The sequence below is a fragment of the Pteronotus mesoamericanus genome, unplaced genomic scaffold (assembly GCF_021234165.1).
Source record: "Pteronotus mesoamericanus isolate MK-2021 breed Mesoamerican mustached bat unplaced genomic scaffold, CSHL_Meso_final contig_25, whole genome shotgun sequence".
NCBI classification, from domain to species: domain Eukaryota; kingdom Metazoa; phylum Chordata; class Mammalia; order Chiroptera; family Mormoopidae; genus Pteronotus; species Pteronotus mesoamericanus.
In genome coordinates this window covers 7,116,455-7,258,018 of record NW_026555105.1, presented here as the reverse complement: position 1 = coordinate 7,258,018, position 141,564 = coordinate 7,116,455, and the positions used below count along the sequence as shown (strand labels likewise).

The following is a 141,564-nucleotide window of genomic DNA, read 5'->3' as shown; positions in this document are numbered from 1 at the left end:
AATGTATTGTCCGTCTTTCCCCACTATTACAATGTCAGCCAGGCAGGGAAGTTACCTACTGGCTGCCATGTGGCATGGAAAATGCGGCCACAAGGACCCAAACTTGGGTGCTTGCCCGAGATGGATGGCTGGGAAATAGGTCCCGTGTTTTGTGGATTGCAGTTTAGGCTCCATTTAAGCCTCAGGAGCCAACTCTGGGTCCTGAGCCCTGGGTACAGTGAATCGTCCCCAAACAATGATAATAATCGTGGCTGACTTTCACTGGAGCCTTGCCACGCACCAGACGCTAAGCCAAGCACTGCTTTCCTATTGTGCTGAAATACACGTCAAGGTTACCATTTTAACGATTTTAATTTTTTTTAGTTGTCCCTCAAGGAAGAGAGATAGAGAGAGTGAAACATCTGTTGCCTCCTGTACGCTCCCCAACCAAGGACAGAACCCGCAACCTTTTGGTGTATGGATGACACGCTAACCAACTTGAGCCACTTGGCCAGGGCCATTTTAACCATTTTAAAGGGTGCTATTCAGTGGCATTTAGTACATTCACAGTGTTGTGCAATCATCACCACTATCTAGCTCCAGAACATTCCATCACTCCAGAAGGAAAGTCTGTACTCATTAAACAGTCATTCCCCATCCCCCCTCCCCTCCAGCCTCTGGAAACCACTAACCTACTTCTGTGTCTGTGAATTTGCCTTCTCTGGGTATTTCACATTAATGAAATCACGCAATATGTGGGCTTTTGTGTCTGGCTTCTTTCACATGTTCCCCCATGGCTTAGCATGTGTCAGGACTTCATTGCTTTTTATTGCCGAATAATAGTCTATTGTGTGGATGTATCACATTTTGTTCACTCATTCATCAGCTGATGGACATTTGTTTTCACGTTTTGTCTTATGAATAGTGCTACTATGAACATTTGTGTACTAGTTTTTGTTCGAACATCTGTTTTTAATTCTTTTGAATGTACACCTCGGAGTGGAGTTGCCGGGTCATATGGTAATTCTACATTTAATTTATTGAGGAACTGCCAGCTAAGCACTTTAAACTGTGCGTGATCTTGGGGAATTCACACAACAAGCTAATGAGGGAGCCCCTGCATTGCTCCCATTCTACAGATAGAGAAACTGAGGCTCAGAAAGTAGAATTCCTCAGCCAAGGGCACACTGGTAAGAAGGGATGTTATTGGGTCCAAACCACCTTGAACCCAAGCCGGAACGGGAGAGGGGCAGAGCCAGAACTAGGCTGCCCACAGGCCGTCTTTCGCCTGGCGAGTTGCAGTCTGCAGAGGAAGCTGAAGAAAGAGATCCAAGTCAGTGTTTCTCCGTTAGACTTGCTTGGTTCTAGTCTCCCCTGCTCCTTCCTGACTGTGCAACTTCGGGAGAGCTGGTTCACCTCTCTGGGCCTCATTAAATGTTGCTAAGAGAATCCTATGCAACCCCATGCTCTTAGTTTGGGTGGAGCTGGGGGCAGAAGTGAGTCAAGGACTCCCAGAATCTCCTCTCCAGAGGGGACTGGGGGAGACGACAAGGCCCAGAGCTGGAAGGGGCGGGCAGCCCAAGCAGGAAGTGGCGCCCCCGCCCCGGCCCCCACCGCGGGCCGAAGCGCCACGTCCACGCTGACCCTGAAGGACTCGGTGGGAAAACAGTGCACAGTTCTCCAGAAATGCTTGGACACCACCTCATCAAAAGAGAAAGTAGCCTGGGCCCATTAATTTCCCAGAGCCACACAGCATTTTCAGCCAGAAATAACAACAACTATGGCTTGTTAAGTGAGCTCCAGAGAATAAAATCTAACCTGGACATGGAACTCTAACAGGAGGGATAGGGTGACTGGGGGGGGGGGGGGGGGGGGGGGTGTCACAGATGAGCTTTCAGTGCAGGCGTGAGGCGGGGGTCCCCAAGCTGCTTTGCTGAACTCAGCACAGACTCGGGCCTGCAAGGTCGGAGAACCGCAGCACTGAGTCAGTGCTTGCAACCTTACTGAGCCCTTGCCCTGTGCACGGACTCATTCCACACGCAGAGCAACCCTCGAAGCCGCTGCAGATGGGGTGACTGAGACCGCAGAGGAGAAGACCTTGCCCAGGGCTGAGCGGCTCTGAAGGGGCCGAGCTGGGGTTTGAACCCAGGTAGTCAGGATCCGGACGGAGCCCACACTCTGAACTACCGCAAGCCTTCCTCAGGGAAGGGCGGGGAAAAACGTCCTCTCGTGTTCTGCAAAATGAAGTGACGGGTGTCCGGCGGGTGGGCGGAAGGTTGCTGATGAAGGAAATGGGGAGGGGTCAAGGCACCCCAGGAAGCACCCTGTGTCCCGTTTGCTGGGCATTTTCCTTCCTGGGGGGTGTGGGGATCCAAAGCCAGGTCAGCGGCCCAGGGTCCCTCCTACCTAGGAGATGCCTGGGGAAGCGTGGGCTCTGTCTGCACTGGCAAAGGCTCGGCTTCACCCAGCCTGCTGCCCTGGAATTGCCAACTGAGCCCCGGCACTGGCCACACGGCATCGGTTCCGCTGTGTGACCTGGGCAAGTGTACCAGGCTCTCTGAGCCTCAGTTCCTCCCCCGGAAAGTGAGAATAACCACCACACACAGTTGGAAAGGTTATGTGGTTGGCGCTGCTGCACTTAGTCGCGCTGCTGCCGCACTTGGCCCCGCCGGCGGCGGCGGCGGCGGCGGCGGCAGGAATCCACATGGACCGTCTGCCCTGCTGAGGGGAGGACACCCCTGGCTCAAGCCCCTTGGACGTCAGGTGGGAGGGCCCTTGGTGTCGGCCAAGGCTGGCTCCTGCCTGGCCTCCCGGACGTGGGGGGAGGGAGGTCCCTAGCCAGCCAGACTCCTGAGTCAGAGTTTCCCGTTGCTGCCAGCACCAGGCTGGACGGGGATGTGGGTGGAGGTGGGGGAGGGGAGGGAGACTAGGGAGGGGTGTGGGTGGAGAGCTGAGATCCCAGTTGTGGCTGCTGCTGGGTGGGACAGGCAGAAAACCATTTGTCAGCCGCGGGGGGGTGGGGGGGTGGCGGGGGGCTGAGGTGGGGGTGGAAAAGCGCATCAGAGCAGGATCCTTGTATCTCCTGGGTTACAGGCAGTAAACTCAAACCCCACACTTCCTAATCTGTCCTCCCGCCTCCAACATTCACAAGCTCTACACTCAGCTTCCTGACCTTCTTTCTGCTTCTGGAGTTTGTGGATCAGGTTCCAGCCTCAGGGCCTTTGCACTTGCTATTTCTTCTGCCTCAGATATTTCAAGGGGCTGGCTCTTTCTCAGCCTCAGGCTGCAGCTTAAATGTCACCTCCTCAGAGCGGCTCTCCCTGGCTCCCTGAGCTTCGATGTGTGCTCTTCCTACTCCTCTTCCCAGTTCCTCTGGCTCATTCCTTCTCTCATCCTTCTGCCCCAAATACCCTACTGTGTTCCCGGCGCTGCTCTGGGCGTGGGGGGGATAACACGGTGAGCAGAGAAGACAACCTGGCTGCTCCCACAGAGCGTCACTCTGCCCGGGAGACGGACAGCGGCAACGAGGGTGCTGTACTAAAGACCGGGAGGGAAGGACCCAGCACAGCTCGGGAGTCAGGTGCCAGAGGGCGTGGCCTCCATGCAGGGTGGGGGCCCACGGAAGGCGTCCCTCGGGACGTAATGCCTGGCAAAGTCCTGGAGGGAGTAAGGGAGGGGGCCCCGTGAGGATCTGGGAAGAGCTTCCGGCGGGGGGAACGGCAAGGACAGAGGCTCTGAGGCCAGAGTGTGACTGGCCTAATGAAGGAACCGCAAGGGGGCCGGTGGAGCCTTCTCCCATGGAGCGCTCTTTGGAGGGGGGTACCCTAGCTTTTCGCTCCTTCTCCTTTACAACCAGCAGGCTGGCTAGGGCCTTGGTCAGGTCTCAAAGGTGACTGGTGGGAGGGGCTGGGCCCTTTCAGAGCCACGCTGGGGGCTGGGCGGGGATGAAGCAGGAACCACTAGTGAAGGGGAGAAGCAGCCTGTGGCCAGCCCAACACACTGCCTCCCCACGGAGACTTAGCATCTCATCCCTTTGGCCAAGGCCGACCCCTCCCCGTCCCCTCACCAATGTGATCAGGCTCATGGGATTCTGTCCAGAGCTGTGGCCAGTGACTAAGCAGGAATCACCACAGACAGCAGCCAGGACCCTGATGCTCAGACCAGAAACCACGCCTGACCTGTCCAGCCGGACAGGAACCGGGACTGAGTGGGCGGAAAAGCCCTCAGACCGGGAGCGCTGGGCGCGGAGGCAGCGTGGGAAGACCCCCAGTCCAAATACAGCTCTGGGTCACCTTCTCCAAGTGGTGCCTGCTGGGTTCTTGATCATAGTTTTAAGAGGGGGTTGTTGGCTCTTCCCTTCAGTTGGGTTGAGGCCTCGAGATGTCAGCCTCGCTTTGCTGGGTTGTGTTGGTTGTCACGGTGTTTCACATCCATTCCAATGCGCCATTTCTGCTCTGTTGTATATTTTGGCCTCTTCTAGTGCCTTCCATTCCTTTCTATTCTGTTTGTTTATTTTTTCATTCGGCAGATATTTACCGAGCACCTACTATGTGCCAGGCAGTGTTCTAGGTGCCGGAATTACAACTTTGAATAAAATAAGACCTCTGCCCCAGGAGCGTAGCAGGTGCCTAGCAACAAACGGACCCACAACACAAAGTAGTGGCGAGAGCTGCAAGAACAGCCTCCGCCAGAGGCAGATCACATCATAGACTGCGCGGAACGAGGAAGGGGTGGCCACCTTCAGCAAGGGGATGGGCTGGGGACAAGAATGGCCTCACTGGGAAGGTGACATTTGAGCAGAGGCCCAGAAGGTAAGGGAGGGAGCCGCACAGCTATTTGCAGAACAGGAAGAGCATTCCAGGTGGAGGGAACAGCAAGTGCAAAGGCCCTGAGGCTGGAATGTGCCTGGAGTTTTCAAGGAACAACCCAGAGGCCAGTGCGACAGCTAACAGGAGAGACAGGGTGGCAGGCAAGTCCTCTGTGCATTTTGAGCAATTTAAGACTTTCTCTTTTCTTTTTAAAGATGTTTTATTTATTTATTTTTAGAGAGAGGGGAAGGGAGGAAGAAAGAGAGGGAGAGAAACATCAGTGTGAGAGAGAAACATTGATCGGCTGCCTCTATGCCCCTAACCGGGGACCTGGACCACAACCCAGGTACATACTCTGACTGGGAATCAAACTGGTGACCTTTGGGTTCACAGGCTGGTGCTCAATCCACTGAGCCACACCAGCCAGGGCAGCATTTCTGAGACTATTTTTGCCTTCCCCACCAGATTTAGCCGCAAATCTCAGCACCTGAGATGCAGGTGTGCATCTTGGTCCAGGCCTTGGCTGTTTGGGGCCTGATCTTGCTGAACGGCCTTCCCGCTGCCGCCTTCCTGAGCAGGGCCCGCCGTAGCCCTGGGCAAGTGTCCCGGGGCTGTAGCGGGCCCTGGGACCAGTTTGTTCATTCCTTCATTCTTTCACTTGTACATTCATTCCTTCTTCCCACCAGCATTTACTGAGCTGGAACAGTTAGGAGAGAGACAGGCACAGTCCCTGCCCCTGCCCGTGGGGGGCGCAGAAGTCCAGCTGGGGAACCCTGCATGGGGGGCCCCAGAGAGCCTGGGCGAAGGAGCTGGGAACACTGTCCTCTCCAACGCAGTGGAAAGTACCGAGGGCCTGTCCCTTTACTGAGCCCTTCCAGGGATTAACTCATTGGTCCTCAAGCAGCTGTTACTGGATGGGGAAACAGAGGCCCAGGGAACTGACGGGCAGGATGGGTGGAGCCAGGCTCCATCGCTGGGTGACTGGTTCCGGCCCTGCCCTCTCCCACTGGGGCTGGCCGTGGGGTGTGGAGAGAGGAGCTACTGTTCAGTTCATGCTGTTGTTAGGTGTTAAGTTCTTTTAATTGATAGATTGTTGCCCTAGGCCAAGGGCTTTGCCTCTTGGCCTCCAGCTCCTCATCCCTGGGTGAGGCCTAAAGGTGTCAGCGGATGGATACCAAGCACTTGGCTTGACATTAAAGAGCGTAAGTTATTCCTCCTCCTGTCTGGAGTCAGCCCCTTTTACCAATGAGAAAACTGGGCCCAGAGAGGGTAAGGCCCTTGCCCAAGATCACACAGCCAGGAAATGACATATCCAAGATTCGGGCCCAGAAAAGTACTCTGTGTCCATGAACGCACACATACGTGTCTGCAAAATGTGGGTACCGGGCCCACAAACCGACCCGGGAGAAGCACGGGGCTCTCTGCGCGCCCACATGCAGGGCTCTGTTCAGAGGACAGCCCCGGGGTCAGCAGAGCCGGGAAAGGCCAGTTGCCAGGCAGGGACTGCAAATTCCAGTGCCTCCAGGGGATACTTTTGGGAGCCCAAACTCTCCCTCCCCTCGCCCCTGCCTAAAATTCCCCCATTTGTTTTTCTTTCCTTGTTTTAAGCAAATGTCAGCCAACTCCAGTGCCTACAGATGCTAGGCAGGTACTCACATAAGCCAAGTGTGGGGCAATAGGGCTCAGTGGGAACTGTGGTGGGCAGGATCAGGGGCCCATTGCCTTGAGAAATCTGGAAGTTTGGATTTTGTTGGAAATTGTTTCAAACACCAGGGAGGCCAAAGCGACCGCTTTGTCCCTCCGGGGACCTGGCTCAGTCTGAGGGCCTCCAGCGTGTGGTCTCTGCCTGTCGGCTGGAGCCAGAGGCGCGGAGCTTGCTGTATGCCCCAGAGAAGCCGTGGGCTTCTCTGGTCTCCGTGTCCCCGTGGCCAGGCCCACGGGGGACACACAGGACAGGGAGCTGGGACTGCCCAGGGCAGAGCCAGACCTGGGCTTCAGGGGAGGCACTTTCCTGTCTGCAGAAGTCATTTCTCCCACCTCCACCCCACCCGTCTCCTGGCGTCTGCTGGGACCTTAATGGATAAAACATCCTGCCAGTGCCTGAGCCCTCGCCTCTGTCCCGAGGTGGGAGCTGCTCCAGAGGCGTGGCTCTGGGCACCCGGGGGTGGGTGGGCCAGGGAGCCCCAGAGCCAGGCAGGTCTTAGCAGGCCAGGGTCAGGAGGGAAGCCTTCCTGGAGGAAGGGGTGGGGCTGGCAGCAGCTCGGTGGCAGCCGGCCTGGGAATCAGGACGCTTGGGCTGAAACTACACTCTCACAAGGGCAGTATTTCATTGTGTCCCCTCCGTGTTCCCAGCTCCTAGATCGGATCCCGGCACACAGGTGGCACCCAATAGCTGTTTGCGAGATGAGAGTGCCCACTGTGCCTCGCACACACCCAACGCGCCCACGCCTCGGGGCTTTGAGCTCGCAGGTCCAGCTCCCTCCGAGGCCCTGTCTCCTCGCATGCGAGCTCCTTCTCCTTCTCCAGGCCTTAGCTCAGATGTCCCCTTCTCAGAGCGCTGGCAGCCTGACCTCGTTCCCGAAAGTCCCTTCTACCTCATCGCCCTTATCACAGCTGAGTAATCCCGCTGGTTTCTTCCTTTGCTTGTTTACTCCCTGTCTCCCCACTGGAAGGTCAGCCCTCCCAGGGCGTCCGCCTCACTCTGCTCGACCCGCAGGCCCAGCCCCTGTGTGCTGGAGTCCCCGTGTGCTGCCCGACTGTTTGCAATGGATCAGGACCCAGTTGAAGGCCCGCTGCGGAGTCAGCTTTCAGCAAAGTTTATTGTGACTTCGGTGGCTCAAGGAGGGACAAGTCAGAGGAATAGGGAAAACATGCACCCTTGCGTTGTGACCTTGGGCAAGTGCCCTGCCCTTTCTGTCCCTGCGCCTCCATTGTCTCAGCTGGAGTAAGGAATGACCACGGACTGCCTCCGGGGTTGTTGGGAAGACTAGCAAATTCTGTGAGAAATGGGAACTGGCCCGCCCCCAGCAGGTGCCCACATGCCCCCTGCCCCTGGGCCCCGAGGTTCCCCGGCAGCTGGTGGGGGGGGAGAGGAGGCTGGCGCCACTGGTGTCTGCGCAGCGGGAGGGAAAACTCCCGCCTGCTGCTCCTTCCCGGGCCGAGCTGGGTGCACCTGCCCCAGGTCACAGAGCGCAGGCGGGGCCGAGGGCGCGGGGAGCGGGCGTCCTGGGGTCTCTGAGAACAAACCGTCCATTGTGGCCTTGTGGGTGCTGGGGGACTCCCAGGGCCTGAATGAGGGTGAGGAGGCAGGGGCAGGTGTGGGAGCAGGTGTCCACTGCCTTCCCTCGGCATTGCCCCGGGGTAGGGGAGTGCCCCCCGTGCATGCTCCAGAACTGGCCTGGCTGGTCGGACACCTGTCCCTGCCGCGTCTTGTCAGGAGCCATCACAGGCGGGCGCGAGCCCGGCCTGGGGAGAGGGGGTAGGGGCTGGAACGGTGGGAAGGTGGGAGGGGGCATGGGGGGTGTAGGGGGGAGATGAGAAAGGGAGAACAGAGACCATGAGGCCTGGTGCCTTGGGACCTGGGATTGAGTCCCAGCTCTGCTCCTTTAAGCCAAGGATGCTGAGCGGGCCACAGGGCTTCTCTGAGCCTCAGTTTCCTCATCCATAAAAGGGGCCGAAACTCCCCTCTGCCTGCAGCATCTGTGCCTGGGAAATTTCCGGGCACATTTGAGGGCGGGCGATGGGGGCTCTGGGAAGGTCTTTGGGACCTCAGGCTGCTCACAGCTCATCCCCCCCGCCCCCGCAACAAGATGTGATTACTCTTTCCCTCAAGAAACATTTATTGGGCGCCTGTTGTGTGCTAAAACCACGCTAGGCACTGGGGGCGCAGGACTGAGTAGGACAGATGAGGCCCCTGTCCTGGGAGGAAGTCAGGAAATTCACAGAAGAAAGACTGAGCAAGAACATTCCAGTGATCCGGGCAATGGAGGATTCGATGAAAGCAGTGCTAGAGGGTGACAGGGGGGTCAGAGGGCATCTCTGAGGAGGTGACGTGGAGGGGCAGCATGGCAGGAGCTGGGGGACTGGGCTCCGGGCAGACAGCACAGCCAGGGCAAAGGCCCTGGGCGGGGACCAGCCCCTCCGCATCTGCCAACAAGAGAGAGGAGGCCCCTTCAGGAGGGGATCTGGCCCGAGGGGCTCTCTCACCCTGTTCCCAGGGGTGGAGGCCAAGGGGCAGGGCATGGGCCAGGCTGGAGGAAATGGGGCCAAGACCCCGGCGGGCAGACTCCCCTGGGACTGCTAATATCCCGAGTGCCGGTGACGAGACGCAGTCCCGGTAGCAGGGGGTGGGGGCCGGTCTCCATAAACAGCCGGGCTCGTAAAGCTGATCAAAGCAGCAGGCCTATCCCAGCGCTGGCCACTTCCTGCAGGGCCCAGAGCCCCACAGCGTGTGGAGAGGGGCCTCTCAGTCTCTAGGACTCGCTTCAGGGTCTGTCTGCAGCCAGGGGCAGGTACGCCCCTGTGCCTGCTCAGGCCTGCTGCCCGATTTGTCTCGAAGCGGGCAGCTGACTGGACATCAGCCGGCCGATTCTGTGTCATTGACCAGAGCTCAGCCTCTGGAGCCGCTGCGCGGGGTGGGCTTTGAATCCCCGTGCTGCTGCTGGGTGGCCTCAGGCAGCGCCCTCCCCCAGACTCTGTCCTCAGCTCTCAGTTGGAGCTCATGGCGGTATCTCCTTCAACACCCTCAGACCGTGGGTTTTTATGGCTAGGCCTTATCATTGCAGCTTGCCGCTTATGGAATAATAACGGTATGACCCTCAGGCGTCCTGGCAAGAAGCTGTGTCCCAGGCGGGAACACTGGCAGCAGTTTGTAGGGCAGGAGGTGAGGGCTGTGGGGGGTCCGGGCCCTCACCTGCTCCTTCTGGGTGGGTCTGGCGAGGGTGCCCAGGCCGAGTGGAGGCTTGACTGGGCCCAGCCAGGGGCCCAGTGATGCCAGTAGCACTTTCCGGGCATCGGGGCCTCTTGGGGGTCCCACCAGCCCTCTTTGAGGCTCCGTGCCCTCCGCTGCCAAACGGAGATAAAAATCTACCTGAGGAAGATGTGAGGACAAAAACCGACTCAGGATCCTACGGTGGCCCCCCGCTGCCCCTGCCACCGTCCTGGGCCAGCCCCGTCCTCTCCCACGTCCCGGGCTGCCCTGCCTACCCCCTCGTCCCCCTGTATTCCGCTCTTGGCCAGAGGACCTAAGTCAAACCATGTCCCTCTTGCTCAGGACCCTCCAGGGCTCCCGCCTCACACAGAAAGGCCCCTGCACCCCACCCCTGCCCGCAGGCCCAGCACGGCCTTGCCCACCCCCACCCTCTGCATCTCTCTCAGATCCAGCCTTGCCACGTAAAGCTACCACAGCCCGCGCTCAGTGGCCTGTGCTGTCGCCGTCCAGCGCGCTGTAAGAAGCGGCCATTCGTCCTGTCTGCCCCGGCAGCTCCGCTCCCCAAGGGCAGGGCTGCTTCATGCTTTCCTGTTTGGTTCCCCGCTGGACCCCTGGTTCCTAAGGTGGTAGGCACTTCGGAAGTATTTGTGGAATGCAGGAATGGCTCCTCACCCAGCTCCGGAGGCAGGCACCATTGTCATTTCGATTTTATGAAGGAAGAAAGTGAGGTTGAGCAAGGTGGGAAGTTGGTGAGTTGCCCAAGACCTCAGACAGCCGGGCAGCGGAAGAGTCAGGGTAAGGATGATGCTGATAATGACAGTGATACAATAGCTTAGACGTTTTGAGCTCCTGCTTGGGGCGAGGCACTGTGCCGGGTGTTGGGATAGAAGGGGAAGAAAGAGCCAGGCATGTCGTAAGTGCTTTATGCAGGATAACTCTTAGAATCTTCCGTGTAGAGGGGGTCTGTCACTCCGGCTTTACAGATGAGGAAACTGAGGCTCAGGCGGAGGAAGGGGCAGGTCTCTAACCACAACAGCAACAGCCCCGGGGACTGAGCTATGCTTTGTGCACTGCTTCACACCTGGTATCTCTAGCCCTTACCGCACTTTATGTTATACTTTATAGCAAAGAACCCCAGCTCCTAAGAAGTGCAGTGACTGCGTGCCTGTTCTAAGGCGGAATGACGGCGTTTGAGCCCGTTTCCCAGGTTCTTCTGCCCTAGGACAGGCCTGGCCCCAGGGGGTGGATGGCCCATTGCACAGCTGGTGCTCCAAAGTCAGGGGACCCTCTCTGGTGCTTTGTTCCCCCAAGTCCCTTTAGGGTCTGGGGCACATGTTGCCCCCCAGCAGGGGACTGTGGGTGGCTTCCTTCCCATTGACACTTGGGACCCTGCTGTCTCTAGAAGGGACTGGAAGAAGCAGAGGTGACTGCTATGTGACCTAGGGCGAGTTGCTGTGCCTCTCTGAGCTGCCAGGCACAAACGACTCCATGGAGCCACAGCTGACTGAGAGGCTTCTGGGATCTGGAGGCGGGGTCTGCGGAAGGGTGAGGACGATGTGCAGAGGGCCTGGCACCTGGGAGCACCTGCTTCCTGCCTGGAAGGAACAGGAGGGGGTAACAAAGCCCCCTTCACCCTTCCCACACCACCCCCCATTAGAACTCTGCAAGCCCCCCCACCGGCTGGACATCATCCCGCAAAGCGAAAAGTCGTCGGTTCGATTCCCAGTCAGAACATGTGCCTGGGTTGTGGGTGCAGTCCCCAGCCAGGGTGCGTACCAGAGGCAACCGACTGATGTTCCCTTCCCTTTCCCATTCTCTAAAATTAAATAAGTAAACTCTTAAAAAAAAAAACAACAACAACAAGTCTGCACGCTCCCAAGGGATAGGTCCCCGTTCGGTCCACCGGACCCAGCCAGCCGTCTTCTGACCAGACCTTCTCATTAGGAAAGAGGAGTGAATAGCCAGGAGGCCACTTCTCCGGGCCCCACTTTATTCACAGAATCCACTTCAATTCCCCTCTGCCCGCTACCACCTGCCCCACGAGTTCTTCTCCTGTCGCTCAGCCCCTGCATTTCAGCCTGTGTCATGGCTCTGCCTCTTCTACAGGCCGGGAAACCGAGGTGCCCCGAGTGGTCCCGAGTCCAAGGAAGCCAGGACATCTGAGGGCCCAGGGGGCCGCAGGGATCTTTCCGAAGGCCAGCCTTCCCCATCGCGCCCTTGCTTGGGCTAAGAATGGCTCAGTGGGCAGAGCACGTGCCCTGTGCCCTGTCCTCCGTTTTACAGAAGGGGGACGTGGGCTTCAGAGAGGAATGGACACCTGCCTGAAGTCACACCACCAGGAGGTGGCAGAGCTCTGTCTGACCCAGAGCCTGTGACTATAGACGGGGAGTCTGAGGTCCCAAGAAAGGAAGGGTCTTGCCCAAGGTCACGTAGGCTTGTTAGGGCCCAGATCCCCACGGAGGCTGGGCTAGTGCTGGAATCACTGGAATCCAGGGGGAACCTTCCCACGCCCTGGGGTGGGGGGTGAGGGGACTGCCTGGCATTTCCTGTTTGTTTGGGCAGGACCCAGGACGTGACCTGAGTAGGGAGATACGGCGACACTTCTCATGGCCCTTTCCTGTACGAAGGGGCCAGGCGTCCACCTTTCCCCAGGAGGTGGTGAGTGAGGGGTAGAAGCCCAGGAGGAGTCTGTGTCCTGGTTCCAGGCCTGCTGTCCCTTACCGTCCGTGCTTCCTTGCCCCGGACCGCCATCCCACCCTCGAGTCTCTGCGTCCTTGGGTCTCTCCATTCTCATTGTCCAATGAGCAGACTCAGCAAAAGTCCCCGGTCCTCAGGAGAGCCCTAGGCCATGATGTTGCACAATCACTTCCCCCTCTGAGCCTCAGTTTCCTCCTCTGTCAAATGGAGTTATTGTGAAATGAGAAGTGCCAGCTCAGCACTTGGGGAACCTTGCTGCCCAGAGGGAAGGCGTGAGTCATCTAGGTTCTGCCCCTGACCTGTCCTGCCGTGTCTCAGATGTAGACAGAACTGAGGCCTAGGGGTCAGAATGCGGCCAGCCGTGCCTCTCCACTGCCACTTCCTAGGAGACAGCTTTGCAGGGCCAAGAGGGCCTAGTGCAGTGCTGGGGACCCGGAGGTCAAACCCCAGCTGGGGCACCCGCCTGCTGTTGGCCTCGGGCAGGTCATCTACCTGTCCAAGGCTCAGTTTTCTTTTCTGCAAAATGAGGAGAAAACTAAGCCGATGTCAGGACTTAATGAGACAATCAAACAGGTAAACCACCGCTGGTGGAGTCTGGCGCCCAGTAAACCTTCAGTTCACCGTAGGCCTTCTTCCCAGAGTTGGGGGAAGTGGTGCTCCCCACCTTGGCTCCATGGAGAGCAGGGGGCTGGGTTTGCTGGGAGAGTGAGGAGCAGTCACTGACCCATAGGCCCCAGGTCTCCTGCACCTTGACCCTCCTTGGGGCTGGCACGCTGGCCTCGGCCTCCGTCCTGCGCATGCCCTTGGGTACCTGGTATTTTCCACGTCACCCCTACCAGGCTCGCACGCTCACGCCGTGCTCTAGCCTGGCCAGCGCGCTTCCTGCTCCTCCATTCTCCAGGCTCACACCAGCCTCACACCAGCCTCACACCAGCCTCACTGTGTCTGCACCCATTGGCCTCTCTGCCCGCCTCCCCTTCCCCCACATTCTCTCTTCTTTAACAGAAATTTTTATTTTTAGGTTCTATCATTAGAATCTAAAACAGAGCTTAGAATACTTTAGGCATTTAATAAATATTTGTCCCATGATTAAATGAGTGAAGTTTGGTCTAATATGAGTCTTTGTCTCTTTTATTTTATTTTACTTTATTTATTTTTAGAGAGGAGTGGGTGAGGGGAGAAAGAGAGGGAGAGAAACATCAATGTGTGGTTGCATCGCATGCACCCCCTGCTGGGGACCTGGCCTGCAACCCAGGTGTGTGCCCTGACTGGGAAGTGAACCGGCAACCCTTTGGCTTGCAAGCTGGTGCTCAATCCACTGAGCCACACCAGCTAAAGCTAATACAAGTCTGTTTTTTAATAGACCCATTGAACCCACTTACATGTATTGTTTACAAGGAAATGTTTGATTTTTGTGCCATCCTGTATTCTGTTCCTTGTTGACTGACTGACTGACCGACTGATTGATTGAATGAACGAATGAAGCAGAGTAAATTCCAAGTTGCCAGGGTGGGGCTTCTCTGAGCTGTCCTGGGCCTTCCCAGACAGAAAGAACATGAGACTGACCTCCGGTCCCTCATTCTTGCAATGATTTATTCCACAGCACTTGGTCCCCCCGATGAGGACTCACCTCCAGTCTCTCCCAGGTGTCTTCAGCCCTCCCCCCACGGAGTGCCCGATTTCAGGTTCTGATTCTGGAGCCAGAACTGTGTCTCCACCCCAGCTCCTCTATTAGCTGCTGGGGAGGCCTTGACTTACCTCCCCGAGTCTTCGTTTCCTTGCTTCTAAAATGGGGGTCATAGTATTAGCTTCCCGCAACAATGGTTGTTGGAAGGATTAAATGAGATAACTTGGGTCAAAGGGCTTCGCACAGCGCCTGGCCTGGAGTAAGTGTACAGTGAGCACTCAATTTTTATTATTATTTTTGTTGTACCTCAGTTTCCTTCCATTGTCAATGAGGCTGCTTGTCATTTCCTTGTAGGCACCTCAGGATCCCGCCTCAAAGTCTGGGGCCAGAGAACTGCTCAGTCCACCCTTTCATCCCCCCTCCCCCCCCCCCCCCCCAGCTCAACGCTCCCCACAGCTCCCCGCCGCCGGCAAGGTCATTTGTGAGGACTCAGGAGTCCAGAGCAGCCTGAACCACTACCAGGAGGTGGGGAGAGGAGGCGGCACAAAAGTGTAAGGAGCGTTTCATTCCTTTTTCATGGCCGCACCAGTGTTCTCCCTTCACACAGATGAGGAAACTGAGGCTGGCTGGCTCATGCAGCCCCTGAACACCTGCTGTGTGCAGCTGTGCCAGGCTCCCTCCTGAGAGCGGGCGGGGAAAACAGGGAACATCCAGCCACCTGCAGGATTTAAATGAAGGGCCTTGGCCAGCCCCTAAAAGCTTCCCAGAGAAGCTTCCAGCATCCCTGCCTGGCTGGGGCACAGCCTCCTTCTCACAAAGGAGAAACCGAGGCCAGAGATGGGGCTCCGTGCAGAGCCTGCAGTTTCCGAGGGATGTGGCCACTTTCCTGCCTTTGCACCGGTGGGTGCCTCTGCCCGGAATATTCTTCCCCGGCCACTTGGGTTCAGCTCGGCGTTCCGGGCACTGCACGGGCGTCACTTCCTCAGGGATGCTTCCGGGCTGGAGGGCGAGGTCAGGCCCTGACACTCCTGCTTGGTGACCGACGGTTTCCTCTTTTCTAACGTGCCTTCTCACTCTCAAGGCTCTGCACGTTCCCGGGGAGGCACAGAGGAGGTGCCCAGTCGGTGTGTGAAGGAGCCTCTGCCGGGTCGCCTCCTGGGGGAGAGGCCCAGCCGCCCCGGGGGTCGGCCACTACTGCAGGTGCACCCGGCCCAAGAACCGCCCTCCCGGCCCTTTCTGCCGCAGGGTCTTTGCATTTGGTTGGTGGGGTGACTGCTTTGTTGACCAGTGTCCTCTCTGAACGTCAGGACAGAGATCCCGTTCCATTCACTGTGTGTCTCCAGCGCCTAGGGCAGTGGCTGGCACATAGTAGGTGCTTAGTAACTATGCCTGCAAAGAAGGAAGGAAAGAAGAAAGGGGCAGAGGGGTTGCAATTCTTGTATCCAATTTTTCATTCGTTCATTCTGCGAATGTTTATTGAGTGCCAACTGTATGCTAGTTCTGGGGAAGAGTGGTAATAAACTCAGGAAAGGTGTGCTGCAGGGGCCGGAGAGAAGACACCTGGGCACCGGGGCCCCTCGGCTGGGCTGCCGGAGGAGGGGTCAGCCAGCAGGCCAGGCCCGGCTTCCCCCTGCCCAACCCTGGCTGGTGGAGGCAGGTGCTGTCGTAACTGTGGGCGGGTGGGTTGCCAAACTCCGCCACAGCTACGTCACTGAGAATCAGGAGGTCTGAGCTGCCAAGGGAGGCCCTGGAGGGGCCCCAAGTCAGACGGAGCTGGGACAAAGGTCTGCCCATGTCGACGGTTAGTCACTCCACGTCATGTGCCTGCATGGCTTACGTGCCGTGATGAACTGCTTTTGACTTGCAAAAGGAGTTGAGAAACAGTGCCTGGGAGTCCATGTTCCCATCCAGAAATAAAACGTGGCAGGGATCCCTGTGCCTCCCTCGCTCCCCGCTCCCTGCCCCCCGCCCCCCGCGGAGGTGACTTCATCCTGTGTAATTTCAAGTTACTTTCCTGGGTCTCCTGCTGCGTGTTCCTGGGCAAGTCACTTACCCTCTCGGGGCCTTGGTTTCCTCATCTGTAAGATGGGGAAGATAAAAGCCCCCCCACCCCCCGACCCCTTGGACTGGTGAGAATTAAATCAGCTCATTTTTGTAAAGTGCTTAGATGAGTGCCCGGTGCAAAGTGAGCTCATTATTGCCACTGAACCCCCAGAATAGGGCGCAGACAGACAGCGCTTGTGTCAAGAATACAGCCTTTTAAAGGAGCGGTCAGGGTGGCGCAGGATTTGCCCCAGAGCTGGTTGCGGGTGTGGTGTCACGGAGGTGCTGAGGCACCAATTCTGGTTCATTCCACTCCACTTCCTGGTGGGTTCGCTTCCGCCATCATCTCTGAAGAACCGGGGTCCAGCCTGGCTCTTCCTCCGCTGTCGCCCCAGCTCCCGGCCCAGGCCGTGCAGATGCATAGGATGGGGGTATGGGGTAAATGAAGGGGGCCCAGTGTTCTCATCTGTATGCTGGGTCTCGCAGTCCGTAGGAATGAGAAAGGCCTGATACACACTAGGTGCTTTATAAACTCTTTGTTTCCTCCTCTCTCAGCTGTACCCCCCCCAACCCCCCACCCCACTGCCCTCAGGACTGCCATTATGCCGACACATCCGGGCTCCCCACCAATTCATTCATTCATTCATACATTCATGCATTCGTTCCTGCCTGCCTGCATTCAGCGAAGTTTCTTGTGCACCCACTATGCTCCAGACTCTGCTCTGTGCTCTAGGGATGCTGAAATAAATAAACCAGGCAGAGATCTCTCTCTTCCTGGAGCTGACGCGCTATCAGGGGAGACGGACACCCAACAAGAGCATGATCCAAGCTAAGACTCACTGGGGCCCTGGCAGGGGAACCAGGAGGCACCTGCCTAGCCCAGTTTGGGCTTTGGGGAAGGCTGTGAGGTTGGACGGGGCAGGAGAGGAGGAGGAGGAGGAGGAGAAGGAGTTAGATGAAGGCTGTAGAAGAGGCTCCAGATGGAGGGACTGGCCTGCGCAAAGGCCTGGGGGTGAGGTGGGCGTGGCAATTTGGGGACCTGCCTATGGCTTGGCCTAGACAGAGGGGGTGGGTAGGACCTGGTCCTGAGGGCCATGGGGCTCAGCTGGGAGAGGCCTGACTGGATTTAGATTTTATAAGGTTTGTTCTGGCTGCAACGTGAAGCCCTAGTTGAAAGGGCAGGGCTGGAGGTGGGAAGACCTATGGGGAGACTGGAGTCCTGTCCGCACAACGCAAGAGACTGGCGGACAGGCTGAGTACAGACGGGAAGCTCAGATGGGCTGGGCTGGGCCTGGGTTTCCCTGGCAACAGGCCCAGGATGTGGCTGCTGAGGAGTTTCCTCCCCTCTCCCGGGGGACTGGGTCAGGCGTCAGCAGCACTTCTGCCATGGGGGACAGTTAGACAGTGGCCCTGGGCCCTCAGGCGGCTCGTCCTGTGACTGGCCAGGCCCCCCAGGGAATGGACACCCCTTCATTACCCCCAAGGCCATGCGGCATGAGCCCCGTCAGGGTGTTCACAACAGTCAGCACCAGCACAGGACGGAAACAGCCCAGCGGTGCATCTCTGAGGTCTCGGCAAATCCACTGGGATCCATCCAGACAACAGAACATTCTGGAATATTCTGGGAGAGGCAGGAGGTGCAGAGGTTCGGAGCACAGACCTGGGAGCCCGACAGCTTAGGCCTGAATCCTGGCTGGGCCAGTCACTGCTGTGCGGCATTGGGCAGGTGCCTTGCCACACCATGCCTCAGTTTCCCCATCTATAAAATGGGGATGATGAGAATAATAGAACCCCTTAATAGAATCTCTTCACCCCATGAGTAATAAATTAATCCATGTTAAGCACTGGGAACTGTGCCCAGCACATGGCAAGACCTAGAGAAACCTTTGCTGCTCTGCCATTACTATTATTAACATTATGATTATTAGCAGTAGTAGTGGTAGAAACGTGGGTTAATCCAAGGGACAAGAAAGGAAGGGGAGGACAGGATGTAAAGTGGCCGCCACTTGTAGAAAACGGCAAGAGCAACAACTAGATGCTCTGTATTGATGCTCACACCATCTCAGAAGAGCCGAGTCACTGGTAACCTGGGTCATGCTCTGGGGCGGGGGGGCGGGGAGGGGAGCTGGGATGAGCGGAAAGGGGGATGGGACACTGACTTTTCACTCCGTGCCCTTTACACCTTGTGCCGTCTGAGTTGCGTGTTAGGGGCGTGTTTCCCTGATGCACTTGTACGTATGTTCAAAACCAAACCCTCCAGAAAGCAATTTTGCAAGCAGTTTCCGCAGGGAAGGCCCCAGATCTCCGCCCCGCCACCCCCGCATCCCCGGCCTGTGTGTGGCCCGGTCTCGCCGCTGCTGCTTTGCAGCGCTCTCGGCCTTGGAGCAGGTCCGAGCTGGAGTGCCCTGCAAGAGAGGGGGCTCCTCGGAGACCCCCAGAGCGGCCTCGGCTCCGGGTGGCGGGGGAGGGTGTGGGGGCTGAGGGGGGGGTCCCGACCAACTGATGAGAACTCCAAATGCTCCCCAGCCCAGGCCGCTAATCGCTTCCAGATTGGCCGGGTCAGGGCCAGGGCCGCCGCCGCCTGGCTCCATAAACAGCCCGTCGCTCCAGATGGCGGCTGGCTCCAGCCTGGCGAGCAGGTTCACGGGGGACTTGGGGGGGGGGTGGCAGCAGGTGGAGGACCCCCATCCTGCCTCGCAGGGGCAGGGAGGCCCCTGCTGCTGCTCTTCTGCGCTGCCCTGAGTCAGGGACACTGAGCCCGAAGGAGTTGTAGAAGTTGAACCCATTGCTCAGAGGAGAGAAACTGAGGCCCAGAAAGGGCCAGGGGTGGTTCAAGGTCGATGACAGGCAGAGGTGTGAGAAGGGGGCCGCTGAGGGTTAACACTGGGCTGGCTTCGTCTCCGTGAATCCCTCACCCAGTTAAGGCCCCAGGAAGGCAGGGAGGGAGGGTGGGAGGCATGGTTGCCTCCTGGGTTCAAACTCTGCCTCTTGCTTTTACTCCCTGAGGGAATAAATGCTTTTCACTCCCTGGGCCTCAGTTTTTCTTCATCTGTGAAGTGGAAATGGCAGAGTACAGGCTGTGTGAGCCTCTTGAAAGAGCCGGCGACGCGGCTCCCATGAACTGCTCGGCGGGCAGGCCGCGGAGATGCAGGGGCCCGGCTCTCCCCCTTCCTGCCACTCCTCCCTCCTTCGAGTGCCGTGGCCTCCCCCAGGAGCCGCCCTGACTTCCGCTCAGACCTCCCCCTTTGTGCCAGGCCCTGCGCCCCTCCCGTGGCCTCTCACAGAGTCCCCGCAACGCTGGTGGCACAGCCGGTACCCATGCTGTTGCCCTTCCTGCAGACGAGGGAATGGAGGGTCAGGAGGCACCTGTGCCGGGGTTCCCACCACTCGCCGCTGCAAGTAGAAATCAAGGGTTGGGGCGGGCAGCAGCACGCGCTGAGGGCCCCACCTCCAGGAAAAGGCAGAGCTGGTTGGACACTCTTGGTCACACGGCACCCAGTCCAAAGACGGGGAACCTACCTGCTCCTCTGGCCCCCACCTACTAACCTGAGAGCCCACGCGGTGTCACAGGACATGAGGACTCAGGTTTGCTGCGCCCAGCCTGGTGTTGGGTCCCGACTCCCAGGGAAAGGGGCGTGGAGCCCTGACCTGACGCCCTGCTCTCATCCAGTCTGGCCCTGGATGTCCCTGCGGGGCCGGGGAGTGGCCTTGTTCTAGAGGCGCAGGCTGCGGACAAGGTGGGGGCTGTCTGCTCTCAGGGGCCCCCCCGGCTGATCATCTCTCTGCACCCGGCTGAGCAAGGACGCACATCTTCAATGCCTGAGCCCTGGTTTTCACTGTCCTAACTCCCATGCGGGGCACAGGACCCCTTTGGGACTGCTTTGTTGAATGAGTGACTGAGTAGTCATAACATAGAGAACTTAAGGGCCAGGGACTCTTCTGAACAATGAACTTACGGTAACTCTTAATATTTACTTAACCTGCCGGGGGAGGGGCTATTACTATTTCCACTTGACAGATGCGGAAACTGAGGCTCAGAGAGGTTGAGTGCCTGGCTCAAAGTCACACAGCTGGAACTGCAGTTTGAACCCAGGTCTTCTAGCTCCAGACCACACATTCTTAACCCCATGTACCCGCTCCCAGGGCAGCAGTGAGCCCGAAATGGGTTCAGCGCCCTGCACGCAGTAGGTGCTTTCCCACTGCCCCCTCTACTACAACGCCCAGTGCCTGGATTCAGATTTAGGCCCAGCCTCGAGGTCAGCGCCCGTTCTGCCCCATGCCAGGAGGAATGTTCACGGTGGCCTCGGCTGGGGTCCGAGAAGAAAGGCAGCCTTGTGGGCGAAAGGTGAGCCGCTGGGTGGGCGCAGGCGTGTTTACCCAGGGCCGGGCGTGTGGCTCGGGGTGGCGCCGCTGTCAGCCGCGACGGCTGCCCCGGGCCTGTGCTGGCCTCCAGATGTGAGCTGGCTCCAGCCGGCCGGGCCCCCCCACCCTGTGCACAGAGGGGCTTTATCAAAAGCGGCTGTGAGGAGGCCCGGGAGGCCGCCTGGCTCCAGCTTGCTGGCTCCAAGCCCCGGGCTTGCAGAAGTCAGCGAGCTGCGCTCTGGCTTTTGTGCCCAGGCCTTCGTCTGCTGCACAGGCCTCCTCCTCCTCTTTCCCTCAGGTCCTCTGGGGGTCCAGGCAAGGGGAGCAGCCCCTTTCCCCGGGAAGCCGAGGCTCCAGGAGCAATCTGGAGGGGTGACAATGCAAGAAAATGTCTTTTTAATTTGCTTTTAACATCCCTGAGGAGGAAAGGTAATCCACACAGGAAAAAAAGTGCAAAACTCAATAAAATTCCAGGGATGCTACGTGAGTAGCTGCAGTGAAAACGCTCATGGGAAGGGTGAATTGCAGATTCCGAGCGGCAGGGGGGAAAGTTAACTCGGAGGGCTCACAGGGGCCGCTCTCCCCGCAGTGTTTTCTTTCTCCAGTTGGGTGGCGGGGATGTTATTCTTTGCATTTGCTTTGTTGGCCCCTGTGAAGATTGTGTTCTGAAACTTTCTAGTGACTGTCGGAGAAGCCACCAACAATTCTGCCCATTTTCTCTCCTATTTTGTTTTCGTTTTACAAATGGTACCAGAATACGAACTGTTCAGCACCCGGCTGTTGTCGACGCAGCCCCATTTTTTTCACAGCTGCATAGTATTCCACGGCGTGAAGCTCCCACGCCTCACCCTCCAGCTCGCTGTGGTGGCCCTTCGCGCTTCTGCCCACGTTCACTCCCGCAGACCACGATGAGATGAATCCCCTTCGTGCGTGTTGTTGGGAACTCAGGCAAGCAGTTTCTAGAAGGTCAACTCTTCGAAGCAGAACCACAAGCTGGGCACATATGCTCTTCCAAGAGCCGTTGCTGACTTGCTCTCTCTGTAGTGTGTGCCCTTGTGTTGTCCCACCAGCAACGCCCACGCACGGGGAAGCTGAGGCACAGAGGTAGCGCGCTGTTCTTACGGGTGAGTGGGAACAGCTTCACACAAGTCTCTCCTGAAAAAGAAGCCCCCCGCAAACCCCTTCTGCCTGGTTGCACAAGAGACACATGTTCAGAAACTTTAGAAAATACAGAAATTGCAGATTTAGAGAATGATGTCTCCCCGCCCCCCACTGCCCACCACCAGCTTCTCTGGTGGGACCATCATGGTCTCCTCCTCCCTGGTCACCCTGCTCCCAGGCTGCTCCCTGACAGTTTCTCCTTACTGGCTCACAGGGCGAAGCTGCCCCCACCCCCTGCCGCCCATGGGGGACTTGTGGCCCTGTCTGGGGACATTTTAGGTTGTCACAAGGGGTGGAGGCATGTGCTAATGGCGTCTGGTGGGCAGAGGCCAAGGGTGCTGCTAAGTATCCCACAGTGCACCGGACGACCTCCAGACAGAGAAGGACCTGACTCTACCGTCACTAGTGCTGGGGCTGAGAAACTCACTCCAGACCGAAGGCACGTCACAGCCATCCCATGCTCAGACCTTCCACGGCTCCCACGTCACCCAGAGAACAGTCAGAGTCCTCCCACAACCACAGGGCCCCAAGGGGGTGCTCACAGCCTCCCTGCCCCCACTCGGCTCCAGCCACATGAGTGCCCCCTCTTCCTTCTACCTCAGGACTTCCCTCTGCTTTTCCCAAGCTCTCTTTCCCAGACACCCAACACTCCCTCCCTCCCCTCCCCTGCTGACCCTGTCAAGTGCCACCTCCCCCAGGGAGGCCTCCCTGACCTCCCTATTTAATATGGGTCACTCCGTGAGCGCTTCTGCCTCCTTTGTCTCTGGCACTCAGGCCAGATGTCTTAAGCTCCTCGATGGAGGAACAGGCCTTGTCTCATTCACTGCTGGGCAGGTTACATGGCCTCTAGCATCCAGTAGGTGTTCAATAAATGCTAACAGATTGACTAGTGGACCGCCCCCCCCAAGACCCTGGAGTCCAGAACGCAGCTGGGCCCAGAAGACCCAGTGGCCACCTCACCAGCCTCCTGCACCCACTTTGCCTGGGTCCCACCCTGGTGACACGAGGGCTTCCCTCCCCTGGGACACTGGCAAAGATGGAGGGATGCCACGGGCACTCCCCAACCACATTTATGGAGCACGGACCGACTGCCCTGCTCTGGACTGGGCAGCACAGAGGCCGCGCCTCAGTGAATTCCTGGGGGTTGGGGGTGGTGACTTAAACATGTCCCTGCCCCAGGGCCTTTCAATAGCCACCATGTGCTCCAACATTTATGGGGCCCCGACTGTGTACCAGTGACCCTGCCGAGTGCATCTACATGCCAAGAGAGAGAATTCCCAGACGGGGGATTTAGGGAGAGGAAAAAGTCAGTGCACTTTTCTATCGATGCTTTTAATTAAGAATTTTTTTTTCCTACAGAAAGCATCCTTTGTGTAAATAAATAGACATGAAGAATTCCCAAGTATGAAAAAATACAGCCCTGCCACCTACTGATGCTGGGAGGACGCTCAGGGGACTGGGAACCCAGAGGGGGCTCCTTTGGTCTCAGGGGAGGCCTCCAGGGGCGGTGAGCTCTGAGCTGAGGCTCTGGGGCTCATGGGAGGGGCTCGTGGCGGGGAGGAAGTTCCGGGTGGGCCGCCGCACAGACCTGGACGGGGGCAGCAGGTCAATTGGGGCGCTGATGGTCTGGCCCTTCACCCAGCTGAAGGCCAGGCCTCTTGCTGCCTGGGCCCCCCAGTCCGATGTTTCTTGGTGGCACTTACTGCACTGCTGTTTCTGTAGTGACTTATTTTTCTGCCTTTCCCCAGTCCATCCCTGAACTTGAGCGCCATGAGGGCAGAGCCCGCCCCGTCTTGTTCACTGCTCTGTCCCTGGAGGCCTGGAGCATACAGTAGGTGCTTGTAGTGAGCTGCATAGTGCCCCCCGAATTGCATGTCTACCCGGAAGCTCAGAATGTGACCGTATTTGGAAATAGGGACTTTGCAGATGTCACTAGTTAAGGATCTTGAGATGAGATCATGCTGGATTGGGGGGACTGGTGTCCTTATAAGGAGAGGACACAGAGACACACATGTGAAGACAGGGGCAGAGACTGTGATGTGTCTGCAGGCCAAGGAGTGCCAAGGGTCATGGGTTCTTACCTGGAGCCCTCAGAGCGGACTGGCCCCACTGACACCTTGGTTCCAGAATTCTCCAGAACCGTGGGGGAGAACATTTATCTTGTTTTAAGCCACCAAGTTGGTGGCAGTTTGTTACAGCAGCCACAGGAGACTCATACAGATTTCACTCATATGGGTGAACGAGTGAGCTGGGGAACGGCCTGGCAGCAGCTCGGCTTCAGTGACCATCCAGGGTCGGTCATGGGTGGCAAGGTGACAGCTCCCATGTCTTATGACTGGGAGGCAGTCCAGTCAGGGATGCGGCATGTATGAGGAGCTGTTGGGCTCATCTGGTTGAGGTGACAAGGAAATCAGGTTCTGTAGTTGTCACCTCTGTCCCCAGACACCCATGTCCACACCCAGCTTGGACGCCCAGGGTCAGGGTTCTGGGGGTCTGACCCCCACTGACACTGATGCCTTTCAGATACTCGGTTGCCAGTGCTTGTCCCCAAGTCCTAGACACTCCTCAGTTGCCTGACTGTCCTTAGTCCCTCTCGCGGCAGCCTCTGGAGACCAGGAGGTGGCGGGGTGCAGGGGCAAGAGCCTGAAACTTGGGTCTGTGCTGAGTGGCGGGTGAGCGGCTGCTCTTCTCTGAGCCTCGGTTTCTCTGCCTGTAGTTGGAGGACAGTCGCCCCGCTTCGAGGAGCTGTGGTGACGTGGATGAAATGAAGCCAGCCCCGCTGGCGGAGCCCCTGGCCTATAGGTGTTCACTAAGACAAGCGGGCCCCGGGTCCCCATCTCCTGGGACACGGCCCCGGACCCTAGAGGGCAGATGAGGCTTCCCTGGCCTCAGATCCTTTCCAAGCCTTGACCCCTGTTCCCTGGCCTGTCCAGTGGTCCCACAAGGCCAGCCCACCCCAGAGAGCTCAGCATCTTCAGAGGGACTCACGCTTAGATTTATGCCCCCAAAATGCCAGAAATCAAAGCAGGGCTCCCGAGGGGTTGGAAGTTGCTCAGGGCAGGAGTGGGCGCAACATTCCCAGTGGCTCTGGACCCCCTATGGGACCCACCTTAAAGCAGGGTGTCTGTGGCCCAGGCAGACAGGTAGTGGCCGGGTACAGGGGCAATTGTCCTTTTAGCAATGATCTGAATCCCGACAAAGATGTGACCATCTCAAATGTTAGCGAAGGCAACTGGGAAAACTCAACTGAAAACCCCCTTTACTTGATGGTCGAGGCAGTGAACAAAGAGGAAGGGACCCAGTGGCGGGACGGTGGGGACTTGGGCCCTGCAGCGAGGGTTCCAATCCCTGCTCTGCCACTTACTCACTGTGTGACACTGGGTGGGTTGCCTAACCTCTCTGTGCCTCAATTTCGTCCTCTGCCAAAGGGGAGAAAGTAACAGTTTCCCCCTCAAAGGGTTGTAGAGAAGGTGACCAGAGTGACTTTATGGGACATGGTGGTTCAGCCCCTGGGCATGCCTGGTGTCCAGCCACTGACACAGTCACTAGAATTTTTCCTAAGAACGCTCATTAAATTCTTGTGGAATGAGCAAGCCTGCAAGTGTGGGTGCTGGTGTGTGACCCTGGGTTAGCTGGAGATTCCAGGGGGCACCAGGACTGGGAGTCGCTCCGTAACTGCAGAGCGCGACACTTGCTGAGTTCTGTGGCCGAGTCAGCGTGCTCTCAGTTGGGGTTTGTGGGAAATGGGCAGCGGAGGGCCCTGTGTGTTTACAGTCAGATTCCAGAGCTGGGCGCTGCGCAGGGGCCGGAGCCAGGGGGCTTCTGGGTCTGGCTTCAGGCCTCTGACCACAGTGTCAAATTTGTGGAGCAAAGGGTCAGAAAGGCAGTGAGGACAGTGAGGCCGGAAGTGGCTGGCCCAGTCTTCTGGCCTGAATTATCTGGGAAGAAAAATAATCACATTCCATGGTTTTGACGCTGGAGCCACTGCAGAGGGGTGGCGGTGGGGGATGGAATGGGGGAGGGGTGGGGTTGGCCCCGGGGCAGGTGCTGGCGACACCTGTGGTTCAGCACCCACCAGATACTCCCAAATTGTGACTGGTTGGGGCATGGCAGCCCGGTCACATCTCCTGGGGAGGGGAGGCCACTGTCTGGGCTGGAGTGCCGCTCAGGGACCATGGAGCTGGATGAGCTGCTACCTCATGCCAGGTGGTGCCCGCTCCCAAAGCCAGACCCCGGAGGGGACAACGGGGTCAACAAGCCATAGCTAGAGCCTAAAAGAAGGGGTGGCCCTCTTAGGATGGTCCTGAGGCGTGTCCTCTCTGTGTCACTTGGAACTGGATGTGCCAACTAGGCCACGTTTCAGGGAAGATCTCATTTCCTCCAGACTGGACTCCAGCCCAGGACAAGGGTGGGGTGGGGGGCTCCTCTTGCCCCCAGATCACTGCCGTCCTCTGAGGAAAAGCCTGGTCAGTTCTGGGGCCTCCTGCTCAGCCTGGCCCGGGGGAATCTGCTATCAGCTCGGCTCCCACTGTTTACCCCGCACCCCTGCACAAGCCGCTGGGATTATGACCCAGTTTCTAGGCCATGAACAGGGGGGCTCAGGCCAGACTGGGAGGGACGCCTGGGGCCGTGCTGGGGCCCTTCCAGCGCGAGGTGGGGCTGGAGAGCGATGCCCAGCTGGCTGTGTGGATGAACCAGAACACGTGTGGGAACGGCCTGGGACCAAGTGATGAAACAAGGGCGGCAACAGCTGGACTCCGGCAGGTCCTGGATCCATCCATCCATCCATTCATTCATCAGGCATCGCCCTCCCCACCCCGGCCTGCACTGCACGTCCGCGTTCATTTACCCACCTGCCAAGCAGCAGGCGCTGTGGGCTTTCAATGGGACCATGTGACACGTGCCCCAGAGCCCTTGCTCTTGCTGTTGCCTTTGCCTGGAACTGTCTGCTGTGCCAGGTTCTAGGCAGAGCAGGTCTTCCACACACTTGAAGTCATCTCCTCAGGGAGGCCCTCTCTGCCCAGCACTGCTGGGTCTGTTGGGTGTGTGCTTAATGCTTCAAATATCACTTTGTCTACTCACTTTGCCTATTGGCCATCTTCTCCGTTCAGAGATCAGCTCCACCAAGGTAGGGTCTTTTGTTTTATCCCCAGCAGAGGGGTTAGCACAGAGTGCTCCGTAAATGCTTGTTGAATGAATGAATGAATGAATGGCAAACCAATGGGTGGAAACTCCCCTGGGACAGCGCAGGGCTGGGCTCCTAACCCGGTTGGAGGAGATGATTTGTTACCTGAGCCCTGAAGGAGGGGGGCTAGCTGGGCAGGGGAAAAAAGGAGGGAGATGGTTTTGTCTCAAAATGCCTTTCTTCAAGGGAGCTATAGCTCAGGGGTGGCAACTGGTGATGAAAAAATTTTTAAAAAGACTTGATTCCATGGCCACCGTAAACTTGGAGATTTTTACTAACTTCTGATATCAGCCTTCTCTCGAAAAATGGAAAGATTTGGGCCATCCGACTAAGGCGTTGAATTTCCCAGCCCTGCAGCCAGGGGCAGCCCAGGAGCCTGGGCACGAGCGCCTCCTCCCAGAGCACCTGGGCTGGGGGGCCTTAGCCACGCCCTTCCTGGGCCTCAGCTCGACCTCTGTAAGAAAGGGCTGGTAGCGCGGGCGCAGTAGGTAGGGGTCGAACTGCTCCAGGTAGGGGGCTGGGGTGGCGTTGCGCACCCTCCTCCTCGGGTCCTCTGCAGGTTCCCCTGCGCCAAATGCATACAGGCAGTTGCGAGAGAACCCCGCTCAGGGATGGTGCCTCCCAGCCTAGAGGGCACATCTGTCGCCTGCTCCACGCCCAGCCCGGCAGCGAAGTGGGCCGGGGCTCAGCGCGGCCGGTCCGCGGCGCCCGGGCGCCCTCTGCTGGCCCGCGGCGGGCGCGCAGGCCCGAGCCACTACTGGGAGCGCCAGCGCCGGGAGACTTGGGGAGCGTCCCTCTTCTCTTCCTGAAATGGGATAGTAACAATAGCTAAGGAACGTTCGGGGTCTGCAGGTCCCGAGGGCTGTGAGAACCCCACTACACGTGAGACCTCGCGTTATCCCTACAGCAGCCCTGTGAAGTGGATACCGAAAGGCACGGGCAGGGTAAGGACCTGCCCGACAAGCTGGGGTTGGCCTGTCCGGCGCCGAGATCCAGGGAGGCAGAGAGATGACCGAAGATCTCACTCCATTCACTCCCTCTTGCGTGTTTGTCCTTCCCTCCAACCACCCATTCACAGACTTGCCCTGGGACCGCCACACTTGTCAGCAGGCCATCCGTTTGTCCCTCCAACCAGCAGCCGGCTGCCCCGCTGTCCACCCATCATCTAACGAGCAGTGGCTGAGGATGCAGGAGGCCGCACAGACCATCGGACCCTTGTCTTATCTCTGCCCATGTCCGACAGGTCCCAGAGGAGAGGAGAAAATCATGGCTCTTCAACTTGAGAAAGGCGCCCAGCCTCGCACCGAGGCCACGCGCAGGAAGACCAGGAAGTAGCGGGCTGGGCCGCAAGAGGGGCCGGCAAGGAAGCGGGAGCGCGGACGCAGCGCGGGAAGCGGCCCGTCCCGCCGCGCTGGTGGGAGCGGGGTGGGTACTTCTTTGCAAGCAACTTGAAAATGACAAAATTGAAAATGTCCCTGTGCCTGGCTAGAGAAGTCCACGTCTTGGACTGTATTCCGTGGATGCCACGTGCATGTGCGCGCGCGCGCGCGCGCACACACGCCCTAAGGCTGGTGAGCAAAGGCCCTCTGCGTCCGGCTGTCAGGGCCTGGTTGCCCGCGGGCTGGCACAGCCAGTTACTGGGTGCTCTGCAGGGACCCCGAGAGGTCCTGTGAGGGAGAAGAGCACCAGGGGAGAGGCCACATTTCCAAGTACATTAAAAAAGAAGTGGGAGGAAAGGGCGTGGGGTCGGGTTCCACACCCACGGGTACCTGAAGGGGTGGCACTGGAGCAGGGGGGAACTCCCATCCGCCCCCCTTTCTACTGTTTGCGGCACCTTCTAGGTTCACAGGTTCTCTGTTGAGTAAAAAGGAAGCAGGGTTCGCCGCTCATGTTCGCCCGTCGCAGTGTGAAGGGCAGGTTCCTTTGAAGAGGGGCTGGGAGGTGGCCTCGGCCCTTTGCCACCACAGTGGCCGCCGTCTCCGGCCCTGTCACCACTGGTAAACACACCTGCTTCTAAAACGGACACTTTCCCATCTTAATCCGTAATTGGGCTGTCCCTTAAAATCAAGCGTCTTACACTGACAACCGGCACAGCCTTGCTCGCGGCACAGAAGGCGCCCCTCGCAGCGGACCGCCGCGCTCGGTTCCCTCGCGCCTTGGGGGCCGGGGGAGGAGGGGGGGTGGCGCACGTGGCGCTGCCTGCGCTTGCGCAGAGCGCGCAGGCCCCCGGCCTCCTGGACTCAGGCCACCGTGGCGGGCTCAGCGGTGCCCTTGCGGGCTGTGGGAACGGGGAGTTTGTGTCGCACAGTTGTGGGGCTTGCTCTTTACTGTTGACGTGCTGGGAGGCTTCATGTGCAAATCCGCATGCAGGGCTCCTCTCGGAAAGATCTGGCACTTGTTGGGCTTACGTCCCGGGACTGAGCAGCGCCTTCGCCCTCACCCGTCAGACACGGGCCAGAGCCACAAGAAGTGGCCCGCGCCATCTTGCCCGGTGACAGAACCGGCAGCAGCAACGACGTTGACTCCATCACTAAGGTCTTCCGTCTGCCCAGGCCACCGCAGCCCAGGCGCAGCAGCTCTAAGGACAGGCGCTCGTGGTCTCACGTAACGCCCGCCCAGCTCAGAACGACACCAGCGGCCCTGCCCCAGCAGGCCCTGCGCTGCCGAAGCAGAGGAGGAACCCTGATGCCACGTCCGGGGTCCTGTTGCAAATTTTGTGAGGAAGGAATAACGTGGGGCGGGCATACCAAGCAGTCAAGCAGGGGCCGCGGGCAGCAGGGTGTGTATCACCCACGTGGCTACGTCACAGCTCGGGAAGCTGAGCTTCAGTGGCGCGCCCCCCTTCCCCGCCCCCAAAGGGCCCAGGAGCTTCCTCGGCAGAGGCACAGCCTCAAGGGACCTGCCCTCACCCCAAGATCATGGCCAGAGGTCATGGGGCAGGGGAGACCCATCACTGCTTTGCTGTTGGCCAATCAGAGGGGGAGCTTTACCCCGTGTCAGGCCACCATGGAGAGACCTCTGCACCCGCAGACCCCTAGTTCTGCCGGAGTAACAAGAGCGGAAGTATCTTCTCTCAGGAGCATACCGGGCAGGGCCTGGGGACTGGAGTGTGACCCAGGGAGGCCACCTGCTTCTTCTCGACCATAAGTTTAGACCTAAACTCCAGCCCTCGACTGCCTGTGAACCCACCAGCAACAATAAAGAGCGTCACACAACCGTGGGACACAGGAGCCGCAGCTCGCACATCCAAATGGCTGTCGCAGGGAAGTTCTAGTTGTGTCCTGAAACTCTGAGCCCAGCTCCCTGAAGCCCACCCAGGTTTCAGATGGGACGTTGTTTCCTCTCCAGAGGTCACTCGGCACAGAAGAGCTGCCATCTTCAGATTTAGTCCTGAACTGGCTTTGGGGTTTCCCAGCAGTATTTTGAAATAACTTTGGAACCTCCCTGCCCTTTCTCCCCTTGGAGAGTTGACGGAGGGTAAAGAACCCACAAACGTCCCTGGCCTGGTCCCGGTGCAGGGAAGCTGAAAGGCAGCAATTCACTGGCCACGGCTGAGAGAGAGGGCCCTTGGGCAGGAATCCAGGCAGTGCTATCTGGAGGGCGGCCTATTAGGAACAACTTTCCAGGCAGCCAGATTCTGACACCTGAGCTGCACTCAACAGCCCCAAGGGAACATGGCCTGGCTCCTGCCACAGGACACCAAGGCGTGCCTGTTGGCGGTTGGGACCACAGCAGGAAGTTCAAATCCTGGGTACAAACAGCCACAGATGTTTCCACCCCTCACATAGTGAATGGCAGACAAATTGTCAATCATCGTATCAAAAGTCTCTTTTCATAGACCAGAAAAACGTGTGAAAACCTTTCCCCCCTTCCAATAGAGTAAATCCAGCCAATAAACAGCTTTTAGTGTAGACTTAAGAGCTGAATCTGACAATGCTACTTAAATCAAAGGATGCAACCCTTTTTGTTTACTACTAGTCTTTTAGGACAGGGATTGGCAAACAGGTCCACAGGACAAACCCGGCCCACTGCCTGTTTTTGACCTCTCAAATGAAGAACAAGTTTTACAGATGAACATTCGCAATTGATATAATAGGTACTCCTCTATCCCAAAGAAGCATAATGTTCTCCCCTAAAGAGAATTCCCATTTTCTTATTAGTAGGCCTGTGACATTACAAAAAAAAAAGTACTCAATTATTGTATTTTGGATTTCATCAATTAAAAAAAATTGTGGAAATTTGTTTCATTATAAGTATCTATATACTAGCTTCAATTTTGCCTTTTGGCTTACAAAGCCTAATAGTTACTAACTTCGGCCCTTTGTAGAAAAAGTTTGCCAACCCCAGCACTGGAACATCACCTGGAATCCCAGAGCATCTAAAATATTAAATTCTGTTCCTAAGTTACATGCCAAGAGGAAGTAGAGCACAGCTTCTTAAATATTAACGCACACTTTTTTTTTATTATATTAAAATCAGGCAATGGTCTGACAATAAAAAGGCTGCTTATGGAATACTGTTATGTTAAACTTTACTTACAGGATGTTAAATCCTTACAACTAAGGTTTTCCCCAGAAAAAAATTAATGGAAACATCAGATGCTTTTCAGACTTGATAGTTGCTGCTTTAAAAGGTGGTTTTACACAAACACTAAATTACAAAAAAAAAAAAAAAAAAACCCTTTACAACACAATGAGTTGCTTTTATTTCAGTATGCACCCACATCTCAGCATTTAGTGGTCCTGAACAGAAAAGTGGAAAATCGTAGCAATTAGCCAGGAAATCAAGCCCGCCAATTTCGGGGTTCTGCCGTGCACACCAAGTTCTTTCTTAATCCCTCCTGAGGACCGCGAGAGGCTGCAGCACCAAAACCAAAGTATGCACCGAATTCAAGGTTCTTTTTGTTCCAGTTGTCAGATTCCAAACTAGACCCGAATGGATGGCAAAGATGACCAAATGAGAGCCCTATTTTTAAACTTCAATTTGTCAAAGCAAAAGCAATTATAGGAACAGAAGAAAATTCATTCAGAGGGATCATGTGTGCTTACAAGTGTCTCCTGTGGCCTTCCTGAGCTAAAACAACTTATCAGCTGATGACAGCAGAGGGGGCAGGCTGAGGACCCAATAGTCATCTCCTAGGCTGGTGGACAGTAAATTAATGTGGCTCCGAAACTAAACAAGGGAGGTCAGAGGCTCTTTCCAACCTTACCTGATGGCTTCTGGCCAAAGCAAGGGAGTGTCATAGAAAGTGTTGGGTGGCAACGATGAAGAAAGGGACTTGAGGAGGAGTAAGAAGAAAGCAGCACCCCTCGATATAAAGGTGGGGGGAAGGGGAAGAAAATATGGGGAAAGCCCTGAATTCCTCACCAAAGGCCAATTTCAGAGGGGAGCAGAGGGGGGGTTACAATCTATGCTTCGGCCAAGGGTGGTGGTAGAGAGTGGGGAAAGGATGATGATGGCTTGGAAGGGGGACATCATTTAAGACTTAAAGAAAGAAACCAGGGGTGCAGACGAAGCACCCCCACACACCCAGCAGTAGTCCCACAGGCTGTGACCTGAAACCTTCACATCTACTCTAATAAGCCACCCCAAGCTGGAGGGCTGTTGCAGGGAAGGAGAGGGCGAAGGGAGGGGAAGGGGAGAAGGCAGAGACCCCAGGCCGTGTAATCAGCAGCAAGGTGATTGTGTGATGTGTCTTTTCACAGTTGAGTTAGATGTGCCCCACCGGTTGTGATGGGAATCAATTTAAATATGCTTTCTTGATCCCAGAAGTTCACCTATGTGGACAGTGGTTACTTGACAGGATGATTTGTTATAGCACAACTTATATATTTCAAATGGACAAAATTAGTATCATTTACAGTATCTTAAGATAAATTGCCTTTGAATGGGAGCTTCCTTTCCAGTACTTTGAGGTCTACAAGACGTATCTAGAAAATTTACTACTGTGGAAAATGAAGACTGCTTAAATCGAATAGGGGAAGGGGTGGGCCTGTGGTTTTTCTTTTGATTAATTGCTGTAACACTGTCCTTCAGGTGGCTGAGGGAGTTTCATATTTTCTTTAGACATCATTAGGCGCCGGAGCTCCTGCAGGACAACTTTGATACTATATGAATTCTGCCATTTTGCTAGCACTGATATGGCTCTTGGGTCCACCTATAAAAAGGCAAACAAAAACAAATTACTGTCAGGCTCTCAAAGAAAAAAACAGCTGAACACTGGAGTTAAGCTAGGGTATAAACTTGAGTAAAACGCATTTTTTAAGTTGCACTTGTCGATTACACAGTGATATCCGACAAGCAGGATGCCTGCAAGACACCTCCACCAGTCTGTTTTTCTCTTTCATGTCCCAAACCCTCACTGCCTGGGAGAAGGGAATTATGGGTAAATAAAGCTGCCTTTGGAGAAATGGCCTTGATACTCGGCAAGACTCAGCCCAGCCAGCTCTAAAACGATGGCCTGCTTCTGGGCCAACTGCTGCCGCTGCTGCTGCTCAGGGCCTGTCCTTCCCGCTCCACACCCAGGATGTGGATGAAACAGACAAGCAGGGTAGTTGGAAGAGCAAAGAAAATGGGTGGCCTGGACCCAAGCTCCAGTGACATGGGCCCACCTCAGTCATATTCCCTCAGGTTAACACAGCATTTTCCCTAAAAGAAATTTCTCAAAGTGTGGGTTGACTTCTAGACTGTAGGTGGAACTCAGGTACAATATTAAACACTGAATATAGAGTAACAAGGCTCATCTCCTTTCAACGCTTCCCCCCAAGTCTTTGGAATACCTCACAATCAAGGCTTAGCTCATGCGATGCCAACATGAGCAACGCCCTGGAACACCTGCGGATCTCCCCTTTGAACAGAGGGCAGGCCTCAAAGACTCCATGCCTTTGGCAAGCAACAGAAGGAGGAAGAATTTATCAGCTCTGCTTTGGTTTTATAGTATTTTTTGTTACCATTACCGCCTTAGGACAACTGAGACTGGTTTATATTTATGGTAGTAAAAATAAGTTTTAAAAAAGCAAGGCCACTAGATTAAAATATATATATTATATATCAGTGGCCCATAAATCAGGCCCACGAGGTGGAAGTGTGACCCTGGGCAAGACCTCTCCCTTCTGTGCCTCAGTGTCCTCATTTCTACCCCATGGGGGTAATATGATGAAGACCAAGGGAGCTCTTATCTCAAAGGAACCAGCAGAGTGCTGGCCTAGCATAAGTACTGTACGAGTGATGGTCAATACAACTGGGAAGCAAGACCCACTCCAAATCGGCACATGCTTGTACTGCAATATTTTATTTGATCATCAAAGAACCAAGGAACATATAGGATCAGGCCCAAAGTGTCCCTGATGTTAAAGTACAAAGCATTTCTCAACCCCGAGGAGCAAGCAGGGGCAGAAAAAACAACTTACCACTCCATTAGAACTATTAACTCCATTCATATTAATTTTTGTTACAAATCTTACAAAGGGGGGTGCTTCTGGGTATTTAGGTCCACATTCTATTTTAAGGCTGTATATTCGGTTTTCATAAATCGTCTGGAAAAGAAGGGTACAGAGATGTCAGGCAATTACAAAGAATTAAAAAGGCAGACCTTCTGAACCCCATTAGCCCTGACTGCAGAATGGTGCACCCGCTTCTACTGCACAAAGTCTACCTGTTATGTTTGGTAAGTCAGTAGTAATTAGTCCCTACACTAATGTCTGTCAGCTCTGGCCCTGGGAGAATAAAAAAGGCAAAAAAGTTAGCATTGCTACAGTTTTAAGTTAGTATTAAGCCCAATCAGATGGACTTGTTTTTATGTTAATTTCTCTAATTTGCAGAGTTGCCCTATTCTCTGAGGATGGTGTGTAAGAGACTCTCTATTCGGGGAAGCCATACTAAATGTCTATCCACGCCAGGATCATCAGCCAGTGCATTAAATGTTACTATGTCCAAAGCACAGAACAGGCATCTCTTTGGAGAACTTCAAAATTGAGCAGAAGGTAGGGGTGGCGTATAGATATGAGAGCTGCTTTCTCCCTTCATCATTCTGGGGATATGCCCTGTGCAAGGATCTCAACCTGCAGGTACCCTCCACCCCCGCTGTCTTTATGAGACTGGCATTTATTGTGTCGGGAGCACCAAGGACAGGAGGCCTACATAAAATATATTCCTTCTTCAAACCACCAGCCATGCCCTTCTTGGGAAACACTGGAAAAGTCCAATCCCCCATGTCACTGGACTTTTCACTGTAGTGTCTGCCCAATGAACAGCAAAATGTGCTGCCATTGCCAGGCCGTTCCTTTTGCCTCCAGTAGCCTGCCCCAACCTGAACTACCACACAAGCTTTAAGACTCCATTCAAACATCACCTCCCAGTTCAAATACTGTCCAGGACAGGAGGCTAGTCCACAGCTGCCCTGTTATGAAATCACATGGTTATCACTTGTGTCTGAAGACCACACTGTGGTAATGTCTCCCCATCAGACAGGCACCTTCGAAGGCAGGGGCCCCCTGGCTACCGTCGCCTGAAGCCTTCCTCAGTGCTTGCTGCACAAACAGCTGCTCCTTACAAAACAGCGACATCTAGTGGTCTTTGGAGAAATAAATTACAGAGGATGTGATTTAAACGCTTGAAAACATTGTGTCTAAACAGTGACCTGTCCCTAATAATAAACTAGAACATATTTTAAGACTCAGAAGGCATTCATAATCTATCCATAGAAACCCTTCACATCCCCTTAACAGGGACCTCCAACTATAACAAAACCAAAACTCAAATCTGGATTTCCACCTGCCCTCATCCTGCTCCGCCGTCTGGCAGCTGGTTAAAGCAGAACCCTAGCGGCCAGCCACGACTCCCTGTTCCGGTACCCCCTACCTTCTGATTACCAAAGTCTCAGCTTCCACCTCCAAAACAGGTCCCATACCCATCCACTTTCCTCCATCACGGCAATCATCTCAGTCTCCCAAGCCTGCTTTCTCTCTAGGTCCCTACAGCCTGTTACCCACACAGCAGCCTGACTGACCTTTAAATCCAGAGACGGTCCCTCCAAGGGCTTCCTAGAGACCCGAGAAGGGAGTCCAGGGTTCCAGACCGGACCCTGTACGCCCCTGCTTCCCCCTCCTTTTATTCTGCTGCCTCCCCACCCAGGCGCTCTGGTCTTCTTACTCGTCAAACACGCCAAATTCTCTTTATCTTGGGGCCCCTACGCCAGTCCCTCCTCTGCATCCTGCAGCTCTCGAGTCCCCTTCGTCCCCCCACTTGAAGACTGACACTCAATTTGGTATCGGATCTCCCCCCACCAAACACAGAACAAGGAGGGAAGGGACCTCATCAGAACTGGTACTCAATGTTTGTTGAATGAATGAACGTTGCCCTTTATGTTAATTTAAAATGAACAGCTTGTTGCCATTGAAGAGAGTCCTCAAAGGGAAAAAAATTACTCAGTAAATATAACAAGTAGGAAGCAAACAGGGATGTGATTTCCATACAGACTTATGGACAGTAAAAAAGGTTTATCCTCAGAACCTACCACAGTCTCCATCAGTAACCACACACTAAGCATCTGCTGACTGCATGGGTCCCAAACTGATCCCTGTGTGTGTCCTGCAGGCATGCTCAATGGTTTCGTCTGATACACAATTTAAAGACAGAATTTCTTACATAATAAAGTCCCTGGGGTATGTGCTTGAGGTAACTGCCAAAATTACACAGTCTTTTAAAATATCTGATACCACATTTTTGAAGGTATCATTTGCTGCTCTGTTCTGTGGCTTATCAGTGTTGATAAAATCTCAATGATATCTATTGACAATAGTACAAAAATGGTTGAGAAGGTGGGCAGCTCACTAATAGGATTCTGATTATTACATAGATTAAATCTTAACATTACTTTGACACTATGAAGTCTATTTTTTAAAAACATCCATGTTATGACTAACTTCTTAGAAAAAAATAAACAATGAATTCTGACCACTGATGTTCAAACTGGAAATTTCATTAGAACACATTAAAACATGCCTCAAGTTGAGTGAAGAGAGATCCCTGAAGGGTCACTGAAAAGCCTACAGTAAGGTTTTTATAGAAAACAGGGCTCTGATTTTCTTCTCTTGTTTGTGAATGCTCCAGGGACCTGATAAGAAGGTTCCGTGGAAGAAAGGAAGTGTGCCGGAAGGAGAATTGCTACAACATTCCGTCTCTGTAAAGAACACAGTTCTTAAGATTCATTATTTGATCATGAAATAAACACTTTCCACATTGTTTGATGTGGCCTGAGCTTCATGGGACGATTTGGCAGTGCCTACCAAAATGTATGGCAGGCATGCTCAGCCCAGCAAGACCATTTCTAGGAATTAACTACAGGTAGGCTCCTACTTGTACACAAAAATGCAGAGCATTGTCTGCCTCAGCAAAAATAACTAAACAATCTAAATGTCTACCTGCAGGGGACTGACTCAACAAATTTGGCATAGCCATATAATCGGATATTTTGTAGCCTTTTCAAAGGCTGAGAGACAAATGCACACACTACCAAGACAGAGCTGGTGGTGTAGCCAGAAAGTTGCAAAATATGTACAATCTATAGAAACAAAGAGATGCCACCCTCCAACTCTGGGTATATTTATGCCACACAGGCTATTTCTCCACTGGGCACAACAGGTCCAGAGTATAGAGATTACAAGCTTTTCCTGGACCTAAAAATTTTATATATATGATAATCCCAGCTTAATCATGAGGAAAAACATTAGGCAAATTCCAAAAGAGAGACATTCTACACAATACCTGACCAGTATTTCTCAAAACTGTCAAGGGCAACAAAAACAAGAAAAACCTGAAATTGTCACAGCCACAAGGAATCCAGGATATGATGACAAAATATAATGTAGTATCTTGTGTAGGATTCTGGAATGGAAAATAGATATAAAGTAAAAACTAAGAACACCTGAATAAATTATGGACTTTAGTCAATAATAATGTATCAATATTTGTTCACTAGTTTTTTACAAATGTATTATACTAATATAAAATATTAACAATGAGGGAAATGGGCAGTGTGGGAACTTTATTACCTTTGCAACTTTCATCTAAAATTATAATAAATTAAAATTTATTTGAAAAATGTATGAGATAAGAAGAAAGTATTTACTTAAATTATGCAAAATGGCAAAATCTAAATTAATATATAATAGAATGGCAACATTAGGTTAACTAAATGTCAATTGCTATTCAATCCAAATCTTATGTAGTTATATAAAAAGTATATTTCATGAGGGCAATGCCATGTTAGAATGAAGAAGGGTGGACCCTCTAAAAAGTGAGACTGTGTAGAGCCTGAGAAGATCTTACTGACTCGGGGTGTAGACAGTAGGTCAATAAGAGAAAGTGTGAAAGGAGATGCACCAAACTGGGGCTTGTAGTGAATCTGGGGAGAAAGTGGGAATGAGGCAGTGAGGGGGAAACCGGCAAAAAGGTACCATACTAGGTATTGTAACAGAATTTAATGTACGGAATCGGTTACATCGGTGTCGCTGGACTGATAAAACGCTTAAAAAAGGGCACCTGAGCTAAAACATGGGTAATAACTTCAGGGAGCAGGTGGTAACGCTAAAGGTTAGGGGGACAAAGGGAACAGGCTGCAGCAGTTGCCCAGACCTGAAGGCTCAGAGGACAGGTCTCGGGAGCTGAACCATTAATGACCTCTGAGGAGGGAGCACTGTGAGGTCAGTGCTGGGAATGCCCCCAAAGGCTGGAGGCTGGAACCCACAGCTGATGCCAGAATGAAGGGCTGTTACCAGAGAGGCATAGACAGAACAACAAGCAAACAAGGCAAGTCCTTTCTCCCTGCCTTTTGGGCCCTCTCCTATGTCTTGAATGGTGAAACCAAACAGGAAGCCAGCTGACAAAGGAAAAACATAGTTTGCAGCCCTGGCTGGTGTGGCTCAGTGGATTTGGTGCCGACCTGCAAACCAAAGGGTTGCTGGTTTGATTCCCCAGGCTAGGGCATGTGCCTGGATTGCGGTCCAGGTCCCTGGTAAGGGGCATGTGAGGGGCAACCACACATTGATGTTTTTCTCCCTCTCTCTAAAAATAAATACATAAAAATCTTAAAAAAAAAAAAAATATATATATATATGGTAAAAAGTAAATCTCTTGACCATCCTGGCCCCAGCCAGACAGACAGACCCTTTTTGAAGGAGGCAAGCATCATCATCAATTTCTTTTATGTTATTCCAAAAGTACTCTAAGCACACGAGAGTACAAGTATTTCATGTGACCTCCTTCTTTCCCCCACAACTCCCCATCACATGCGGTAGCATATTCTGCACACCTCTTTGCATCTCACTTTTTCACTTAAATATCATGGAGATCATCCCATTTTCAGCACACATAAATCTGTTTCATTCATTTGGATAGCTAAACAGTACATAATATCATCAAGTGAAAGACCCTAAGGTGGTTTCCAGTATTTTGCTACTATTGAAAAGGCTGCATAAAAATAATTTTGTACACAGCGGCCTTTGGTCAATCCATTCAAGAAAAGCTGAGTAAATTCCTAGCAGAATTTCTGGATCACATGGTATACATCTTTTAAATTTTGTTGGATTTTCTTCTGAATAATACAATAACAAAAATATAATAGGGAGATGAGTTACTCAAGTGCTCTATTTAGATGCTTCAATAGCGGCATACACCTTGTATGCTAATCTTAAAACAGACTGGTCACAGGAAGCACCTAGAAGCAGATAGTTCCCTTTACAGACTTTGCTTTTAACCTTGGGGACCCAGGGCAATCAAAGCCATTGGGGCAAAAAGACAGACGGTGAGCAGGAGTAGGTGGGGGTGCAGAGAAATTGAAATCCTGTTGCATTGTTGGTGGGAATGTAAAATGGTGCAGTCACTTTGGAAAACAGTTTGGGCAGTTCTTTAAAATGTTCAACACAGAATTACCAAATGATCCAACAATTCCATCCTAGGTATAGACACCCAAGAGAATTGAAAACATATATCCATACAAAAACCTGTACACAAATGTTCATAGCATCTTTCATAGCAGTTAAAAAGTGGGAAAAATCCAAATGTCCATCAACTAATTAATGGATGAACAAAATGCTATACCATATAATGGAATATTATTCAGTCATAAAAATTTAAGTGATATTACATGGATGAACCTTGAAAATATTATACCAAGTAAAAGTCACAAAAGACCACATATTATACGGTTCCGTTTATATGAAATGTCCAGAACAGGCAAATTCATAGAGAGAAATGTAATTAGTGATTGTCAAGGGTGAGGAGTGGGGGACAGAATGGGACTGGCTGCCAGTGGGGACGGGGTTTCTTCTTTCTGGGGAGATGAAAATGTTTTGAGATGAGCGCTAGTTGCACAATTCTGAGTATAATAAAAACCACTGACCTGAACATTTTAAAAGTATATTCTGTGGTAAGTGAATTCCACGGCATGTGAAATATATCTCAAGAAAGCCGTTATTTTGTAAAAGGATGTATGAAAAGCACCTCCTTGCACACTGAAGTTACTCATGAAAAATCAGCCCCTTTTGGAAAGAGAGAAACTAAAACTCAAGGTGATCTAAAGTGTTTTTGGTAAAACAGAATATTTTCAACAGACCTTAGTGGTTTATTTGTTTATTTGTTTGTTTAAATGCATACCTGTATTATGCTGTGTATAATGCACACATTTTTCGCCCAAATTTTTGAGGGAAAAATGAGGATGCACATTATACATGGGTAGTACCTGAAATACCTTTTATTTCTTCTTGTGTTGTAATTGTTTGTTACATAAAATTTTTTATACCATAGTATGTTCAAAAATAAATGCTAACCTTCCTTAATAATACAAAAAAACAAGTATCTAAATATAAATGAATATGTAACTGAATTAAAAAATTAAAATGAAAGTTTTTTTCCTGAAAGTCTGGGCCAAAAACGTGGGTGCGCTTTATACACGGGAGCGCATTATACACGGCAAAATACAGTAATTAAGCTGTGCTTAGTTTATTCACAATGTTGGCACTGGTTCAATGTTAAGTTGTTGGAACCTGAAAACTGGTCTGTTGATGAACAAATCTATTGCACAACTAGTCCATTCATTCTTAGTCATTTCCAGGTGCTCTAGAGAATAAGGAGCAGGGAACACTAGTTCTCATCCTCAAGAAATCTAAACCACTCTTAGAAAGAGAAGAACAGGAGTGAAGGAAGCCATCGCCACACCATGGACTTTCAGAGACAGCAAGAACAGTGATCTCCATGAAGGAAGGAGGTTTCTAGGTCAGGTTTCCCCAGTTTTTAACAAATCCAGAAAATCCTGGTTTTCATAGATTTAAAAAAAGATTAAGAAATGAGTAAAAGCAAATTGAATATTTAGAAAACAAACCCCAAAACAAAATTATAGTGTTAAAAAAGTGACTCAAAAAGAAACATTAAATGGCAATGCCAGTCCTTTGCCACAAGTGTTTATGACAGTCTAAGATCAACATTAGATTGTCCTAGTAACACTTTATGAACACGACACTTCCTGGTTTTAGTTGTGACATTCTACCTCCCACAGAGGGGGTGCAGAGCCTTGCATGCAGTGCACAGAACGGGTCGTCATCCTTAAGCACAGGCAGACAGCTGCACTGAAGCAGAGTCTCCTACTGCTTGTCTGAAAAAGGTATCACAGTATGGGAATCTATTTCTTCACTCCACATCACATTACTACTTAACACTGGATAACTCTGTAACGGGAACAGAGGAAAACTCAAAATATAAACAGGAGGGACACAATGTAACAGAGTGGTTAAGAGCACAGTTTCTGGCGTCAGACCTGGTTTGGAAATTGTGAGCCGCGTGGCAAATTTTACCTCTCTGTTTCCTCATCAGTAAAATGGAATGCAACTATACAATAGTAACCTAACAAGAGCTTCTTGTGAGAATTAAATTATATTCTGGGGGGTTTACTACATGTCAGAAAAATAAGAGAGGTCACTTTCCAATGTTGTCTTCCTTGTTGCAAAGTCCTCTGGGCCTAACAGTACGTGAACAGATCACAACGGATCAGGCAGGCAAATAACCCTTCGTCAAATGGTCCAAAAACTTAGGATACAGATGCGTGGCGGAAACAATGAATAAAAACCACAACCCTGAAGGCTTTCCGAGGTTTCTTTTGAACACTGTATTCAGGAACGTTGGCTATGTCTGGAGCCTTGTTATTTGATAAGCCCAAGAGTTCGCTCTAAACTACATCTGAGGGTACAATTACCTCAAACCTCACTGTCTAATCTACATTGTCATGTAAATTCACACTATGAGTCTAAACAGGTTTTTGCTTACCATTTAGAGGGATTAAACTGCATCAGAGGAGGTTCAAATATATAAACTGAAACTGGTCAAAAAAGAATAGCCACATTTCAGAAAATATACCATTGGTGAGCTTTTTCCGTGATAAGGCTAATATTTTTTAAAAGGAGGCACAGTGAATTTAAGACATTGACATTTATAGCCGTAGCTCGACGCTTACTCTTGGAGGCCCAATTATCATCCCTGTCCATCTTGTAAGTGTCATGTCTTCGTCATCTTCTAGACCCCAGCTAACTGTGCCATCTCCTACTCCTTTCTGGCCTTCTTCGAGTTCTTCCAACAGTCGAAAATTGCGAGGGACTTTTACTCCTAAAATAAATGGAAAGAAATTCAAGATACTAGCAACTCCAGGGGAACTTGTAAACCTAGAGCTAGTTGCTCATTATAACTACTTGGGAATGTAGATGCTAACATGCAAATAATTGCTGAAAGTTGTTGTACTTCAAACTCGCTGCTTTCCGAAGCTACATGTACTTGACCAGCACAACCAGAAAGGAGCATATGGTTTTGTTACAGGTGAAGTGACAACCAAAACAGGTCTAGATGCCCAAATCTAGAAAGATACCCACCCCATCCCCATGACTTGGACAAACTCCATAAAGGGCTGACATGTGGAAATGCTGGTTAATTTGGGTCCACTAATTTGAGACGAAAACCATCAATACCAAATGCTAACAAAAGTGCCTTGGAAGAAGCCACCTATTTTGTTCTAAATACACACTTCTGAGGTCATGAGTGTGCTCATTTGTTGGAATGACTCTCAAACTACCTTAGGAGGAACAGTTGCCCTGGCTGTACCAAACAAAGACGACCTCTTGATCAACTAAGTCAACTGAAGGCATCAAGGATAACATTTTAAATTATTTCAGGCATAGTTTCTCTCCTAAAAATCTAAAAGAGGGTAACCAGTGCTCTGATTTATTTGTTTCCAAAAATCCAAAGCCTGACAAGTAACTCAAGAAAGCAAGCACCCAACCACGTCCCACAGGTTCCAGCTACTACTCCTGAGTTCAGGCTGAGGCTTGAGCAGTTCCTGAGTGTCTTCCAGACGAGTGCCTAGGTGCTGGGGCCAGAGAGGGGACAAGGCTGAGGGAGGGCATAGGGCAACTCTCCTAGGGTCGCTCGCTCAACCAGTTCTGCCTCTTCCCCCATCCCACCTCTTTCCCTGGCATTTGGACTACTTCCTCTAGATAAAACTCAGGATCCAGGCAAGTTATGAGCTTTCTTTGCCTTACATGCTGAGCCCCCAATTGGCTAGAATCTTGAAGGCAAGTAGCCCTTAACATATGACTGTGAACAAAGAACCACTGGAGGGACTCAAACCTGTGGAAGGTGTTCCCAGTATATACATTATTTACCGCAGTGTGGGATGCATGCTATTAATTCAATCTGAACACGTATCTGAGCAGCTACTATATATGCCAGGCACTTTTCTAGGCACTGGGGAATAAGCAGTGAACAAAACAAAAATGTCGTGCCCCCATGGAGCTTACATTCTAGTGGGACACACATAATTGACCAAATAAATACGCAAACTATTTAGTATGATAGATGGTTGTGTTCCGAAGCAGAAAGTAATGAGGGGAGAAGTTAGAATTTTAAATAGGATGATCAAAAAGTTGTATCGCAACTGGGTATCATAACTAATAACCTGAAGATCAGGGAGCCTGACTTCGGGATAGCTGAGGGGAAAGTGGTCCAGGCAGGCAGAGGAAACAGCAAGTGCAAAAGCCCTGAAGGAGGACCTTACCCACAGTGTCAAAGAACAACAAAGATGCCAATTTAGCTGCAGTAGGAAATTAGGGACTCCAGCTGTTACTGAGTGAAACAAAAAAGCCACTGGAGTTCTAAACAGAGGAGTAACAGGACCTGGCTTGTTTCTAACAGGACAGCGCTGACCACTGTGTGAAGACACAGTGAAGGGAGCTAGCGCTGAAACAGCTATGAGGACCTTAAAGAATCCTGCAAAAGATAGTGCTGGCTTGGCCCAGGGTGATGGCAGTGAAGGTGGTGAGAAGTAGCACGACTCTAGAAATTTAGAGGTCTGAGCTGGTAAGGTTTGCTGTCAGACTGCCTCTGAAGCACGAGAGAAAGAGGAGTCAACGACGGCTCCCCGGCTTCTGGTCCGAGCAACGTGTTGGATGACTTTAGGTGGCACATGAGCGAACACGTGCTTTTACAGTTATGTATTTATTTTTAAAAATAACTTATTTAAGGCAAGTAATATTATATTAACTTCCCACTAATGCCGATGGTAAAATTTTCCTTTTAAAATAAACGTAGGCCCTGGCTGCTACGGCTCAGTTGGTTGGAGTGTCGTCCTGTAAACCAGAAGGTTGAGGGTTTGATTCTTGATCAGGGCACATGCTTAGGATGTGGGTTCAGTCCCCAGTTGGGGCGCATACAAGAAGCAGCTGATAGATGGTTCTCTTCCTTTCTCTAAAATCAATAAGCATGTTCTCAGGTGAGGAAATAAACAAAGTAAAATAAATGTAAACAAAAGTCAGTTGATTGAAAAAAATATCAAATAGCACAGCAAAAACCTGAAAGCATACGTGAAAAGCTTGTCTGGGAAACACTGGCATTTTTTTATTCATAGAACAGCCAACTGGATTATTCCGCTATTCTGAATTAAATCTCCTCCAACACATGCAAAACTAAAGGCTATTTGTGACATTACAAGCAAAAAGCCAGAGAATGCAACATCTTTTGTTCAGAAAGAGGTAAATCTAAATCTTTAACCATCCTAACTAATTTGGCTTGGGGGAAAAAAATCACTGTGCATTACTATTAGTTAATTTATAAGCCTAAACTAATAAAAAATAAGTACTCAAAGAGCACAGAATCATACTGATAGGAAGGCTGATAAATATATGAGGTACATGTTCACAGATGGTGTAAAGGCTGAATTGTGTTCTCTCAAATTCATGTTGAAGCCCTAGCTCCCAGCACCTCAGAGTATGACTATATTTGGAAACACTGTTTTCAAAGAGGCGATTAAGTTAAAGTCAGACCATTAGGGTGGAGCCTAATCCAATCTGACTGATGTCCTTACAAAAAGAGGAAAAGGGACAGATTCCTGGATACACAGAACAGACGTACTGACAGCTGCCAGTGGGGAGGGGGTTGGGGCTGGGTGAGAAGGGTGAGGGATTAAGCAAAGAAATAAAAAGAAAGACTCCTGCACACAGACAACAGCACGGGGTGACTGCCAGAGGGGAGGGGCCTGGGGAGGTAGAAGAAGGTAAAGGGGGGATAATGGTGACTTGACATGGGATGGTGAACGCACAATACAATATACAGATGTTGTACTGCACAGTCGTAAGCCTGAAACCAATATAATTCTATTAACTAATGTTACCCCAATAAATTAATAACAAAATTAAGTTTAAAAAAGAGGAAATTGAGACACACAAGAGCCAACAAGGAAGCACACTTGCGTGGGGTGGGGGGGGGGAGTCCATGTGAGGACACAGTGAGAAGGCAGCCACCTGCACTTGGGTTTTTTGACTTCTAGGCTCTAGAACTCTGAGCAAATACATTTCTGCCGTGTAAGCCACCCGGTCTGGTATTTTCTTATGGCAGCCCTGGTAAACTAATATAGATGCTGAAAGACATCTTAAATTTAAGCTGGAAAGAGGATAGAGACCAAGATGGCAACAGTGGTTATCTCTGGGTACAAAGATTATGGGTGATTTTTTTGTCCTTTTCTGTATTTTTCTGATTTCTTTTCTCTTTCCTGTTACTCGCATAGCAAACAAAACAATAACAACACAACTTAGGACCCATGTCAACCACACTGTAGGCAACGTCTTACTTTTGGGCCTTTGCACTGGCTACTCCCTCTGCCTTGGAACACCCCTCCCCCAGGCAGCCATCCCTCATGCTTCCTCACTTCCTCAGGGCTTCAGCTGTAAGATCCCTGATTGCAGTGGGGATCAGATTCTCTACGGGTGGGAATCTCCATGGCATTCTCTAAGCGACTGTGTTTTTTACCTGTTAAGTCAAATGAACAAGAGCAAAATACATAGCTTCCATAGCTAAGTTCTTCATTACTGAATGGAGGTTGCTCTTTTGGGCAAGATAAATGTGCTACTTTCTTGTGTCAGATAAAATTTAAGTCAGGCTGGATTAATGATTTCTGGTATGCTTATTCCTCTTGTAAACTTTGGCAAAGAACATCCTTGTGGCTAAAAATGTTATCTCTTCATCTAACAACCAGATCTGATTAGGACACCCTAATCCAAATATCACAAGTTCATTGCTATTAGTTTCAAAATGGGTAATGAATTCAAGTTATATTTCTCTGATGTCTGATTCCTACTTGTGAAGGAGGGGAAAATGTATTAATAATGAATCCTATACTTCCAACAGGTATTTCCATGGGATTAGAAATTCACCATCTATTAGGCAGTCTTGAAATATTCCAAGCAGGAGATGGAATATACATTTGAATATCAGAATAACTGTACTACATACTGATTAATTACAATAAGCACTTATTACATTTGAACAATAATTCTCAAACTTTTTTGGCTTCAAGATCCCTTTACATTCTTAAAAATTACTGAAGATTTCAGAGAGCCTTTGTTTATATGGGTTATAGCTATTAATATATACTGAATTAGAAATTAAAACTGATTTTAAAAATATTTAACTCACTTAAACTAACCACAACAAACCATTGCATGTTAAGATATATAATGTATCTTATATTTTCCAAAGAACAAGGAAAAATTAATGAGAAGGTTGGTATGACTTTGCAAATTTCTTTCACGTCTGGTTTAAAACATGTTTAAGGACTGAGGGAGCTGGAGAATACATGTCCTGTCCACAAGGGACAGTTACTCCTTTGCTCTGGACAAATGTCTGTGGGTCAGATTCTGCTTATGGCCCAACACTCTGCAACCTCTGGGGTCACCTAATTATGTTCTCAAAAATCCCTTTGAATCCTAACATCCTAGATTTAGCTCAGCAGATATTTTTAAACCCTTTCTTTTGTCAGAGCAGTAAATAAAGATTGATGAACACTGTGCTTGTCAGGCATCAGGCAGTTAAGTGCTTTGTTAACCTTTATTGAGCTAAATCTTGATTTTAAGTCCACACACTGGATAGCATTAAGGAGACTGATTTTTTAATTCATTTTTTCTAAGCCATAAACTTTTATTTTCATTCAAATATTCATTAGAAGCAAAGTTTGGGGAATAAACACCTGGCAGAAATCAGGAATTGCAAAAAAATTCACAAAGTATGAAATGATTCATTTAGTCTTTTCTGATACATAAATAGAAGTTGCTCATTAGCACCAGGGTAGCTGGTAGACTGTGAACTCTGTTTGGTAAGGGGCCATTTGGGGGCTCACCATATTTAATATGCATAAACCTGAGCTCACTTTACATTTACAGGCAAAAAGTTCATACATTTCAGGACTGCAGTTGAAAAAAAGTTTGCTAGGCTTTTTAGCCTGCTTGTCAAAATTTCCCTTTATATAAATTTGTCAGCAACATATGTGCACAGGCACGCACACACCTTCTCTCAGTGCGGCAGTTATCCAACACCGTGCTAGACCTTATAGGGGCTGTGAAAAAAATAAAAATAAAAATGGGGCTTCCCAATCAGGGTATTCAGCCTCACTATGGAAACAAGATATACACATACCAAGCTCAATAAAATAAAACTATTAAAATATATGAGAACTCTATCACAGGACCATATTTATTAACCTTTGAGGGGGGTCGTGACCCCTTTGAATTAGATGAAAGCTAAAGTGGTAGGGCCATGTTACTAGTAAGGACTGGACTTTATCCTGAGAGTAATTAGTGGGGAGCTGCACAAGGCTCTGAGTAAAATGAGAGATAAGGCAAATCTCCTGGGTAACCTTCAGGATGGGCTGGAAGTCTTAGAAGCCACATTAGGAAAGTGCTCCTATAGTAGTACTAACAGTCTCCAAACCCAGAGGCATTTGCTTAGAGCAAATACTGTTGACAGGACAAGTTATCAAACTTCTTTGTTTGGCCTAGATAGGTAGAAAAGAGAAGGAATATTAAGAGATTTGAGACAGGGCATATTGATTTGCATGATTGTGGTGGTAGATGCCATTTTTACAATGTGGCATAGACTTCAAATAAATATTTGTTAAAAATTTTTAAAAATTGAGCAAAGGATAAGAAGGTATGCAAACTCCATTTTAAAAAAGAGGAGTCTTTTATACAAAGACTATTCAAAGTCAACCCAGGCTTTTGCATAAGTGTATACTCACATAAATGATCTTCAGATACTTTGTTTTTAATCCTCACCTGAGGACACTTTTTTTACTGCTTTTTAGAGAGGGGAAGGTGGAGAGAGAAACATTGATGTGAGAGAGAAGCATCGACTGGCTGCCTCCAGGATGGGCCTGGATTGGGGCCCTGGGTGCCCAGACTCAGGACCAAACTGCAACCTAGGCATGTACCCTGATAGGGAATTGAACCTGCAACCTTTGGTTACAAGACAATGCTCCAACCAGCTGAGCCACAACAGCCTGGACAATCTTTAGATACTTTTTATGACCACAAATAAGATACATGATCTACCACTCCATTTTAAAAAGGCTGGTCAGGGTAATGGCTGTTACCATTCACAAGTAAGAATCAGAGTATAGTACACCTTAGAGAAAATTCTTTAATTTTCCAGCAGAGGATTAAAAGCATAGGCTTAGAATCAAGTCCCTGCTCCACAGCTTCTTAGCAATCTAGCTGTGTGACTGTGCAAATTACTTTGAGCCTCAGCAATACCGAGGACCTCAATACTCCCTGCCTCTGTAGGTGGCGGGTTGAATGAATGGAGGAAAACCTACAAAGCACCTTGTGTAATACCTGGCATGGCCTACTCAGTCACCTTTATCAGCACTGTAATATCCATCATAAGATTTAAAAAACCCTCACTTGAGCCTATATCCCCTTCTAGCTAACATCTCATTTCTTTGTTCCTTCTTAGCAAAAAAGCCTCATAGGGCTGCCTAGATCCCTTCTCTGGAATTCCTCATCTTTCTTGTACCTACTTCAGTCAGGCTCTTCTACCCAGTCACTCACCAAAACTGCTCTTGTCAGGGGAACCAAGCAGTACCCGCTAGCCAAGTCCTCAGGTCAATCCTCAGCCCCCGCTCCAATGCTGGAGCTCTCAGCAGCACCCATTCATTCCCCGCTTTTAACTCTTTCTTCCCTTAGCCTCAGGTTCTCTTCCGACATCCGGGGCGGGCCGCCTTACCTCCCTAACCTCCCAACACTGGCTGCTGGCTTCAGGGCACAGCCCACAGACCTGGCTCCTTTGTTTATTCTATTACCTAAGACTCTCCAATTTACATTTTCAATTACCTGCCTCCTAGGCATCTCCATTTAGACGCCTAACAGGTCTCTCCAACTTAGAACACTTCCCAAAACCCTTACAACTCCTCAAAAACCAAAACCTACCCACTCCTCAATCTCAGTGTATCATACATTTACCAGAATGCTCTAGCCAAAAATCTTGGAGTCACAATAGGTAACCTTTTCCTCACATCCCATATCCAACCCATTGCCAAATACGTGCCAAATATCACTTTCACCACCTCCACTGTGACCACTGTAGTCCACGCTACCTCAGCTTCTTACCTGCTTTCTTAGGCTACCTCATCTCTACCTACAGCCCATTCTCCACAGGGAGCCTTTTAAAGGTAAGTTAGAGCCATCACTCCCCTACTCAAAGCCCTCCTCACCGGCCGCTCCTCGCAAGCAGCATATACCCAAATTCCCAACCTCCCCTGCAGAGATGCACTTGCTTCTCCAACATCATTTCCTGCCACCCTTTCCATTCTTCAGCCATACCATCGTTCTCTAAGTTTCTGAATAAGCAAACTGACTTTCTACCTTTGCTCTTTCTGTTCCCTCATCCTAGAATTCTCTGTCCTAGAGCTGTAAATAGCTGGTTGGCTCCCTTAATCCTCATTAAGGTGTAACTTCCCATTCCCTGTCTTGCTTTATTTTCCTTCACAGCACTCAGTATCACTTGACATTAATTTGTCTGTCTGTTCCATCTAAACATAAACTTCAAGAGGGTAAAATTTCATCTGTTTTGTTTCCTTCTGACTCAATACCTTGAAGAGCACTTTGCTCAGATGATGCACTCAAACACTTGAATGAACGAACGAGTGACTGGGTGTTAAGCTAGGGATACTATTTCAGAATGAATGATGCTCAATGTCACAAAATTCTAACTCTGGTTTATTTCTGAAAATACAGCAGGGGAAACATTTATAGTACTATTAAAAATAAGTCTATCATTATAAAGATCATCAAAGGGGCTTAGCATGAGTTTTAAATAGGCCCAGAAAAGTTATACATTACATTTTGAATATAATGATCTCAAGAAGAAACACAAATCTTAAGTCAGAAGCCAGTCTGCAGAGATCCTCTCAGAGCCTTCCCTCCCTCCTTATAACTTTACCCTCACACAATGTCTGTGCTGTACCTTCTTCTTCTTTAAATTTTATTTTCTTTCTTCTGTATTGTCTGACTCACTCTCTGAGCTTCTCAAGTTAGAGCCATGACTCATTCAATCCTACCTCCCCAGAATCTGGTATGCTGTCTGGCATATAATGGTACTCGATAAATGTTTCCTGATTAAACAGTACCTCTTCCGTTCCTACTGTAAACTCTAATATGGTCTACTGTGGACAAAATGTTGAACACTGTTACTATTTTCTACTTTGAGATAACTATTACTTGATAACTAGTTTTCTTTTAATCTTTTTTAGCTTTTAGTTTTATTTTTTAATGAAGTATAATCAAGATTTTAGGGAAACTTACTTTTTTTTCATGAGGGAAAATGGGTTTTCATTCAAACCATAAAACAAAGGATTCTTCACTACAAAATGAACTTTGTTTCATAAAACACATATAAAAGCATGCTACTGAAATTTCAAACCACTTAGAAACTGCATATAAAGTTAATACATCAATATTTTCTAAGAAGCAAGAGAATTTAACTCTCAGTAGCCCAACTACATCCTAGTTGTAGAACGTCGCAGGTACTCCCCGGACATAAATCCAAACATTGGTGGAGTTCAGAGAGCCTGTAGACCCAGATCCTGTAAGTGTATTAGTCACAAGTGAAGACTTCATCCCATCCCAAATGGAGAGTATAAGTTCAAAACTTGATGTAATAATTTTAATATAAAGACTTCAGTGAATATATTAAATTATTAAATCCATATATACCAAAACCCCCAGAAGCACAGATCAAAAAACTCAAGAATACTCTTAACATAATTTTCTTCCTATAGCACTTTAATCCACTGAATCAACCTAAATTTTAAGATTCCTAACATTAATGTGTGAGTCTGACTCCTAAAAGGCAGCTGGAAAAACAGCTTCAAGTGACAATGCAGAGGAGGTAAAGCAGACTATTGCTAATCTTAATAGACTAGAACTCTTAAAAAGTTAACCATGAAGATATTAACATAACATCAAGGTGCCAAAAAATCACAGTAATCCAAGTTTTTTTAAAGAAAACATTTGTCTCTGTTACTTCAGAATTCTTTCCAGAAGGTTTTTTCCTGGATCTGTGTCAGTTTCAAAAGTCAGCCGGTTATTCTCTTGGCTAAATATAAACTGAAAAGTCAGCAGCTGCAGGGATATTACAAAGAAAATACATGTATGACGAGTAAGTTGAAAAAGTATGACTATTTGATAAGGTTTTACACCATGTCATAGTAAAACATTTAATGCAGTAATGTGAAACACAGCAGTGTATTAACATATTTCTGGTACAAAAAAGATTTTGAAACATCTTTTGGGGAAATCATGGCTTCACAGCAGCAGCTCTTACAGCATACCAATCTTTTTTATTATATTTTATTGATTACACTATTACAGTGTCCCAATCTTTCCCCCTTTACCCCCCTCCGTGCCACCTCCCTCCCTCAGACAATCCCCACACCACTGTTCCTGTTCAGGGGTCATGTGGAGGTTCTTTGGCCGCTCCATTTCCTATACTGTTCTTTACATCCCCATGGCTATTCTATAACTACCTATTTGTACTTAATTCCCTCACATCTTCACCTATTCCCCCATCCCCTCCTCCTCCAACCCTGGCCTGGCCTGGGTTTTGATTTAAAGCGGCAGAGCCTCACAGGTTTCTCCTGAAAAGAAAGCTAATTAAAATTGGTTTGGTTGCCCATTCAGGGAAGACAGTGCATTGAGCTGGGAGTCTGGCTGGAAAAGAAGCAGGTCTGGAAGGTGATGTACCTGGATTCAATGCTCCTGAAAAGTGGATCTAAAGTGAGGGGAAGTAAACTTTTATTTCTGAGCAACCAGCAAGTGCAGTCTGGCTGCCTAGTTAGTGCCTGCCACGAGCGTATTTTTTCTCTTCTTCTCTACAGCAATGGTTCTCCAAGTATGGTCCCTGAGACCTGCACCTACAAATCGCATGGGAACGTGCTAGGAATGCAAACTCTCAGGCCACACACCAGACTACTGCACTTCACCGCAGAGCTACTCAATCTGGAACTCCGAGGGTGGGGCCCAGCAATCTGACAAACTCTCCAGGTGATTCCGATGCACACTAGTTTTGAGAACCACTGATCTAAGGGGAAGAAACTGTGACAATCATTCTTTACAGTTCAGACGACATGACAACAAATAGCTGACAACAAAATGCAAGACCCTGCTGTCCTTTTTTTTTTTGCTGCTAGGGAGAGCAAGGCCAAAGATCAGATTTTCTCTGAAAGAGTAGAGACAAAAAATAAGATGTGGGAAGTGTGTCAGGACAGCAAGGGAAGGAGAAGACAGGCTTAAATCTATGCTCAATGAATTGGAAAAGGGCAAGACCACAAGCAGGAGGCTTTTGCAGTCCTCTAGGCAAGAGAGAGATGATTCTGGTTGGACAAGAATGACAACGACGGGGACGGAGAAGAGGAGGACTTGGCATTTGCTGTGCGGTCACACCCACTGGATTTGTGATGGGGAGAATGTAAGGATGAAGAAAGAATCCTACCTGACAGTCGTTACTACCTACCCATGAAAAAAATTAATCAGCCAAGGCAGAGATGTCAACAGACCTGCCAACGGCTGAAGCACAGGCAATGGGGGCTGGAAGAATGATAACACTGTCAAAAGCGTATGTCCTGGAACAGAACTGTCCTGGTCCGCACCCTGGCTCTGCAAGTCACTGGCTCTGAGCCTCCGTTTCCTCATATTCACAATAGTTACCTGCTTCAAAGGGTGGCTCTGAGAAATGAAATATATGTAATACAGCATCTAGCACACAGCCTTAGAAGTGGAGCTTAGAAAGAAGTCTGAAGGACTTGCACGTGAATGATGATGAGGACATGCTGTGAACATAATATGAGGGGGCATACTAAGCCCAACGAGTACGAGTTATTGAGTATAAGGTATAAATAACAGCTTCCTTAGAAAATGGACCTCACATTACTCAGACTGGTTATCCCAGGAATAAAAAGGGGCCAGGAATACTTTGTATTCCACTTTCATCAAATTACTGTAGAGCAACATTCAAGTGAAAGAGAAAGGAAAGGAGAAAGAGAATGCGGCTGGTGGAAAAGGGTGGTTTTAAAGTTACTGTGAAGGGGAGAATCGTGATCCTCAAACCAGCCTTGGCAGTCCCGGAGGAGAGCCCTCGGCGGTCGGCCGCGCGGCCCCAGCAGAGCGCTCCGCCGCCACTGCAGCACGCTGCGGCCTCTTCAGCGGAGCGCGGCGTGAAGCAGTTTTCCTGGACGCAAGGCTCGTGCTGCACGAAAGGCACTAGGCTACAACAGGCACAGCAGGATGCTCACACGGTGAGGCGCTTCGGACGAGACCAACGAAGGGCCTCCAGCGAGGTTCTCACCCCCCACCCCCACCTCTCTCTGGGACACACCCTGCAATGGAATGGAACCTCCGCTGCCCATGCGTTAATTTTCCTAGGCTGAGGCCATGCCAATGTATGCCATGCCCAGCCAGGGCTTACTCTTCCGGCGCCCCGTTTCTGGTTGTCAGTCAGGAAAGCCTGTGGGATGCTGGGTGAGGAGCAGGACCCGGCAGCCAAGAAAGCGCCAGCGTCTGAGGTCCTGCAGCCCCGGGCCAGGCAGGAGAAAGTCACCCGCCACAGCCGGGCCCACGGAGGGGCTCCAGGGGGCTTTCACACTCTCAGCCTCCAGGATCTACGCGGAAACCACACCCTGCAGAAGCGAGGGAGGTGCAGAGGTGCCGCAGCCAAGAGCGAAAGCAGTGACCATAAAAAACTAAGTTCAGCCCTTAGAGTAACTCCGAGGCTTCACAGCTGTCTCCTGGCAACCAGGGGCCGACTGGTCGAGGGGCCTGTTCTGTGCTTGACTAAGGGAGGCCTCGGCCCCTGACCACCGCACCTCAGAGGCTTCTCAGGGTTAGAGAGCGAGGAGGCCGGCACGCTCGCCCGAGATCCTTCCGCTTCCGCTCTCGGCGCTCCGCACGCCTCCCCCTGCCCAGGGCACAGGCCAGACCTCGGCATTCCCCTCTTCTTCGGACTGACTTATTCAACAGATACTTACTGAGTATCTACTTCACACCACGCACTAGCTCAACGGTTTCCCTGTACACTGAACAAAGCCCAAAGCCGCGTCTCTCCAACTCGTCACCTGTCGCGCGCCTGTCTTGCACACGACGCCCTTTATCTTCTCTCAGGGCGCCAGGCTCGGTCCGGCCACAGCGCCTCTGCACTCGCTGCCTCCCCGCGCTCCTGCCTGCGACACCGCGGTGGGGTCGGCTCCTTCCGTCGCGTGTCCCAGTTCAAGCGCCCCTCTCAGGGAAGCCTCTGCGACCACCTCGCCAGACACCCTTCATCACATCGCGCAGTTTCCCTCCCAGCATTGACCGCTCCCTGAAACTGTCTTTATTAGTGGCTCCTTAGGGGCCGTCTCCTGACAAAAACAGAAGCTCCTCGAGGACGGGGGCTACGCCCACCGCGCCCACCACTGACAGCGAGGCACCGCAGGTCCCCCTAAGCGTCTGCTGAACAGACCCACACAGGAGTTTGGGGAGACCCACTCAGAGGCAGCCGGAAACCCGCTCGGTGCGGGCTCCCCTCGCCGCGCGCTCCTGGGCTCCCCCAGGCCGCGGCTGTCGTGGCTTCGTCCAACCCCGCTGCACTCAGGAGGCCCTCACTCTTCAACGGGCAGGGCTTCGCCAACTTGGCAGTAGGTGGTTGTTAGACCGGACTGCGGGAAGCCAGCCTCAGAGTGACTGACGCCAGGGCCGGGACGCGATGCCACGGAGGGCGGGGGCCCGCCCCCCAGGGCAGGGCAGCCTGGCGGGGCTGTCACCGCGGGGAGCAGTCCCCCGCAGCAGCCGGGCCTGACTCAGCCTCCCTCCTCTGGCAGCGTCCGTGGCAGCATCTCGGTACCGAATTGGCTCAGCACGGCTCCACCTGAAACCCACATCTGGGAAGGCTGCGTGGGCTCCTCGGTCCTCCAGGAAGGCCCCGCTGCTTTCCGCGAGCGAGGCAGCCTGTGCTGGGTCCCTCCAGTCGGGCCCCCGCATCCGTGGCCCCTGCCCCCACCCAGCAGTCCGGCGAGGGCGGCTCCCCGGGATGCGAGAGGGCCGGCGGCCTGGACAGACGGGCCCCGCCCTGTACACCTTAGGCCGTCAGCCCGAACAGCGCCACGGGGGCGCGGCTGTGCCGGAGCCTTTCGGTACCCAGGCTGGCGGCCCCTCCCTCGGGGCTCGCTCCTGCCGGGGGGGCCTCCTCGGCCGCCCTCACTGGCAGGCACCTCAGGGCACAGCCTTCTCAACCAAAGGGCGACACCGCGCCCCCGAGCCCTGCACTTCCGGACTCCCCGGTCCCGTCGGCCCCTCCGGGGACCTCCGCCCGCCAAGCCCCGCCCCGCCCCCTCGGGAAGGCCAGCGCGAGCCCGTCGCCGGGCGTCCAGCGGCGGGATGCTGGGTCTGAAACCGACCTTTCGGGATCTGGTCTCGGGCCCCTCTCAGGTGTGCCAAGCACGGAGCCCAGTCGCGAAATAAGCGCTGCCTCTCCTACCCTCCCAGGGGCCGGACGAACCCCGCGTCCCTGCTGCCCGTCCTGGAGGAGTGGGGTTTCCTCGCCCCCGCCCCAGCAGCCACGCAGGGAGTCCCACCGCACTGGTTCCTCTGGCCCCACAGACGCTTGACCAATGTCCGAAGGGGCCTCCGTAAAACAGACCCTTCTAGGGCATGCCTCCCTCAGCCGACGACGGAGGGGATTTTTTTCCTCTTAACAGAAGCATCTCTGGAACCTACACAGCTGCCAGTTCACCTGTCTTTCACCCCGTATGGCAAGTTCCCAGCTCCTGCCCCATCGGAGCCTGCCTAACGCCTGTGTCCTCGCAGAGGGGCTGGTAACGCCGGGGTCGCTTCGCGACCGGCCGCACCAGCCAGCACCCTCAGGCACCTGAGAGCGCCTTCTCCCCTCTCTCACTGCTGTGTGGAGACGCCCTGGATCCCCCCGCCCCGCAGAGGCGGCCAGCCCAAGGCTCCCCTTGCTTTCCTGACTAAAATAGAGATTTCCTAAGGCTCCCCTTCCCTGACGAAAATAGAGATTTCCTCAGCTAACCCCATCCCCAAAACGAGCGCTGGAGCTGTCCCCGCAGCCAATGGGGGATCCTCTCAGTCATCCCTCAGGATCTCGCTGCCTCCTCCCATCCATCCTGATGGGCTTCTCGGAAGTCCCAGCCAAACGGACATCCCCAGGCCCCCCCCTCACCCGGACCCACAGCACCCAGTAAAGGACTTCTATCAGCTTTGGGGCACCTCTTCCTTCTCCTCTGGGGAACCCCGCGATCTCTCCCAAAGAGCTGCCGGCCCCGATCTCCTCAACAGCGCCTCTGGGCTCGCCACTCTCCCGCTTAGGCCACTCAGTAGCGCCGCGGGGCCGGCCCTTCCTCTCAGCGGGGCCCTCACGCCGCCCAAGGGAGCTTCTGGGCCCCGCCGCGCCGCCCACAGGCCCCTCAGGCCCCCGCCCGTGCTTCCGGCCGCAGCCTGCTCCTCCTCCCCACTTCAGGCCGGCCGGGTCGCCGCCGGAGCCCAGAGGACAGAGGCAGCGCCAAGGACCTGGTCACGCTGCAACGGCCTTTCCGAGTCCCCGAACCCCGGCCTGAGCCCGCCTTCCTTCAGCCCGCTGGGCCCGGCACCCCCGCTCACCCGAGCCCGTGGTGGCTGCCATCTTGCGTCGCTGTCGCTCGAAGGCCGGCCCCTTCTTCACCCCCCGCCCGTTCCCGGGCCCTTCTGCGCAGGCGTGCGCGAACGCGCAGACGCCGCCGCTGACGCCCGCTCCGCGGACCACGCGACCCGACGCGGGGAAGAGGTTTTTTTTTTTTTTTCCTCCTGCCTTTTTAGAGGGAGGAAATATTTGCGTGCACGAGGGCCCAGCAACGTGCAGGTCCCTCCGGGCTCGGGTGCGAAGGAGGTATTCAGGTGCTTGGTGAGAAGGGCTGGGGTGATCGGTCTTGGGAGGGAGCCATCGTAAAAGAAAAAGAAGGGAAGAAAGCTGTAAAAAAGCGCCTATTTCGCTTCGGGCATTTTCCTATTTAGTTGGATCCTCACAACGTCTCCCCCAAGTCGGGATTACTGTGAAAAATGAAACTGAGAGGGGTTAAACGATTTACCTAAACTCAGCTGTTAAGTAAATGAGTCAGAATTTGAACCCAAGCCAGATATTCTTACTTCCTCAATTGATGCTTCCGGGCCAGAGAAGGCTTGTTAGCAGGGCAGATGTGAGGGCATTAAAGTGGCAGGGAAAGTATTCATTCATTCACTCAATCCATTTGTTCATCCAAACAAATAATTAAATAAACATCTACTATGTGTCAGACACTATGCTAGGTGCTGGGGATGCCTATATATCCCTGAAGAAGCAAATTTCCGCTCTTATGGGCTTGCAGTCTGGCTGGAGACAGAGCAAGTAAACAAATAAATAGGAAAAAAAAAACCCTCCATAATTAGGATAGGATAGAGAGTAAAACAGGGAAGGGGCGGCAGGGGGTGCTCAGAGAGACTCCTGAGGTGGTCACATTTCAAGGGAGACCTGAATGATGAGGAGGTAGAGGAAACGGTTTCATTATAGGCCCTGAGTGAATATTTCCTCCTTTACTGTAAATGGTCTGAGAAGCCCTTATATGGTTGTGGAAACAGACCGTGAGACGTGAAGAGACTGCTTCAAGATCACACAGCTGAATACTGGCAGAGGAAGGGCTAGAACCTTCAGTTCAAGGGAACAAGAAAGCCGGAAGCCGTTACCGGGAATATCCAAATCATCACCTTGTTCTAACAGCAGTGCTTCCTGAGCATTTCTCAACTCCATCCACTTTTCCTACTTAGGGTAGACTGCCCTTGTCTTCTACTCGGATGACCCCAGCAGCTTTTATACCTGCCTCCATGGTCCATTCTCTATATGGTAGCAGTCTGCTCAAAAACCCTTCTGCTAAGGCTTTCAGTGGTTCCCTGCTCCCTCGGGTTAAAAATACAGAATCTACAAATTAAGTAACCGTAGAATTATCATCCGACAAGGGCAATCATTAGAACGAAAGGGGGCCTAGTATAATCTAGTCGGGACAGCAAGGAGAAACCAGAATTCTCCAGGGCAAATTAGGATGGATGGCCGCCCTGCCTACGACGCTGCACACAGGGCCGGGATTAGGATGGGGCCCGCGAGGTAGGTGTCTAACGCACCAAACTGAAGAAGGCTTTCACTCTGAAGTCGGGGCTCTGCACTTGCACAATCCTGTGAGTGCCTCCCTAAAATCTGCACCCTGGGTGCTTCACTTTAGCCCCCTCCAAGGCACTGCCTGCACCCTTGAGACTTGCTGTATCTCTCTGATTACACTGGCCCTTTTCAAGGCGCCTGGAACGCGTTCTCTCCCTCTTCAGGCCCTTGGGCTGTGCTGTTCCTCCTCTTCAGTTCTCACAGCCAGCGTCATCCCGTGAATTTGACCGTCGAGGTCAAAATAAGCCATAATTGATTCTCAGAGTGCCACATGTGTCTTTTTCCCGTCACTGGCCACATGCAATTATCTTGACATTATTCCACGTACAGTATGAGTCAAGTTTACCTTGAAGAGAACAGAAAACATTTGCCCTGGACTTTGGGTCACTACATACTGTCAGGTAGCAAGTGGGAAGCATTTAGGATCCTAACATGGACTCCACTCGAGTGTCATTTTCTGAGTTCGAGTCCTCCTTCACCACTCTCTTTGCTGTGTGACTTGACAAGACACTTGAACCTCTCCTGGTGTTAATTTCCCCTTTTGAAAAGAAAGATGAGCAAATCAGCCTCATAGGGTGGCTGTGGAAATAAAAATGCTTTGCTAAGACCCTTTGGCACATTGGGAAGAGGGGACACAAGAAGAACTGACATTAAGCAAAGTATACCCAGCTTTTAATTCTCACAACTCAAGGAGGCCACTCCTAGGAATAGCCCCATTTTAGAGATAAGGCAACCGAGTCTTCGAGCTAACAGGTGGAGAAGTGAAACAAGCCTCTCACCCACGATGCTCATAAATGCTTACTTGCATAGATGCCTTGGTTCTCGTAGGGAATTTCTGACAAGCAAAATAGACAATAAAGCGTATTCGTAAGCAAAGCACCCCGCAGGAGGGACTAAATTAAGCAGGGCAGCCCAGGGCGCACTGGTTATTATAGTCCCGCGGTGTCGCGGAGCCTGCTGGGAGTTGTAGTCGCCCCTTGCTCGCTCTCCGAGAGGCTCCGCCCCCTCCGCGGAGGTCGCAGGCAGTGCCCAGTGCAAGATTCCTCCAGCGTGCCTGAACCGGCTCTCAGCTCTCCTCGAGCAGGTAGCTTCAGCTGATGCGGATGAGAGAGTCCGGTTTCATCGGATTGTTGGTAAAGTTAAAATGATTAGTAGAACTAAAGAATTTAGAAAAGGGCTTGGCGCAGAGTGAGTGCTACTATATACGTATTAGTTGTCATTATATTATTTCATCCATACGGACCCTTGGAAAGTAGCTCGTAACATCTCCGTTGGTCAGATGAAGCAGCTGAGGCTCTGAGGAGTCACACAACAAGGAAGGAGTAAAAACAGGTTTAGAATTCAGTTCTCTTAATCCTGGGGCACCTGCCTCTGTGGCGAAGGAGCTGGAACCCTGAAGGCTTTAAGTAAAACGGAGGCACGTTTGCTTTTTTACCAAGTGCTGCCTGGCTGCCTCCATGAGTTGGAATTGGGTAGCAACAAGACTGGAAGTGGGGAGTTTAGAGAGCTGTGATGGGTATCATTGTCAGCCCAATCACCATGTCCTGCCGTGCTTACAGTAGCCCAGCTTTGTTTAGGAGGCCAGAAAGTCCAGTGTCAAGGTGGGAATGCAAGCCAGAACTGAGCACTGCTGTTTCCTTTTGCCATTAATTGATCCAGTGGTGTGCCTGTGATGTAGTTCTTTCTGGCCAATGATTTGGGGAGGGGACATTTTTTTGAAAGTTTTCCTCCCCTGATAATAGCCTTTTTTGTCCCCTTTCTTTCTATGATATGGCGATTTTCTCATGGCACACATAAACTAATTACTAAAATTCTGCAGTGGACCGCAGAGTTTTTTATTTTCATAAAATTTTTTTTTGGCTGATCTGACAAAAAAAAAAAAGATATAATTTTGATTCATTTGCACCAGATGGGAAAAGAGGTTAGTGCTCCTGCCTACATAGTCAGGTACTGCAAGTTTTAAAAATTCTTGTGGCACACCAGTATGCCTCTTGCAACATACCGGTTAAAAATCTCTGCTGTAGTAAGGTTGTGATGGTTAGAGCTGTCGCAATCATGATGAAACCATGAAGCATGACCCAAAGGCCAAGAAACTGACACACCAAAGATGGCAGCACGGAAAGATGACAAGAGCCAGAACCTGGAAGATGTCCTTGAGCTGCTGAATGAACCCTGGGGCTGCCTACCTATAGGCTTCTTAAGACACTAGATAATAAGTGTCTTATTATGTAAGTTACTCTTTTTTTAACTTACTGATTTTAGAGAGAAGCGATTTGCTGTTCTGCTTATTTATGCATTTATTGGTTGACTCTGGTATGTACCCTGACCAGGGATCCAACCCTTAACCTTGGCATATCAGATGAAACTCTAGCCAGCTGAATTACCCAGCCAGGGTAGGTTGCTCTTAAAGGCAAGTTTTTGTTGTGGATAGCCAGAGGTATACCTAATAGCTACAGGAAGCTGTCACGGTGCTCCAGTCAAGAGATACATGGATATGGACTGTTCCAATGCATTCATCCCAAAACACTGTTCTCAGCAAGGTGAGAAAACATGTGGGCAGTTTTGGAACCCCTGAGATATGAAAGGCATGAATAGTTTGAAAACGTATATTCAAAATATTAAAAATGCAATATATTTTACAAAATGTACAGTATGATTTTTTTAGAGCAATGCATACTTATCAAACCCTAATGTGCACAGAAACCACTAGGAATCTTCTTAAAATGCTGATTTTGGTTACATGGGGGTGGGGATCTTGAGATTCTGCATTTCTAACAAGCTCCTAGGGTCTGCCAATGCTGACCTGCAGACCACATTTTGAGTGGTAGCAAGGTTGTAGGTAACATTATGTAATTTTTCTAATATTCTCAATTTATGGTTAAGAAAAATCTCCAACCTTGTGCTATAGCTTTTAGAATACAAACTACAGAAAGTAGAGCTGATGGACTGTTGACAGGAGGTGTCATGGGCACCCAGAAGACAGAGGGTAGAATGCCTGGGAAGGCGTCCAGGGTTGGTGGGGTGTGCGACACATTTGCTAGTGGCATTGCATGGCACGTGTGTGGTGTCATGTCCCCTGGGGTGTGTCTGAAGTATGGCATTAAGATACTTTATTTAATGTTTTATGTAGTTTCTAAAATACACAACCAGAAAGGGATTGGAGTGTGTGGGTAGGGGGTCATGGTACAACTCATTGACTCACTCTATTGCTGGGCATCTGGATTGTTTCCATTGGCTTCCTTCTGTCCAATTTATTTCTGTAATGTCAGAGTTTTGTAGCGTCTATTACTTTTGTGGTCGGGGAAAAGGAGTAAAAACCAGGGATCTGGAGTCGGGGGGAAACAAAAAGGATGAGTGTTCCTAAATTTATAAAGGGCCCTTGCAACTCATTAAGAAGAAAAGATAAACAACCCCAAAGAAAGATGGTAATCATAGCAAACATTTATGGAGCATTTAGTATGTTCCAGAAACATAGTGTTTTGCTTGCATTAATCCATTTAACTTTCACAACTACCTTATGAGGTAGATACCATTATTATCCCACCCTAGAGAGCAGGAAACTGAGACAGAAAGATTAAGAAACTTGTACAAAGTCACAAGCTTCTAAGTGGCAAAGCTGAGATTTGAACCGCAAACTCTTAACCACTACTGTCCTGCCTCCCAAGAAAAATAGGGAGAGGACATGTAGAGTAAGGAGATGAGGTAAGATACCCAGTCTCATTTAACATACTGTATTTCAGTGATCCTAAAACGCAAATTTTTACATTCAAACATCTGTGAAATCAGGATGCATCTTCCAATCAATGATATCTTAGATTCAATGAAATACAGTAAGAGAAATGCAATTAAAACCACCTATCAGATTGGCAAAGAACAAAACACTCGATAACACACTGTGTTGGCAAGGGTGTGAGGAAACTGGCACTCTTCAAAGTTGTGAGAGTTTAAATGGGCACAGCCTCAGAGGAAGGCAACGAATGTGGTGTGAGCCATCAAAACCTAATACACACCCTTGACCCAACCATTCCTCAGGATTGACCCCTCAGGTCTACAAGCCCTTAGAGGCAAAGACGTTAGCTCTCTGATGCGCATGATAGTAGTTAGTTTGTATTACCGAGGACTGAAAACGACCCAACATCCAATGAGGTGAGTTAGAAAAGGCAGGTCCATCCTGAAGTTGGAATGCTACACAGAGTAAGGAAGCACTGATATAAAACCGTCTCCAAAACACTGAGTGAAGAAAGGCACAGTGCAGAACTGTGTATATGATATTCTGCCTATTTTGAGAAGGTGGGAGAGAGATGTACCTCTATGCCTAAGGGACTTGTCAAAATGATGGCCTCTGGGGAGGGGAACTGGGGATTTACGGGGACATGAGTGGGGAGCAATTTATTCTTCACTCTAGACCAGGAGTTGGTTAAGGTTTTCTGTAAAGGGCCAGACTGTAAATATTTTAGGCTTTGCAGTCCCTTTGGTCTCTCAACTGCTTCTGTACTGAACAAGTAGCCAGATAATATGCAAGCAGATATGTGTGGCTGTGCCAATACAAGGTCACAATCCAGACTAAAATGTGAATTTCATGTATTAGGAAATCTTTTTTCTGTTAACTTAAAAAAATTGCTCATGGGCCACAGGAAAATGGGTTGGTCCACTTTGGCCTACTGGCTGCAGTCAGTGGACCTCTGCTCTAGACCCTTCTGTATTGATTCTACTTCTTTACCTTATGCATGCATTACTCTTACAAAATGATGTTTAAGAGGGGAACTTGAAATTTTAGGTTTCTCAAAAGCGAGGGGTGGGTTAAAGCTGGAGCCAGGTGCCCCGGGCCAGACCCCTCTATGAAGTGAAGTGCATCAGAGGATGATGCACGACACCTCCTTGAGCTGGAAATCCGTTTGCCCCGCACTGCCACCTGCTTCACTCCACCACCAGGTAGCAGCACGAATCCACTGAAGACCTGGCCATCCTTGCACCAGCTGGGAACTCGCAGGCAGAAGTCAACCCGCACGTATCTGTTTTATTCGCCCAAGGTTATGTTTAAAAAATGGAACCAGCGTTTTAAAGATCTGGATTTCCAGCTCCTGGTCAGTCAGCTGATGGAACAGCTGGCCTTTGGGCCTGATGTCTTTGGGCCATCAGTGTCAGCTGCTGCTTCTCATCCTGCTGTGTTGCTGTTTTCTCATAGGGGACATGCCTCATTGGCCACCTATCTCCTCCCCTCCCGCTCTGCACTGGGGCTGCAGGCTGGTGTTGGGGCGCCATGGCTCTGGGTTGGATCAAGGCTTGGATGCCAGCCCTGCCACCTACCTGTTTTGTGACCTTGGGCATGTTATACGACCTCTGTGCCTCGGTTTCCCCATTTGCAAATGGAGCCAAGTGTCTTCCTCTTTCAGAGCTGCAGGGGCTGCCTGATGGGTGCCAGTGCAGAGGACTCGTCGCAGTCTGGCACGTGGCAAGTGCTCAGGAGATACTAGCATGTCCCCCTGCCCTGCTCTCGTAGGCACTTGTTTGCAACACCTTCACAAATGACCCTCATACTCTCAGACCTGATGCACAATGTATCTCCTTCTGCTTCTGAAAAGTATTTTCCCAGCCCCTGGGGTTCAAGAGCAGGGAGAATGTCTGCATGTGAGGCCTGGCTCTGACTTACTAGCTGTGGGCAAGGCACTTAAGCTCTCGGGGGTCAGGCTGCTTCCTTTGCTGGCTCAGGGGAACTACCACAGGTTGCTAGGGCCTAGAAAATCTGTCTCCCTAGCAGGCCTGGAGTGGGAAACCAAGCCCTGCAGCTCCAAGGCTGCCTCTCTGGCCCCTCCGAAAGGTCTGGATGTCTGCCCATCCCACCACAGACTTCTGGTAACACCTTGATTTTTCTTTTGGGAACCATCCCTCTCTCCTCACATTCTGCGGCTTGGGAAGTGTTGATCCTGCCTCTGCAACTCCATATGGACGTGTTTCAGCCCCGGCCAACACGGTGCTTCTCTGCCAGTCCTCCACCCCACCAACGTGATCGGTTCAGGGACAGACATATGATCTGGTGCAGGCCAATGAGAGGCTGCCCTGGGGCTTTTGCTGTTAACTACTGGGAAAGGACACTGTCTCACTGAGATTGCTGAGCTGGTCCAATGTCAAGTCAGAGAAAAGTCAGAGCTGGTCAGAGACCAAGTTCTGATGAATGATATGAGCCCCTGAGTCCTGCCAAACCTTACGTCAAAACCACCAATTTTTCAGTTATATAAACTTACAAAATTATTTTTGCTTCAGTTAGTTTTCTGTAACTTATGAGTTGATGAATTCTAATACTCCTTTTGTGGTCCCTTCAGTCACAAATCAAAGTCTAGTAGTGGACAAACTTTAAGGAAAATGAAGTTATGGGTCACATTTTTTAAAAAGTGCTTCATCTGTGACTGCTCTGTCTTTTGTCATTTCTGTCCTCCACGGGCTTTTTCTTCTAATAATATAGACACGCCCTAGCCCAGACTAGATATTGATTGTAGGGCTTGTAATGTTCACTACTGAACCCCAGTGCCTAGCACATCGGGGGTGCCTTATAATTATTTGTTCAATGAATAAACGAATAAGATACTCATTTATCTGAAATGTCCAGTGTCTCTCCACCTGTGAGGTTCTGAATGCCGAGTCCCTGCTTTTCCAACCCCACCTTTCACCTACCCCTTGCTCACTTTAGTCCGATCACTGTCTCTTAAAACCCCAAGCTTGTTCCTACCTCAGGACCTTTGCATTTGCTGTTCCTCAAAAGGCCTCTTTCCCCTCTTCTCTCCCCAGCTGGCTCCAACTCTTCCCCCAGGTCTCAGCTCAAATGTCACATCCTCAGGCGCTCCCAGGCCACACTGCCAAACAGCCCCACCCTGCTCTTCCAGTGTGGTTCCACACTGTTTGATTTTCATTACAAATCAACATCTCAATGCCCATGTGCATTTATTTATGTTTATTGTCCCTTTCCCCAGGAGGTCATCTCCGCTAGGGTAAGTCCTTGTTGACTGGTTCACTGCTGTGCCCCAGGGCCCAGGTCAGAGCCTGGCCCACTCTAGATGCCAATAAACATTTGCTGAAGGAATTCACTAATAGGGATCAGCCTTCAGTATTGTATCATCCTGATCTCTTACAAAAGGATCATTCCTTACCAAATCACCAGTCCCCTCCAAGTGTTTGGAGCAGATATCAATACTAATTGTCTCAGGTGATGAGGCCCCTATCCTGAGCCAGGGTTGCCGGGGAAGCTGGGAAAAGGCTCGGGGTGGCGCCTCGCCCTTCAGACTCCTTCCCCCTCCTTCCCCAGCCAACCAGGAAACACGAGGCAGCCGAGGTGAAGTAGACTCTTGCTGCTTTGTTATAAATATATTATGTACATCCAAAACATGACATTAAAATATTACTCCGTGTTACAGAAAAGATATTAAGGCTTTCTATTATTTACATTAAACAAGCAAGCACCTTTAAAAAAAAACAAACCAAAACAAAAAAAAGCCCCACTCTTCCTTCCCAGACATACCCCCGGCCGGAGTGAGCACTGTGTCCCATTCCAAGTAATTAAGACCCACTGCAGGGGCTGCGCCCTGTGCAGTCACCCCTCCTTCACTTCAAAACATCAGCTCTAGAATCACATGGGCTGATAGGGGAGAAGGAGGGTCCAGACTCGGGTAGGGGACTCTGGCCTCTTCTGGCCAACTGCCCTCAGACCCTTGCTGCACTTTGCTATCTTTGAATGGACAGGCTGGGCTGGGGCCGTCCATCAAAACCTTTGGGGTCAGTTTACAGAGCTATGGCAGGGCAATGCTCCAGGCACATTGAGGTATGCCTGGGGGCTCCTAGACCACTGCGGGCAGACAAGAAGGGACAAATAAAGACAACTTAGTCGCCCCGACGCCAGCCACACTGAAGGGCTGCCCAGTGGGGCCAGGGAAGGTTGCAGTGTAGGGGGTGGGGGTGAACTTCCCCTCTACCCAAGGGGCTCCTTTTTCTGCAGAGTCAGGCTTGGCAGACAGAGCAGCTCAGGTAGCTAGGGAGGGGCCAAGGAAAGAAAACAAAAAGAAAAGGAAATTAAAAATCAGTGGCTCAAGTATTCTGTGTCACGAAGGGTGGGCTGGGGGTGCCCAGGTCCAGCCCAGGAGGCATCCTCTCCACCTGGAGGGGCCAGCGCGAGGAAGGCTGGAATTTGGCAGATGGCTTCGGTTTGGGGAGGCTGGGGGAGGTTGGCAACGAGGCAGCAGGCTGGAGGAGTTATTTGATCTTCTGGGCCCATTTCATGTCATCTGCCCGAGGCTTCTCACCCGTCAGGCCCTGGATGAGGTCCTCTAGGCGTCGCCAGAAGCCCAGCTTCTCCAGAGGGTAGTTGAGCCAGCCTGCAGTGGAAACAGGGCAGCAAGGGGTTGAATGGGTGAGCAGCAGTTGAGGGAATATAAGGAGAGAGCTGGTCTTGCCTGGAGCAGAAGCAATAGAGTGGATCTGCAGGGGGGAGGGGACAAGGAATGATCAAAGAATCGCAGGGGGGGGGGGCACCCATCAATGGGCTCAGGGGCTGCTCAGACACGCCTTCATACCCTCACTCGTTCACTTTCTTACTGAGCGTTTACTATATGCGAGGTATGGTGGCAGTGTTTCTTATCACTTGGCTCAAATGCTACCTTTCTCAGGAAGCCTTCCCTGACCGCCACTTAAACCATACTCCAGGCCTGCCACGCCCCCCTTTTATTTCTTTATAGCCTTCATGATATTGTAACTATCTCCTTAATTCAACACTTCCCTGTTTTTTTGTTGGTTTTTCTCTCTAACCCCCAAATAGAATGTCAGCTCCGAACAGCAGAACCTCATGTTCTTTCACCGTTGATCCTCAAGTGCCTAGAACAGTATCTAGTGCATAGTTGGTGCTTAATACACGTTGCTCACAATCTTATTTCATATCTGTAATACAGTTTCCCACCAAAACCAGGCAGATACTATTATCAGTCCCCTTTTTCCACATGAGAACTGAGACTTAGAAGGGAGTCTCCTAATTAGTAGGTGGCCAAACCAAGATGGGCCCCAGGCATGGCTGAGCAGTTAACTGAACTCCTATGTGGCTTAAGTCTAGCCCTTCCACCTGCCTGCTCTCAAAGACCATGACTTTAGGATGCGTAAAAGATATTATTTGTGGCTCTCTGTTTTGCCTTCAGAAAACAGCCCTGGCTGGTGTGGCTCAGTGGACTGAGTGCCAGCCTGCGAACCAAGGGTTGCAGGTTCAATTCCCAGTCAGGGCACAGGCCTGGGTTGCAGGCCAGGCCTCCCACTAGGGGGTGCATGAGAGGAAACCACACATTGATATTTCCCTCTCCTCCCTCCCTTCCCCTCTCTCTAAAAATAAATAAAATCTTTAAAAAAAACCAACAACAAAACAATCTCCTCCTCCAAAACCCCAGTAGCTTACTGAGTACCTACTGTGTGCTAGGCACTCTGCATCTGCCCCGTGCCATTCACAACCCAGCCCTGCGAAGGGGGAGTGTGCAGGAAGTAGCTGCTGCCCCATTTGTGGACAAGAATCATGATATCCAGGGAGGCTCAAGTCTTCTACAGGTACCCATGGAGGAGATGACAGTTGGACCTAAGTTGGCCTGACTTGACAGCACCTTATATATTTAACACAGAAAGACACTCAGCCGGCCCTGGAAAACCGGCTCAAGCTGACCTCTCTGGCACTGGCCCATTACCAATGGCAGGTGAGCCTCCTTCCTGTTCCTCAGACTCCAGGCATCTTTCTGCCTCAGGACATTTGTACTTGATGGTCCCTTTGCTTGGCATGATCCTTCCCTATTTACCTGCAAGGTCCCTCCTACCCTTATTCCAGCTTTCTGACCTCCTTACATGAGCAGCCGCTCTCTGTCCTTTTCCCTGCTCCATCTCCACCATAGGATTTCTCAAACCTGGGCTTTGTCCTCTTTCCTCTCACCCTGCCCCAGGGCCTTTGCACTAACTCGCGGTGCCTGCAGTGCTCTTCTTTCAGATCCGTATGACTTTTTCCCTCAGCTCAAATATCACCTCCTCAGTGAGGCCTTCCCTTGACCACCCTATTTAAAAGGCGAAGCTCCGCATTTCCTTCTCCTACCCCCTGCTTTATTTTCCTCCGTAGCAGTTACTGCTTTCAGATGTAGTACTTATTGTCTGGAATATCTCCTATTAGAATGTAAATGCCTTGAAGGCAGGATTTTTGCTTGTTTTGTTCAGTGCTGTGTCCTGAATCCAGAGCAGTGCCTGGCACATAATAGGTGCTTAATAAATATTGGCTAGGTAGATGGGTAGTTGGATTCAACTCCATGAGGTGGGGAGGGCAGTTTTTGTCTTGTTTACAACTGTGTCCTCAGCACATAATAGGTGCTCAATAAATCTGCTCTGAGAGACTGTTCCCACAGGGCACAGGCTACATGACCTCCACTGTGACCTGGGCCCTTCCGACCCTGAGGATGGAGTGGTAGCCAGAGAGGGTGGGGGTGGCCTGTGCTATGCCACCTTATAGGCGCACCTGTGGTGATGCAGAAGTAGGTCTCGTGGGGTGACACGTGGTGGATGCGGTGGTGTTTACGTGGCAGGATGACATGCCAGTCCTGCAGGAGGGTGACCCAGCGTGGTAGCCCAAAGTATGTGTGCGACCACTTGTGGATCTGGTTAGTGAAGGTGCCGAAGATGATGAGGCAGAAGACGAAGCATTCCCAGGGGTACAGCTGCTCCAGGGCTTCTGCAAGGTGGGGAGAGGGTGGGTACCCACAGGGCCCATGTAAGTTCCACACTGCGTGGGGGCCCACCACCGCCCTGGCCCTTACTACCTGCCCTGGGCGGTTCCCATCCCAGGCTAGTACCCAGGTCCCAGCCTCCCACGTGGCCTCAGGCAAGCTCAGGTTCCCTTCCTGCTCAGCGGGCAGATAATGAATAAGCGTGAGTGAGAGTTAAGAACATGGGCTCTGGCGTCACAGCGCTGGGTTCAGACCGCTGCTGTGGCGTTTCTTGGTGGTATGAGTCTGGGCCAGGAACTGCCTCTTCAGGTCTTAACTTCCTCATGCATAAAGTGGGAATCCGTCCTTACCCAGGTTCCCTAGAAGCACAGCCTGAGACGAGGATTTGGGTACAAGTGGTTTATTATGGGGTGGGGAGTGAGGAGAATCCTCTCTTCTGGAAAAACAACTGAGGGAGTGAGGGAAGCAGGCTGGGGGAGTCTTGCCTTAGCCCGATCCCGGGGGGGGGGGGGGACTCTGGAGCGCTAATGGCTCCATAGAGTTGGTACCACTAAGAAATAAGGAGGCTGGTCTTTTGTAGGTGTTTCCTGTCACTGGCTTCTCCCCAGGAGAGTGATGGGACCCGCCCTAGCAGTTCTCAGGAGGGGCAGCTGGGAGCCACCTCTCCCAGCAGCCACGGGGTGTCCTGGGGGTCCCACCCTTCGGGAAGAGGATGTGGGTGGGACACCACAGCACCCACTACACCACAGATACTCATCACATCTACCCACAGGAGGTTGCTTTAAGTGTCAACGAGGTGTCCGGTTGTTAGAAAGAGACTGGGCAGAAGAAGGTGAAGTGACTTGCTTTGGGACACGTTCCCTCCCTAAAATAGGTAGGGCAGAGATCTCAACACAGGACTGTCTGAGTTCACATCTCTTTCCACTAAGCTAGCACAGCAGAACCAGAAGCCCTCAGGGCTGGGCAGGTAATACGAATGAGCAAGGGGGGCTGGGTGTGGGACAGCAGGGAGTAGTGGGCACTGTGGCAAATTGGAGAGTATGTGTTCTTTCTAAAGGCAGCAGCTACAGCTCAGCTCCAGCCCATGAAGAAGCCAACTGGGAACAAGAACCCAGGGTGCACAGATCCAATTGTTTAAGAGAAGCTGGAAATACAGAGCTTTATGTCAAATATCCCAATTTTATATGAAGGTTAACTAAAAATTTTTTCATAACGTTGTGAGGGGACAAACACATACACCCACAAGCCACAGGAGACTCATGGGGGCTGGGAGGCGTGTCCTTCCCCGATGGCCCCCGGGGGCCCACCACCAGCTGGCATGCTCACCGGGGCTCTGTGTGCGGAACTTGTAGGCCATGTTCAACAGTGGCAGCAATGTCACCAGGCAGTTATCTCCATTGGTCTCGATGAAGTCATGACGCGTAATGGCCGTTGGGTCGATGTGATGCTCTCGGAATGGTCGGATGAAAGCCTGGGTAGGACAGGGGGTGGGAGTGGGCATAGATCCTGCCAGGCAGCCTGTGGTGGTCAGCCACTCCCCACAACATCCTGCACACACTTAATCCGAGCTCACCTCCTTGGCTCTGAGATGCTGGAACATTCCTTCATGCCACTGATACAGACCCCACCCAGCCTTCAGTGTCTAGGTCTAGCAGCTCTAGGAGAAGACAGGTCAAAACGACCTGGCGGGGACCTTGGGCCGGTACTGCCCCTCTTTGGGCCTCAGTCTCCCGACCTGGGATCTGAGGAGTCTTGGAGACAATCTCTGCCCTTCTTTACCACCTTAAGACGGCTGGGGAGGTCCTCACAGTGACAGGCAGGACCCTTAACTTCTTCCCAGCGTCTAAGCCCTTCCTTCTGGCAATTCCCTCCCCTTCTTCTCTTAACAGAATTATTCTGATGGGGCTAACCCCACCATTCCCTAGTTAAGAGTGAGCATGTGACCCTACCTTGGCCAATCAGAGCATTCCTTCCCTGTAGCCACAGTGACTGGCTGAGGGACCGGTATCTGACCCGTGCTGGGCCAATGGGAGTGAGCGATGGGACTTTGGTCATAACTCTGGGAAAGGAAGAGTTTTCCTTCTACTGGGGGTGGCTGCTGAGCCGGGAGGATTAAAGTCTAGGAAGCTGGAAGCGTAGGGGGCAAACCTACATGACAGTAAAGCCAATAGAGAGGAAGGCAGAGACAGACATAGAGGGAGACTGAGTCCAAACAATATGTATGGTCTGCCTGTCCTACGGGACCCAGCCATGACTTAATTTGGCTCCACTCCTGAAATTTTCAGTACATGAATCAGTACCTTTTGCTTGGTTAAGCCAGTTTGTATTGGATTTTCTATAACTGACAACCAAAAAGGTCTGACTGGTACAAGATAAAGTTCAATGAAAACAAACAAACAAACAAACGAGCCACAGCAGGGCAGGCAAAGGAGAACAAGGGATTCCATGAGGTGGACACACATCAAAACTCCATGACTGTCCCATGCCTGATGCTTTTGCTTCCAGGAAATCCCAGGGGATTCCTCTTCTAGCCCTGGAGGAGGGGCATGTAGGTCAGGCTGGAAGGGTGGTTTCCATCTTTCAGACAAGGAAACAGGGGCTCAGACGTCAAAGAGCCCGATCTCCTTCCAGAGGAGACAGGCTCGGCTGGTCAAGATCCGCACGCACCTTCCCCACGATGGGCAGCTCCACGGAACCCCACGTGTCGGCTCCCCAGTGAACCAGGCCCGACAAGAAGTCAGCAATGAGGGCCCCTGCAACTGTGCACAAGAACAGGGTGAGCAGTGGGAGGGGGAGCGGGGACACACCAGAGACACCTCCCCGCCTGCCCGCCCCAAACCAGGGAGTCACACGTTCACTCAGCGGCTTGCTTGCTCATTCACTCATGTGTCAGTGGGGAAAGCCTGTCCCTTCTCTGCCTGGGACGCTTTCTTTCCTGTGAAGGGAGCCTCGCGTGTAATACTTCTGGGTTCAACCCGGATCGGTCCCTTTACTTCTTCTGCCCCAGGGGAGAGGTAGGGACTGGAGAGAATAAACTGGGCATGCTCAGATCAGCTCAACCTTTCCCTGTTAGGAACTGGCTGTCCCCTGCTCTGACCCCCAGTCGCCCCTCGTAGGGATGCCCACTCTGCTACAGCGTTGCTGGTGACTAGGTAGAAATGTCCTTTTGGGGTTTGGTGTCAAGAAAGTACGTTCGCTGCAGATAGACACCATGCTCCCTAATCCAACCTAGATTTGATCGACAGTAAAAGATCGTTTGGCAACCAGCAGCCTTTTCCTTGTCTTTGTTCCCAGTTGCTTCACAACTGGAGTGGGGTCCCTTTTGAGACCCCAGCACCATTCACTCAAGGGTTCAGTATGACACAGAGGTTAAGAGCTGTTAGATCCGGACTTAAATTCCAGTTGTCGCTCACTAGCTGTGAGATGCGGGGCATGTTCCTTAACCTCTCTGCCCGAGTTTCCTCTAGATCGATGGGAATAATGACTTAAAAAAATATATATGGCAGCTATCATTTATTGAGCACTTTCTTAGTGTCAGACACAAGTGCTTTACCTGCTTGAGTTCAATAAATTCTCACCATCTGTTAGAAGTTTGGTCACATTCATATTTTGACTTTATAGAGAAGGAAACAGGTTTGGAGAACAGAAGTAACCAGACCAAGGTGGCACAGACGGCAAGCGGCAGGGCTGGGCTCTTACCCTGCCGTGAGGTCCAAATCTAACACAGCAGGAGGCACCGACACCTTGTACACATGGAGAAACTGAGGCAGGGAGGCGCCCACCTGTCCAAAGTAACACCTCAGTGCCACCCCCATCACATTCCCCTCTCCCTGCATGTCAGCCCTCTCAGTGTGTTGTTCCCTTACATGCCTCTGGGCCTTCGCATTTGCTGTTCCCTTTGCCTGGAACATTCCTGCCCAAGCCGTGACACAGCTCACTCCTCCACTGCCGTCAGGTCTTTACTCAACGTCCTCCAGGAACACCTGATCTGAGATTGGACCTACCCGCACCTGCCAGCGCATCCTATCTCCTGGCTCCTTTTCTCCAAGCACCTGTCACCTTGGACTTCATTTTTTTTGTTTACTGTGTCCCTCACAAGAATGTCGGCCCCACAAAGGCAGGGGTTTTAGTCTTTTGCTTATTGGCTGTATCCTGGTGCCTGGCATTTATCAGCGGTTCAGTAAATACTCATTGAATTAATCAATGTAAACATGAAGTATAGTACTTGGCACTCAGTAAGTCCTTAATACCTGTTATGATTGCTCTTGTTCAGCCACTTAGTCTGTCAAGCAACCTGCTGTGGGAACCGGTGCTGTGCACCAAGCTCTAGAGCCAGAGATGCACCAGACTCTGAGCTCACTGCCTCCAGGGCAGAGAGACACCAGGCGGGAAAAGCTACCAAACATGGCAGGGAACAAATGCAGCTTCCGGTGATGATAAGTGTAGCCCCCTGGGCCACGTGAATTCAGACAAGCGCTTTCCCTCCCCTTCCCCAGACTCAGTTTCTTTGTGTGAACTTGTTGTTCAAGGCCCAGGTAGGCCATTTAACAGTTTTCTGAGTTCTCCTAGGGCCCCCAGCCCCTTGGTGACAAGAGACCAGGGCACTAGGACACTGTGAAAGCTGCAGAAAAGTCCCCAGGGGCCTCTCTGGAGGACGGGGGCTATGAGTGAGGGGTCAAGAGTGGGCATGCAGTTCCGATGCTTGGGCCCAGGTTAAGGGGTAGCCGAGGATGAAGACTCTCTAGAAGCCCTGGAGCCTCTGCCCCATGGACACCAAACATGGAACGGATGGTGCGGGCAGGAGAGCCGCCGTTCTCTGCAGGCACCTGCAAGTTCTTGGTGAAAAGCACAGGGGGGTAGGTGAGAACAAGCACCACCTCCTGGAACGCGGAAACCGAAGGGTAAGCCGTAGGGTAACACTGCACAAGCGGGGTCCTCTGGGCCTGTGTACCAGGGCCCTACCCAGGGCTGGGCAGTCCTTCCCCTCAATCACAATGCTGGGAGGGCGGACCCAGGTAAGAGGGCGTGGGAGGCCAGGCAGGCGGAGCCGAGGGCTGCTGCACTTGCTCTTCCTCCAGCTGGCTCCCCACCCCTCCCTAAAGGTCCCCGGGTGGTGGGCTCCTCTTCAGCCTTCTAGTTCAGGGCAGACATCACCCACCCCGCTGGTGAAAGCCAGCCCCTCCTCTGTCGGGTGCTCCTGGTCACATCTCTGCTTTACTTCTATCATGGCCCTTGTCACCACCGCCTGATGGTGTCATTTATTATCCCCACTTCCTGGATGAGGAAAGGGGTTCTGAGGAGGTGACCCCCCACCCCCCATACCATGATGTGGAAGCGGCAGCCATGAGACGGGGAGAGGCGGGTCTACCTGCCTCTAAAACCAGCACCCTTTCATGCCCTTAAACTGCGCCTCAGTAGGTCCAGAGGCATTAACTGAGCTCCCACTGCATACTGCAACATGCTCTATACGCAGTACCTTGTGTCTCCCGGGAGGGACAAGAGGCTACGTGGTCAAGAGCTAAGGTGACTAGATTAAGAATCAGGGGCCTCCTTTCTTGCCACCACATGGCTGCGGGATCCTGCAGGCCACAGCATCTTCACTTGCACAGTGAGGGGTCAGCTGAGGCGCTTCTGGAGCCTCTACCCCAACTGCTCTGACAAGGCCTCTGAGTGCTGCCTACACGCAAAGGTGGCCTCCCAGTGGGTGACCTGGTGCCCCGCGATTGTCCTCTAACCCCTGTTCCATGCAACCACCGATCTGCTCCTTATCATAGACTGGTTTTGCCTGTTCTAGAACTTCACATAAATGGATTCATATAATATGTGCTCCTTTGGGTCTAGCTTCTTTCGTTGGCATAATGCTTCTGGTGTCATCCATGTAGTCGACATCGCAGCAGTTTCATCGTTTTTTATTGCTGAGCTGCATTCCAAACTCTGGATGTGCCACAGCGTGTTTATCCACTTTGCTGTTGGACACCTGGGTTGTTTTCAGGTAGGGCTCTTATGACTAAACTTTCGTGAAAACGTTCACATACAAGCCTGTGTGTGGACAGATGCCCTCACTTCCTCTGGGTAAAGACATCAGCTACTTATTTATTTAGTTTTCTTAAAAAAGATTTTATTTATTTATTTTCAGAGATAAGGGAAGGGAGAGAGGAAGAGAAACATCAATTGGCTGGCTCCCACACCCCCTCCCAACTGGGGACCTGGCCCGCAACCCAGGCATGTGCCCTGACTGGGAATCGAACTGGTGACTTTTTGGTTCACGGGCCAGTACTCAATCCACTGAGCCACACCAGCCAGGGCTATTTAGTTTTTTTTACTTGACGTTTATTGGGTACTTCAGGCAGCAGGCCCGACGTCAGCGCCTTAAATGTTTTATCTCTTTTAATCCCTATACGGCACCAAGGCCAGTCCTAAACCGATTACACATCTTATCTCTGTAACCACCCAAAGCATTTAATCTTTAGAGGTGACAGAAATAGCAATAAAAACAATACAGATGGCCCCCAGACTTACAATAGTTCAACCTATGACTTTTCAACTTTACGATGGCAGGGAAGCAATGCACATATTAAATTACATATGCTATTTAACAGTTTATTATAAAATAAGCTCTGTGTGTCGATTTTGCCCAACTGTAGGCTCATGTTAAGTGTTCTGAGCGCATGTAAGATAGGCTAGGCTAAGCTATGGTGTTCAGTAGGTTAGGCGTAGTAAATACATTTTTGACTTATATTTTACAAGGATGTAACCCCATCCTAAGTCAAGGAGCATCTGTATTAGAAAAAACAATGTTTGTGGCAACGGTTAACATTGGAGGACTTCCTGCGCGGCCGATCCTATATAGAAAGTGTTAAAAAGTGTGTTTTGGGGGGTCATAGCTCCCATAGCTTGCATATGGGTTGTGCACAGTGACTTCCTTCCAGAGAGAGTGCGTAGGGAAAGCGGGGAGAGTAACTTTGCAGTGGAGAAAGCTGACAAACACGGCCTGGGCCAGGGGTCAAGCTGACAGTACACACCCTTCCTGGGACGCGGTGAAAACGACACTTTAACTCTGAGCTCTTCCTCTCCAAAACATCTAACCCAGTCTAAGAAAAGCACCAAATTCCAGCAAGGGGGCATCCACCGAAATACCAGTCCTCCTCAAAACTGCCAAGGTCACCGAAAACAAGGAAACTCTGAGACACTGTCACAGCCTAGAGGAGCCTAAAGGGACACGGCAACTAGATGTGACGGGGAGTCCTGAATGGGACCCTGGAACAGGAAGAGGACATGAGGCAAACTGAATACACTATGGACTTCAGTTCATAATAATGCATCCATATTGGAACACTAATTCTAACCAATGTATGAAACTGATGTAAGATATCAAATGCCGATAATAGGTGAAATTGGGCGCAGGGGAGTATAGAAACTGTCTGTACTATCTGCTCTGTTTCTGTAAATCTAACTGTTCTAAAAGTAATGTCTTAAAAAGTGTGTGTTATCTCACTTCATGTCTACTGGGGCGGGCCCCACCGCATCCCGACAGAAGAGGAAATGAGATGAGGGGGTGAGGACTGGCCAGGGCCACGCAGCGGCTGGCCCGTCAGGGCTCCTAGCACTTGGCCAGAGGCCGTCGTGAGGTGCTCAGGACGACCCTGCGCCTTCATGTCCGAGTCTGGGAAATGGGGATTTTAATAGTGCTCATTTGCCTAATTAAAATGAAGTTACTAAGATGGGCTAACACAGGTAAAGTGCTTGGCACGGTCCCCAGGACACAGCGCGTGCCCTCCAAATGCAGCGACAGCAGGCAGTTTCAGTGTTCCTCCCCTCTCAGAGCCTCAGCCTTGTCTCCCGTTAGAGGACCAGCGCCCGCCTCTTGGGGCTGCTGAGCAGGAGGAACGTGCGCCCGGACAGGGGTCAGGAATTACTTTGGGAGAGAATGGGCGCTCCCCTCCTTCCAGGAGGAAACGGCTCTGTGATCCCTGGGCCCCTGCAGGAGGCTGTTGTTAGACTCCAGGCCTGCTGCCTGAGGCTGCTTTAATGGGGACAGGGGTGGCAGAGGCGGGCACACAGAAGCCTCTTTGTCCCAGCCGGTGGCAGTGGCTGGCGGATGGCTCACCCCGGGGACTGCTTCCGCCAGACCGCCTCCTAGTCTGCAGGACGCTGGGGCGGGGTAGTGGACCGGTGATGACTCACTCTAGGCTACCCTGACTCACCGGGTGACCTTGAAATGATCCCTGGGCCTCTTCGGGGGGAGGGCCCACTTCCCCACAGGTCGCCCAGTGGGGACTTCTTCATCCCTGCCCAACCCAAGGCCTGGGGTGGAGACAGAGAGCAAACACTGCTGAGGGCTGGTCCACATGGTCCTGGGCCAAGCCCTGGCTTTCAGCTCAGAATCACAAGGGAGACGCCCGCCTGACTGGTCACCAAAACTCCTACTCTCTCTTTCAAAGACCAACTCACAAGCCCCACACCACCTTTGGAATAAAAACCCCAGTCCCAGCTCTATTCCTCAAAGCACTGGGCATATACCAGCCTCGGGGCCTTTGCACTTGCTCCCTTTGCCTAGAAGACCCCTCCCAGAGATATCTGCCAGGCGCCCTCCCTCACCTCTTTTAGGTCTCTACACAAATGTCACTTTCGTAGAGAAACCCTCCCTGACCTCTCCCATCTTCCCTGCCTACTCCCTTATCTTGGGCACATGTTTGTGTTTATTAGCTGGGCACCTTTTCATGCTTCTGCCTCCCCTCATTTCAGAGGCCTTGCAGAGGCGCCGGGACCTCTGGGGAGATAGTGCTGGGCTGAGTGGGCACTGTAGGCTGGCACAATGCCCTTATGTCCTGCGTGTTAAGGCACAAATCAGTGCAGCTACTTGAACTGATTAGGGACTGTGTAAACACTGATATCAGAGGACTGTCTGCTCTTATCAGCCCAGAGGCAAAACGTACAAGATTGGGAAACTGGAATCAGATGCACTGGCCAGACAGTCTGAGATCTCCTGGGCCCAGGGCTGGAAGCGGCCTGGTCCCAGCCACAGACGTGAGTGGTGACCTGCCTGGGATGTCCACTGCTGTGGCTCGCACAACACACACCTAAGGGCCAGAGGCTGCTGATCCTTCGCCCAAGCTAGGCCCGCTGCCTAGGACACCCTCTCCTCCCAACGCTAACTGGAGGCTGTATGGTCCGCAGGTCGGGGGCCAGGCACCTCTCAAAATGTGATCCCAGACTCTGCTGCTGCCTGGCTGGGGGCCGAGGGGCAAGTCACCCGGGCACTCCAAGGATGGTGATCAGAACCTTCTCACTAGGTTGCCATCAAGAGTTAAAAGTGCCCAGCTTGGGGCCTGGCACATAGTAGGCGCTCAGGAAATACCCCCTGACCACCGAGGCAGAAGGCCCCGGCCCTGGTGAGTGGTATGCTGGGTAGTGACCCCTCCCTGCCCCTATTCGGTCACTGGCCCTCTCAGCAGCTGCGCATACCTGCACTTCACCCTCACACTAGCCCCAAGAGGCAGGTGAGCAGTTTCACTTAAAAGATGTGGAAAACCAGGCTCAGAGACGCAACGATGCTTGCCCAAGGCCACACAGCTAAGACACGGTAGAGCTGGGGCTGAACCCAGGTCTGCAGGGGCCTGCTCGTAACCACCCCCGACGGAGCTCATCCCTGACGGGTCTGACTACAGCCCTTGAACGGGAGGCGGGCAGTGCAGGTCCTGCTCACCCCCGGGCAGGTGGGGCCCAGGCTCCCCAGCAATGGATGGGTTAACCCCCCTCCCCTCCAACCGGCCTGGCTGGCCCTGTAGCACGTGTCCACCCCACCCCAGATCCAGATGGCTTACTTAGCTGGCCTGAGCACTACTGGCTTCGGTGGCCAGGATGCTTTGAATGAGAGTGTGGGAGCTAAACACTGTGAAAGGAGACAGTGGATTAAGAATTACGTTGTGCTTCTGGCTTGAGATGGGACTCTAAGCCAGTCCCTTCTCCAAGCCTTAGTTTCCTCGCCTGAAAAATGATCAGGAGAACTCTGGCATCTGCCTCCCAGGCTGCGGATCGGTGACGACTGACTGGGGGAAACCACTCGACAGGTGCTGCTAAGTTGCGGTGTGCTCACTCATTCGTTCAATAAATATTTATCGTGCACCTATGGTGTTGTCAGGTCTGTGCTTGGGGCTGGGGACGTAGCAGTGGACAAACAAAAACCTCTGCTCTCAGGAAGCTGACGTTTGAGTAGGGGAGACATATAATAAACAGATAAAGAAATATATTGTATAAAAGTGTAGGGTGGGGGGATAATGGAGGGCTGCCATTTTTAGGGGTAATTCGTTGCAGGGGGCAGCTCCCAGAGGGGGTGACCTCTGAGCAGAGAACTGGATGAGGCAGTGAACTCTGTAGGTATCTACGGGAAGTGTTCCAGGAACAGGGGAAGCATATGCAAAGGCCCTGTGGTTAGGAGTGGGGCCTACACAGGCACAGTGAGCAGGAGCAGGAGTGTAGCGGGAGCAGGGTGAGCTGGAGAAGAGTGGAGGGAGATGAGGTCTGGGGGGGCGCGGGGCTGGGCTGGGCTGAGGAGTTGCTGTGTCATCCTATGTGCAACGGGGGAGGGGCATGACTGAGGGAGGTCCTAACAGGATCCCTCTGGCTGCGTGTGGAGAATGGAGGCAAAGGTGGAAGTGGGGAGACGAGGGAGGAGGCTCGTCTGAGAGTCCAGCGGAGAGAGGACAGTGTCTGGACCAGGGTGAGGCAGTGGAGGTAAAGAGTAATGGTTGGATTCTGGGTGGTTCTTAAAAGTGGAGGCAAGAACACTGGCTGATGCTTTGGATGGGGAATGGGGAAAGAGAGGAGCTGAGGAGGACACCCAGGTTTTTGGCCCAAGTGACAGGAAGGACACAAGAGGCCACTGACTGAGATGAGGCGGCGTTCCCCCAGCACGTCCCGCACTGTGTGCACACACACATCCACACATGTATACATGTGTGCAAGTCGCCATCAGAGGGGTACAGAGTCTAGGTGCGCCCCTGGCCCCCAGGGAAACAGCGGCGGGGGGCAGAGCCGCGGGCACTCACCGACACCCAGCATCACGAGGGGCGTGTGCTCCCAGCGGGCCAGCAGCAGGAGATGGACCAAGTTGTGGGCGATGAGGCTGAAGCACAGGACCACACAGCACCACTCCTGGAAGCGCTTGCCTGTGGGGAGCGAGGGCAGAGGTAAGCACATAGGGCAGCTCCTGACTCTCCCAAGCAGCCGGAAATCAGGACGTGGGCATGAAATCTCTTTAAATGTTGCCACATATTTTTAATAGGCACATGAGCCTGGACAAGCTGAGGCTCACTGCAGCTTTGCCTGAGGTGTCAAAGCACTGAAATAACTTGTGTCCATGGCCTGGGGGACCAGCCAAATTAATTTGGTCCGCAGCATCTCTGCAGCTAGGACAAAGCCAGGGTGTGCACGCGCTAGAATATCCAGGACATATTGGTAAGTGCAAATGGCAGCCATTTATGCAAAAAATAAACAAACAAAAAACCCATCCAGGTGACAAAGAATGTGTGACAAGGCCCCTAAGAAAATTATTTTCCCAGGCAGCTCACCCCAAGAGCATGAAAGACCCTTAATGATAACAATTTTCTTATCATTAGTGTTTAACACCTACTGAGCAGTTAGCTGCGGTGATGCTATTTTGCAAATGAGAAATGTGAGGGTCAGAGTGGTCCCGAGGTAGTAACCCAAGGCCACCCAGCTAGTCAGCTACAGACCAGAATCCTGTGGTCACAGGGTCTGGCTCCTGAGACCCTGCTCTTACCTGTCCTGCTGACCTTGGTCCCTCCCTATTACCCTCATGGCCCTGGCCACATTCTGGGACAGGATCACCTTAAACAATAGGCCTAGGAAGGCCCTTGTGAGTGATTAACCACTGAAGGGACCAGAGCACATAAAGCTGTTTTCTCTACCCAAAAATAAAGTTTCCTCCTGCGTCTGTCCTCTCCTCTCTTCAGTGCTTTGTATGTGCTGTTTCCCTCACCCCTCTGCACCAGGCTGACTCTGGCACCACCCTTGCAAATCTTGACCTGGAATCTCTGCCTCCAGGAAGCCATCCAGGATTCCTCCCCTGACCCCCGGGCTCCCCCAACAGGGGTCCATCACGTGGGACTGTCACTGCCTGAGTAACATCTATCTCCCCCTATCCAGATGTGAATTCAGGAGGCCTAGGACTGAGTCTGGTTTGCTCACCAGGACCCTGGAACACAGCAGGTGCTCAATAAATGCTTATGGAATAAAATTCCCAAAGATGATCCTGAGGGACGAACTGCCAGGCTTTGTCTCTGGGCTCTGCTCCCTAAAGCACCTGGGAAGGAAACATGCCGTTGTTCCTGGTAGGGAAACAGGCCCGGGGGGGGCGGGCGGGCCTTGCCCAGGCCACAGGACAGCAAGCTGTGCCCCAAGCCGGACTTGTGCAGCTGCCCTGTCCTGGCCCTGAGGAAAGACCAAGGCTCACGGTGGGGAAGGGATATGCCCAGAGTCACATTCCCCTGGTCCCTTCACATAGGGACAAGAACACTGAGGCCCAGAAATGGCAAGGACCCTGACAGGGGTCATGGAGCAGCAGAAGAGGGCCCCAAACCCCTTGCTTCCTGCTTCTTGGCCAGGCGCTGTTTCTCTGCCACACCCCAGCAGCCCCCGGCTACGGTCACCACAATCTGGCCCCACGGGGCCTCCCCCATCTGGTTCCTCTTTGTGGCCAAGGCCTGGGGCTCAGAAGCAGGAAGCCTGGGGATGGGAGTCAGCGGGGTGAGGTAAGAGACAGGTGATTCCGCAACACCAGTAACAATGGATGACACTGGCTGAGGCCTACCACAGCTGGGGTGCTGGGGTTACCCCATGTCAGCGATGCCACAGACCCACTCCCTCTGGCATATTTTGTTCTCATGTAAAAAAAAAAAAACAACAACTAGCCACAGACACACACACAATCACATGAAATTCCTATTTTCTGCTTCCTTTGAGAACATAGGACTCTGGCCACTCTGGGGCCCGAGCAGCCGTGGCGGCCCCTATTAGAAGGGAGCAAGTGCTCCCCGTTTACCTTGGTCCCCTCCCCTCCTGGTAGCATTATATTGGGTGGCTTCCCTTGGTGGCAGTCCTGCCAGTCCCCTGCAGTCATCTGAGTTTTTGAGCTTGAGGCACAGTCTCAAAGTCTCAGTCCCTCCAGGTAGGAACTGTGTGACCCCATTTCCCAGATGTGGAAACTGAGGCTCAGCACGTAAAAATGAAGAGCTGGCTTTGGATCCTGGACTCGTACATGGGACACAATAGCCTAAATGTTTGGGGTTGTCCGAATTCCACATATCGGTCAGCGCTCTCCCCATGCCGTGGAGAATGTCCCTGAAATCTGAATATACGAGGTCTGTCCAGAAGGTATCCAGCCGTGTAATATAAAACATAGAGACAGTTATTGAAATAGATACAAGAAACACTGTACATAGGACAATGACGCCTCAGTCCCCCTCCAAGTGGGCACCTTGGGAACTCACAGCTGCCCCATCATATGTTCCTGAATCTCATTCATGGTCTGAAATCTCTTCCCTTTCAAAGGTGATTTTAGTTTTGGGAAAAGCCAGAAGCCACAGGACACCCAATCTGCGCTGTAGTGGGCTGAGTGACCTCGGTGATTTGACGTTTCACCAAAAAGCTCTGCACAAGACATGATGCATGAGTGGGTGCGTCGTTGTGATGAGGCTGCCAGTCACCATGGCCCATAGCTGCGGCCTTCTGAATCGTCTGAATAGTTTCTGCAGAGGAATGTTCAAGCTTAATGCAAAATTTGATGCAGATTTGTTGCTCTATTCACTCAGTAATTTTGAATGCAACGGCCACACAGTACACATGCTCACTCAACGGCATCTACCGCCCCCACTGACTAGTACAGTGAAGTCAACATTGTTCATGCACGCGCACTCCAGTCCACTCTCCTTGGCTGCCAGGTTATATCCATGTTGCATAAACTCTTCTCATTGTATTAGCAACGGCTGGACTTTCTCTGGACAGACCTCATATTCCCATCTACGTTCTCTTTGGTCCCTGGAATCTGGATGCTTTTGCAGACCAAAGGCCTCAACTTTGACCCATAAAATACATCTACAATAATAAATGGCCTTCATTAAGTACCTTCTACATGCCAGGTACAATGCCCGGAGTAACCTCAGCTAACTCTCACTTTCCTCTATGGACCTCTGCCCCATCCTTTAGAGGAAGAGACTAGGCCTGGAAAGATGAAGTGGCTTGTCCAAAGTCACTTGAGAGTCACTGAAGTCACAGCAGGGATAGTCAGCCCAGCAGGGCCTGCATCGCCACATGGTTTAAATGCTGGCCTTTGCAGATTGATAGACTGGAGCCCAGGGAGGGGAAAGGCTTTGCTGGGACACAAGAGCTCGGGCTGCCTCTGGCAGAGGGCTGGTGCCTTGCTTTCTTGAGCCACCCCCAGTGTGGCCCGTGCCCGTGATCTGGGCTGATTACAGCAGTGACTGCCAGTTGGCTTCGGGGGGGGGGAGCGAATTGTGTGTGGCGGCTGTGGAGGGCTGGTAGGAGCAGGGATGTCGGGAGGCAGGCCTCGGCCATCTCTGCTTTCCTGGGGGCAGGCTGCAGCCAGAGGCTTGGCACCAGGCCCAAATCTTCTAATTCAGTCAGACAAGCTCTGAACGACCTGTACTTCTGATGGCCTCTGGCCACTAGGAGACCATTGGCCCCAGGAAAGGGTGGACAGGAAGTAGGGAGAAGGCAGGGAGCAGAGAGATACAGAGAGACTGATGTGAGAGCGAACAGGAATCAAGAGACCCAGAGATGAGAAACAGAGGCAGAAGAGAAAAACAGACACAGGGAGAGGTTGCAGGGACAGGGAATAAGAGACAAATAGCATGGCCAGAGACAAGGAGAGACAAGGAAAGGGAAAAGAACCGACTGAGAGGCAGAGAGAAAGCTTGGCCCCAAGTGTGGCAGGGACTAGGCCTGGCCACAGAAGTGGGCCCAAGCCTCTGTCCTCTGGCTTTAGTCAGGCCCATTTGGGAGACTGAACCTAGGCTCAGCTCTGGGACTACAGGCCAGGACTTCTGCTCAGTATCCTTGACACCCCCTGCCTTTCCCCTAACTCCTGTGCCCCCCAGGGCCCAGGGCATGTGTAGTTAGCCAACGGGGCAGGTGAACAGCTGACTCTAGAGACCCCTCAGGATCCACCGCTGGAGCCCAGGGCACCGTAGGAAGTGGTGTACGCATAGGCAGGCTTCAGCTGGCACCTGTCTCACCTGCTGGCCTGCCCCTGAGTCCAGGAGAGGCCTGCCAAGCCTGCCAGGCCCTTCACAAATCCTGGCACCTGGCACCAGGCAACTGCTGCTACAAAACCCGAATCCAGAGTGGGGCGGCGCAGACAATGGGGCTCTCTGGCTCCCAGCACCAGCAGGGCTCCTCGTCCAGATACTTGGGGCCCTTGGGATTGGGCCAAGGCTCCCTCCAACCCTCGCTGAACAGATGACTCACAGTTTCTGGCAGACACCCGGCCCACTCTCTCTGCTCCGCTGACCTGGAACATTGGGGAACGTCGATACCCTTCCCACACGCCCACCTTGGGCTGGCTCACTCCCACAGTGAAGACTGAGAACATGGAACCTAGGGTGCCCCCCACCAGGGTTCTGGCTCTGGCCCTGCTAACTGGCTGTGTGACCACTGGCAGGTCACAACTCTTTACTCAGCCTCCGGAAAGGCTGTCAAGGTGGATGGGGTACTTGCGAAGTGCCAGCACTTTAGGAAATCCAAACAGATGCAATCCCTGGCCTAGCCAACTTCCCATCCGGTGGGGACAAGTCCAAATCCAAACCAGGCAGGACAAGTATGGGAAGAAGACATTCTTCTGCATGAAGAGGCTGTGGGGCCAGTTTGGGGGGGGGGGCGTGTCTCAGCTTCCTTTCCTATAAATGGAGTTAATGCCAAAGTGCTCCTCAGACAACTGTACTAAGGATGGCATGAGAGTATATCAAGAAAATGCCCAGCACAGGACAGGGCTCAATAAATTTCTTCGCCTTGTTATTGTTGCCAGCTGTCACAGGGCCAATCCCCCACTGGCCCCAGGAATCTCAAGAATCTAGTCCTGCCCAGACTGGTATGGTTCAGTGGGTTTGGCATTGTCCCATGGAACAAAAGGTTGCTGGTTCGATTCCCAGCCAGGGCACATGCCTGGGTTGCAGGCCAGGTCCCTGGTTGGGCACGTGTGAGAGGCAACCAATCAATGTTTTGCTCACACACCAGTATTTCTTTCCCTCTCTTTCTCCCTCCCTTCCCTTCTCTCTAAAATGAATAAATAAAATCTTAAAAGAAAAAAAGTGTCTAGTCCTGCAACCTAGCACCATTTCCTACTCTCCCTTCGCTCACTCTGCTCCAGCCCATAAGCTTCCTTGCTGTTCCGCAGACACTCCAGATATGCTCCTACCTCAGGGCCTTTGCACTTGCTGCGTCCCTGGTCTGGACTAATCCTTCCTCAAATATCTTCACCTCTCCCTCTCTTCAGGCCTCTTTTCAAATGTTACCTGCTCAGTGAGGCCTTAACTGTCTCCTCTGAAATGCTACTGGCCCCCAATATTTAATTTCCCTTTTTCCATCTATATATATGTCCCACAGGGTTTGGCAATACTGGGCAAGGGAGGTCTTTCCCTCCTATAATGGGCTTACTGAAATGCCAGCCCCATTTTTCCTTGTCTTGTTCACCGCTTTGCCCCTCAGGGTCTAGAGCAGGGACTAGGACAAAGCTGCTTAATATGTAATGAGTCTGCTGGGCTCATTTTATAGGTCAGGCTCAGAGCGGTCAAGGTATTTCCTCAAAGCCGCACAGGAAAGGGACAGAGAGGCCTATGAAATTTGGAGAAACCAGTCTGGCCAGTATCCCTCCCTTCACTCCTCACACCTGAGCTCCATGTCAGGAGATAGGCCTTGACCACAGGTTTGGGGTACTAGGCGGCTGCCTGCGGCCTCAGGTCCCAGCATGGCTATTCTTCAGAGAGTGAGGGGCCTTTGTGGAGACCAGAACTAGACAAAGATGCCATCACGGTGGAATGGGGAGATTGGGGGTCCCTAAGGGAGGCTCGATATGCTCATGTATCATTTGGTTGAAAGCAGGTATGGTTTACTCGAGTGGGCAGGGCTGGACACCAAAGGAAGAGGCCTTTGAATCTTTACCCTCTATTCTCAGGTGCTGAGTCTGAGGACCAGAAAGTGAGGCAGCTTACTCCAAGATTCACAGGAAAGGTCAGACCACTGGGTTGACAATAGGGAGCACCTACTGTGTGTCAGGCACTGTGCCAATGTGGATGATCTCATTTCTTATTCCTAACAACACTGAAGAGCAAATAAGATTTACCTTGTACCCATTTTAGAGGTAAGGAAACTGAGGCTTAAGAGAGGGAAAATGGCACACTGGCTGGTATGGCTCAGTGGGTTGAGTGCCGATTGCGAACTGAAAGGTTGCTGGTTTGATTCCCAGTCAGAGCACATGTCTGGGTTGTGAGCCTGGTCCCCAGTTGGGGGCATGAGAGAGAGAACCAATTGATGTTTCTCTAGCACATCGACGTTTCTCTCCCTCTCCTTCTCCCTCCCTTCCCCTCTCTCTAAAAAGTAAATAAAATCTTAAAAAAAAAAGAGAGAGAGACCTGGCCCAAGTCACACAACTAGGTAGCATAGTCAGATGCCAAGCCCAGGCTGCCCTAGGAAGTGCAGGAGTTAGTCCGTAGGCTGGGTGTTTTGGGAAAAGGCTGAAGAAACCATGACAGCATGGGCCAGGTACCTAAGTTAGGTCAGAAAATAATCATACCCAGAACATGGAATAACAGGTCCAGAAAGGTCTCTGGTGACCCTCCATGAGAATATGAATGGCCCCCGTTATGGCAGAGATGGTGTGTATGCAAACCCAGGCCGGTCAAGTCAAAGGTGGTAGGGGACCCATGCCCACCCCAGGCTAGGGCTGTGCATGGTGCACACATTAAGATGTCAGAATGTTTGACAAACAAAGCTTGGTGTGATGACCATGTTCAGCAGAGGAGCCTCTGTCAGCTTCTAGTCACCTGACTCTGGAGTCCTCAACAGCACTTCCCTAAGGCCTGAGGACACTTGGCCTTTTTGGGGCCAGATAGTGAGATTCCTGGGGCTCAGTAGGAAGTCAGAAAATGGGTTGGGAGTTGGCATTTGCTGGAGCATAAATGGTAGGCACAGTAGTAAGAAGCCAGGGGCAGAAGAGGAGCAAAGGTCTCTAAGTTGTGGTCTGGTCTGGGGAATATGGGAGCTCTACACCTAAGTGCCAGTGGAGGGGCTAATACATTCACATTGGGAAGGGGCAAGAGATAAGAGTTGTGGCTTGGGCTGGGAGGAGTTTAAACTGGAGAATTTGCAATGCCTTCCCCACGGGAAATTCCGGAATACTAGGTGAGGTGCTGAAGGGTCCTCATTGCAGAGAGTTGGTGTGTTTGTTGGGGGAGAGGGGACAGCAGTGATGGAGGAAAGAGACAGAATGGTGGTCTGTAGTTTCAGCCACTAAAACTAAAACTAGAATGGGGGTTTGGGGGGAAGGACGTCTGGGACCCTGGGTAGCTGGAAGTCCCTGAATTGGGGTGCCCAGATTTAGGGGCTCTGAGGTCACTGTTTCCAGCCCAGGGCCCTAGGGTGTGAATTCCGGACCTGGGAAACCTGAGATGGGGTATGACTTTTAGGGGGCCTGGGGTGGTGCATGTAGCTGAGGAGCTCCCTCCTGCTCGTACTGGGTACTGGGTTGGGGGCGGGGGGAGGATCCCTAAGTCCAACGGTGCTCTTTGCAGCCGCCGGTGCCCCGGGGCTAGGATCCAAATCTGGGAGTGCGATGAGAGCTCTTTTTGTAGTCCCAGGAGCTGATATTGCAGTTCCTTGATATGGGGAGTCTTCGCAGCCTGAAATCATCGGGGCTGGGTATCTGGCTGGGGCTTGGAAGTGGCGCTGGGATGGGGTCCCCAAACTTAGGGGCACTATTTGCAAACAGAACCCAAGGCTGGAGTTCTACATTGGGGCCTGCGGCTGGGGTTCCGATCTGTGAACCCGGGGTCGTTGTCCGCAGCCCCGGCTGGTGACTGCAGGCCTGGGGCGTGGGTGGGGGGGGCCCGAAGGTCCTACCTGGAGAGTAGAGCGCGGCCAGCTCGCGGGCCCCGGCGTGCTGTGCGCCCCATCGCCGGCAATACGCTGCTTCGTCCTCGTCGAGCTCCGGCTGCTGCCCCGGCCCGTCTTCGGCGCCCGCCATGGCCACTGGCCCGGCCCTGCCGGTGCGCTCTGCTAGCAGCGGCGGCAGCGGCTGCAGGGCCGCGGGACCGCGGCGCTATCACGCCGCCCAATGACCGCCCAGAGCTGGGGGTGGCGGTGGCGCCGCCGGGGGCCTCGCCCGGTCGCGCGTCACAGCCAATCAGCGTCCGCGCTGGGGACGCGCCGACCAATCAGTAGCTGTCGAGCCGCAGCCAACCGGGGCGCGCCGGGGGTACAGCCGCAGCTGGGCGCAGCTGGGCGCGGAAGCGAGGGGCGTTGGCGAGTCTCTGCCCGCCTCCCTCAGCCCAGGGCTGTGCCGGTTGCCCGCCTGACGGAAAGACGGGCCGCGGAGCCTCCCACGTCGGTTTGGTTTTACCTTCCTGTGCAATGGGCCGAGTTCTTGCGCCGCCTGACCCAGAAACGGGTATTTCTTCAGCACGCACTGTCAAGCGCCTACTGTGCGCAAGGAACGCGAGGGCGCCGGGTCAGGGAGCCAGCGCTTGGTGGACACTTGAACAGAGCTCCCTAGTTGGGACCTGTCTACACTGGACCAGCTTACACAACCCTCCCGCGTGCAGAGGTGCCGAGGACCGTGCGTACACCTGATGTGTGCCACGCCAGCTCGTGGTGTGCGCCTGGGAGGAGAAATGCCTGATCCCCAGGAGCTCCTGTTCCCCGGAGGGGGAGGACACTAAACTGATGACAATTACCTTAGGAGTCACTGTAAGATTTGGTGAGCACTTAGTATCTGTTAGGCGCCGAGCCAGGAGCTAGCCGGCAGCATTTCATTTACCCCAATGATGTTGTCTCTTCAGAGACTCCTCCTGACTACTCAGCTCAAAGTTGCCCCCTCCTCCAGTCACTGTGACATCACCCTGTTTTGTCTTCACAATGCTGGTCCTGGGCAATGAACTTGCAGGTCACATCTCCCCCACTAGAAAACAAGCGAGGGCCAGGACTCGCTCTGTCCACAGCCGAATCCCACGTCTTGATCGGAGCAGGACGCACGATAGGCTGAGTAAATGGTTGCTGAGTGAATTATGGCTCAGTCACGCGGTTTTACTACCTCGGCAGGTAAATGACAGGGGCAGGGTTTTACCGGGTTTAGTTGACTACAAAGTACATAATTGTTCCGGTAAGGCCACACAGTGTCACCAAATGAGAGCCACCCTTCAAGGACATGGAAGGACCCAGGAGGTGCCTGAGGGGAGCAGGGATGGGAGCTAAGACCCCTGTCTTTTGGAGCCTCCGTTCTGCCCTGGTTCTCGGAAGGGTGAAGCCCTGGATTCCTCAGCTGCTAAGTTGCCCTGGTCACCTTAGGTCTGTTTTCTCTGTGTTCCTGCCATGGGCATCCCCTGCCCCAGCCAGGCCCATGCTCCCTCCCTGCTTCCTACTCTGCCTGACTGCAAGGTAAAGAAAGTTCATTCCGATGGCAGGGATGGGGCACAGCCCCAAATCTGGTAAATTGTGGAGAACCCGGCTGTCCTCGCTGTCATTTAGTGACACATTTGGATTTTCAACCCAGGAGTTTGAGGGCTGCTGGCCTTGGTGGGGGCTGGACCTCAGATTTCAGAGAAACGCCCTCCGAAGTTCTCTGCATGTGTCCCAGACCTCCATGCAGTCTGGGATGGTTGGTTACCACGGGTGTCCAGTGTCTGGAGCCCGCCCAGTGGCCAGCACTGTGGGTGATGGACTGACTGACAGCCTGAGATCATTCATTCGTTCACTCGACACATGTTTATTAAGCATCAACCGGGCCCAGGCACTGTTCTAGGGAAATAACGGGACATGACAGAGTCTCCTGGGAGGTGGGGGTGGGGGCCAGGCCTGATCAAGAAAGTTACATTTGCACCCTCACTGGTGTGGCTCAGTAGATTAAGTGTCGGCCTGAGAACCAAAGGGTCATCTGTTCGATTCCCAGTCCAGGCACATGCCTGGGTTGCAGGCCTGGTCCCCAGTAGGGGGCACGCGAGATGCATCCACACATTCATGTTTCCCTGTCTTTCTCTCTCCCTTCCCCTCTCTCTAAAAAAATAAAATCTTTTAAAAAAAGCGACATTTGAGCCAAAAAGTAAGGGAGCCAGTTGTGCAAATATCTTGGGACAAATTGTTCCAAGCAAAAGGAGCAACGAGAACAAAGTTCCTGTGGCAGGAACATGCTTGTGATGTCCAGAACAGCAAGGAGGCCAATGAGACAGCAGGTAGGTAAGGGAGGGGGAGGTGGGAGGAGGTGAGGTCAGAGAGGAAGGGAGGGGGCAGGTGGGGCAGGGCCTTGAAAGGCAATTGAGAGTCTTTGGTTTTTACTCAAAGTGAGCTGGGAAGTTTCTTCCTTCTAGGGTTTTGAATACAGGAATTACATGACAATTTGTATTTGAAAAATAATTTTATTTTTAATATATAGGACATTCGCATGCTTTGAACATCAAAATTATATACATTATTTCATATAATACAGTGGAATTTTTACCTTTTTTCTGTCTTCTTTCATTTAACATCATGTCTTCAAGGTTCATCCATGTTGTAGTACTTCATTCCATTTTCTGGTTGAATAACATTCCATTGTATCGATAGACCACATTTTGTTTATACATTCAGCTGGTAGACATTTGAGTTGTTTCACTTTTTGGCTGTTATAAATACTGCTGCTATGGACATGCATGTACAAATTTTTGCGTGGACATCTGTATTCATTTCTCTTGGGTGTACACCTAGGAGTGGAATTGCTGGATCATATGGTAACTGTGTTAAGTTTTTTGATGAACTACCAAACTGTTTCCATGGCAGCTGCACCATTTACATCCCCACCAGCAATTCATGAAGGTTCTAGTTGCTCCACATCTGCACCAATATTTGTCAGTTTCTTTCTTTCCTTTTTTTTTTTTTTTTGGTTATTCTACCTTAATGAATATAAACTGATATCTCAGTGTGGTTTTAATTTACATTTTCCTAATGATGAATGATGTTGAGCATCTTTTCATGTGCCAGTTGGCCATTAGTACATATTTTTGGAGAAATCCTTTGGCTGTTTTAAGAACTGAGTTATTCATATATGTCTTTTTGTTGAATTGTAAGAGTTCTTTATCTATTCTGGACACTAGACCCTTATCAGATATATGATCTGCAAATATTTTCTCTCATTCTGTTGGTTGTCTTTTCACTTTCATTATCTTTTCCCTTTCTTTTTAAAAATATTTTATTTATTTATATTTAGAGAGGGGAAGGGAGGGAGAAAGAGAGGGAAAGAAATATCGCTATGTGAGAGATACATCAATCAGTTGCCTCTCGCACACCCCCAACTGGGGAGCTGGCCCGCAACCCAGGCATGTGCCCTGACTGGGAATTGAACCAGTGACCTTTCAGTCCACAGGCTGGCACTCAATCCACTGAACCACACCAGCCAGGTGCTCTTTTCATTTTCTTGAGAATGTCCTTTGGTAACTCAAAAAGTTTTACTTTTGTTGAAGTCCAATTTATTTCTGGTTTTTTTTCCTTGTGCTTTAGATGTCATATTTCCTCATTCCTTTTTACAACTTCTTCGTATGCTACTGTGTATCTGGACCATAATTGATTTAACTCGTTGCCTATTAACAGACAAGACACTCAGGTTGTTTCCTGTCTTTGGGTGTTATAAACTTTTACATAATGTCATTTGGCATGTGATCAATGGGGGTCAATGGGACACACCCTTGAAGTGGGATTGCTGTGACAAATGTTAAATACCTCTGTTATTTGGGTAGCTATAGACAAACCTATCAGTAGGTAGGTAAGTAGATATCGCTATTGGAATCATATGTTCATTTATACTCCCACCAGTTGTGTTGAAGAGTGACTGTTTCCCACAGCCTTGCCCACTGAGCACGGCTGCTAAAGTACAATGAAAAATTCAGTCCTTCAGTTCTACTAAGCACATTTTAAGTGCTCATAAGTTAAATGTGTCTGGCGGATAATGAGTTAGACAATGCAATTAGAGGCCGTTTCCACCATTGCAGAAATTCCTACTGGGGAGACCTGGTAAAGAAATGGACAGTGACCCTGACTTTAACTTTTAATAGGGTTCCTCTGGCTGCGTGTGTGGCGTGGACTCGGGGACGGCGCTGAGGCACGAGCCAGGGAGGAGGTGGCTGCAGCAGTCCAGGTAGGAGGGGATGGAGGATCAGGCCACGGAGGCTGCGGAGGCGGGAGAAGTGGTGGCTTCTGGGCGTGTTTGGAAGGTGGGGCAGCCAGGATTTGCTGGTCGGCGAGATGCGGGCATGAGGGCAAATGAAGTGAGGGGCAGTGGAAGGAGCCCCGCCACTGCAGTGTGACTTCCACAGGAGTGTCACGCCTGTGTCTCCGAGCCTATGTGGGTCCGTTTCGTTCCGCGTCATAGGTTTATTGCAAGGTTCACAGTGAGCGTGGTGAGAAGTAGGGGGCCTGGCAGGCAGGAGACACTGCAGAGATGAGTGTTACCTCCCCCAGCTGTTACACCCGACTGGGAAGGTGGTGGGATGAGATCCACACCTTCACCTGATGTTCAAGGCCTGGCGGATTGGGCCCTGCGGACTCTCTGGCCTCCTCTGTTGACCTCTACTGTCAGGGGAGTGCAGGGCCTTTGAACTCACCGTACCTGCTTCCTGATTCATGCTCTCCCCAGAAAGTCATGTGGCCTGCCTCTTCTCCTCCTTCAGTTTCTGTTCTCTAGCTCCTCGTAGCTCTGAGACTCGGGCGGCAAAGCTGCCCGAGATGGACACCCCTCGGGGTGTCATGGTGTTGAGGGACAGAGCCTTCCAGGACTTGCGTTACGGCAGATGGCCCCATTCATTTATTCACCGACTCTTTACTGAGACCTGCGTGGGCCGGGAGCTGTGTAAAATGCTGGCAGTACAGCAGTGAACAAGGCAGATGAGGTCCTGGCCCTCACAGTTGCAAGGGGGACTGAAGATAAATAGGTAAAAAGATAATGTAAGGTCAGGTGATGTGGACAGTGATGTGGAAAATGAAGCAGGGTGCGGAGGCAGCCGGAGAATGATAGGGAGTCGGGGAAAAATGGTGGGAGTGATCGGCACGGGGGATGAGAGCAGAAACGTATGGTCAACAGTAACGATCATTTATTGAGCACTGTGTGCGTGCCAGGTCATGTTATGACCCCAGTGAATCTTTACGTCCCTCCCCAAAACAGTTGCGTAAAACAGCATTGACCTATTCTCACACCTCTGTGTATTGGCTGGTGGTTTCCCTTCTGGCTTCACCTGGGCTCATTCATGCAGCTTCGTTCAGCGTCCAGCTACGTGGTTGAAGGCCCAAGGTGCCCTTATGCATGCGTGCAGCCATGGGTGCTGGCTGTTGCCTGGGGCATCTCAATTCTCTTAGCAGCCTTTCACCTTCCAGAAGGACTGGCTTCTTCACCTGGCATTCTCAGGGCAGCATCCAAGAATCCTGGGCTCCCAAGTCTCATAATGTCATTTCCTCACATTTTATTGATCAAAGCAAGTTAAAAACCAGCCTGGAGCCCTCTTGGTCCCTGTTGGCTCTCTTGCATGACATTCCCATTCCTGGGCCCATCACTGGCAGGGAAATAAGAGTACCCTTAGACCCACCGGGGTCTCGCAGGGACCCGGGGTTGAGGTCACTTCCCTGAGGCACCTGGGCAAACTGGGGGAGGAGAGGACATGGGGATAGAACTGAGGGCAGGGGCGGGGCCATCGCTAACCACAGTTAATATTGGGTGAAATTTCTTTCTAGATATCTTACAGACCTAAATAAAAGCAAAAGGTCTTCGTGTCTGAGAATCCTGTTCTGGGAGACTCTTGGGGCCCGTGGCCTGAATGGGTCCTCAGGCGCAATCATGAGTGATTTTTCTTTTTAATGGGAGCAAGGGGGAATAACGCATTAAAACCATATTTTAAAAACTAGAATAAAACATAGGTGATATTTTTGAAAACCTTTAAAAATAATTTCTAGAATAATTTCAAATTTACAGAAAAGTCACAAAAATAGTACTGTACACTTCCATCTCTCCTTCCCTCAGCTCCCCTCATTGTCGGCATTTTGCTACACTTGATTTGTTATTCTTTGTGTAATTTTTTTCTGAACCATTTAAGAGCCGATTATAGATACAATGTCCTTTGGCTCTGAAAATTTCAGTGTGCACCTCTCCAGGACATTCTCTTACATGACCACTGTATAGTTTTCAAAGTCAGAAAATTTAATGTTGATACAATGTTGTTATACAATTTCTATTGTCCACATTTAAATCTAATTGTTTCAATAATGACACGAAATCCTTATTCTTAAACTAGTGACTATCAAGGGCATTGTACCTCTTTCGAGGAGATAAAACATGCACCTGGCCAAAGAGAAGAGAATCAATGATATTCACCAGTCTGCTTAAGGAGCCTGTGCTTAGAAATCCTCACAGGCAGGGGACGATTTAGGTCCCCAGGGGACATTTGGCAGTGTCTGGAGACTTGTGGTTATTATACCAGGGGTAGAGATGTGCTGCTGGCTTCTTGTGGGTAGAGACCAGGGATGCTGCTAAACTTCCTACCGTGCACAAGTCAGCCCCCACCACAGAGAATTCTCTGACCCAAGATGTCGATGTGCTGGAGTTCAGAAACTCTGACCTGTAAGTGATCTGGGGAGAGACAGCTCCCTCTGTTGCAGTTGGAGCATCCTGTGGATTTATAATTCACCGCTGCAATTCCGTTTCCTTCCCAGCTGCCGTGGGAAACCCTGTGCCTATAGGCATAGGGAGACCCAGCCAAGTCTGTTAATGATCGTTTTAAACTGAAACTAACCCACGTGCCCCATTTGGAGGAGACTGATACAATAAAACAGTGTGGTCATGCTGTGCTCCTGGCTCTTGCCCTGGCTCTGTTTGCTCTTCTGTAAAATGGGGCTGGGGAGGTGGGATTGGAAGGATGCCATTGTCTTTGGCCCAGCTGTTGCTCAATGACTTATGGCCATAACTGCTTCTGACTCATGCATGATGGACACATTGGAGTTATGTGCTGACATGTCTCCCAGCTTTTATTGACAGGAGGCTGCTTTGGAATGTCTCCCCATTGGAATACAGGGCAGGGCCTCTGCTGAGTCACCGCTGGCTCAGTGTCTGGCTCATTTTAAAGGCAGCTGCCATTTCTTTAGTGCCAACTGTATGCTAGGCTGAGTCTACATTGTAACTCTCACAACTTCCACAGGCAATGAACACACTCTCCTGTCTCCATTTTATAAATGAGGAGAAACCGGGGCTTAGGGAAAGACAGAATCAAGGTTCAACCCTAAGATGGGTCAAATTCCAAAATACACACTATTTCCACTTTGTTGCACCTTCCTCCATGCATGGCAGGTGCTCAGAAAGTGTATGAGTAGCAGAGAATGGACAACATGTTCACTGGTAATAGAACCCTGAGTTGTAGCAGAAAACAGGACAGCTGTGTTAGCTAGTGACTTACTGTTCGCAGCCTTCCTTACAGTAGTAGTACAGGACATAAGACTAACTGTGGCCAGTAGAATGAGAATGGAAGTGGCAGAAAAGAGTCTGGTTTGTGTCCTTAAAGAAGCTAAATTCTACTTCCCTTTCTCAACTTCCCACTGGCAGGACTGTAGATATGATGGCAGTGCTACAGCAGCCACTTTGGACTATGAGAAGGAAACTGCTGGTTGAAGATGGAAGAGCTATAAGACAGAGTCCAGGTGCTTGATACTATAAAGCCACCTTCCAAACCTGGACAGCTTGTATTCAGATGTTGTGAGACAGGAAAATTAAGTATTTTCTTGTCTAGAAGACACTTGTTATTTGAGCCTTGCTTACAGAATTGAGCCTGCATCTCACCAATGCATTTATTAACTGATTGAATGGATGAGTAAATGACAGAGAGCAATCAGACTCAGGCCCACACACATATAAAAATGTACAAAGACTGAACTCAGGCCTAGAAGGGAGGCATAGTCCAAGTACAGTAGTAAAGTTCATGGTCAGAGGTATCCAGTTGCAAACCTGGCCCTCCTATTGGCTCGCTGTGTTTCCTGAGATAACGTGTGCCTGTCTGGGACCAACGCTCCCTGGTTGTAAACCACGCTTAGCGAGTTCATGGAATCCATGCAGTTTAAAGATGTTCAATGCTCTTTAAAATTCCACTTCTAGGACTCCATTCCCAGAGAAGTTGTCACCTCATAGCCCATCAACAGGTGCAAGGATATAGCTTGGTTTGTGGAGCAAAAACTTGGAAATATCCTTAGAGGTGATATAAATAAACTGTGGTGCGTTTGTGTTTTGGAGCATGAAACTGCCGACTGTGGCCGCAAGGAATTCTCTGCTTGACACTTGCTGGCACGAAAGGATACTTTAGCCCCGCAGCCAGGCAATGGGAATTTCCAGAACAAGAGAGGTTCCGGGTGGCTGTGAGGATAGTTTGGGAAGCCACGGAATGGGGACAGATGTGGAAGGCAGGCCAAGGCCAGGCGGTCGGCCGGGGTCTGAATTCCAGCCTCACTGTTCCCTAGCTGGGGGAGTGGGTGCGGAGCGTTGGCCTTCCCTGAGCCTCAGTTTCTCTTTCTCTAAAATAAAGATCCAAGGACGCGTCTTGTAGATATCTGGTGAGGAGTCAGTGAGTGACTTGAATTATTGGATTATTTATTGAACCAGCACCGGGTACCCGTGATGTCGGTGATTGATTGGGAATCTCATCTAGGTACTAAGGGTACCTGGGACCTGGATCTTGCCTTCATGGAGCTTGCAGTCTAGTAGGGGGATGACAATAAAGGAGTAAACATGCATATAAGAAAATTTCAGCCTTGGCTAGTGTGGCGCAGTTCATTGGAGCAGTCTATGGGTTGTGGCCCATAGACTGAAAAGGTTGTGGGTTCAATTCCTGGTCAGGGCACATATATCCAGGTTGTGGGTTCAACCCCCAGGAGGGGGCATGTATGGGAAGGCAGTTAAGTCTGTTTCTCTCTCTCTGTCTCTCCCCCGCTTCCTCTCTCCCTAAAAGCAATGAAAAAAAAAATGTCCTCGGGTGAAGATTAAAAAAAAAAAAAAGAAAAGAAAAAGAAAATTTCAAGTACTGGTGACACCCTGAAGGAAAATAAAGCTGGAGCTGGCTCTGTGTGGGGAGCAGCCCTGTGTCTTGGGGATGGCGTCTCAGAGGAGGTTCCAGCAGAGGCCTGAAGGAGCTGTGCCTTGTGTGTGTAGCACGCACATAAAATGCCAGTGGGAGAACCTGGCTCATTGTAAATGCACAGTAAGTGGAGGATCATAGTCTTAGCCAGCAAAGGAATTAGAGCAGAGATTGGAATTGATCTCCCAGGCTCTGATGCAGCCTTGGAGAGTAAGAGAATATTCCTGGGGCCTGGTGGGCGGAGAAGCGGCTGCTCCCCAAGCAGACGCAGCTCTGGGAGGTCTCGGGTAAGTCACTGTCTGGGCCTCCATTCCCTCATTTGGAAAACAGGGTGATGATACCCACCTTGTGAGCGTGGGGCATGTTATGGGCTGACTGTGCCCCCCCCCCCCGCCCCCGGCAGCAATTCCTGTTGAAGCCCCGACTCCCTCCCGTAATCTCAGAATGTGACTGTATTTGGAAACAGGGTCTTTAAAGAGGGGTTAAGTTAGAATGAGGTCATCGGCATATGCCTTACTTTAATATGGTGGTGTCTTTATAAGAGGAGATTTGGGCACAGACATATCCAGGGGGAAGACCATGTGAACAGGTGGAGAAGATAGCCATCCGCCAGCCTAGGAGAGAGGCTGCTGAAGGAAACCCCGTGGACACCCTGATCTCTGACTCCCAGCCTCTAGAACTGAAAAAACATGGCACATTTCTGTGGTTTCAGCCACACAGCCCGTGGTACTTTGTTATGGCCGCCCTAGCAACCAGTGTGGCGAGATGTATACAGACAGGCACACAGCAGGCCCTTGGGGAGCCTGGTTTCCTTGGCCTAGCCACACGGAGCTTATAACTGAGCCCCCAGGCCTGCCTCATCGATCCTCAGCAAGACTGCGATTCAGTCTTGAGACAACTGAGGTGACCCTGCAGCGTGGCCCACGCTGTGCCCCGGGACTGGCCCTGACTTGGGGACCCAGCGCATGTAATTTCTGCCCTCGCCTCTGGGTCATTACTCAGTCAATCCACGGGCTTCACGTGGTGCCACTGTGGCCATTCTGTAAGTTGTGGCATGGCTGGTGTGCCAGCTGGGGGCCTGTTTGGGGAAGGGCGACCACTTTAGGAATTGCAGTCGGAAGGAGTGGAATACAAGGGGCTTGGGTACCCAGCTGCTGGAAGAGCTAGAACCCTAGTGGGGGCTTCCTGGTGGGACCTGGACCCGGAAAGGAAGGGCCTGCTGAGCAGGGACTGGCCCTCTTTGCTCTCAGACCCATTTCCTGGCCTTTCCCGGTTCTGCTCTGAATTGCAGAGCAGCTGACCTCTGCAGCTGCATTTCCCAGGCTCCAGGTCAGCTGACCTCCCAGTGGCCGATGGGGGCTCCTGGAGGGAGACAGGAGGCCAGAAGGAGGGGAGAAACCCGAGTATTTCTCCTTTTCCCCTTACATTTTGGACAGCACCCCCATCAGTGACTGTCTCCTCCATGGCTCCGGCTCCCGCAGCACAGTCCACTGTGCTTCCAGCTTTGCTGGGTGACCAAAGGTCCCAGGCTACAGTCACATGGCCTCCTCCCTCAGTCCCTCCAGCTTCCAGGTGGCAATGGTTTGCATTGCTGCCAATCTCTGAACTCCTTTGCATCCCTTGCTTGGCTTCTGGGTGCCTCTGTCACCTCTGCAAACACTTCCCCGTTGGAAAGTCTCTCCGTTTAAATGCTCGGTGGTTTCCAGGTTAAACAGTGATTGATATGAGGGAAGGATATGAGAGAAAACCGGCAAATGGCCAGCCTCTTCAGCTTCCTCCCCTTTCTTATAGACAAAACCCCGGCAGCCTGCAGACAGGGAGAGGCAGCTGGGTGCTGGGGGATCAAGAGGTAGCCCTCAAGTCAGACAGGCCCCATTTTGTTCTTTCTGCCACTCATCAGAGAGAGAATCCCGTCACATTACTTCCCTTCCACGGCCTCAGTTTCTTTCCCTGTCAGGTGGGGATAAGGATCATACCCTTCGATTCGGTGCTGTTCTGAGGATTTGATGAGATGTGGCAGAGAAAGAACTTAACCACAACCTTGAAAAAGAATAGGAAAAAGGAGACCGCTATCAGCAACTAAAAGGCACACGCCGTTATGGTAGGAAGGGGGTGCAGGTGCGCGGTGAGGTGGAGCGAGGCGGCCGGAGCAGCCTGCGCGCACGGGACGACTTAGGGCACCATGAAGGCCCCCCCTGCAGCCCACACAGGGAAAGGAAGGTTGTTCAGAAGAAGGTGCTGGGAGCCCAGCCCCAGGCAGAGCTGGATCCTTATCTCACAGGGCAAACAAAGGTGGGCATTAGATGGATTAAAAACTTAACACGAAGTGCAAACCTGTAAAATTAGTTGGAGTTATAGACGCACCATGGGATACTATTCAGCCACGAAGAGGAAAATATTCTGACACATGCTACAACGTGGATGGATCTTGAAAACATTATGCTGAATGAAATAAGGCAGTCACAGAAGGACACATAATGTACAATTGACTTCTAAGAGGTATGTAGAGGAGTCAGAGTCATAGAGACAGAAAATAGAGTGGAGGTTTGCGGGGGCTGGGAGTGGTGGTGGGAGGCAGAGATGGGGGTGATTGTTTACTGAGTACAGAGTCTTTTCTTGGGACAATGAAAAGTCCCGGAGGTGGATGGTGGTGACAGTTGCACAGCATTGTGAGTGTATTTAATGCTACTACATTGTACCTTTAAAAATGGCTACCATGGTACGTTTTGTTATCTATATTTTACCATCATAAAAAAAGCACCAATAGAGAAAAAGTATTTAAAGCATTTTAAAAATGATTTTGATTACATCAGAATGAAGGGACTCGGGCCAAAGGATACCATGGCCCAAATTAATAGACAGATGTTAGGGTGTGAAGACCCTGCAGTGTCTAAAATAGTGGTGCTCAGGCTATACAAAGAAACGTGAAATGAGTAACAGAAAAGACAGCAGCCCCGGTGGAAAAAGGACGAGAGGTGTGAAGAGCACTTTGCAGAAGGGGAAGCTGCAAGCTCAGGAAGGAGGCTCAACACATTAGCACTAGGACATGCAAATGAAAAATGCTGGGAGAGAACCTTCCACCCGGGAGAGCGATGCGTAAAGGTTAAAAAGGTGGACAGCGCCCAGATCCGGGTTCCAAAAGCCCCGTCCTCCAGTAAAACGAACCTGGGCAGGGCTAAGAGCGGTAACAATTGAGCTTGGGAACATCTTGTCCCTGGGAATAAGGAAGTGCTCAGCGAACAACAGAGCCAAGGGAAAAGGACGCAGGGGTCAGTGGAAAGGGGCTCGCACTGGCCGAGTTGGGGTCGATTTGAGCATCACAATAAATAATGGTGGCGATGGATTTAGAACCCATGGGATAAAATAAAATTCATGGGTCCACACTGATATAGAAGAGTAAACAAATACGTGGAGGTATGGTTTTAAGCTTTGTCCACAAATTCTTTCACACTTTTCTTCAGAGGCGGAATCTAATTCACTTCCTCTTGACTGGGGCCGGATTCAGCGGTTCGATTCTAATGGATAGATTATGGCAGAAGCGAGGCTGTGCCAGAAAAGTAGTCTGTAAAAGGCCTGTGCTTCCTTCCTGTCCTCTCTGGTCCCTCTCTGGGGGGAGACAGCATCTGTGTCATGAAGACACGCAAGCAGCCCTAAGAAGAGGCCCCGGTGCTGAGCCCTGAGCTGCCTGGTACAACAGCACCAGCTGCATATGGCTGTTGGGCACTTGCAACGAGCTAGTCCAAACTGGAATGTGCTGTGTTCAACAGACGCTGAATTTCAAAGGCAGCATGAAGAAAAAGAGGTCAAATATCTCGTTAATACTTTTGAAAATTGAGAACATGTAGAAATGAGAAGGTTTTAGGTTATGCTAGGTTAGATAAAAATACATTACAAAAATGAATTTCACCTATGGCTACCAGAATATTGAACATTAAACATAAACGTTTGGCTCACATTATGTTTCTACTGGTCAGTGGTGCTCCAGACCTGGTGAGCTTTCAGAAAACTGGCCCAAGCTCCACCTTGACTGCACCTTCTGAGAGACTTGAAGCCAGAAACTTCCAGTCACACCACTCCTGAACTCCTGACCCACAAAAACAGGGAGGGAATGAATGGTTATTATTTGAAGCTGCTAAGTTTTGGGGTCAGTTATTGGGTTGGCCAATAAGTTCTTTTTGGCCAATCCAATATCACATAGCAATAGATTGACCGAGGGGAAGCATATAAATGGATGTTAAAATCAGTGGGTGCAAGTGGGAGGAATAACATGATGTTTAAATAGTTTAAAAATATCTTCCCACAAGAGAGGTATTCATTACAAAATATCTTCCCACAAGATACTTATTCATAACTTAACAGGGGTGAGAACTGGCACACGTCACCTCGACCATGTGATCAATATTAGCATCACCAAATACAGGGACACACGGGTCTCAGACGCCTCCAGATGGGAATCACTGGGGAGGACACAAGGCCACTTGGGTGATTCCTGACAAAGGAGCAGAGCTGAGTCTAAGCATGAGGAGACTTCAGACAGGCCCACTGGAGGGACATTCTGCAAAGTCACCGGCCTGATCTCTCCAAAAGTGTCAAGGTCATGAATGAGAAAGGACGACTTGAGGAACTGCTCCCAACTAAGGGAGAACAAGGTGGCAGGGCCACTAAATGCAGAGCACGTTGCAGACACCGGCACGCCGCACCCCTCACCGTGCCATCGTGAGCGAGAGGGCAGTACTTGTTTCTCCGCCTGTAAAGCTTACATTCAGTGAAATGCACAAGTCTTAGGTGTGCGTTAGGTTATTTTCGACAGATGCATCCACCTGTGTTATACAAACTCTTTCCAAGATATTCAACATGAAGTGGGTTGAATCGTGTCCCTCAAAAAGAGATGCTTAAGTCCTAACCCTTGGTGCTGGCGAGTGCAACCTGATTTGGAAATAGGGTCTCGTGGATATAACCAAGCTAAGACGAGGTCCTACTGGATTCGGGTGGGCCCTACCTCCAATGAGTGGTGTCTTTGTAAGAGAAAGGAGAAGGAGATCTGAACACAGACCCACACAGCGGGAGAGGGCCATGCAAAGGTAGAGGCAGAGACTGGAAGGATGTACCTACAAGCCAAGGACGCGCCAAGGGCTGCTGGCAGCCACCAGCATCTGACAGAGGCAAGGGAGGACTCTTGCCAAGAGACTTCCGAGCGGACATAGCCCTGATTTCAGATTCCTGGCCTCCAGAACTGTTAGAGAATAAATGCATGTTGTTTTAAGTCATGTAGCTTGTGGTGCTCTGTTATGGAAGCCCTAGGAAAGTAACAGGACATTTACCACAAGCCCCAGAAAGCACCTTGGGCCCCGGCCCAGTCAACCCTGCCACCCCCCATCCCAGCTATACGTTCCTTCATAGATTAATTTTTACCTGTCCTACAGCTTCATGTAAGTGGAATCATGTGGCACATACTCCTTTGCGTCTCGTACCTTTTACCTGGCACAAGGTTTTGGAGTCATCGAGATTGTTGCACTTACCAGTGGTTGGCAGGCCTGTAACTGAAGTCAGTTTGCTGGAGGGGAAAGCAGATTTTGAAGTTAAGGAGAGGAGTGGACAATGAGGATGGGACATATCTCTTCAAAGCTGGGCTTGGAGTCTGTTGCCCTGGGTTCCCTGACCTCTCAGGCCCACCACCTACCCGTGCTTTCTCAGCTCAGGTAGCAGCCAGGAGGTCGGAGGCTGGGCTCCATCGCCACCTTGTGGTCATTCTAGACAATGCAACCACAGATGCTCACACTGGGCCCAGTGGGGTGGGGAGAAGGTGGGGTCAGGCAAATGTTTATTTTCTTGGGTTGCGTCCTCAAATCACTGAACATCTGCTCAGCATCTGCATAATTCCATCGTGTGTGTGTGTGTGTGTGTGTGTGTGTGTACAGAGATGACCCAGGCTGAGCTGACCCTGAGGGGCTCTGAGAGGGGAGATTATGCAAAACCAACTCTAGTAGGGGTGGAATAAAGGCCTAGAGGCACAGAGGAAGCAGAGAGCAATTTGACTTAGATATTCAGGGGAAGCTTTTCTGGGTATTTCTCAGCTGGAGGTGACAGGGAAGGGCATTAGAGGCAGAGGGAATAGTATGAGCAAAGGTGTGGAGGCGGGATCATGAGATGCATGGCTTTCTGAACTCCAACCAATACATATCTCTGGTGCGCATTTTCAAGTTGGGAGAGGGTGTAGGTCTTCCACCTCCCACCTCAGGCCTCAGCCCTTCTCCTGTGGCAGACTTGCTTCAGGGGCCCCCAGTGAACCAGCCGCCTGGTTTGCGTCCCTTGGTTAGCCCCTGTCCCTGCTTCGGAGCTGACTGGGGGATGTGGTGGACATGGTGGTGTGCCAGGTGGGGGCTTAAGCTTAAAGGAGGCTTAGCAGCTTCCACTGCTGTGCCCTGGGGTACGTAGCCGCTGTGCGAGAAGTATGGTGGCTGGGCCGGGAAGACCACGCAGAGTGACAACTTGGACCGCGTGCAGGGGCCATGTAGGAAGCCACGTGAAGACACCGCATGAAGCGGCTACCTGTGCGGAGGTCACTGGAAAGGCCACGTAGGGAGGGGGCAGCCATATAATGGAGAACGGAGGGACTGAGAAGCCGGGCGGTTGCTGAGGGGCCACACTTGGGGACGCAGCTACTTTGGGGGTTGCAGCCCGCAGAGACAAACTGTTCTTTTGTGCTCTGTCTGAATTCCTGACCCCCAGGGTGGCGGCTGTTTCCAGCCACTAAGTTTTGGGGTCCATTAGTACACAACAGCATCCAGAGCAGCCTGGGCCCAGGCCCGCTACTGCCGTCTGTTTCTCTGGCCCTCTCAGCAGGAAACTTCCTCCTCCGAAGCACCCACGCGTAAACTGCAGAACCTCCCCTCGTTTGCGTGGGGGTTTGCACGCCACACATCTTGTCCAGCACTTGGCTTTTTTTCCCTTTCACTTAACAATCGATCTTGGAGATGATTCCAGATGTGTGCTGTTCAGTACAATGGTCACTACCCATGTGAATGGACTATTTAAATGTAATTAAGATCAAACCAAATTAAAAAAATCCAGATCTTCATGTACAGTAGCCACCTCTCAGAGAGTGGCCACACTGAGCTGGTAGCTCCTGTATGGCCCAGGACAGTGGTGGAGTAATAGTTCTGTCATTCCAGAAAGTTCTATGGGACAGTGCTGCTCTGGCGCCTCTCCTGCAGCACTGTCTCAGTCGTTACAGCAGCTGCAAAGTATTTTCTGGTGACGGCAGCTGCTACTCTTACCATTTGTCCGGGGGCAGGTGGGGGTGTGTTTGTCCGGGGGTAGGTGGGGGTGTGTTTGTAGTATAAATGCCCAGCCTTTCTGGGCCCAATGATAGTTCCCATTTTGATGGCTATGGCCAAATTACTTGAAACCAGAGGTTTGTACCACCCTGCACAGCCACTAAAAGTGTGTAAGAGTACCTGCCTGTTTTCCCACACCTTCATCAACACCGTGTGGTGTTCACATTACAAAAATTTAGCTAGTGGTGAAGGTTTTCAAAACAAGCACGACTCTACCAGGACACGCGTCCACCACGCTTTCTATCATGTCACAGTGCCACAGGGCATCTTTCCACAGCAACATGTGAAGATTTACCTTGTCTTTTAAAAAAATTTGTGGTAAAATTCACACAACATAAAACTTATTATTTGAACGATTTTTAGGTGGAGTTCAGTGGCCTTAGGTACATCCACGTTGTTGGGCAGCCATCACCACCGTCCACCTCTGAGGACTTTTTCATCTTCCCAAACTGAAACCCTGTGCCCACTGAGCACTAGCCGCCCATGCCTCCCCTCCCCCAGCCCCTGGCAACCACCATTCTACTTTCTGTCTCTAGGAGTTTGGCTGCTCCAGGCACCTTATGTAAGTGGAATCTTATAGCATTTATTCTTTTGTGACTGGCTGATTTCATGACTTCAAGGTTCATCCATGCTGCAGCATGTATTGCTCTTTTTTTTAAAAGATTGAGTAATAGTCCTGACTGGTGTGGCTCAGTTGACTGGGCATCGTCCTGCAAAATGAAAGGTTGCCAATTCTATTCCTGGTCAGGGCACACGCCTAGGTTACAGGTTCGATCCCCAGGAGGCAACTGATCGATGTTTCTCTCTCACATAGATGTTTCTCTCTCTCTTTCGCTCCCCCTCCCCCCATCGGTAAAAAAAAGAAAAAGTCTGAATAATATTTTATTGTATTGTAGAGACCACATTTTGTTTATCCATTCATACATCAATGGATATGAGGGTTGCTTTCGCCTCGTGGCTATTGTGAATAATGCTGCTGTGAACACAGGTGTGCAAATATCTATTTGAGATCCTGCTTTCGATTCTTTTGTGCAGGTACCTAGAAGTGGAATTGCTGGATCATAGGGTAGTTTCTATTTTGAATATTTTGAGGAATACCTATCATGTTTCCCGGAGTGGCCGCACCATTTCACATTCCCTCCAACAGTACACAATGGTTCCAACTTCTCCATAGCTTCTCCAGCCCTTATTTTCTGTTTTCCTTGATAATAGCCAACCAAGTGGGTGTGAGGGGATCTCTTATTGTGGTTTTGATTTGCACTTCCTTAATGATTAGTGATGTTGAGCATCGCTTCATGTGGAGATTCGTGTATCTTCTTTGGAGAAATGTCTTCCAAAGTCCTTTGGCCATTTTAAGTTGGGTTTTCTATTGCCAAGGTGTAGGAGTTCTTTATATATTCTGGGTATTAATCTCTTATCAGATACATGATTTACAAATTCTTTCTCCCATTCTGCGGGCTACCTTCCTTCCCACTCTGTTGATTTTGTCTGTGGCTGCACAGGAGTTTTTAATCTTTGCTGTAGTCCAATTCATCTGCTTTTTTTCTTTTGGTTGCCAGTGGTTTTGGTGTCATATACTTTGTCCCTTTAAGTGGCTATGGAGTGGCCCTTTGTGCGGCTGTTTTATAACTGGACCTATCAGCAAATCCTGAAGGCTCTACTTTTAACAGAGATTCAGAATCTGACCCCTTCTCCCACCCTGGCGGAGCCCGCTGCCCCATCATATGCCTGCACAGCAGCCGGTGACCTCACTGGGATCCCCGGTCTGCCCTTGCCTCTGGCATAATCTGTCCCCCGGCGCGGCTGCGGCCAGAGGATTCTGTGAAAACCCAAGACCAGGCCTTCCCGCCTCCGCTCAGAACTCTTCGTGGCTCTTGCTAACCAGAGTAAGAGCTGACGCTTTATCGAGGCCCACAAAGCCCTGTGTGGTGTGGCCCCCACTATTTCTACGAGGTCGTTTCCTGCTACTCTCCCTGTGCTCCACACACAGCAACTACACGGGCCACGCAAGCGCCTACCTCGGAGCCTTTGCGCTTGCTATTCCCCCTGCCCGGCACGCTCTCCCCGCAGCTACCTACATAGCCGACTCCCTCACCACATTCACGTTTCTGCTCCAACATCTCCTCAATGAGGCCTCCCCCGAACTAACGTTAAAATCAAATTCCCTCACACGCCCCAGCCCCCTTCTCTGCTGTATTTTTCTCCATGCTTACCAGAATTTAACACAATGTGTATTTTCCTCATTTATCTTATTTATTGTTTGTCTTCCCCAAGGGGATTGACAACTACATGAGAACAGGAATCACTTTTGCCAAAAAGGTGGCAAAAAGTCCTTGCTGCACGGCTAAGGGAAGGTAAGCACCTTTTGACGGCCTGGTGGACATGTTTAGTTCCCCGGTGGCCTGCTCATGTCCTGTGAACATCTATCACATCCACAGTGCCGACCTCTGGACCCAAAGCAAGGCACCCCAGTAGGTCCTCATTCGAAAGGATTCCTGTGAATCACTCCTGTATTTCCACAGCTAGCCACATGGTGGCAGCATATGCCCAAGCAAATTTTGCTAGCCAGCCGTCTGCATTTCTCAGGACCCTCGAATTCCAAACCTCAGGACACTGGTCCTGGCCGCCTCTAGGGATTTGCTCTTAGTCCCATCAGGCAGGTGGGGGGGGGGGGGGGGGGGCGGGCGGCGAAGCCTCAAAGAGGAGGAGGCATGGTGTGGAAAAGCTCAGAGAGTGGAATTGGGGGGCAAGTCTGGCTTTTAAGACCAGCTCTTCTACCAGCTCACTGTGATTGGGGGAAGTCTTACTTAACCCTCTCTGGGCCTGTTTCCCATCTGCCTGCTTTATGAGGTGTTCGTGACTTGCCTTTTGTGGGGCTAGAGGGAGGTCTGACTCGCTCCCATGTGCCAGCTTGGCCAGCATGAGGGGAAATAGCAGGCTCCGAACTCGCAAGGGAGGCAGTATTATTACTTTATAGATCATGGACTGAGGTCTAGCCGGGACACAGAGTGCCACCGCCAGCTACAGAGCAAAAACAAAAGCCCAACCCTTGCAACCTCTCCACTCCAAATCCACTAGAGACACTCTCCATGGACCGTCTCTGATGGTCCCCCCCGCCTTATTTTTCTCCCCACTGGCTGATTTCTAAGCCCTTCTGCAAACATCTTTATCGCTCTCTGTCAAAGCAGCAACAATAGGGCTTCCTTTGGGCAAGTCACTTCGGATTCTTCCTCCTGAAATAGGGCCAAGGAAAAGCTGCAGAGACTAGGAGAAGGAGCTCTGAAAGCCATTTCAGGGCTGAGGAGGGCGTGCACCTGGGTCGGAAAGTGCCTGCTCCCTCCACGGCCCCTGCCTGGCCCCTGCCTGCCACTCGGAGCCAAGTGGGCCCAGCTCACGGCTTTTGGTTTTAAAAAGAGCAGCTGAAAATGTGAATTTTGATGTAAAGTCTCCTGATTTTTAAATGTTGGCAATGCATTCATTGAAAAAAACAAAACAAAGCAAAATACCATGGGGTCAAACCGGACCCATCCATGGACTGGATTTGGCTGACTGGCTGCCGGCGTGAGACCCTTCCCAATCCAGGTTGCTCCAAACACCTACGCAGGATGTAACTGGGAGGGGACATCGTGGGTGGCGTCACGTGGATCCTAGGCTCTGGGTCCTCGCTGCCTACACAGCCTCTGGGGTGCACTCCAGGCCTCTGGGTCATGGTGGTTCTGGTCCCATCAGCCCCCTCCTCGGGAAGGCCGCGTGTCGCTGGTGAGGCAGCAGGCAGGCCGTTGAGCAATGTGCCTTGTTAAAACAAGGGCTTACATCACCTAGGCAGGCACACAGCCTCCCTGCAGAACACCTGGGATGGCGCTGAGGTGGCAACTGCTCTGATTTTACTTTCAGGCCCAAACGGGGAATCCTGGGCAGGGAAGGGTGGAAAGCAAAGGCTCAGTATTCGGCGGGTGCAGTTCCTTCCCAGAGGCCAGAAGGGCAAGGCTGGATGGGGGCCGGTCTCCGGGGTCTGGGCTGCCTCTTGACTAACTGGTGTGACCCCACACCAACCTCCTCTGGGCCTCAGTTTTCCACTCAGAAAATGGGGTTCACATCGCCAGACCTGTTGTGACTTACTACACACCCAACGGGGAAGGGCAGGCCGGAAAGACTTTAATCCTTCCCGCACCTTCAGGGTGAACTTGAGCAGATGCACCAGGTCTGCTGGGCCTCACTTTCTTCATTTGTAAAGTGGAGATAAGAATAGAACCTGATTCCTATAAATCGTCAGGAGGATGAAATGAGTTCATGCGTGCAGAACTTAAAACGGGGTTCAGAGAGAGCAGAAGGTTGACTTGAAGATATAAAGAAAATCTTCCAATTAGCCTTAGATGACCGCCCCCCTCAGGTATTCCTGCATCTCCCTCAGAACCCTGAGAATTGGGGGAGGGGGTTTGCTGAGGCTCTGAGGGAGCCATCCAGCCCAGCAAAGGAGGGACCTTACCTTCTCCATCCATTGAGCACCTTCTGTGTGCCAGACACTTCCTTAGGCACAGAGTGAACACAGCAGAAACCCCTGGCCTGGTGGGGCTGACATGGGGAGAAGCAGGCGCAGGAGGTGAGAGGTGAAGCTGTGAAATGGTTTTGACAGGAATGAGAAAGGCAAGGGAAACAAAGCAGGGGGATGCGAAAGGAGTGACTGAGGGCTGGAGACTTGTGATGGGGCGGTCCGAGGGCTTCTTGGAGGAGGTGGCCTTTGAACTGAGCCTGGCACAGAGCTGGGGAAACGGCGCTCTTGGTCCAGAGGGTGACAGCAAAGGCCTTCATTCACTGGTAAATTCTGGGTTTGCCTGGCCCAGAGGCTCTGATATTCGGGGCACAGCCCTCATGAAGGGGGCAGCCTGGGTGGACACTGAGGCAGACACGAGGACAAGACAGCCAGGACACTGGCAGCTGGAGATAAGGGCTTGCGGGGGGGCGGGGGGGTGGAAGTTCACCAGCAGGTGGAGCAGGAAGGGCCTCTTGGAGGCCTGGGCCACCAGCTCAGCCCTGAGTGTCCCACATGCATTTTGGAAGGCCTGGCTGGGTGGCCCTGGGGCTTTGGACCCCTCCCTGGTACTGGGAAGGCCCAGAAAGCCGGCAGGCCGGGCCAGTGTTTCATCCTGTCCCTCCCTGTGTTCCACCCCCCAGGGCGCTTGGAGAAGTCATTTCTCCCACTCTCCGGGGCAGAGGTCGCCCCAGCTCAGCAGATAATGCTGAGGGTTGAGCAACGCCTGCATGTCCGCCAGGGCCAGGGCTGGGGTCAGTGGGTCGGGGGTCAGCCCCAGGCAGGCCGGGAGTGCTTGCCTGGGCTTGAGTGACAGAGTGGTGGGCCCAAGGAACTGCCCAAATGGCCTACGAATGGGACCAGAGAGGGGCAAGGGTCTGCTTGAGCCCACTCAGCAGGGAGGGTCTCAGGCACACGTTCAAATCCAGGATGGGCTATGGGTTTTGCCCAACTGTGAACCAGGCGCAGCAAAAGCCTACTCCTGGCAGGGTGCGGACATGACCCCTGGGAGCAGGCCGGCCTGCAGTGCACGGTGGAGACTTGGTAAATACAGGGAGGCTCCTCCTCTCTCATGCATGGCCGCCATGGGGCCTGGCTTGACCCCCTCCCCACCAGCCTCAGAAACAAGTTTTGTGGCCTCGGGTTGGCAAAGAGGTATCAGGGCACCCAGATGAGGGTTCTTCTTTTGAGACTAATGGGGGACCTCAGGCCACATGACCTTGGGTGTGGTAGGTCCCCTCTGGACCTCTTTATACCCTCTGGGAGAAGCCCGTCTTTCTGATGTGCTTCCCAGAGTGGACTTAAAACTAAGTCTTATGTTTGGGCGTCTGCAGTGGAGACAGTAACACAACTAATAACAGTAAGGGCACCTTCATGGAATCTCAGACCGGGGGCCCGGGTCAGGGTCCAGTGGGGCTGGAGAAGACCCAGGTGTGGTCTAAGGGGGCAGGCAGCTGTGGTGAGTAGCGCTAGGGGAAGGGCACGGCGAACCCCAGAGGCCCAGGGGAGCACGCCCCTGCCTTGCCCCCTCTTACGCCTGTGCCTTCGTATTCGAGGTGGATTGAAGAGAGGCTTCGCCACAGATGTGGAATCCCCTTCTTCCAAGAGCGGGGAACTGGGGCAAATTTAGGGGCGGGGCCGCGTCCGGGGAAGGGCAGTGGAGATGGTCACCTCTCGTGGAGACTGAGCTCGGGGTTGACGTCTCCAGGATCCCGCCTGGGGAGCATCCTCTCTGTGGGGCGTCGGGTCTGGGCGCCGCCGATCTTGAAGCCACAGCCTCCTCCAGCAGGGGGCGGGCCGTCGCCGTCTGGGGGAAGGCGACCGCATTGCCCCCTCCCCGGATTCCCTCCTTCTTTCAGTACAACCTCCAAGCCCAGAGGGGCGGTCCGGGGGCGGGGTCGCACCTCCCCTTCTCGCTCCCAATCCCCGGGCAGCTGGGTGGGAGTCGGCAGGGGGCATTAGGCCGCCCCCCAGGGCCAGGGGACCCCCGAGGGTGCGCTCCTGGTTTTCCGTCAGGCGGCCGACCTTTCGGGGGTCTCAGGCGGCCACCGTGTGGCTGCGTCCCGGCGGCCGCGGGAGGGGCCGGGGCGGCAGCCAGGCGTGACGCACCGTTGCCATGCGCCGCCTTATAAATAACCGGAATCAGGAGAAACTTTAGCGAGTCAGAGCCGCGCACGGGACCGGGAAGGGGACCTACCCGAGGGTTCAGGCGCCAGCCCACGTACTAGTAGCGGCCACCGCGGCAGCAGCAGCGGCAGCAGAAGCAGCGACACAGCGAGACTGTTTGCAGAGAGGAGGCCGCGCCACCTGCGGGCCGGCCGGAGCGGGCAGCCCCAAGCCCCCTCCCCGGGCACCCGCGTTCATGCAACGCCTGGTGGCCTGGGACCCAGCATGTCTCCCCCTGCCACCGCCACCTGCCTTTAAATCCATGGAAGTGGCCAACTTCTACTACGAGGCGGACTGCTTGGCTGCTCCGTACGGTGGCAAGGCGCCCCCCGCGGCCAGATCCTTGCCGCGCCCCCCCGTCGGCGAGCTGGGTAGCATCGGCGACCACGAGCGCGCCATCGACTTCAGTCCGTACCTGGAGCCGCTGGGCGCGCCGCAGGCCCCGGCGCCTGCTACGGCCACGGCCACGGACACCTTCGAGGCGACTCCGCCCGCGCCCGCCCCCGCTCCCGCCTCCTCCGGGCAGCACCACGACTTCCTTTCCGACCTCTTCTCCGACGACTACCCGGGCAAGAACTGCAAGAAGGCAGCCGAGTACGGCTACGTGAACCTGGGGCGCCTAGGGGCTGCCAAGGGCGCTTTGCACCCCAGCTGCTTTGCGCCTCTGCACCCGCCGCCCCCGCCGCCGCCGCAGCCCGCCGAGCTCAAGGCGGAGCCGGGCTTCGAGCCCGCGGACTGCAAGCGGAAGGAGGAGGCCGGGGCTCCGGGCGGCGGCGGCGCAGGCATGGCGGCTGGCTTCCCGTACGCTCTGCGCGCCTACCTCGGCTACCAGGCGGTGCCGAGCGGCAGCAGCGGGAGCCTGTCCACGTCCTCGTCTTCCAGCCCGCCCGGCACGCCGAGCCCGGCCGACGCCAAGGCTCCCCCGGCTGCCTGCTATGCGGGGGCGGCGCCGGCGCCCTCGCAGGTCAAGAGCAAGGCCAAGAAGACCGTGGACAAGCACAGCGACGAGTACAAGATCCGGCGCGAGCGCAACAACATCGCGGTGCGCAAGAGCCGTGACAAGGCCAAGATGCGCAACCTGGAGACGCAGCACAAGGTCCTGGAGCTCACAGCCGAGAACGAACGGCTTCAGAAGAAGGTGGAGCAGCTGTCTCGCGAGCTCAGCACCCTGCGGAACTTGTTCAAGCAGCTGCCCGAGCCCTTGCTCACTTCCTCTGGCCACTGCTAGCGCGGCCCCCGCGCGCGTCCCCCTGTCGGTCGGCCTCCGCGCTGCCAGGCGCGGGGTGGCAGCGAGACTCCGGGAAGCGCCCGCGCTCGCGCTCGCGCTCCCGCCCTCGCCCGTGGTGGCGCCGGCAAAACTTTGGCACTGGGGCATTTGGCAGCGCGGGGAGCTCGTCGGTAATTTTAATATTTTATTATATATATCTATATTTTTGTCCAAACCAACCGCACATGCAGATGGAGCGCCCGCCCGTGGTATTTAAAGAAGAAATATCTGTGAACAGATGAATGATAAACCCACTAGCTCTCCCTCGGCCCCATCACCAGGCGCCGGCGGGCGGGCCGGTTTCGAAGTTGATGCAATCGGTTTAAACATGGCTGAACGCGTGTGTACACGGGACTGACGCAACCCACGTGTAACTGTCAGCCGGGCCCTGAGTAATCGCTTAAAGATGTTCCACCGGGTTGTTGATGTTGTTTTTGTTGGGTTTTTTTTTTTTGTCTTTTTTTTGTATTATAAAAAATAATCTATTTCTATGAGAAAAGAGACGTCTGTATATTTGGAAATCTTTTCCGTTTCAAGCATTAAGCACACTTTTAATAAACTTTTTTTTTTTTTGAAAATAGTTAAAAAGCCTTTTGGGGGCAGTAGTTGACTTTCGATTTTTTTTCTTTATTTTGGATTTCCATGGTTTGATTTGGTTTTTCTGGTGTGGGGGGTGGTTGCGCGTCGGGGCTGCTAATATTTTTGGCTATTGGGTGGGGGTGTTGCAGCTGGCTTTTCTCCTTTGCTACTCGCCCCTGGAGTCTCTGCTTGGAGATGGGAGCACCAGGGTGGGAGGAGGAGAAGTGTGCGGGGTCACCCAGGATGATGCGGGGCCCCCGGGTGCTGGGGAGGAGTGACGGGACCTCGCCAGGGGAGGGGTCCAGGGCTTCTGGCAGGTCCTGAGCGCCAGGCTGGGGTTTGCAGGGGCCTGGATGACTGCACAGCGTTTAGGACCTGTGAAGAGAGGGTATGGGTCTTTGTCCTGCTGAACCCAGGTTGGGGCAGATTCTTTTGGTAAGTGTAGTGGATTGGGCTGTTTAAGAAATACTTTGTGTTTATATATATTTTAAGAGAGGAGCCTGAGTGTGTGGGAGAGCTGGTGTTTGTGTCCCTGGCCGGTTCGGGTGTCCCCGGCCAGCAGGAGGGGGGAAGCGCGGCCAGATGGAGGGAGGTGGGGGGAAGGGTTGCGGCACTTGCACGCCCTTTCCTGGGGATGGGAGATTTTCCACGTGCCCTCTTCGCCCAGAGGTGGACACTGAGGCCTAGCCTCACCTGCTCATTCCAGGTGGCTGATCCTAGGTTTGAACCTGGGGCCCCTGTTCCTCATTCCCTGGGACAGAAACAGCTCCTGGCACGGCTTCTGGGTCTCTGCCCCCTGGTAGCCTCCCACCCCCTTTCACAGCACCCACACCCCCATTCCAGCCCTGGACAGCATTCCTGAGAGTTGAGGATGTAGCGAGAGGGGTTAGTGGATACACGTACGGCATCCTGCGGTGCCTGGCACGCAGGAGGTGTTATATAAGCCTTTGCTCTTGTTATTATTTTTCACTGGGAGACTCTTGGCATTTGGCACCCGGGTCTGCAGTGCAGTGTGAGTGTGGCAGGCGCTTGCCAGGGGCCAGGCGTCCATGCAAACCCCGGGCTTGCCCCATCTCATTTAAACCTCACAACCACCTTTGAAGAGGTGGGTACTATTATGAGGCCTGCTTTTAGAGCAGTCTTTTCTTTGACCGTCAGATCCCTACAGGCAGGAGACTGGTTCAGGGGTCGCCCTGCCTTAGGAATTCAGCAGTGGGGCATGACATGGGGTGGTTCGTAGATTATTTTGCCAAGGGCCTCGGGCAGCCTGGGTTTGGGGAGCAGCCGTTGATTCTGTGGTTGGACAACAGGGAGTGCTTTTCTCCTCCCTTTCCCTTGGGGGGCATGGACGTGCTTTCCCCATGGGAGCCTGGGACACGGGGGACAGATACACTCATTCCCAAATACCATGGAGCTGAGGGTCCAGGCGGTCTCCCTCTCCCAAGGCCAGAGTCTTCTGGTTGCCTGTTTGTGGCACCAGGACTGTGTAGAGCGCTGGGCAGAGACGACCTCACTTCGGACCTGGGCCTCCCGTGGCCCTGAACAGGTCTTCCTATCCTGGGCGGCTGCAGGACCCCGGAGCCTCCAAATCGGTCCAGTACCAACAACAACACATGTGCTCAACCACTTCTGGGACTTACCAGCTGAAGTCCAAAGGCCAGGGCCATAGGCCTAGGGAAGGGGGTGTTTGGGGGTGGGGGGAGGGGCACGATTTAGGAATGAATCTCTCCAGTCCTGGCTCTGCCCCTTTGTCATGGAGCGTGGGCTGGCGGCAGCTGCTCACCCATTTTGCAGAGGACACGAAGGAGGCGAGACGCGAACAGCTGGTCAAACAGTGACACCCAGGCTGCCTTTCCTGAGCACTGTTCCCCTGGCTGCCTGGGGCTCAGCTCTTCACACTCACGTCCTGCTTTAGTCTATATAACGCCCTGTGGAAAGCATTATAGCCATTTTACAAAAGTAAAGCAGGGCCCACAGAAGTGGTGGTAGTGCTCAGGGTGGAATGGGGGCGGAGCCAACTCTAAGACCCCAGATCTCTGGAGAAAGCTCAGGGTGGAGAGCCTTGCTTGTAATCCCAGCCCCCCCCCCCCGCCCCACCTACATCTGAAGCCCTCCCTGGAGGGCGCCCTTCCTGGCCCCAAGTTCAGGCACCCCAAATGCCACAGTTAAGTGACTTGCACATGGTTTCATGGTTTGGAAGCAACAGAAGATGGGAGCCTGAGCCCATTGGACCGCCCCTGAGGAGGTGAGGGCTGGGGAAGAGTTTACGGACTGAGGGCTCGGAGGGGAGTAGCCTGGGTTGCCTGGTGTGGGGAGCGTGGTGGACAGAGCTGTGCCCAAGGGCTCCGGAACTGTCATAGATTGGGGGTACCCACCCTGCGGATCACTAAATAGGTTGGGAGGGCTAAAGCCTTGCTGCGGGGAGGAGGGACCAATTCATTCAACAGCCAGAAAACAAGAAAGTAGGATGGGGTAAAGCATGAGGGGAACCCAGGAGGCCAGGGACGGGCGAGTTCAGTGCTTATAGTGTATGAAGCACCAGCCCGAGGCCTGGGCACAGGTGCATTGGCTGGATCCGCCCATCTGCTTGCGAAGGCTGTTCCTATTAAACATGGACCCGCTTAGTGGCGTTGACCACTGAGACTGGCTGGGAACCCCAGCCACTGTTTGCTCGGGGCAGGATAGTTGATGAAACACATTCACACCTCATAATCTTATGCAATTGCCCCATGGCCTGGTGCTCTTACCAGGGAGAAAAGTAGGTGTCAGAAACGAGAGTTGGAGATGCTGCTGGGTGCCAGGCCCTGTGCCCGGGTGTGCCGGCCCGTTTAATCAGTCTCTTGGAGGGCTCAGCTTTGCTGCTGGCATTTTCCTGCCAAGCAAGCAGGCTCAGAGAGGGGAAGGGACCTGTCCAAGGTAGCACAGAGAAGAATGGTGGCAGTCAGAGTAGGAAAGAGAAGGGGGACTTTAGATGGAGTTTAGACTCCACGTAAACACCTCAAGAATGTTTCCTTTTCTCCTCAAGTCCTGCCCAGGCCTCCTGAGGACTGTTTCATCCTTGTCTCTGAGACATTTATTTGTCTAGTCATTTTTTTCCCATTTGTTTGACAAGCATTTATTGAGCTCTTGCTGTGTGCAGGACCTGTGCTGGGTGCTGGGGACATGTGGCAACAAAGACAGAGGTGACAATTTATAGGGAGAGACAGACACTGAGTATCCAGTAACAGGAACAAGATAATGACAGGGGGGGACCAGGACTCCGAAGGAAGGAAAGTGGGACAGGGTGGGGTGGGGAGGTCCAGGAAGGCCACTCCTAGGAGGTGGCAGCAGGTCTGAGTAGTTGCCTGATCGAGGGGAGGTGTGAAGGAGGAAGAGCCTTGGTTCAGCGAGCGCTCACTTCTCACCAGCCATTGGTGCGCGTGCTTTACCTGCCTTTACCCTCACCATAACCCTGGGGACACGGTACCATTTAGCAGCCTCCTTTCCTAGCTGGGGGAACCTAGTCAGAGAGAGGCAAAGTCACTGGCCCAACAGCTGGTGAGTGACTGATGGGAGATTCGAATTCACACGTTATATTTGAACCTGAGAGGCCTTTGCCTCCTGCCTCCCCTACAGCCCTAAACCGCTCATTTGCTCTGTCTTTCTGTCCTTGCCCCATTTTAGATCTTTTTTTACCCCGGCTGACCTCTTGGGTGACCTGTGGTAGAGTCCCAGCGGCCCCAGCTGCCCATCTGCCCCTCGCCAGGGTTTTCAACCTTGCGCTGACTGTGCTGGGGAGTGAGGGAGGCTAGGGTGGGCTGGGGAATGGGGTTGGGGGTTCTGAGGCTCCAGGTATTTGGAGTTTGAGTCCCTCCTGGGTGTCCTCTGAAGCCAAGAGGTAGCAGTCCCATTTCAAAGAGTGGGGACTTGAAGCTTTGAGAAGAAATGCCACTAGCCCACAAAGCAGAAACGTTGGAACTTGAATCCAGGTCTGTCTCAGCTCAGACTGAGCCCCTTTCCTGTCTGCCAGGCACTCACTGCGTTGTCGGGGCACAGAAGGGCAAGCCGCGATTTTAATACCATTTGAGGGGTAAGGTGGTGGGGGAGCTCCGGGCTTTGCTCTTTACTTGCTGGGTGACCTTGAGCAAGATGCTTGGCTACTTTGGGCCTGGGCTTCCTCACCTGTGAATAAAGAGCCGTACCAGCTTCTGCTCATATGTTCAGCCAGTATCAAAGGTGCATCTGCTGTGGACCCCAGACTTCTTGTGCTCCTGGAGCTGACTTCTGGTGGGAACACAAACAACAGGCAACTAGTAAGTTGGCAAGTTAATTTTAGATTGTGATAAAGGCCTTGGGGGAAGTGGTAGAGGGTGACTGGAAAGGGTATTTTGTTTTATTTGATTTATTTTTAAAAAAATTTTGTTTATTTTTTATTGTTGTTCACATACCTTTGTTTCCATTTTCCTGCCACTGGAAACGGTATTTTAAAGAGTATTCCAGGCAGACGGAGCAGCAGGTGCAAAGGCCCTGAGACAGGACAGGGCTCAGGGTGCCCAGAGTAGGGGCAGCCCCGGTGCAGCGAGGAAAGGACAGAGGGGTGGCAGGGTCCTTCGTGCGGTGGCCGTGGAGGCCAGGGTGAGACTGAGAGCGACTGCTTTCAGATCAAACGGCGAGGGGTTCATGCCAGGGCCTGACACCCAGAGAGTGCTTGACAAGTTTGTTAATGGGACAAAAGAAGCTGCTTGGGCCCTGGAGGAGGCAAAATGCAGTGGGTGAAGGGCGCAGGGAGGCCCCTTGCCTGGGTCCAGGAGACCTTGTGGGTGAGGAGCCTCTGACCCAGGGCCTGGAGCCACGCGGAGCTGTTCACCAGGCAGGAATGAGGGCAAGGGCCTGCCAGGAGGCGGGTACCAGAGGAGCCCAGGCGGGGGGCCAAGAGAGGGAGAGTTCTTTGGGAAGCCTTGACTGCAGGGGAGAGGGCACCGAGGAGGGGGAGAGGCGAGGCTGAGGAGGGAGGCAGGGCTGGAACTCCCGCAGCCTCTGGGGTGGGAATGGTGGGGAGTTGGGGGCCATGTAGGAGGCTGTTTTTATTTGATTTCCCCTGTAATGCACGATTGCGGTGGGAGGGCGGAGAATGCGAGTCGCAAAAAAAAGACATAAAAAGCGCCCCCGATTCTGCTGCCCAGAAGTTAACCCTGCTAACGCTTAGTGTGTGGCCTTGGGCAAGTCACTTTGCCTCTCTGTGCCTCGATTTCCTTATTTATAAAATAGAATAATAGTACTTACCTCCTAAGGTTGTTGGGAGGGTTAAATGAGTTAATCCATGTAACACATTTAGAAGAGTGCCAGCATTTGGTATTTATTATTGTCATTATTAGAAACATCATTACCATTTTGGTGGGTCAAGAGCCCAGGTGTTATAATTTGGCTGCCTGCATTCTAGTTCTGATTTGAAACAGGTGATTGTGATTGCACAGTGCCTCAGTTTCCCCAACTGTAACAAGAAGAGAATAAAATTCTTCCTAGAGTTTTGTAAAGATTTGACAGGTTAATCCACACAGGATGATTGTAGAGAGAGCACCGTATGTGTGGCAGTTATTTCCTTTTAGAATTTTCGTGCCTTGGGTATTTTTCCTTCTTTGCAGCTAATATTGCCTACTTGATATTCATACCTACCTTCTTCCCTAGCAATGAGACCCCTGTATTACTGGAGCAGGTACCCTGGGGTAAGACTGCATTTCCCAGCCTCTCTTGCCAATGAGATACAAATAGAAGTTGTAGGTGAGGTGTCCAGGAAAGCTCTTTAAAAGGGGCTGACTCAGCTATGAGAGATATTCCCTTTTGCGTCCCTCCACTGCAACCCCCTTTCCCCCATTACTTTTGTCTATTTCCTTCCTGGAACTCAGATGTGATGGCCAGAGCTTCAGGAGCCATTTTGAACCACGAGGCAAACATTGAAGCACGGAAGCTAGAAGAATCAGAAGACAAAAGGCCTTTGGGTTCTTGATGGTGGTGACAGCCAAGGACCGTACAGGTCCTTGTCTGCCTTGTTCTGGCCTTGTTTACCTGATGGAAAAATAAATCTCTGCTTATTGAGGCTCTTTCATTTTGTCTTCCTGTTCCTGACAGCTAAATCTATTTCTGATACATTTGCCAAAACGGAATCAACCTGTATGAGCTGTTTTGTGAACTGCATTTCTTAGTGATGCCCCAGCACTTCCTTGTCTGAGAATGTTCTACTGACACTATTGCACATAAATGCAGAATGAAGGGCTTGCTTGCTCTTTCTTAGGAAGAATAATTTGCATCACACGTGGTGGCAGGATTTCTTTTAATTCACTTTAATTGCAGAAGTAATGCGTGAAGACGTTCTGCCATGAACATTTTCGGCCCGTCGTCAGGTATCTCCCGAGACCCTGACATGTCCGTGTGCCTCAGAACAGGCATGAACTGGGCCCCGGTGTGGTCAGAGTCTCTTCTGCTAACTCCAGGGAGCTCGAACCCTGCTCCCTGTCCTTCACTAGTGGCCAACCAAGGAGGCCCTCAGCTTGGGGACAGAGAGGCTCAGCCCCTACTGCAGCTCACAGAGCTTGATGGCAGCTGCGCTGCGACCAGATACCCCACCACCCCGAATAACCCCGCTGCCCCGTGCTGCTGCCACTGCCACCTGCTCCACTGAGCCCTTGGCCAGCTGGGAGCTCTGTGAGGTGAGTCTGCAGGCCAGGGAACTGGGCAGGAGAGCTTTTATTTTTGTAGCTGTCACTAGATCCCTGCCTTGCAGGCCCCAGCCCTGGAGGGAGCAGAGGCGGCTAGGGAGGAGGAAGGCTCTTCCAAGCAGCGGGTGGGCGGCGAGGGCTCAGCAGGCTGTGGAGAGAGGACAGGGACAGGGTTGGCCTGCCTGGGCTGCCCTACCCAAGCCAGGCCTCTGTCCTCACGTGCTAAATGCGGCTGTCATCAAGTTCGCCTGGCTAACCCTCCCAGGTGCTGGGGAGGGACATGCGGGTAATGAGGATCTTTTCACTGCTTTGGTCTCGAAACTTCGGTGCAGGGCATTTAGCTAATCCTCCTTGAGGGTTCTTAGGACGCGACTGCCATCAGCCCTTGTGAGGCTCGCGGTGCCTTTTGTTTTATTTTCCTCCTTTGTTCTGGGTCTCCGCATCTATCCCATCCACTTTCCATAGCCCCCACCTCAATGTGGTTGCTATCGGTTGTTCTACGTGCCCTCCATCGCATCATTTTATGTCTTGTCTTCTCAGTGAAATATACGCATACAGGGAAGTGCACACAATATAGGTTTACTGCCCAGTGAGTTTTCCCGGCCAGGAACCACACTTGGGACCTGACACCAGGTCAAGAAACAGGCCATTCCAGCACCCCAGCAGCCCTCATGTCCCTTCTGGTCACCACCCCCACCTAAGGGTGACCATTCCCCTGATTTCTAACGGCAAACATTAATTTTGTCTATTTCTGTACTTTATATAAATGGAATCACACACTGTGTATTCTTTTGTATCGACTTTCATTCAATTTTATAACTGTAACACTCATCCTAAGTTGTTGAGGGCACCTATCACGATTTGTTCCTTTTTTGTTACCAGATAGAATTCCGTGGCTTGGACAGACGCAGTACAGGGGTGGGCAACATCAGGGTTACAGTTGTGAGTATGTGATAACACAGAGCTTACTCTTATGTTATTATTTATGATTGTCTTATTTTCCACACAAGTAAGTGTAAACCTACTTTTGCAACTCTGTATATTTCCCCATTTTATTGCTGAGGGACATTTGGGTGGTTTCCAGCTTTTAGCTCTTTAGAACTGGGCTGTGATGAACATTCGAGAATACATGTCTTTTAGTGAACATACATACATAAATATTTCAGTTGGGCATATACCCAGGAGCGCCTTGCTGACTCATAGGAAATGCTATGAGTGTGTGTTTTAATTCCTGTTCATGGTATTTAACCCCAGATCTTATACTATTTCTTACTTTTTTTCTGTTAAAAAAACTTTTTGTCTTAGTCAGTTTGGTTTGCTCAAACACAATACCATAGTCTGGGTGGATTCTTATAAACAACAGAAATTCATCTCTCGGCATTCTGGATTCTGAGAAGTTCAATATCAATGTGCTGGCACATCTGGCGTCTTGTGAGGACCTGCTTCCTGGTTTGTAGATGCTGTGTATGCACATGGTGGAAGGGGCCCAGGAGCTCTGAGAGGTCTCTGTTACAAGGACACTAATCCCATTCACAAGGGCTCCACCCTCAAGAGGCACTCACCTTCCAAAGACCCACCTTCAAAACCATCACCCAGGGTTAGTTCAAGACTTGGATTTGGGTAGACACACACATTCAATCTATAGCACTTTGTACTTTGAAACAGAGCTCAAATTTTTAGAAAAGTTACAAAAACAGTACAAAGAATATTTTTTCTTGATTTGAGAATAAATTGCCAGCCTGTTGCCTTATTACCTCCTAATACTTTGATATATAGTTTCTATAAATAGAGACATTTTCCATATGATCACAATATATAACCATCAAAATCCAAAAATGAACATGATGCACTACTATGATGTAATAAGCTGCAGTTGCCCTAATAATGTCCAGTAAAAGGATCTAGTTCAGAATCACTTGGCATTTAGTTGCCACGTTTCTTTCAGTCTCCTTTAATCTAGAACAGCTCATTGGTCTCTCCTTGATGTTCATGACCTTGATATTTCTGAGGACAACAGACCAGAGAGATGTGGCACATCTCTCACTTTGAGTTTGTCTGCTGTTTCCTTGTGGTTAGATTCAGGTTATGCATCTTTGGCGGGTGTATCACAGAAGTGACACTGTGTTCTTCTCTTTGTCTCATTGTTGATGGTGTTCATTCCTACCCCTCCAGTTTTATTGCGAGGTAAGTGACATGTAACATTGGATAAGTTTACAGCGTACACTGTAAAGATTTGATATAGGTATGTATTGTTAAATGAGTGCCACAATAAGTTTCACTAACATCCACGACCTCACATAGTTACAGTTGTTTTTCTCATGATTAGAACTGTGGTGTTCACATTGATCACTTGATTGAAATGATACCTGCCAGACTTCTCATCCATAGAGGTCCTTTTTCCACCTTTGCAGTAGTATTTGAGGGGAGGGACTTCGAAACCATATAAATATGCTGTTCCCCATCAAACTTCCAGCGGTTCGTTTATTTTTATCAGTATGTACTCAACTTTTGTATTTCATTCAACAGTTTTAAGGACAATGTTATTATTGTTAATTATTGATATGCTCAGATTTTCCTTATATGACCACTGGAAGCCCCTTCTAGCTGGCTTCTGTGCCCTTTTTACCTGTTGCCATCATTTTTCGAGCACTTCCTTAGCTTCCTGGCTTAGGCGCTTCAGGCTCATCTAGTGCTTTTCCTGCCCCAGCCCTGGAACCAGCCATTTCTGCAAGGAGCCCTGCCTCCTTTTAGTGGAGCATGGTATTTAGAAACCAAACTGTGAGCACAACTGTGCTCATTGCTGCTGGGGGTTGCTACTCCCAGGCCCTCTCAGTGGGCAGAGCTAGGGACTGTGCGTATGCATATGCATAGATACACATTTGTATCTGTATTCTTTTTGTGTCTAATGACTATCTGTCTACCAATCATCTATTTAGGAAACTTTAAGTTTATACTGATACCTCCAGTTTCAATCCAACACCGTGCAATGTATTCCAATTATCTATTATTTGGAGCTCTCTCTTCCGGCAGTGAGAAAATTGGCTTCCATTGTTGTTGATATATTTACTTATTTGGTCAGTCCCTTATATGTTACCATTTTCCAGTCTCTGCATGTTCCCTTGTTTCCCCCCTTCCCCGAACTGGAGGCCCTTCTAATCTTGCTTCGGACCCCACATCATGCCACCTTTCTTGTGGATGATCTCCATTCTACTCCCCCATGACATCTATGCATTTTTTCAAAACATTTTTAGCTTAATTTGAATACATGATAGATGCTCATTGTTCAAAATTCAGAACATATGAAGGGGTTTATAGTGAAAACTTGGCCTGCCTTCCATTCCTACCTTCACATTCCCAGTTCCCTTCCCTGCAGTGCACACACACACACATACACACACACGTGTGATATTTATACATGTCACACATCATAGTACTGTCCACACTGGTCTATACTTCGTTTTCTCCATTCAGTAATGTATTTTGGAGGTTGCTTGTATCAGTAGTATAGAGCTGCTTCATTCTTTTTAATAATCACACAGCATTCCATTGCATTACATACCATAATTCTTTAACCAGTCTCCTTTTGATAGACATTTAGGTTGTTTCCAAACTTTTTTTTTTTTTTTAGCTCACACTATGCTTTAATGGATAACCATATAAAATTGGTCACATTTTACACAAGGGCAGCATACTTTCCTGGAAGACTGTGCTTTTGAGATGTCTCCACATTGCTTTGTGAAGGGTCCCCAGGACTTCATGGCTTAAGTGTCTACCTCGAGCCTAGGTTTGGGGACACTGCCTCTAAGTCAGTGAGAGGGAAAGGGGCAGACCTGGAGAAAAATAGGAGCAGGGACCTTGGACTGGGCTTGTTATGCCACAAGAAGAGCTGTCACCAGACTTCTGGTGCAGGACTATTTGAAGGAAAAATGGTAATCTGGGTGAGTGCTGATCAGTTGTTCATTCATTCATGTATGTTCCTCTTAACAGCCTGTGATTTTGGACAAGGGTCTTACCATTTCTGTGCCTCAGTTTTCTCATCTGTAGTATTGGCATGGCAACCACAGCACCTGTCTCATAGGGCGTAGTGAGATTCAACAAAAGGGCACGTGCATACCGCATACAACAGCGCCTGGCACGTAGTAAACGGTCAGTTAAGTGTCAATTACTGCCGCGATTCGTTTTTTCCAACATCTTATTTACTGAGAATCTGCTACATGTCAGGGTTAACTGTCTCTCTGCCTGCAAGTATCACCACCCAGAACCTCAGATGCTATGCAATCAGAGCCCAGGAAAGATAACAGGATCTTGGGGGGTAATTGCCCACAGCCAGTATTCTGGCTGCCAAAGGTGGTTCAAGATCCCCGCGCCTCCGTTTCCAGGCCAGGGCTCCTGACGTTCCTGCAACCTGCCCCCCCTTCAAGCTCTTCAGAGGTTGTGACACCCTCAAACCCTCTCCCACGGCACTTGTTTGAACCCTTGTGGACTCAGAAAACGCCCCCGCAAAACCCCATTTTTGCAATGGGGACTTTCCTTCTTCAGCTCTAGATGCTGCTGAAAGGCCTGAACCTCCTTTCCTCTTCAGCCAGCTGGGCCCTGGGAGGGAGTGGGCAGCAGGGGTTGGTCAGGGACTTGCCTGTTGCCTGCTGTCATTCTCTCAGCATGGACCAGGGCTTCTCAACCTCAGCACTATTGGCATTGGGGACGGGAGCATTCTTTGCTTTGGACACCATCTTGTGCATTGCAGCATCCCCGGCCTCCACCCACTAGATGCCAGTAGTACCCCCATCCCTAGTTATGACAACCCAAAGTGTCCCCAGACATTGCCCAGTGTCCCTTCAGTTGGACACCCTGGTGTGGAGGGTGCAGCCGCCTGACTGAGCCCTGTGGGCCACTGGCTCACTGGGTGGCGCCGGGGAAGCCCTCTGCTCTCTCGCAGCCTTGGGCGGCCTCTGCCCAGTTAGGGGGTCAGCCAGAGCTGGCCTCAAGGGCTCTCCAGCCCGATCTGACCGGACTTCGGCTCCTGTGCATTCCTTCCATCCTGGTTCTAAGAGGCAGGGCCATGCCAGAGCCGAGAAGACAGGTGTGGGTGGGGACAGCCTTGTGTTTGTTCTTCAACTTCGTGCCAGGCCCTCCCTCCAAATGCAGAAGAGATAATAATTATAAAAGCAGGCTTTGGGCTGCGTCTCATTTAATCCTTGGAGCAGCTCTCTGAGGTGGGAGGTTTTATTATCCCCATTTTCCAACAATGGGACAAGTCATAATTGTCTGCCATCTGACAGGACACACAAGAAGAACACAGCATCACTTCTGTTATCGCCCTGCCAAGGTGTGTGACCTGAATTTAGCCACGAGGGAAAACATCAGACAAATCCAAAACGAGGGACATATGACAAAATAGCTGGTCTGTCATTCTCGAAAGTGTCAAGGACAAGAAAGTCAAGGAGAGACTGAGGAGCTGTTGAAAGAACCTAAATACAATTGGTGGAAGCTCGGTGTGATTCTGGACCACAAAGAAATCACTAAGACCATTATGGGTCTTACGGAGTAATGAGTGTGGCGTGTGGATTCGATAGTAAAGCTTATCGACAGCAAATGTCCTGACGTTGATAACAGCACGGTGTGTGTATGACAGGGGTCAGGAGATCCATGCTGGAGGGTTCAGGCATCAAAGGGTGACATGTCTACAACTGACCCTCAAATAATCGAGTATAAGAGAGACTATAAATAGAGGGGAAATGATGAAGTAGGACAAAATACAAACAATGTACATGAAGGATATCCTGGAGTCCCTTGTAAGTTGCCCAAGACAAATGAAAATGTGTGTCCACAAAAAAGACCTGTAAGCATATTTGCAGTAGTTTTGTTTACAATAGCCAAACTGGAAACAACCCAAATGTCTTTCAGCAAGTGAGAAGACCGACAAATTGTAATACATCTATAAACGGAATATTATTTAGCAATAACGTGGAGTCAGCTATTGATGCCCCCATACCATGGATGCACCTTAACAGCAGTGTGTCGAGGAAAAGAAACCAGATTCCAAAGACCAGTGTGATGGCTGTGATACAGACTTTGGAAACAGATCAGTTGCGTCTAGAAGTCACCATGGTGGTTCCTTTTGTGGGTAAGGGAGTTGAGGCCCAGGCAGGAGCATGGGGCAGCCTTTTGGGTTGCTGAAAAACCTCTGTACCTTGAGCTGAGTGGTGGTCACATGGATTTATCCCCATAGAAACATTCATTGAGACAAAGATTCATAGAGGTAAATTCCCTTTTTGTCCTTTACTAGACATAAGTTAAACTCAGAATCAAAGTCAAAGAAAATTAACCTAAAGATGCACAACAAACATCAGAGAGTGAGGTGGGCAGGGCGTGGGGTTGAAGAGGAGAAATAAATAGCACCAGAGGGGATCCTTGCGTGGATAATGAAGACAACACATCATGAATCTAGGAGTTGGATAACTCAGTCCTTCGCACCTGCGGTTCAGAAGGAAAATGGAGAAGGATATCAGAGTTCAGGAAGAGGGATCGCCTTGCCTTGTCACCCAGCTGGTGGGTGGCAGAGGCAGGATTTGAATGTGGGTCTAGGTGATCCCAGGGTGTGCTCCTTACCTAGTTCTCTGGCATGGACTCGCTGTGCTGGACAGCCCTGTTCAGTTCCCAGGGGCTCCCCAGGGCCTGACAGGGGATGGCGAAACCGTGGCCTGGCAAAGACCAGCCCAGCTCAGAGCTGGCGGCTCCAACTGGGAGGGGAGGCAGTGGGGCAGAGGGCAGCTCGGCCGGCAGCAACCATACGCGGACTCGCTTCCTGGCCCGGGGTGGCCCTGCCGACAGTGCTTGCCTCCAGCTGGCCTTTGCCTTCCTTCCTGGGCCAGCGTGCGGGATCTGGAGCCCACAGGCTTGGGTGCAAATCCCAGCTGTGCCCCTACCTGCCTGTGTGACCTGAGGCAAGTGGCTCTCCTCTCTGTGCCTCAGTTTCCGTTTCCAGAACCTGCCCACGAGAATGCCTACCTACTAGCATTGATGAGTAGAGTTGAGGAGTTAAATGTATGCGCAGTCTGCACATGCTAAGCTCTCAATAATGGCAGCCGCTGCTGCTGTTAGTATTATTGTTACTTGTGGGAATAGGGCAAACTCCTGTTGTACTTAGGCCTCACAAACACCAGCGTGAAACACTCCGTGAAAACTGACACGGAGTGGCAAGTGCTAGAGAGAGGAGCTTTCTGACTGGCCGAAGGTTACTCGGAACACTCTTACTTCCCACTCTGGGTTTTCAGAAAGTCCTTGGTGAGCTAAGGTGAGATGGGGTGGGCTTCCCGGACAGCGGCCCAGGGCCCTGTACTCCAAAGGGCCGGGGCTTTGTTTAATGCTCTGCTGGTTCGTATTGGAACTCATACTCATTCCCGGGGGGAGGGGCTGGTCCCAGGCAGGCCTGTGGCATCTGGCATGGTCACCAGGCGCTGTGCCCAGAGTTGTCTCTTTGGACATTCAGGAACATTCTTCGAGTGTAGGTGTCCTCATCACTGACCTCGCTGACCTCAGTTTCCTCATCTGGGAAGTGGGAAGCAGTGCTTTGTGCAAGACCACAGGGAGACGAGAGAGGAACCTAGGCTTCCTGGTTCCCTGCTTCCATTGGTGGCTAAGCTAAGGGGAAACTTGGGAAAGCAAGGACTCGGCAGGCCCAACCAGAGCACGTAGTAGGTGCTCAATAGGTACACCTTGCTCTTTGATTCCCTAGTTGGCTTTTTTGCCTTTCTTACAATTAACTTTTCATTTAAAGTGATGCTAACACTACACATATCCATTCTCTTAAAACGTGAAACCATTTCTGATCAGACTGGCATCGACCTTGGACCACTCGAACCAGGGCCAGCCCCCTCCTCATCCTCTCAGGGTAGTTTTATGATTTTGGGGGTGTGAATTTCCAGACCTTTGTGTATGCATTACTTTCGTCTGTGTACCCATGTGTCTTTTTCCTTCCTTTCTTTTTTTTTTCCTGTTATACTTTTTAAAATGTAAACTTTTCATGGGAGTATAACCTGGGTCCAGAAGCGGGGACGCATTTCCCCCAATCCCAGCTCAGCCAGCGCCCACTCCATGAGCACGTCTTTTTGTGGCTTCACAGCCGCCCCCCATTTCCCGGCCTATCCCTCTCCCTGTTTCTGCGTCCCCGTCTGTAACGAGTATTCATGAAACTCCACCGTAGCCACCTGCTTGGTGCCCAGTAAATAAGTGGCTGGTACGTGAACTAATGGAAGCAAAAGGAACACACCGGTGAACAGCAAAGCCCAGTTCTGGGCAATGGAGAGCTCTGCTGAGGTGAGTTTCAGTCCATTGGAGTTTCTTGTGAAACCTGAGAAAGCAAAAACCATGTGGTACCAACGATAAGTGAGCCCAGCATTTCCCGGAGAAGAATAACGGTACTGTGGGTGACGTGAGGCCCTTGGGAGGAGCCCATGGGATGGCACTACCCCTCAGGCCTCCTGCATTTTTCTGAGGTCCCACTACTGGGAGGTGGCCGCCTAAAGTCTGGGACCCAGGGCCTCTGTGCTGCATGCCGCACTGTTTTCACTCCGCCCTCTGCTGTACCTGCGACCCTGAGCCTGGCAGACAGAAGACACTCAAAGACGTGCCCCAGGGGCAACTTCACTGAGCACCTACCATGTGCCAGGCACCGGGCTGTGCCCGGGAATACAGCAGAAGACAAGACAGCCCCACACCCTGTCTTCATGAAGCTTACTTCCTCTCGGGGGAGGCACAGCCGGTCAGATGTTAGGTGCTGCAGAGGAAGACAAAGAAGAGGGAGGGAAGAAGGAGCGCTGGTGGGTGCGTGCGAGCGTGCGTGCGTTGCACGGTGTTGCACTTCACTGCAGAGGTTGGGGAGGGGGTACTCAACGGGAGACAGTGATATTTAAGCAAAGACCTGATAAGGGGCAAGGGAGGGAGCCACGGGGACATCTGAGGGCAGAGGGAACAACAGCAGGGCCAAGGCCCTGAGGTGGGATGTGCTGTCTACGTCCGAGGAGCAGGAAGGTGGCGTGTGTGTGGTGGTAGGTGGGGCTTTCAGCGGACGAGGGATATGACTTGACTCCTTCCTCCCAGGGCCATGGAGTGGGGTGGCTCTCAGGCAGAGGGGAGAACAAAGTGAAAGGACTGGTGGAAGTTGCGGAGCCCAGGGTCTGGTACACACTCGGCACTCAATAGGCAGCACTGTGTTACTGCAGAGGGTGTGTGGAGGCTTTGGATGGAGTGACCTGCTAAATCGTAATGGGGCTCCTGGTGGGCTCGGGATGCCTGACGGGACCCATCCACTCCAGCCTCCCCGCATGGAGGGTTTGGCACCCCCGTGAGCTGGGGGCAGGGAGGGAAGACCCTCCCGCAGCGAAGCAGGATCAGCAGGTGAGTGGGAGGAGGCAGCCAGGCCAGGGCTGGCAGGGAGCTGGGAGCTGGAGTGGGGCCAGGAAGACAGTGTTCCGGCCAGGAGGGCAGGCCAGGGCCGGTCCTCGGGAGAGAGGCAGGAGGCGGGGCGGTCCGAGTGGAGCTTCCCAGCTTCTAGTGTCCTCCTGTGTGGGCTTCCTACCTGTCCTTTCTCTTTATCCCCAATGCCTACGACGTGCCGTTCCTCCTCCTACTGTTTGCCCAAGTGTTCCCTCCTCAACACGTGCCTTTCCTTCCCTTTTTACCAGGTTCCTGCCTACTCATTGCTTGATTCGCAGAGGAAAGAGTCTTCCAAGGAGGCCTTCCCTGACCCCTCCTTGTTCCCCTCCCTCCCTGTGCATGGTACTCTCAGCCAGGACCCCTGTTTGGGGGTCTGCATGTATGTGACTATTGGTCTGTGGTTAGTCTCTCCCATAGGTGCTAAGTTACTAATGTGGGAACAGGTCTGTTGTGTTGATACTGTGTTCCCAGCACTTAAAATGGCATCCAGCACATAGTAGGTGCTCTGAATCCTGGAGGGAGGCTGGAGGATGGGTGGTCGGATGAATGGTTGCGTTTTTGGACAGAAGGATGGACAGAGAGAAGGATGGACAGGTGGATGGATGGACTTGGGTGGCTAGGGGTCGGCTTCTTAGTAACTACCAGGAATATCCTGAGATGCGCTGTGATTGGACCAATCTGCACCACTGCCCATCCCTGAGCAGTGAACAGGTGAAGGAGAGGTGGGTGGGTGGGCAGATTACTGGGTAGGGTAGGTGGATGAGGGATGGCTGGCTGACAGGAGACCGGACCTGGGTGGGGTAGAAGGCAATAGAAAACTCCTGGCCCAAGAGTTATGAGTCCTGGGTTCAAGTTCAGCCTTGCTACTTATTAACACCAAGGCCTGTGTAGTCTTGGGCCTGTCCGATTCCCTCTCTTTGCCTGTTTCCCATCTATTGGTTTTTCAGCTTCATTATTGCTTTTATTTCACTGCATAGAACCTTTTTGTTCCCTCCCCTGGCTTTTTGCTGAGCCTCACCACGTGAGTGAAATGAAAGGGAGTTGCTGAGGTGGGGGCCAGTATGTCCCCCAGGAGCCCTGTGAGCTGGGGACACAACTTGAAAATCCAGCCGACAGTCCACGATTTTGCCATGCGCCCCACGAGTCCCTCCTCTCTGAGGTGTTTGCTAAAAAAAAAATGCAGATTTGGGGTTCCTGTACCCAAACTTCCCCTTCAGGTGCTTTGGAACAAGCCCAGAAACATGCAATTTTCACAAGTTCCACTCAAGGTGTCTGAGGTCACCTCTGGGGACTCGCAGCCCCCTCCCAGGACAGCTGGGTTCTTCAGGTCAGCAGCCAGGGGTGCACGTGAGCTTGTGTGCTTGGGGGCTGGGGATGCTGTGATGTTTTTTCTCTCTCTATGTATATGGAGACTGGAAAAACTCCGGTGTCCTGTGGTGGGGCTGATTAAGTACCTTGGGGCTTGTCCACTCCCTGGAGGACCAGCAGGTGCTAGGAATAAGGAAGAAGGTTCTGATAAGGCAAGATCTCCAAGATACAGTTAAGTAGAAAAAGCAGGTGCAGGACAGTGCCTACTGTTTCACCATGTGCGTTAAAATATTCCTAAAAGAAGAAAAACGTGGATATGCATAGACAATTCTGGAAGGACACATAGGAAACTGGGACCACAGTGGCCTCTGGGGAAGGCAGCCGGGAGCAGGAGCGAGACCCTTGGTTATGTCTGCATCACTTCCTGAGCCTTCGGTTTGAATTTCGATCCTAATTAGCTCTGTGATCGTCAGCCCTCTCTGTGCCTCAGTGTCCCCATATGTAAATAGGGCCATGAAGTTTCCAGCTTGGGCCTGTGGAGGGCACAGGCCACTTGATCCTGCTTTGGCTTCTGTTTCTCAGGATGCTCCTGGTCAGGCCTCACCTGCTAGCAGCCCCGCTTGGCGCAGGGATGGTGGGTCCCTGGGCCCAGGGCAACTGCATTCAGAGTGGGGCTGAGCTGGAAAAACGGGCAGGGTTGGAGCAGTTTGTGAAGGCAGCGTCTTCAGCCCTCAACCTGGAAGCTGTTCAGGGTGCTCACTCTGACTCCAAGCCCCTGGGACCAGAAGAACATTCCCTCTCCTTCCCCTGCCCCCCACTTCAGGCTGGAGACCCGAGGAAGGGGAGAATGACTGGGCATTGAGCCAGAGGGGTTGGGGGACAAGGAGACAGAGAGAGGGGGACAGAGAGAGAGACAGGGAGAGAGACACACACACACACACACACACACACGCGCGCGCGCACGCGCACACACAAACACAACCAGATTCAGGCCTAGAGACAAGGAATTGGAGCGAGGAGGAAGGAGACGCAGCTCCCAGTGCAGGTGGGGGCTGGGCCTGCTCTGGCCAGGTGCCTGGGGCTGGCCAAGGTGCAGGAGTGGGGCGGGGGCGGGGAGGGAGGGTGTGGGGCAGGCGGAGGGTGCTGGAGGCATCCCCAGAAGGGCGTTTTCCACACCTCTGGGTGGCAGCTGCAGGTGTGAGCAGTCCTAGGAACCAACCCAGGGCCCCTTCCTTCTTGTCCCTCCAGTTCTCCCTCAGGACCTTGTACCTAGAGGCTTCCTCCCCAGGGGCCCTCTCAGAGCGGAGCTGGGAAGGCCTGAGGAGAAACCGGGCTAATTAGTGCTCAGAACCGAGATAATCACTGCCTGGAATGTTCCCTAGGAGGTCCTGGTGAGGGAGGGCAACGGGGCCCATGGGGTACCTGGGATCAGCCCAGCCGGGCCTCTGCTTGCTGGCTGCTACAGCCCTGAATATTGGGAGGGGAGACCCGGGAGGCCTGGATTCTTAGGTCTTAGGACCTACAGTTCCTCAGGCCCCTACAGCTCCAGACAGACCATCCTGTAGAGCAGATCCACTGGACTCCAGTCCGATCCTGTCGACCCCACAACCCCTGCCTAACTCCTCAATGGCTCTCCGTGGGCCATAAGCTAAAACTCATCTTGGTCTAGAGGTGCCTGCTGGTCTGTTCTCGCTCCTGCCTTTATCACCCTGGCCCTCCCTTTCCGCCCTCTGACCCTGGAACATCCTACACTTGGCCCGCCCCGGGACCTTTGCACATGCTGTATCCCCTCCTGGTACACCCTTCCTCCATGTCCCCGCAGAGCTCTCCTCCATGCATCCTGCAGGCCTCAGCTCACAGCCACCTCATTGGAGGCCTCCCTGGCACAGCCCCGTGTAGTCCCCTGCACCTCTCCTTGCCAGCACTTGGCACTCTCCATTCTTTTCATGGGATTCCACACTGGATGCGTGCTTCCTTCATGCAAGGGTCAGCGCCCTGGGGACAGGCAGCAACATCTGCTTGGTCACGATGGTGTCCCATTGGGCCCGACACAGAGCAGGTGCTCCATGAGCAGTCAGTGGCTGTCAAGAAGCAGGCTGAACATTTTTTGCTGTGTGGATTCCTCCTTGCAAGGGACACTGCTGATCTCTGGGTCTCCACCCACCAGTCCCACCCCTCCCCCAGCCCCGGCCCCGGCCCCAGCCCCGGCCCTGGCCCCAGAAGATCCTGCTTCTGAATCTTCAGACTCCACAGGGCGGTCCTGGCTGTGATGTAATGAATCACTGGCCAGAATCTGGTCTTGATTATCTCCTTGTCCTCACAGGGGCTAGGACCACAGGCCACCATATCAGAGGAGCCAGGTGTTTTGCTGGGCCTCTTGCCTCTGGCCACAGATAACAGCTAACAGCACTCCCACCCCCCACCTCACAGGCACCTGCGCCAGGGACACACTGGATGGCCTCAGCAAGCCCCTACTTCTCTCTGGGTTGCTGGGGCTCTCTGGGAGAGTTCCTACCCCACAGGAGAGAGCGAGGAACTGGGTGTAAATGGGGTCTGTGGCTGGGAGACCTTAAATGTAATAACAACACTGACTTCTCAAGGCCAGAGAAACTGGTTACACATGCTGGAATTCCCATGGGACTCCCACCGGGGGTCGGGGGAATCCAGGGTGGCTGACCTGCCCCAAGGTGCCTTGGAGGCCTGAGATTACGGGTGTTCTGGGGCCCACTGAGGTGGGGCAGGAAGTGTTGGCAAGTGAGGGTTCGAGCCATGTCTAGGGCATTGACCTCACAATGCCTCAGTTTCCTCACTGTGAAGCAGGCGTAGTAAGAGTTTTTACTTAACAGCAATGTGCTTAAATGAGATACTCCTGTTAGGTGTTTGGAACAGTGCCTGATCATTGGAAGTGATCAATAACTACCATTATTACTACCTCCTAAGGCCTTGCCTCACCCTGTCCCCACGTCGTAGTGCTTCCTACTCCCACCACTGTTCAGGCTTGGGTGATGCACCTGAATGATTACAATAGCCTCCAAATGGTCCCCTGCTCCCAGTTTTAGTTTATTCTCCATATGCTGCCTGATGGAGCCTTAAAAAATGTCAACTGAATCACCATCATTCTTTGCTCAACAGCCTCTAATGACTTCCACTGCCATCAGAATAAAGATTAACTGCCTAGTCACGAGCTGCACATGCTGCACGGTGGCTGGCCCCTCTCTCTCCATCTCCTGCCCCTCTTTCAGCTACAACCATCTCGGTCTCCTTTCAGTGAATCTGACTCCTGGCTGCCTCAGGGCCTTTGCACAGGCGGCTTCCTCCACTGGAATGCTTTCCTCTCTCCTCTTCACCTTCTTAGTGCCCAGATCTCAGATTGGGGGAAACGCCTGTAGTGGGTGCCATGATGACCCAGCCAGGTTCCCTTACTCTGGACCCTGCACCCAACTCCCAGCTGCCATGCAATGTTGGCAGCTATGGGGTGCTAGCTGGATCTCCCTTCTGGAGACTGGCCTCACCGAACAGGAGCTGTCTCACCTGGGAGGTCCTCTCAACCCCAAACATCAGAGGTAGACACAGCCAATAACTGATTAAACCAGGGGCACAAAGTTCAACCCTCTTGGTTCAAGATGGGATCAACTCTGCAGTGCAGTGCATGTTCTAGAGCTTCCCGTGGGGTCAGGCTGAAGTGAGGCATCCGCTGAGACCACATTCTCGCCCAGCTCCTCCCCAGGCCCTGTCCTGCCTCCCTCTCATCTTTTCTCCCAAAAGCATTCCTCAGTGAATCACACGCGTTCCGGTCTCGTTTTGAGCTTTGTTTCTGGGCAACCTGACCTACGACAAATCACTAGGGAAACCTTCCTGGATCCCCTTTTCTGGTCTTATCTCCATGGACCTCTCCTTCCAGCCCTCATTATGGCCACGTTTTACATTTACTCAGATGACCGTTTGACGGAGGTCTGTTTCCTGCCCCAGAGTGGGAGGCAGAGATCATGCTGACAAGGTTCCCTGCTGCGTCCCCAGTGCCCATCACAGGGCGTGGCACACAGGGGGTGCTCAGTAAATTGTTGAATGACTGAATGAATAATGGCTGGGTGAGTTAGAGGCCGAGGAGCTGGGGGCACCATTAAAACCCCAGGTTCTTCCCATCTCGCCTGCCACCTCCTCCGAGCCCAGCTCCTCAAAGCTCCATGATGGTGCCAAGCCTCCTGCCATCGCTTCCTCACATAGCCGTGGCCAAGGCAGGAAAAGGCCTTCACATGTCCTCTGAAGAATGAAGAAACTGTTCCCAGAAGTCCCTTGGCAGACTTCCCCATCTCACTGGCCGCAGATGCATTCCACGTCTAGCCTCAGCCAATCACTGCAAGGGAAGGCAGAGGACCATGTTTGACTTGGGCCAATGAGCATTTGCCCCCGGGGCACCTTGGGCAGAGTCTGCCCTTGCCCAATAAGAGAGAGTCCAGAGGGGGCCAGTGAGCTGGAACCCCCTGAACTGGGGGCGTTTCGAGTGCCCCAGAGGCTGTGGATCCCCCATCTGCCCTCCATCCCTGGAGAGCCCTTGGGTGGTGGCTGTGAGAAGGGATGTGGGGCTGGGTGAGGGCTTCAAGCAAATTAAGCGGTCAGACACCTTCACCTCAATAAATATTTATAGAGCCAGGGATGGAGAGGAGGTAGGCGGGCCCAGAGGGTGAGAGCGGAGGGAAGAGGCGGCCTGGCCAGACGTACTGAGGGAGCGGCCGAGAGACAGGACGGAGAGATGGGGAGACACGGAGGGAGAGACAGAGGTGGGGGGCAGAGACAGGCAAGGGGAGACACACTTCAAGGGCTGGTTTGAGAGAAAGAGGGAAAGAGAGAGGTGGGAGAGAGACAGAGACTCTGCCAGCGAGGCTTTTGCATCGGTGCCTTGAGGGGTCAGAGGCCCTGTCATGGCGGGAGCCATGTCCCGTCCCCTGCTCTTTGGCTTGATGGTATGGGCTTAGTCACATGTCCTGCCTGAGCCTTTGCGCCCTCCTCTGCCAGATGGGGCAAGTGGCCCTCTTTCACAGGCCTGTCCCAAGGCTCCTAGCACTGGCCCAGTGGCTTCCTTTGGCCTGTGAAGGGCTTGGAGTGGTGATGGGAATTGTTACCCCAGTGGACACGGGAAAGATGCCCCAGGTCACAGCAGGAAGGCAGGAGGGATGTGATTCAAAATCCTGTGTCTAGTCTGTGCCCCACGGGGCTGGGTGGGGCAGGGAGGCAGAGAGGTAGGTATCTCAGGCTGGCTGGTGACAGCAATTCGGGGAAGGATAATAATAATAGCCACTGTGTTCCAAATGCTCCCCAAGTGCCAGCCACCAACCCTATGGGAGGAGCTGCTTGATTTCATTTAGCTTGTAATTCCCACTTTACAACGAGGAAGCCGTCTCAGAGAGCCATGTGACTCCCCAACGACAGAGTTGGGGTTTGCCGTCAGCCGGGCCTGGGTCTGAGTCTGTGCTCCGCACCTGAGGGGCTGGGTGACCTGGGCAGTCACGTCTCTCTGAGCCTCAGTTTCCCGATTTGTATGATCAGAAAATTACAGTTTCAAGGCTGACACGAGGATTGGGTGAGATGATGTGCGGAAAGTGCTCAGCGCAGGGCCAGGCGCGCAGTAAGTGCTCCATAGACATTAAATGGCCTGTCGGGTAACCATTTTAAAGTAATTTGAAAATAATTCCTTTAACCACTCTGCTTCCTTCAGAGGAAGAGCTGAGGTCCCAAGAAGGAGAGTGACTTGCCCAAGGTCACCAGCCAAGTGCAGGAGCCGACACCGAACCTGGTGAACACCGAGGCTCACTCTCGGCCCTCCGTGCCCCATGGCAGCTCGGCCCCAATGGCGTGTTTGGGACTCAGTCCTATGGGTCAAGGAGATGCCTGAGGCCTGGCCTGATATGCCTCTCGCTTGGCATCCGCCGCGCATACCCGTTGGGGAGGTTGCAAAACCCCACTCCCTTCACCAGTCGATAAAGGGTGCCCGTTGCAAAACTCAGAAGGGAAATTATTAAGTGTTGTGTCATCCTGCGGCCGGGCCCTGGGTGCCCCTTTCATGCCCGGAGGCCTGGGTGGGGCCGGCCCCTCACTCTCTCCCTCTAGGGCCCTGGCCTGAGAGGAGTCGGGGGTGGGGGTCAGGCGGGGGCTCTCGGGGAGCGGCCAGAGGACAGACCTGGCCCTGAGTCCACTTGTGGCCCCCTACCTGCTCTCAGGAAGTGGCGGTGCCATCCTTCCAGGTGCTCAGGCCCAAGCCTTGAGGTCACTGGATTCTTCTCTTTCTCCACGTCCGATCATTGGTCAGGAAAGCCTGTCAGCTCTAACTTTAAATTCCATCCAAAACCAACTGGGTTTCCCCCTCTGCTTCCACACCTGGATTCAAAGCATCCACCTCTGGTCTCACTGTTCCTACCTTCACTCCTCACAGTCCATCCTCCACGTAGCCAAAGGGGCCCCTCTGCTTCGAACCCTGCATGGTTCCCTTCAAAGAGCGCAAGTCCTGACAAGGGCCGCAGGACCCTGCCTCACATGGCCCCATGGCCTTTCTGACCTCACTCTTCCCTACCATTCTCTCTCCCTTGCTCACTTAGCTCCAGCCACGCTGTTCCTCTAACCCACCAGGCATGCTCTAACCCCCGGGCCTTTGCGCTTGCTGTTGCCTCTGCCTAGAAGGAATGCTCTTCCCCCAGCTCTCTCTCAACAGTTGGATCCCTCACTTTATTCTGGTCTCATCTCAAGGCCATCGCCTCAGGGAACCCTTCCCTGGCTCCCTGCTAAAGTGTCACCACCACCGTCACCCCCAGCACTTTAATCTCCCTTCCTGACTTGCTATCACATTATACATTTATTTATCTGTTTAATGTCTGTGCCCTCCTCAGGGCAGGCACTGTTGTGTATTTTGGTCATGATGCTCCCTTGGCCCTCAGCCTGGGCCTGACGCACAGTAGGTGCTCCACAGAGACTTGCTGAATGGGTGAGTGGCGGGCAGGAGGGGCGACGTGGCCTAGATCGTGCCTCGGCCAGCCTTGCGAGCCTGTTTCCTCAGTTGACGGCTTGAGGATGGTGCCCACACCGCACTTCGCCCTACTTCGGACTGCAGTGGGAGGGAGCTCCCTGGCCGCCCTGTGGAGTGGCCCCTTGACCACCCAGCTCTCATCCAGGCCCGCTCCCCAGCTCCCTGCCAGCGCTCGCAGTGAGCCTGACTTATTTTGTTGGTTTCCATATTTATTATCAGCCAGGCTCTTCCCCCGTCCCCAACTCTGAGCTCTCCGAGGACAGGCCCTTGTCTGCCTTGGTCTAAGTCTGTCCCCGGTGCCCAGCATGGGGCCTGGCACCCTGTGGGGTGATCAACCAGTGACTGGCTGATCAAGTTTGCATTCCATGCCCCACTGGCAGGGCTGATCGTGGCCATGAGGGAGTTAAGAGGAGATGCTGTGCCTGGACCTGCAAAGTCAGGGAGAGAAGGGGGCCCACTTGGGCCTTAATTATAACATGTCCTGTAATGACACAGTGTTATAATAGGTACACAACGTGTATTAATCTGATATTATATCTGGGCTCTTTACAATAGATACAATCAAACCAGCCACAGTTTGCTAACTCATTGTCGACCTATCTCCACGCTCCACCTAGATTATTATCAGCTCCCTTAATTGAGTGCAAAGCTCTGCAGGTGATGCCCACAGCCCCAGCACCAACGAGTCCAGCCCGGCCCTCCCATAAGCTGGGATAATAGCTACTCCCACACGGGGCGAGTCTTGTGCCGCCCTCTCCATCCCAACCCCCCGTCCCAGGCTTGGGCGTGACAGACCTGCTGAAGGCCTGGTGAGCCACAGACGCTGACCCCAAGGACTCAAGCTCGTGGCCCGTGTGCCGGGTCGTCCTTCAGGTGACTTGTGTTTGGCCCATGTGGTGCTTTTGCTTAAAGTCTAAATGAGCTGCCAACACTAAAAATGACAAACATCCAGATTTCTGGCTTCTCTTGAGAAATGGGAAGATCCAGGAACTCTGGGCTTGCAAGTGCTGTGTGCTGGAGCCAAGGAGTGGCTGTCCCCACAGACAGGACATGGCCACAGTTGCCCCTGACCCATTTCACTTTTATGTCCCTGCCTGGCTCCCGTAGGTAGTTGAATCTGCAACCCGCGCTGCAGCGTTAGAGGTCAGTTACCCAGCTGCAACAAGGGACATGGAGGCTCAGAGAAGGCAAGCGACTTAACTGATTTTGCAAACTGAGCCTGGAACTTCGGTCACAATCATTTAACCAGTCTTCACTGAGCACCCACTGAATGCCAAGCCCTGGGGACACAGAGAGAACATGACAGATATAAGCCCTGCTTTCTGGGGGTGACACTCTGCTGTCCCACAGCCATGTTGTCACCTTTATTGCTGGACAGCAGTACCTGTTGGAGACAGATCCTTTCTTATCCCCTTAAGGTAGCTGGAAGTAGAGTCCCCATAGCTGCTGGACCCCATCCCAGGACAGGGTCTATTAATGGCAATCTTGGAAGGAAGCTTCTGGCAAGAATTCCCTTGAGGCTGCCTCTGCTCCCTGACCTGGGCTCCCAGAGAGCAGGAGGGGTGCACAGAGTGGGCTGACGGGTGGTGAGAAGGAGGGAGGAGGGTAGGAGTGGGGGTGGAGGATGGGGCAATGGGCAGAGAAGGCACAGCAGTACCATCAAGACAGAGCATGAGGACTTTTCCATCCTTGTTGAACCAAAGGTGAATCACTTAGGCTTCTCTCACTCCTCCTTCCCAGCAAGAAGTGGAGGGACAAGTTGCTGAAATACCCAAATTCCCAGCTTGCTGGTCCAGGAAGAAGGCATTTGCTCAGCTGGCTTGGCAGAAATGACTGCCCCGCCCCGTGTCACAGCACTTCCTCTGGTCAGGAGGAGAAATTGCAGCTTGGAACCTCCATCCCCAGTCTCTCAGCATGTCACCCAGCTTGGGTCCCAGTGACCCCAACGCCATCTTGCAGACCTGTCCCAAGAGCCACATCTGAAGAGCATTAAGCAGCCCGCACGCTCTGTGGCAGCTCCTTGCTGACGTGAGGTGGGCAGGGGAGGGGGGTGGTGAATAACAGTCCCAGGCATCATGTGCGTTCGCTAAAAATAAACTTGACATACTTTTGCATTGGGAAACAATGTGGATTCCAAACATTCTCAAAGGGCAGAGAAGGGAAAAAAAAGGAAGAATGGAAATCAAGTTTTTGAGCTTAGTAATTAATTAGTCTGTAAACAAATGACTCACGTTTTTTTCCTGGCGATTTTTTTCTTTTTCCTTTTGCGTGGATTTTTGCAGGGGTCAAGGAAGGAGGCCAGTGAGCCAGTGGACAGGCGAGGCAGGGCCCAGATGTGTCTCCCTGCTGTAGAGGATGGCGATTCTCTTGAGGAGGAATTGGCCAGTCAGAGGGTGAGGGGAAGAGCCCGCCGTGGAGGGAGCAGCATGCGCGGTGACTCTGGGAACCCAAAGAGCTTGGCCTGCTCGAGGAACAGCGAGGAGGCCTGTGTGGCCAGAGCACAGGGGGCAAGAGGGTGACATCAGAGAGGTGGGCAAGGGCTGGGTCACATGCGGCCCCGTGTTAAGGCATCTAGACTTGATCCTGAAGATGGTGGAAGCTGTGGAAAGGCTTTGAACCAAGAAGGAGCATTATCTGATTTATACCATAATGTCTTTTGACAAATGGCTGATAACAAAGATAAATTCTGAGTGTTTTTTGTTATTTGAATGCTTCTTGTATTTAGATTCCCCAAATACATGATTATCTAGTGGTTATATTTATTAAGGGTTTATTTGCTTAATACATGTCTCCTCTCCAGAGGACATCAGCCCCATGACATCAGACACTTTGTTGGTCTTGTTTATTTCCATGTCCCCAGTGCCGAGACCAATGCTCGGCACACAGTGGGAGCTCAGCCAACTTTTGTCAAGTGACAGAGCCCTCTCTGCAAGGTCCTTTTGTCGAAGGGGAGTGGCGGGCAGGGAGGTCTCCATGGCTGGCCTGGGATGGTGTTGAGAAAGGTAGGTTTTATTTAGTTCAAAGTAAGAAGTTTTTGAACCGGCTGGAAAATCTGTTCTGTAAGGCTCTGCGCTCTCCAGCAATGGGGGCATTTAAATTGGAGGCACACTACCAGCCCCACAATACCCCTCTCGGTTTTGAGGCAAACTTCGTGCTGGCTCACACATGCCACCTGATGAGGTTGGCACACTGTTATGTCCATTGTGCCGACAGAGAAACTGAGGCCCAGAGAGGAGCTGTGACATGCCCAGGGACATATGGTTACAAGTGGGGGAGCTCAGATGGGA

At 51.9% G+C, this 141,564-nt stretch overlaps 3 protein-coding genes across 4 annotated transcripts; 1 reads left to right on the top strand and 2 right to left on the bottom strand.

Moving 5' to 3' along the window:
- Positions 1-31,245: 31,245 nt before the first annotated feature.
- On the bottom strand, positions 31,246-57,374 carry UBE2V1 (ubiquitin conjugating enzyme E2 V1). Of its 2 annotated transcripts, XM_054573605.1 has the most exons (4): positions 57,299-57,374; positions 42,295-42,443; positions 34,202-34,327; positions 31,254-32,949 (listed from the first exon to the last, which is right to left on the bottom strand). In XM_054573605.1, exons 1-4 carry the CDS (start codon positions 57,318-57,320, stop codon positions 32,803-32,805), a joined length of 444 nt encoding a protein of 147 aa, XP_054429580.1. In that variant the 5' UTR covers positions 57,321-57,374; the 3' UTR covers positions 31,254-32,802. The 2 variants fall into 2 exon arrangements, with proteins under 2 accessions (XP_054429581.1, XP_054429580.1); XM_054573606.1 differs by lacking the exons at positions 42,295-42,443; positions 57,299-57,374 and adding an exon at positions 42,108-42,271 and having other exon boundaries at positions 31,246-32,949.
- An 8,532-nt stretch (positions 57,375-65,906) lies between these two features.
- PEDS1 (plasmanylethanolamine desaturase 1) lies at positions 65,907-88,910 on the bottom strand. Its single transcript, XM_054573604.1, has 6 exons — positions 88,730-88,910; positions 80,626-80,745; positions 72,245-72,336; positions 70,904-71,048; positions 69,370-69,582; positions 65,907-67,219 (listed from the first exon to the last, which is right to left on the bottom strand). The coding sequence occupies exons 1-6, from the start codon at positions 88,851-88,853 to the stop codon at positions 67,098-67,100; spliced, it is 816 nt and encodes a 271-aa protein (XP_054429579.1). The 5' UTR covers positions 88,854-88,910; the 3' UTR covers positions 65,907-67,097.
- Positions 88,911-111,734: 22,824 nt separating this feature from the next.
- CEBPB (CCAAT enhancer binding protein beta) lies at positions 111,735-113,802 on the top strand. Its single transcript, XM_054573603.1, has one exon. The coding sequence runs from the start codon at positions 112,178-112,180 to the stop codon at positions 113,207-113,209; it is 1,032 nt and encodes a 343-aa protein (XP_054429578.1). The 5' UTR covers positions 111,735-112,177; the 3' UTR covers positions 113,210-113,802.
- Positions 113,803-141,564: the final 27,762 nt, after the last annotated feature.

Coding starts and splice junctions, on each gene's coding strand:
- UBE2V1 (XM_054573605.1), bottom strand. CDS start 57,320: ATGGCAGCCACCACGGGCTCGG. Junction 34,328..42,294: donor TGATAATTGGGCCTCCAAGA/GTAAGCGTCGAG, acceptor CTTCTTTTCCAG/ACGATTTATGAAAACCGAAT. Junction 32,950..34,201: donor TTAATAGTTCTAATGGAGTG/GTAAGTTGTTTT, acceptor GCCTTTTTATAG/GTGGACCCAAGAGCCATATC.
- PEDS1 (XM_054573604.1), bottom strand. CDS start 88,853: ATGGCGGGCGCCGAAGACGGGCCGGGGCAGCAGCCGGAGCTCGACGAG. Junction 71,049..72,244: donor AGCTGCCCATCGTGGGGAAG/GTGCGTGCGGAT, acceptor TGTCCTACCCAG/GCTTTCATCCGACCATTCCG. Junction 67,220..69,369: donor CTACTTCTGCATCACCACAG/GTGCGCCTATAA, acceptor TTTCCACTGCAG/GCTGGCTCAACTACCCTCTG.
- CEBPB (XM_054573603.1), top strand. CDS start 112,178: ATGCAACGCCTGGTGGCCTGGGACCCAGCATGTCTCCCCCTGCCACCG.